Below are 144,179 nucleotides of genomic sequence, written 5' to 3'. Positions count from 1 at the left end.
GCAACATATAGGATGTTACCAATAGCTGAATCATACTAGAAGTACCATTTGGCAAAGTACCATTTCTGTTGAGTTTCATCAAGGGTTTCTCTCCTTCCAAACTCACCTCAATACATATGAACCATACCCATATGGTCCCCACTCATCCTATTCTCCCACTTGTAGTTGGTGGAAATTCTTGACACCAGGACATCACTGCAGAAATTCTCCAAGTTAGTATCCTAGACTCAACCACCTTCATCTGTTTCATTTTTAACATCCCATTACCATAAAGTCAAAGTGGGGATGTTTTTTGGCAATTTCGCAATGTCCAAGCTATTTGACATTTATAAGACATTGCCCTAGACTGTGTCTATATTAAGCAAGACCTGGACAATATCCAGGCTTGGGCTGACAAGTGGCAATTAGTTTTTGTGCCACAAAAGTTCAAGGCAATGTACATCTCCAACAAGAAAGAATCAATTATTTTCCCTACATGTGTAATGGTATTAACGCATTGAATCTCCCAATATCAAAACCTTGGGGGTTATTATTCTGGGCTCACCATACAAAAGCTATGACTACAACAGGCTAGAGGCTAGGAATTCTGTGGCAACTAATTCATCTCTTGTCTCCTCAAACCCTGGCCATATGTACAAGAGTGTCATGGAGTACTCCTCACTTGCCTGGATGAGTGCAACTCCAATGACACTCAAGACACTTGACACTATCCATGTCAAAGCAACTTGCTTGATCAGCCCCATATCTTCACATTCACTCCATGTATTCCAAATGCATAGTAGTAACAGCATGTACTGTTTACAAGATGCACTATAGTAACTCATCAAGGCTCCTTCAACAACACCATCCTAAACCTCTAACATCTAGAAGGACAAAGGAAGCTGAAGGTATCTCTCCAACTCTCAGACCAACTTAACCTGGAACTACATCATTGCTCCTTCAGTATTTCTGGGTCAAAATCTTGGAATTATTTTCCAATAGCATTACTGGTATCCCTATACCCCAAAGTCTGCACCCTTTCAATAAGGCAGTTCACTTCCACTTTCTTTGTAGCAATTAGGATGGGAAAGAAATGCTGGTCCGGCCAGTGGTGCCCTCATCCCATGACCAAATGAAACAAATGTTTGCAAATACCCATTCATAATTTTCTTGAAAAAAAAATGATTGCCCGAAAAATCCCATAAAAGTATTAATCAATCAGATTGTTAAATCATCAATAGTGGAAATCAAAGACACTAGATACTTCTCTTTTGTGTAAGCAAACATTTAGTGAATGTAGTACACAGATTGAAAAAGGTATAGTTTCCGGTCAAGCAATGTTTTTCATCTATGCACCTGTTTCAACAATGTGAATCCTTTATGGGAGTCTTGGTTCGGCCTTCCTTCCTTCTGTCTTTCCCTCCCTTCCTTTTTTTCTTCTCTCTTTCTTTAGTGTCCTAGGGGTTAATAACATTCTTCTACTTAGCCATATTCAATGCTTGCACCTGGTCCAAATACTGAACCAGTTTAGTTTATAGTTTGTTGTAACGTGCTTGCATAGCCAGCTATGCTACTTACAGTACAGCTTCAATGAAATAAATTCATTCCTGACAACTGTGCAGGTAACAGGAACAAGACAAAGCTTTAAGAATATCTGAAGCTAAATATGAAGCAATCACTGTTTCAAATCAACCTGTCTAACTACAGCAGCTCAGCGAAAAGCAGAACATCTTTGAACAATTAGCCTGTAAAAGTTTGAGGAAAACTTAAATAGAAATGATCAAAAAATCATTCTGATTTCAGCTGTCTTTCAGAATTCAAAACCATCTGACATAGCTACACCTTACTGCATTCAGAAATTAATACAATTCATTATTATTTAAAGGCTATTTTAAGAGATGTTAAGAGTAAATGGCGCCCAGGTGACAATACCACAAGACTGATAGCAATAATCAAATCTGATTATTCATAATAGACAGATCAGGAATCTTTCTGACAGCCATTTGTCAGAATGGTTGATTTGTTAATTAAGTCATCTAGACTGTAAATTTGTTATGTACTTTAAACATTATATGCTTTCTTTTCAGTTTAGTCTTGTCTCTATTCATTCTCACTGAGATTAATGGCTTTGTTGGAGGGGCAATTCAATTAATGACTTACAAATGACCATGGTTTCCTCCACCTCTTTCATTCCCTTTCTCCTTGTCCTACTGAGATACAACACCTCATGTCTGAGTGATTCTTCATTCATCATCCCAACTGTAATTGAAATAAAACATGTTCTAAGCACTGAATCATACCGAGAAGTTTATCCTTCTAGTTATAGATATTTTCTAGTGAGTTTTGAGAAAATTTGTAGCTCAGTTCTGGATGTAGGTTTGCTCGCTGAGCTGCAAGGTTCATTTCCAGACATCTTGTCATCCTATTAGGTAACATCTTCAGTGGGCCTCCAAGCAAAGCACTGCTGTTGATTCCTGCTTTCCATTTATATGTTTGGGTTTCTTTGGGTTGGTGAGATCATTTCCTATTCTTTTTCTCAGGGGGTCGTAGATGGAGTCTAACATGATGTGTTTGTTGATAGAGTTCCGTAGTTCCTCTGTGCTGTAGTGTGTGTTGGCTCATTGAAATAATGTTCTGATGCAGCTTCTTTTTCTACATTAAAACTACACAGAGCAGAGGAAAATCACCTATACCGTGTATTCAAAAACAATGGGTACCCAATGAAAACAGTCCACCGATTTCTCAGCAACAACCCCAGACAAGCAGACAAAACACATCTAGAAACCCTAGGCCCTCTCCCCTATATCAAAGACATCACTGAAATGACTGCCAGACTACTCAGACCTCTTGGCATCATGGTGGCCCACAAACCCACCAACACACTAAAACAGCAGCTAATGAACTTGAAAGACCCGATACAGACAACAAGCAAAACTAATGTCATTTACAAAATACTGTGCAAAGACTGTAACAACCACCACATTGGACAAACAGGCAGAAAATTAGCCACTAGGATACATGAAAATCAGCTAGCCACAAAACGACATGACCCTCTCTCACCAGTATCCTTACATACAGATAAGGAAGGACACCACTTCGATTGGGACAACACATCCATCCTAGGACAAGCCAAACAGAGACACGCATGAGAATTCCTAGTTGCATGGCATTTCAACCGGAACTCTATCAACAAACACATCGCATTAGACCCTATATACCACCACCTGAGAAAAAGAACCGGAAATGACATCACCACAGGAAATGACATCGCCAACCCTAAGAAACCCAAACATATACATAGAAAGCAGGAATCAGCAGCAGTGCTTTGCCTGGAGGCCCACTGAAGATGTTACCCAGTAGGGTGATGAAACGTCTGGAAATGAACCTTCCAGCTCAGCAAGCAAACCTACATCCAGATATTTTCTAGTCAACCCATTCAGACATTTTAGGACATACCTCTGGAGCAGGTGGAACTGGAACCCAGACTTCCTGGCCCAGAGGGAGGGATGTTACCACTGTGTCATAAAACCTCTTAAACAGATATCCCTGATTGTTAAAAGTGAATTCTGTGAAGTTGATCCTATCATTTATTTTCTTGGAAAGCCTTATGGCATGCAATTCTGGTCTCCTTCCTTTCTGAAAGATGTTGTGAAACTTGGAAGGGTTCAGAAAAGATTTACAAGGATGTTGCCAGGTTTGGAGGATTTAAGCTATAGGGAGAGGCTCAACACGCTGGGGCTGTTTTCCCTGGAGCGTCACAAGCTGAGGGGTGACCTTATCGATGTTTACAAAATTATGAGGGGCATGTATAGGATAAAAAGTCTTTTCCCTGGGGTGGGGGAGTCCAGAACTAGAGGGCATTGGTTTAGGGTGAGAGGGGAAAGATATAAAAGAGACATAAGGGGCAGCTTTTTCACACAGAGGGTGGTATGTGTAATGAATGAGCTGCCAGAGGAAGTGGTGGAGTTAAGTACAATTGCAATATTTAAAAGGCATTTGGATGGGTACATGAATAGGAAGGATTTGGAAGGACATGGGCCGTGTGCTGGCAGGTGGGACAAGAATAAATTGGGATATCTGGTTGGCAATGGATGAGTTGGTAAAAACAATGACTGTAGATGCTGGAAACCAGATTCTGGATTAGTGGTGCTGGAAGAGCACAGCAGTTCAGGCAGCATCCGAGGAGCAGTAAAATCGACATTTCGGGCAAATTTCAGGAAGGGTCTGTTTCCGTGCTGTAAATCTCTAAAACTCTATGACTCTATGGCTATGCTGCAGTTAGTAAATGTGTAATGTTGTTGAGGCAAGGTTATTTTTTTCATAAATTATTTTGAAACAGCTTATTCAAACATGTTGTGACAGACTACTGGAGCAGGTGGAACTTGAACCAGGACCCCAACTAGTGGATTACTTTCAATATATTGTTTAGTTTTGATATCATTTCCTTCATAACCATTAACCTGAATAACGGGCACATATTAAGTCAATTTTCAATGTAACAACGCAATTGAGGCCTTTAGACAGCACCATCAACTTTATGAGCAAAACTTCAAATTATATATATATATATATTATATTTGCTATCTAAATTCACTGGTTGGATCAATAATATGTGCAGGATTGCAAACATTTATGTAAAATTAGTTCTTTTTTATTGATCGGGCAGAATTTCCAAGCTATCTTGTACTGCAGGACAACTTATTTTGTGAATGTTACTTCCAGTCAAAAAGCTTCCAAGCCATTTTACAATAATGCCTTTATGTTCATGATCTTTAGCTTCCTTTCCACACAACCAGTAGAAAAATCTGTAACTTCCTCCTTGAAAGAAATTGATGATGCTGAGGTCAATTGAAAACTTCATGACAGGGATTAATAAACTTGTGCTTGACAAATATATTAATGAATATAGAATCAAAGCAGGTAGATAGAATTAAGGTATAGACTAGCCACGATCTAACTGAATGGTGAAACAGACTTGAGGAACTGAATCTCACTGAGACCCACTCCTGCTCCTAAGTTTCTAGATGGCTTGTTGAAAAATGAAAGATGTTTATTTAGAGAGAGAGATAGATAGATAGATAAACAGATATAGACTTCAATATTTATTTATGAGCTCAAAACTCCAAAACTAAGAATATTGCTGTAAACCTGATCATCCCTTTTTGTTCTCTGATCTGTACTTGTACAATTTAAGGTTTGATTCTATTTGATTCTTCATACTTAACTTTTTTTATATGAAGATCCGTGGAACCTAATATGTCCTAGTACATTTTTAGTAACAGATTGCTCTTAGTAAGTCACAAATTCTCAATGCATTCATTGCAAATGTCATTTTTTTCCCTCAGTGACCGAATTGTAAGTGGACTACGATGATTGCATGTCTGCCTAAAACTGAATGAAAGTATTCTGTTATCTTCGCTGTACAGATGATCAGAAATAATAAGATCGACAGCTGAAATTTCACCCTACTCATTGTTCAGTTTTCTGTTATAAAATTCTTGAGCCTAGTTCCTGAGACCATGAGGTTAACCGAACCCTTTTGATAAGATCGAATTAACATAAGTTCAAATGAGATCCTTATCTTTTGTTAAGGTTTCATTATCTCTCTTAAAATTCTCTATTTGAACCCAATAAACTGTTTGATGAGCTAATTTGATAAGCAACTTTATCAAGCAAGAAAATCAAAATATGAAAATAACTAAAGTGCAGATTAGTGAAATGTGTTCATAATTTTAATCTAGTTACACACATTTACTTGCTGTTCCCTATCTGTGCGGTTTGCAACCCTGACAGACATGCCTGCAAGATTTCCTTTTAACTGAGATGCCTCTGTTCTGGTGTGCTGGATTGTCACAGTGACCTGACTCTCTTAAACTAGGTTTGGGCACAATCTTGTATTTGGTCTGTGGACTAAATCACTGCACTAGGAATCTGTCATCTTCTACCAGAATGAGCTTGTCTAAAGGGATAATATTTCAATAACATACTGGCCTGATCATAAAGTAACTCAATGGAAATATGTAAGTGCCTGAGGCGGCACAGCAGGATAGTCAGCAGTCAGATGATTTCAATGATTTCAGCTTTTTTGTCCATGGCTGCTTTTCACTCAGACTTCCCCTCAAGTCTTGCTTGCATTTTTTTAAAACTCAAATAAACCTCAGTACATAAACACAAATAAAAAACTAATCATGGTGTATCAGTGTAACATTGGAAGTGGGTGCCAACAATAACATATCACCAAGGCACAAGGCAGCCACAATCAATTGACCTTTGCGAGCTCATCTCCTGCATCCACACTGGCTGCTGAGCATCCTGGTTGCTAGGAAACCAGAGATCATGTTTTCTTGGCCCAGGACGAGCAGCGAAGTCAAAAGAGATTTGATCTTGGGAAAGAAAGCAGATGCTTCCCAGTAAATACCACTTGAAGAGATGCCATTCCTTCAGTGTAGCGGTGGTGGGGGTGGGGGAGTAACCTTGCTGCAAATGCACTGATTGCAGCCGCTGATGAATGCAGCAGATCAGCAATAAAGAAAGTTGCTCAGACAGATTTGTGTTTAATGAGGTTTATGCTACCAAGTAGGCTTCTCCAGACTGGGTCATAAACCTCTTGCTGCAAAATAGAACGGCAAGTGAAAAAAAAACAATCTCATTGGGTCCACGGTCGGGAAAGCTCCTGTCGATGTCGACTTGAAATTCAAGTCATGCTGCGGTGCATGAAAATCTATCAAACCCTGCAGGCAAGACAGGGCTCCAGGCAACACACAGTCACTAAAGGTCAAATGCAAAGCTGCATCTATTGCCCTTCAAACGTTGTACAGTAGGTGGGGGTAAAAGATGCTACCGACTTTTGCCATTTGGTTTCCCCATACAGAAACCCGATGAAATCCGAAGGAGCTGCTCCCAGTTTTATTAACATGTTAATGAATAGGGAGCTGGAGATCGATTGTTTAAACCTTGCCTCTTCCTGCTGCCTGCATCATAGTTCAGAGGACTAACCGCCTTGCAAGGGGGAACTCCACTCACTTGCCCTTCCTCTCCGACGAGGCAAGCTTTTGGAAACGTATATTTTTTTCAGCGGTCCGTGGCGAATTGGTCACGGTTTGCTTTGCAACAGTTTAGCCATATGTTTTCGGTGCAATTTTAACCCATTCAAACCTCATTCAGTTCCACGGGTTTAAAATGGGGCTCGATTCTTTTCCACGGTCAAAGAAAGCACAAAGTGTGTTTGTTTTCACAAAAAAAGGGAAAGACGTTGAGAAATTAAAACTAACTTGGAAGGACTTTATTGGCGAACCTTTTAAGATAGGCGACGCCGTGTTCATATAAAATGTGAAACATGGGTGAAACGATCCCAAACACAGCTTTAAAATATTTTGCTTATGTTTGCTCACGCTTACATTAGAACAAGGATTGTGTGAGAATGTCCTGTTAACTTACTAATAAACTCCACTGTTTTCCGTTCTTTGTGATTTTCATTGATAAATTACGGCCTTTTAAGAAATTTCTTCCTCAGTTCTTAGCTATTTAAAGCTTATCAGAGGTGTCCATTCAAACTAAAATCCTGTCATTTTCAGGAACTTCACAAGATTGGGTCCGTGAACTTTCCACCTCTAATCAAAACCGAATATAATCTGAAGTATTTCAAAAAGACAATTTAAGGAGGGTGCGTAAAAGGCACGCTGAAACATGGGGGCGGGGCGGGGGTACTTGCTGTTGTTTGACTTTGCTCTGATTTTCTACCAGCAATTTTTAAAAATTCAATTAGGTTATTCCTTTTAAACCTAATAACTGAAAAAAGGGGAAAAATACAGAAAATAAAACTAAAAAAAGAATAAGAATATTATTATTGGTGACATTGCTTTATTACCCGGTGCCTCGAGAAGTAGTTTGCTTTAAATGAGTGAGAAGTGTGACTGGTGTTAGAATTTGCCGCCTTGAAAGCCATTTCAAGTACGTCACTGGAATAGACCACTTCAGCAAGAACATGACGCTGCTCAGCCTTCAGCTCTGCATCTTAGTCCGTTCATTAGCTGCAATTATTTCTGTAAATAGTGAACTTTTAACCTTGCAGATCTTTGTTTCATAGTGCCAGTATTATATGTCTCCCGGGTATAGGATCTGTTTTGCTTAGAGACAAGAGACAAATTAATTTTACCTATCATTAGGAAGGACACATTAGACAATGCCTTATGAAAAGCAGATCAGGTCATTGCCCATTGGAATCTCGACCAATGGTAGTGTCTCTACTTTTGGGTCAGGCGAACCTGGATTCAAGTCCTACCTAATCCAGAGGAGCATCACAACATCACTGGCCAAGTTGGTTAAAATAGAGTCAGAACCATACAGCTTGGAACAAAGCCTTCTGTCCAAGCAGTCTATGCTGAACATAATCCTAAACTAAACCAGTCCCACCTCCCTGCGCTTGGCCCATATCCCTCCAAACCTTTCCTTTTCATGAACATATCTAAATGTCTTTTAAATGTTGTAACTGTACCTGCATCCACCACACTCTCTAGCAGTTAATTCCACACATGAACACTCTGTGTAAAAAAGGTTGTCCTTCACATTCTTTTTAAATCTCTCCTCTCTCCTTTAAAATATGCCCCTAGTATTGAACTCCCCCACCCTACAGAAAAGATCCTTGTCATTCATCTCATCAATAATTTTATAAACTACAATAAGGTCACCCCTCAACCTCTTACACTCCACTAAATTAGATTGTTGTCCCGACCTTTCCAGTCTATTTTTGTGTCTCAAATCTCCATTCCTGGCAACATCCTGGTAAATCTTTTCTGAACCTTCTCCAGTTTAATGATATCCTGACCATAGCAGGGTGACCTGAACTGCACACACTACTCCAGAAATGGCTTCACCAACAGTCTGAGCAGTGAAGGCAAATATGCTAAATGCCTTCTTAACCATCGTATCTACCCTTCTCTTTGTTCTACAATACAACAATCCAGGGCCCTACCATTAATGTTATAAATCCCATCTTAGATTTTATTACCAAAATGCAATACCTCACATTTATATTAAAGCGCTCATAGACTAAGGTAATTAATTGAAACACATATGATCCTGAAAGGACTTGAGACTGTAGATGCTGAGAGGATGATTCTCCTCTTGTTGGATCTTAGACAGGGACAGTTTGAAAAATTGAGGTCTCCCATTTAAAACACAGATGAGGACATTTTTGTTTCTCTCAAAGAATCCTTATTTTGTGGAATTCTTTTTGTTGGAGACAATGGAGACTGAGTACTTGAACATATTAAAGACTGTGAATACACCTTCACAATCAAACTATTTCAAAATGGTAAGTGCTCCTGTGATGCATGAACATCGAGTTTGTCAAGAAATGACAACCTCCAAAGAACAGCCAGCTAAAGAAATTCAGAAAGTTATATTTCTCATTATGCAGCCAGAAGAGGCAAGAAAGGTTTGAGAGAAATACCGTGGACCACTGCTGTGAACGATGGACTTCATTTCAATTTGGTTTAACTGTGGATTTGATTGGGAAATGTAATGACCTAGAAGTTGGAAGAACTGAAATATGAAAACACTTGAGGAATACGTATTCTTATTGTTTCTCGTCTGTGTTATCTATTAACTGTGTAGATTTTTGTGAATCTACGTTTATCGCCTGTGTTTGTGTATTTTGCTGCATCCCAAATCTAACTCAAGCAATGTATGACCTGCCAAGTCAGCAGAACTAATGACCATACCCATGCACAGGTATTTTGCAGAATGTTAATTGTTTCAATCACAAATAACTGGAGTATTTCCTCATCCTTGTCTTCTTGTTGAACCCTGGCTCAAGTTGGGACACTGGTAGGCTTCACTAAAGCGGCGAGTCCTAAAGGACTACTGTAGTAGGATGGAGCTCATTGAATTCTACGGGTGGGCCCTGTCTAAACTGCTATCGCTTGTGTCGGTCGGTTGCGTAAGGAAAGATTAATTTTCAAAATCAGACCCGATGATTAAGTGTTCTTTTTTTCCTGAGGACTCTCCTTTTGAGCGTCTACCTTCATCCCAAAGCAAGAACTGGAGCTTGTAGCAAAGCTCAAATCAGGCCTAATTTATCAGGCATGGAGATGACAGTTTATCATCTAATCTCTAGAGAGCAATAGTCATCAAGAAGAAATCTTAAGTAATTACAACAATTAATTGACTTGAAACAGTTTTAGGTTGAGAGGGTTTACATAATTCATTCTCCGGGAAAAAAAAAGACGTGGCTATGTCAGAGTACCTTATTGTGTAAAAACAGACAAACCTAAAATGCTGATAATGTACTTAAACGTGTCGCCTTTGTTAATCTGCAATGTCATGTAGAAAAATTCCCTTATAACGCATGGAGATATGCCCTGTAACATTCCAGCAGTGAATATTCTAAAATAAAATCAACAAGCAATGAAAAATAGAGATTTCCTGCATTCTGTGTACTCCTTTACTAATAACCCTCTCTGAATACACCAAATAATTGTATGACTTTTTTTTGAATGCTGTGCAGCAATGTTATCACAGGCCTCAGAGCGTTCCAGTCATTTTATACAGATTTAGCTTGTTGGCATCGCTTGCTGTTAATATTAAAGAGCACGCAGATACATTTGTTCTTTCAATCATAAAACTGTAATAAAGAGATCCTGAGCAAAGTAATGGTATAATTTCTTCTGCATTGGGAGAGAGCCGATGAAGCAGAACTTGCTGTTCTTAAGTCATTTCACAGTCTAGCAGTATGTTCACTGCAGTGTTAGATAAAGACCAAGCCAGATTAATCCACAAAATGTTGATCTAATAAACAGGCACAACAGAGCCTTGACTCGTTTTGCTATTTCGCTACTCTTCATTTGATTAAATATGAGGTATATCAGTCCATGTTGGTAATAATTTTATGGGCTTATTTTAATATTCCTGAGTGAATTTGTTGACATATTTCAAAAGTAAAGCCTGACAATCTCACTGATTCTATCGCACCGCCTTTCATCTCTTATTCAGGGAAGACAGTACCTTCATCTACATTTCCCAATAATGTTTTAGTGTGTTTGCTAATGTATCATTCATTAACCATCAGCTACTATAAAAAACACAATCTGTCTCACAAAGTGGACATTATTATCGCATTAAATCATTTCACAATATACCTGTATGACTCCACATGATGGTCTGGCCTGACTGCGCGCTGAAGCCTCAGGCAAACTCTCGGCGCAGTAATGAGATATGAGGTCTGCTTGTGATGAATATGATATTACTCGTGTCAGTGGCTGTGGCCTGCACAGGAATATTTCTTCCTACAGGTTCTGAAAGGAACTCAGGCAAAGCACTATTAACCCAGTAAATGAAGCTCTAAAGATCACAGAGTGTCTCCATTAGAAGACAAGAATGTGACTAATCCAATTTTTCTTGGGTGTAGTTGATGTTTCTGCAACATCTGGGGCTGGCAGGCTCTGCATTTCAGATGAGGCCGCGTTTTTCTTGCCAAAGACAGCAATTATTGCACCATTTATTTCATTCCTGACCTCTCCAGAGGTGATTAAAATAATGTCCCTGGCAGCAGATGAGGGAAGAGAAACAAGGCACACAAATTTCTATTGTTCGAGGTCATTGTGGGGCGGGGATTTGTACTGACGTTCATATGATTTATAAACCAGTGGTTTAATTTCATGTGACTGCCTGGACTGACTGCTGGAGTTTCAGGAAGACAAATCAGTTCCACAGTGCAAGCCTTTAATAGCAGACATCCTAATTTTATATTGTTTCTTCAATAATAGGCTGCTGGTAAAATCTACGGGTTATATGAAAATACTATTTTTGACATTTATGTGGATCTTGAAGAACTTCCAGGAGCATAAGCCATTTATCCATTATTAATTCCAAGCTAATAAACGTGCCCCATTTTTTATGGGATTTCAAGAGATTTCCAGTCATAAAATGCTTGAAAAATTGAAAGCTATTTTATGCTAAGCAGGGAAAAAACGGAAAAAGCACTCAATTAGCTAAAATTAAATGAAAATCTCCATAAAATGGATACAACCGTTTCTCAGTTATGAAGCCAAGGAATACGAATGAAAACAGGTTAGCTAAATGTAAACTGTTCAGGGAAATATTGGAATGAGTTAACTATTAAAATATCGCGTGGCTTTTGCAGTGGCGTTTGACATTTTAATATATCTGCAACATGGCACGGAAGACATGCAAGAATAGGCGGGTAAATCATAATTAGTGTAGAGTTACAAAATTAAGGCATTCAGATGTAGTCACGAGTCATCAGTCTGGTCTATGGGGACATTTAAGAATCTCTGGAAGCCCACAAAATGGAGTTTTTGTTTTGTTCCCTTTTAATGTATAAGTGCGTTTCATCACTAAAAGTGTAACTACTTATTACATGGTGTGATCCGGACTGAGCTTTCTGCATTGCCGGATTCATTATTTAAATATCAGGAAATGTAAACGACTTCTTTTGCCAATGTATCTATTGATTATGGCTTGGTCAGGGTAACCTGATTAGATTACCCTGAGATATCGAGGATACAGATCAAGATACAGTGGATTGTGAAAAACAAACCGCTGATTAGACAAACCGCTCAGACACACCATGGGGATGTAACCGATTTGTATTAGTTCCTCTCAGCACTATTCAATAAAGATAGGAACAGGATATGAACTTCCTTTATATGTATCAGATAATTAAATGTTTTAGTTTTGAAATATTTGTACTATGTGTTTTTGTGTGTGCCATTTTGGTTAGTTGATTTGGTAATACTAACTTGCATTTACATAGCACCTAAGTATATTGGAAAAGGCAAGGACACGGTGCTATCGTGGTAATGCCACTAGATTGGCAATCCATGATGCTCGAGCTAATGGTCTGAGGACACAGACTTAAATCCCACAGCCACAGGGGATATTTAAAATCAATTCACAAATCTGGAATTGAAAAGATAGCCTCATTGTAAATCTGTTAGTTATCATTTTTAAAAAGCCATCTCGGTCACTATACTCTTTCAAGAAAGGAAATCTGCAATCGTGACATGTAACTTCAGACTCTCAGCAATGCACTTGACTCTTAACTGCCCTCTGCAAATGGCCTATGACCCTCAGTACACATGGAGAACAAATGCTGGTCTTGACTGTGGTCCCCTGACAGAATAATGACATTTTACAGGAAAGTTTTGAGATGAAGCCATGTAAGAAAAAGAAGCTCAATTGTTTAGGTAGTGTGATACATATTATACACATCGAAAAAACAGACCCCTTTTCACTGCTCGTATATACAGGCAGTCCTGGGTTGTAAACGGATTACGTTCTGAAGTCTGTTCGCAAGTTGATTTGTATACAAATCAGAATTTAATACACGACAATATATCCAGTAGCTGTTGATAAGTACAGGAAATGTTTGTATGCCTGATCCTTAAAATTACACCCCTTTATGGAATCACAAGTAAGTACAAGTGTTCATAAGTCAGACATTCGTAAATCATGGACCTCCAAACAGATATAGTATCATAACGTTCCCCCATTGAATTCTATCTGCCATGGTTTTCTCAGTTTTATTTTAAACGCATAAGAGACCAGGATGTACATGTTGCATGAGAGCGAATTGGTCAATAGATTTAGATTCTCACACTGGGTTCCATTGGCTACCACCACTTCTGAATTCACATTGGGGAGCTTTGATGAATTGCTCTAACCGTAACTGAAAGTAGGTCAATTCACATAATTGGATAGTTCATTCTTTTTATTGAAAAAAAAACTGACTTTGTATTGACATGAGTTGTTCTATTGTTAAAATACATCTTTAAGAAACAAACCTTAATTTAATCTGAAGCAGTTGATCTTCATTTTTTCTGCTGGTAACATAAAAGAAATTGTGTAATATCTGAAGTGCAGTTTCTTTAGGCTTAACGACTAGAAAATAAACATAATGATATCTGGAATAAACTATATTCTTGTAAATTTCAAGTGCATGTATTTGGTCATATTCCAAAATTTCCTGAATGCATTCTCCCTTGGAAAATTTCAACCTTGCACTATACTAACCTTCAAATGGTTAAAACCATGGTTGATGGAGATAATTTGTTGCATCCTCCCATTCCATCCCTCCTACCGTTCCTGTCAGTGATATGCTAATGTGTCACATTAAGCAACGTCTGGTCCCTGATGGAGATTTCCTGCTATTGAACAGACTTTGATCTAATTTGAGTGAGCACCTTAGCTTCAGCGGCAGTCACAGATTTGCTGATTAGGGCACCTTTGAACATTTAGTGACAACCTTGAAGCTGTGCAGTTTCACAAGGGCATTGATTTGACATGGAGCAGCTTGATAAACTCAAGGCCCTACCAAAAACAAAATACATGTGGCTTTATAGATTTCCGATTAATCTGTGATTTCAGGAATCAGACTGTGCAAGGTTGAGTTTGCTAAGTATTCCCAGAAAAGTGAACAGGCGGAAGTGCTCAATGTCCCAGTCAGTTAGAAATAACAAGGAAAGTAAAATATGTTGGTAGTGGAGATATGAAACAAGTGCATAAAGTGCTAGAGACACTCAGTATCTGTGGACAGAAACAGAGTTAACAGTTTGAGTTAACGGTATAACTGTTCTTCAGAATGGATAGAGGTTAGAAATTTTGTTTAATATTCTTGACAGAGACAGAGGAGGGGCGAAGGGCACAAAGGTGTGGAGGCTGAGTGTAAAAGTCAAAGGGTTTTCAATGGTGGTGAAAAAGAGTAATAAAATGAATGTAAATTACGATGTGAAATGGAAAAAAAATGGGTGCATTCCACTGTGAACAAAGTAAACAAGACACAAACAAAACAAAGCTAACTGGGGGTGGGGAGCCCGGATGTGGAGGTGCCAGTGTTGGATTGGGGTGGACAAGGTCAGAAGTCAGACGCCACCAGGTTATAGTCCAACAAGTTTATTTGAAATCACAAGTTTTTGGAGCATTGGTGTCATCTGACTTCTGAACACTTTACCTGATGAAGGGGCAATGCTTTGAAAGTTTGTTGGACTATAAACTGGTGTCATCTGACTTCTGATCTTGGGGATAAGGAGGAGAATTTAGGTAAAATGGAGAATAAGCATGTGGTCTGTTCCATCAAGTTACATGCTAGCCTATAAATCGATCATTTTGCTGTGCTCGCTGATTGAATGTAGCCAGCTGAGTTGCTCTTGCAGATAGACAGCATGGAAACTGAAGTGGCTTCTGTACCAATTTATGATTCAAAATTTTCCTTCCCAAAAAATAATTGGTAATAATTATAAATTAATTCAAATTCACTCATTTGTCTAGACAAGGATGAACGTAAGTATAGATCACTGGGAAATGAGCATTTGCAACTTAACATTTCAAACAACATTTCTCCACTTCCTGTTGGCACCAAGGCTTGGATCAATATTTCTATTTTTCTTTTCCCACCCAACTTTCTTTTCTAGCACTCATAGTTAACTTACCCTAGTCGGAAGTCAAAGGATGATACTTTACAGATGCTGCATGCTTCTTGTTGATGCTCAAGTAAAGTATCTATAGAAGAAGGTAATATAAACATTGATACATAGAATTATGGTGGACTCCTCTTTTCCAGGTGATCTATGGCTGCAATGTGATTATGTTATACTCATTCCAAATAGACATTCAACACCACCAAACCTCAGCTTGCTGACAAGGTGCTGATTTAAGCACACATGCCAGGATGATCAGCCATGATCTTATTGAATGGCTTATTGATCTGGCTTGAAGGGGCAGATGGTCTACTCCTGCTCCTAGTTCTTACATTCTTATGTTTGACCATGACCAGCATGGTCACACTCTTACTGCAAATACTGTCTTACCCACTTTCCATTAATGTTGAGGTTTGCCTTCTTGGGGTCTTTGTTAAGAAACTGACATCCATAAAAACAGCTGCTAGGAAACCGTACAGTTTAAGGTTGGCATTCAGTAGCCTGTGGCAGCCCATGCACCCACATAACAATATTGGTAACCTAGGAATAATATTAGAAAAAAACTTCTCTCATTTAACATGGTTTGAATCCTAAATCCTCAATATGTAAATGAACAGACCCAGGAATTCCCACTATGAATACCTCTTCAACCATTGACAGGTAAGACACACTTTCCCTTGGAGTAAAATCAGTGCATTTCACTTTGTGGAATTCTCAGGTCATAGTCTTGTCTATTCCACGTGAGTAATCAATTTTCCTGCAGTTCTGATGTTTGTTGATGGGGGTAATATGTGACTTTAGTTCCATACAACAGTGTCATATATAAACTAAATGAACCTTTTAAAGACACTCTTATCAGTTTATTCCTTGGCTATTTTGCTCCTGCATCTAAGGGCAAGTTATTCTATTATTATAAATAATTATTATATAAAATAGCTCTTTTTTTTACTTGAAGTTTCTTGGTCTTTAGGATTGTCACATTTTGGAACTGGTTCTTGCATTAACAATTTTCAGTGTTTCTTCATGCTTGTGTTATGACTGAAGTTCAAGAGGTGCACTGTCTTTTTAATCCCATTACTCCACTATTCTCAACAGTGTCAGCAGACTCAAATACCTTAGTGAGCAAGCCATGTAAAAAATATTCTGTTCAAATATCTGTCAGTCCTGTAACAGAAATGTCATTAGAAGCTACTTCTAAAGTCTCAAATGCAGGAAAATCTCAGAAGCTGCACCAGTCTCTAAGGTTTTCTGTAGGTTGTAGGAAACCATCTTCAACATGATTTTGATGCAGTTGATGGTTGCCAGATGTGTAGAAATTATGCTTGCTGTGCCTCCTGGTAAGATTAAATCTCCCTCTTGCATTTTGGAGAATGGTTCTCCTAAGCTGCTTAGCCAAGATCATTCATTCCTCTCCCTCTCTTCCTGTCCTAGTTTCTCATTTGCTCACTGTCCACCTGAAAGCCTATCTTACACAACAGCTCAATTCTTCCAAAATGGTGTCTAATTTTTAAAAATATTTGTTCATGGGATATGGGCAGTGCTGGTTGGACCAGCACGTTTTGTCCATCCCTAATTGCACTTGAGAAAGTGATAATGAGCTGCCTTCTTGAACCACTGCAGTCATTGTGGACAGCCACAGTGCTGTTGGGGAAGGGAGTTCCTGGTGCTACAAAAGGAAGAGACATGATGCAGTTGATGGGGCAGTTAAACCTATGGATCTGGCAGCAAATTGTCACAGTTGCAGATAATGACATTAAGTCATTGATATTGGTCAGTGTGCTTTTACCTATCTTTGCCACCTTGTGTGGAGTTGCTCAAACTCTCTTGCATCGTGGTCTGGCTGGTTCAGGTTGTACTGACTGCCTCTGTTGAACAGACTGTGTTATTCTCTATGAGACCTGCTGATGTTTGTGTCCTGGAGTTGGTCTTTTTTTCTTCTTGTTTAAGCCAGCAATAGCTCCAGAGACAACAAAGAATCCGAGTGGCCCTTGCAACTGTGGATCACCCCATGCCTACATACCACACCCCTTAAGGTGCAGTCGCAGCTACCTTAGACATCAGTGTAATTTTTGTTCCTATTGCTCAGAAATTGTTGTTCTCTTTAACGAATTACAGCCTTTAGAGGCTGTAACAGTACTATATTTCCTTCACTTGCAGTGATGACAAAACCTACCTGGAATGGTGTTTCTGTTTATACATGGGAGATGTGATGGCCTAGTGGTATTATTGTTGGACTGTTAATCGAGAGACCCAGGTCATGTTCTGGGGACCCAGGTTCAATGGTGGATTTGAATTCAGTTTTGAAAATCTGGAGTTAAGAGTCCAATGATGACTGTGAATCTATTGTTGATTGTCAGGAACAACCCATCTGATTCACTGATGTCCTTCAGGGAAGGAAACCGGTATCCTTAACTGGTTCAGCCTACATGTGACTCTAGACTCATGGCAATGTGTTTGATTCTTAACTGGGCAATAAGTGATGGGTTAGCCAGCCATGCCCTCATTCTGGGAGTGAATAAAACAAATTGGACAAGCAAAGCAGATGAGTTGCCCTAGGAGTAAACTGTAGCAGTTTTGTTGAAGGCTGCTGGCTGATATTTCTGTGGTTGTGCTAATCCATAACAGATGGAGAGTTCAGCTCATTATGTCCTCATGGGGGTGCTAAGAGGTTGTGTGGATTCGACAAAACACACACACACACACACACAAACACACACACACCGGAAGAAGGTTAAATTATAAAAGAAAATGCCTTTTTCAGAGAAAGATTTCAATTGCAAGAACATCCTGAGCTGAAATACAGCACATATTATGCTGTGACTGAATAGCAATCATGAGCAATAATGAGTCCTTCAATTTCTCTCCCATGCTTCAATCACTCATGCTGGGAATGTCTCAGATCTATTCCCAATTCTGCCTATATAATTTCACCAATAGTGCAGCAGATGTTTTGGCAAAGCAGTAGTGACAGAGCTGGAGCAGTAGCAGGGAATTTCGAGTCATGATGGAGATGATTGATGCATACAATGCCACGGAGTGAGACCATTTGGCATAGCTCAGACCATGTGGATGTTGGTAATGGCTCTCCTATTACCACTTAAACCTCTTCCTGACCCATCTGTTCTTTCTTTATTGGCCTAGTACAGTCTATATTTACCATGTACCATCATTTTGTCCTTTTGTTGTTTTCTCACTCCCACCTCCACCCTATCACAGCCCCTTCCTTTTTGCCTTCTTTTTCCTTATTGCTGCCACTGTACTTTCTTGAAAACTGCTAAATCTCTCACTTCCATGTCAGACAAGTTGTTTATTTGAAACATTGGGCAGTGTTTAATGGAACTTACTGGGAACTCTATCTCACTGGCTAGAAAGCTGGCATTGTCTCCTTTTGGAAAAGCCTATGGAATTGAGTTCCACCAAGGTATTATCTGGGCAGTCTTGGGCCTTCCCCAGGGGCATGGGGTAGCAGATGGACTGTGCCAAATGGAGGCTGTGTAGTAGGTGAGGGGGCACTTGGTGCCAGCGACAGTTCAATGAAACAAGCCCCCTCACCAAGTCCAGGTTGTAGGCCTCATCTTATCCATGTCATTAAAGTCTCCATTTTTGTTTTGAGCATTTTGCGAAGGCTGTGTGTGGCTGCTGCTGGTAATGCAGGATTGCTGGGAGTTCAAGGTCTCTGACAATTGGGATGGGGGCAGGGGTTGTTCGCAGGAAGAGGAGCTGGTGTCTCTCAGTAGGCAACCATCCCCCACGGTCGATGCTGGGGTCCATTGATCCACGCCAAGTTCCTTTGAATGAGTGAGCCACCCAAAGCCTGCAGCAAACCTGACAAGGTCTGTCAGCTACCTTGCATGCACATCCCCCTGCCTATCCCTCGCCCTCACCCAGCAGTGGATGAGATGAAGCCCTTGCCCCAATTCAGGGCCTTAGCTGGCAGCAGAGTGGGAAGACTGCCCATGAGCCTTCTCACCACAGATTTAATCAGGACAGATGTGGAAAGATTGATCCTGTTTTTTCAGGTTTCTTCTTTTCTTACGTTAAACATTCCCAAACCACAATTTCTGCAAGGAAAGCTTTCTACACCTGCTCTACTCTGTTCAAATTCCAGTGGTAGTTAAGTGATGCAAAATGATCATTAAAGGTATTGTCATTTCTCCAGCTCAGCCTTTCACTTCTCATTATTAATGAACTTCAAAATTGTACTGTTTCAATTGTGAGCACCTCACAGGTTAATCTGATTACATACAAAACATTGATAGAGGCATAGAAACTAGGAACAGGAGTAGACCATTCAGTCCTTTGAGCCTGCTCCACCATTCAATGTGATCAAGGTTGATCCTCTATCTTAATGCCATGTTTCTGCTTTCTCCCCATGCTCCTTGATGCCTTTAATATTTAAAAATGAACCTATCTCTTAATATTTGTTGCCTAAGAGCAGGTGATAGGTAATGCTTTAACAACTTGTTTGATAAAACAAGATAGATTCAGGTATAAATTCAGGCATCCTATGATTAAAACTTCAACCCTCTAAGTGTTGGAAAGGAATTCTAGCATCAAAACTGAATGATTGAACTAGACTAAACCATTGATTGATGGAATAGTAATGATCTGCCACAGTTCACTCTGGGAGCCTAAGCTGCTGAGGCAACTTGCATGTTGTACTCTGGAATATCTAGAGTTGAGAGTTTTGTTGCCATCACATGCCTGACTAGGAATCCCTCTGGCTTTTACATGTTTGGTAAGGATTTACAGGTTGCTACACGATATGGACACGATATAAATGTACATTCCTTTGGCTATCAAGTACTGGAGTGGGACTCAAACCAACATTTAAATTTCTGAGGTAGGGATAGTGCCCTCGATGTTATAAGACTCCCAGGATAGATTGAATAGGTAAAAGAACCAGTTAGTAATGTACGAAAGGGGAGATTTTTGACTGTAGTGTTGACAATAACAATAATCGCATTGAATTGGAACTATTGTTTTCTGCTGAATGGGTGACCATTCAGCTCATATATGCATTCATTACCACCCCAATTATTGCTAGTCTTTATTTTCCTCAGCCTCATATCTTTATCCAGTCTTCTCTTAAAAGATGCAAAGGATCTTCCTACGACTGTACTTTGTAGCAAAGCTTTCCATGTTTCAACAACCCTTTGCAAAATGGTATTTTCCTCAACCTTTTAAAATCCCAGAACAGTTACAGCCTAAAAGGAGGCTATTGAGCCCATCATGTCTGTGCTGCACTCTGAATGTTTAATCATAGTGCTGCTCCCCCATCTTCTCTGTCCAACGCTGCACATTCTTCCTTTACACAAAACAGCATAATACTCTCACTCCGCACTATATTTACTGGTGCTTGTAAATTATTTGATACTCGTCATTGATGTTTCAAATCTTCTCTCTCCATTATCAAAATTGATTATAATTTCAAAAATCTCTTAATTAAATCTCAACTTTCTTTGCTTAATGGAAATAATTCCATCTTTGCAGTATGTCATCCTGGTGAATCTGGATTACATTATTTTCTTGCTTTAATTTATTTTCTTTGCTCATGTGTTTTGCTCATGTTTGGAAATAGTTTTCTAACTGTGACCTAACTTCTATCTTGAGTAAATTGATCATTATTTGTTTGCTGCACTCCTACTTGTGATATCTAAATTTCTGTTGATCTTCCTTATGACTGACACCACTCCAGACAACGTCATGCTTGAACCTATCCAGTCATTGTGTTCAATCACAGCCTGTCATCATTCCACTGACAGTATAATTGTTTTTTTCTGGTAAAGTGTGTTGCCTCACATTTACCCACATTACATTATAAAACGCCACTGTTCACCCATTCTGGTAATATGTCAACGATTTCCTGAAGATATTTACAGTCCTCTTCATTGGTCAAATCACTCACTTTTGTGTCATCATCAAGTTAAATCTCCCATTTAAGACAGAAATAGGAAGGAATTTCTCCTTTACAGAAGGTTATTAATCTGTGGAAAGAAGCAGAAATTAAGTCGTTGGATCTAATCAGAGCTCAGTAAGATAGAGTTTTGATGTGCAAGGTAGGCAAGGGTTAAATGGGGATAGGTAAAATAGTTACTCACAAAATTAACAGGGAGAGCTGATGGACATAGTTTACTGAAATTTTCAGAAGGTTTTGATAAAGTCAGGATGCTAGTTAAAAAACTTAAAGCACATGGAATAGGAAATAATGCATTGGCATGGAGTAATGTTTGGTTAACAGGCAGAAAATAGGAAATAGAAATAAATGGGTCATTCTCAAGTTGGTAGGCTGTGATCAGTAGGGTTTTGCAAAAATCAATAACAAAAACAGAAGTTGCTGGAGAAGCTCAGCAGATCTGGCAGAGTCCTTGAAGAGAAATCAAAGTGAACATTTCGGGTCCAGTGACCCTTTCTCAGAAGGGTACTTGTTCTGAGGAAGGGTCACAGATGCTTGCAGCAACTTCTGTTTTTATTTCTGATTTATAGTATCTGCAGTTCTTTCAGTTTTTATTTTGCAAAGATCAATATTTAGGCCTCAACTATTCACAGGCAGATATCAGTGATTTAGAGCTGAGAGCAAAATGTACTATTTCTAAATTTGTAGATGAAACAAAGCTAAGTAGGAATGTGTAGAAAGGACGATGTAATCAGGATGATATGGACAGATTGAGTACAGAGGCTAGAACATGGCAGATTGAATAGAGTGTTGATAAATGTGAGATTATCCTCTTTAGTAGGAGAAACAGATGTGCAGAATATTTCTTAAATGGTAAAAGGTAGGAAAGTATAGATGTACAAAAGGACTTTAGTGCCCTTGTCAAATGGTGAAGTCTAATATGCAGGTCCAGCAAGCTATTAGGAAGGCTAATGGAATGTCAGCCTTTATTAAAAGAGTACTTAATTCTTGCTTCAATTGTGTGGGAGTTTGGTTAGACCTCATCGAACCATGTGCAGTTTTTTTCTCTGTATCAAGGGAAAGATGTAATTGTCAGAGAGGGAATGCAACAAAGGTTCACTAGACTTATTCCTGGGATGGTGGGACTGTCCTATGAAGAAGGACTGGATAATCTGTGCCCTTATTCTCTTGAGTTTCGAAGAATGAGAAGTGATCTCATTGAAACACATGAAATACTGAAAGGAATAGACATGCAAGATGCAGATAAGATGTTTCCCCAGTTGCAAACATCTTTAAGCATGGTGCCCAGTTTTTACTGGTCCAAGATGAAGAGAATTTGTTTTTTAACTCAGAGGGTTGTGAACCTTTGGAATTCATTAACACAGAGGGCTATAAAAGCTCATCCTCTGAGTATGTTTAAAGTATTTTTGAGATTGATAGATTTCTGATTACCATGGTGAACAGAGTTCTGGGATGGGGTGGATAAAAGACAAGGAAGTGATAGAGTCATAGAGATGTACAGCATGGAAACAGACCCTTCGATCCAACCCGTCGATGCCGATCAGATATCCCAACCCAATTTAGTCCCACCTGCCAGCACCTGGCCCATATCCCTCCAAACCCTTCCTATTCATATACCCATCCAAATGCCTTTAAATGTTGCAATTGTACCAGCCTCCACCACTTCCTCTGACAGCTCATTCCATACATGTACCACCCTCTCTGTGAAAAAGTTGCCCCTTAGATCTCTTTAATATCTTTCCCCTCTCACCCGAAACCTATGCCCTCTAGTTCTGGACTCCTCCACTCCAGGGAAAATACTTTGTCTATTTATCCTATCCATGGCCCTCATAATTTTGTAAACCTCTATAAGGTCACCCCTCAGCCTCCGACGCTCCAAGGAAAAAAGCCCCAGCCTGTTCAGCCTCTCCCTATAGCTTAAATCCTCCAACTCTGTCAACATCCTTGTAAATCTTTTCTGAACCCTTTCAAGTTTCACAACATCTTTCCGATAGGAAGGAGACCAGAATTGCATGCAATATTCTAACAGTGGCCTAACCAATGTCCTGTACAGCTGCAACATGACCTCCCAACTCCTGTACTCAGTTGTTATGCATCTTGAATATTGTGGTCTTCAGACTGCATTAGTTCATGGATGGAGATCATGTTAAGTTGGTTGCATGCCAGATGTGCTATTGCCAGTCCTGCTCCATCCACTATGTAGAACGTCTGAGTAGACCATATGAACTACTTGTTCTTCTATTACAGGTCAAGGAAACCTCAAGCCTTTGTCTTGTGACAGATGCCTTTGAGAAAGCAGAACCGCAGAGTGTTGGCACTTATACGTACATCATTTCTCACATTCAGTTGATAGTACCAGGCTTTTTGGCAAAGATGATTTAGAGTGTTTATCCCAGCTTTCACCAAACAACTATAGGACAGGATCAATTATAAACTACAAAAATTCTATAAACAAAACAATATCTCATGATGTGTGCATTTGCAGTTACTTTCTTTTGTAAATATATTTATTAGGAATTTTTTTTAACTTTACCAACATATAAAATTATTGAAAAAATACAATCAATAACAAATATCACTATAATAATAAGAAAAAAACCACAAATTACAATACAAATACTGTCTACTAACTACTACCCTACGCTATAATACAAAACAAACCTTAACACTGTGCAAAGCAACACTAATAAATAAGCAAATAACTAATAGATCAAAAAAAAAGAAAAGCTAAAAAAAACCCCCAAAACACAGAATACAGAACAGCTATGCTTGGTGCAAAGCTCCCAAACACGTGGGCGGCATTGCTGTTCAATTCCCGCCTTGGGCAACTGTCTGTGTGGGTTTCCCCATGTCTGCGTGGGTTTCCTCTGGGTGCTCCGGTTTCCTCCCACAGTCCAAAGATGTGCAGGTTAGGTGAATTGGCCATGCTAAATTGCCCATAGTGTTAGGTGAAGGGGTAAATGTAGGGGAATGGGTCTGGGAGGGTTGCTCTTCGGAGGGTCGGTGTGGACTTGTTGGGCTGAAGGGCCTGTTTCCACACTGTAAGTAATCTAATCTAATCTAATCTAAAAGAACAGGAGCATTGTGTGTATATATATATATATATATATATGTATTAACTCAGGAGATCCCCTCCAGAGCCCAAGACTTGACAAACCTAACCATCCTGGTTAAACAAATGCCCTAGTTAAGGTAACTGACTAATCTATATCCAAAGAACTCAATTAGGGGCTGCCATGTCTTATAAAAATAGTCGATTGTGTGGTGCACCATGTTTATAAAAATGTCCAAGGGAATGTGCTCCTTAATTAATTTCTGCCATCCCCAAGTCTGGCGAGTCCTCAGACACCCAATTCATCAGAATATTCTTCTGTGCAAAGTATGCAAGAATATTAAATAGTTTCTTCCCATGCCTGTCTAAAGATGGTAAATTCGGTAGACCTAAGAGGAGAGATAGCGGGTCTACTTTGACTTCAGTCCTCAATACCCTCCTGATCTTGCCTGCCACAGCGCTCCAATAAACACGGAGCCTGTGGCATGTCCAGAAGCAATGTGTCAGAGTACCTACACTTATTTTACATTTGGGGCACACTGAAGATGCCCCTTTTTTAAACTTCGCCAGATAGTCTGGTGCCAGAAGAGCCCTGTGCAGAACTTTTAACTGCATAGCGCATGTCCTATTACAGATTGAGATCTTTCGAGTATTCTCCCATATGTTCTCCCATGTTTCAGAAGAGATCTCCACTCCTAGCTCTTGCTCCCAGACCTCACTAACCAGTTAATATCCTGCCAGGCCCTGCCACCCAGCAGGCAATAGAGGGCATTAACCGAACAGGTGCTTGTGAAATGTAGCAACAATCTCTCCATATCGGGCTTATAGGGCTTAGCGAGAAGCATAGTCTTCTTTTGGATGAAATCCCTAACCTGAAAAAAACGGAAACGATCTCTGCTGGGCAACCCGTATTTGCGGCTCAGTTGCTCAAAAGACATCATAACCTCCCCCTCAAACAAGTGTCCCAAACTAGAAACTCCTCTCACTGCCAATAGTTTGAATGCTGAGTCTATCATCCCTGGTCGGAACCCTGACCTGCCAACTATAGGTGTAAGTGGTGAAGTCTTGGATAAACAACCCTCACTCTGATGCATCGCCCTCTATGCCTTGACTGTACTAATAACAATGGGGTTCTGGCAGTGATCTATAACTGTCCTCATCTTATCCATGAACACTTTGCCTGGGAGGCTTCAATACCCAGCCATATTGAGTTTGGATCGTTACCTACCCAATCGCAGACAAATGACAGCAGGGAACTCAATTGATACTTCCTGATGTCTGGGAAAGCAACTCCTCTCCCTCCTTGAGGCAACTGCAATTTAGTAAGTTTGATGAGGGGCCACGCACGATACCAGATAAAGGAACCAAACCATCTCATAAGCTTCTGCAGCATTGACCTGGGAAACATTATAGGGAGCATACGCATGGGATAAAGCAAATGAGGAAGAACATTCATCTGAATGAGAGATATTTAGCCCAGCCATGAAATTGGAAGAGCCTCCCATCTCTGGAGATCTTGCCTAATATTGTCGAGCAAGTGAGCAAAGTTAGTCCGAAATAACAAATCAAACTTGGGGGTAATAAAAATGCCTAGGTATCGGAACCCTGCCCGTGACCACTTTAACTACCTTCAACTTCTGGCACATCCTTAAGGTTCCCCATAGCCTCCGATTTTGCAAAGTTGATCTTAGATCCTGAAAAAGCCCCAAATGAATTGATACATTGTATCAAATGAGGTATGGAGGTCATCAGGTTCGATAAAAACAGAAGGACATCATCCACATACAGTGTAATCTTGTGTGCCCTTGATCCCACTTCTGGAGCGGTTATGTGGACGTTCTGATGAATGGCCTCTGCCAGCGGCTCTATCACAAACATAAACAACAACGGTGAGAGGGGGCAGCCTTGCCGACTACCCCAGCCAATCCTAAAATTCCCAGACTACACCCCGTTGGTGATGACCGCGGCCAGAGGGTGGCGATATAAAACCTCGACCCACCTAGCAAAGACCCCACCCAATCCAAACTGTTCTAAGACATAAAAAAGATACAGCCATTCCACCCGGTCAAACGCTTTTTCTGCATCTAAGGAAATCACCAACCCCTGAATCGATCGTTGCTGACAAACTTGGACCATATTCAGCAACCTTCTAATATTGTTAGAGAAGCTACGACTCCTTATAAAGCCTGTCTGGTCTTCTTTAACAATATGGGGCAACACCTTTTCCAATCTCAGCACCAGGATCTTGAAATCTGAATTTATTGAGAGATGAGGCACAATCCTCAGGAACCTTCCCCTTCTTAAGAAGTAAGGAAATATTAGCTTCTCTCAAAGATGGTGGTAGGCATTCATGCATATAGGAGTGATCGTACATCTCCAACATTGGCCCGGACAGGATCCTCATAAAAATCACCCGGGAGACCATCAGGGCCAGGCGCTTTCCCACTCTGAAGTTGCTTAGTCGCCTCCTGTATTTTCTGCACTGTCAAGGGGGCATTAAGGAGAGAGGCCTGTTCCAAGGTTACCCCTGGGAGGTCCAGGTTCTTAAAAAAGGTCTCCATTTTAACCGTCCTGTCGTCGCAACCTTCAGACTGATATAATTCAGAGTAAAAGCTCATTAATCTTTTTAGCATCATATGTAAGGACCCCAGCGCTGTCTCTGATTGCAGTAATGATTGGGGAGCACGCTTTTTCCTAGTCAGGTACGCTAAATACTTCCCTGGTCTAGCAAAAGCAAGTTCTTCCTTTGTGTTTTGTGTCAGTATTGAATTCAAGGCAGCCCAGAGGGCCGTGATCCGCTGTGGCTTAGTCACCGAAGGCCACACAAAATATGCCGCCTTGGCGGCTTTCAACCGCGTCTCAAGTAGACGCTGCTGTTCCTTCTTCTGTCGTTTCCGGCTAGCCGAATAGGAAATAGCTAATTCCCTTGCAAAGGCCTTAGCGGTCTCCCATAGCATAGACCAACTACTAGCCGTGCCTGAGTTGATAGTGAAGAATTCCTGAAACTCCTTCAAAATGTATTCCACAAATTTAGAATCCTTAAGGAGAAAAGGGTCCAAACACCGGTGCCACAAACCTAGCCCCTCACTCTTGGTCTTGAATTCCAAATATACTGCCGGATGAGCAGAGATAGCTATATTCCCAATTTTACAACCCATAATTGAATCCAGAAGGGAGCCAGAAAGAGATCAATCCTTGTGTGACATTTATGTGGGTTTGAAAAAAAGGTGAACTCCCTGCCGGTAGGGTGAAGACATCTCCAAATACCCACCAGCCCCAACTCCTCGCATAAATCAACCACCTGCTTGGCCTGTGAAGAAATATTTGGGGGCCCACAACGCATCCTGTCCACTGTCGGATCCAAAAGGCAATTAAATCCCCCCCCCCCCCATAATAATGTGCCGTGTTCCAAAAGCACTCAGCTTAGAGAAAGCACTAATCACAAATTTGAGGGGATGCACTGAAGGGCAGTAGACATTTAAAATGCCATATTCCTCCCCATGTATCAAGGCTTTAAGTATCACAAACCATCCCTGCTCATCTTTCACTTGTTTTAATAATGTGAATGGAAGATTTTTCTGGATAAGTACTGCCACTCCCCTACTTTTAGTAGTAAAGGATGAAAAGAATACCCGTTCATAACCCCTCTGTTGTAATTTCAGGTGTTCCTCATCATCAAGATGGGTTTCCCACAACAAAACGATGTCAATCCTTTCCCTCCTAAAGCTAGAAAGCACATTTTTCCTTTTAACAGGGGAATGACTTCCCCTGATGTTCCAGGTGCACCATTTAAAAAAACACTTAGCCATATCCTCTTTCACAGACCCTTGACCCCCTCGGAGGGAGAACCCTGCTTACAAAGCACTGAGCATTAGTAAATAAAGACTCATAGAGTTGAAGAATTATATATACAAAAACTACTCTATCATAACTATAAACAACTTTTACTACCAAAAAGCTATAAAGAAAACTAACTACAAAACCTTGAATGGAAGACTCTTTCCCTGCCCATCGGGGGCACTCACCCTACCCATCCCCTCCTTCACAGCTCCTCCAAACCCGGATTGTGCTCCAGCCTTAGGCCAGAAAAAAAACAAGGAGATGATCTTTAAATCAAAGGAAAAAAGGACAAATTCAGGATGAGCACGCCACCCTGGCTTTATGTCACTCCTACTTGTGACTAAAAGAGAGACAGAACAAACAAAAAAAAGGGGAGAGACAACAAAGAATATCCACAAAATTCCCCATCAGGAAATCCAGTTATTAAAAAAAAGGAACAACTTATTCCAGGGTCTTTTCGCCCCTTTTCAAAAATAAAGAAATTATTAGGGAGAAAGAAAGGAATAATAAAAAAAGGGAAAACATGGGGAAAGAAGGAAAAGAGGACAAACATTAACTGTATTCTTCAGGCCAGTCTATCTATTTTAAAGTATCTACAAAGTTTTTAGCTTTATCCGCTGAGTCAAATGTATAAATGAACACTGCAGGGTATCTCATGGAGTACAGGATGCCCAGGTTCCTCAGCCACTTTTTAACTTCATCGAAGGACTTCCTCTTTCAAATTAAAGCTGCAGAGAAATCCTGGAAAAAACGATTTTTGACTCCTTGTATAGCATTGCCTGCAGATCATTTTCCAGTAACCGAGAAGCTTCTATCGCTTTTTGGTTGTTCTTATATGAGTGGAAGTGCACTAGGACCGGGCAGGGGCACTGCACTGGAACTAACCTGTGCACTCTAACCTGACAAGGCCTGTCAATCTGCAGCCTGCTGGACTCAATATGAAGGCCCAAAAACCTCGGCAGCCAGCTTTCAAAGAAGCTGACTGGCTGCTCACCTTCAGGGAGCCCGACAATTCGGAGATTTATTCTCCAACCTCGATTTTCAAGGCCTCAATATAGTCTTGCAAGGCCCGCACCTCTCGCTCCAGCACCTGGATCCGACTATATGAGGACTCCATTGCAGTTTCCGAGGCTTTAGTTTGAACTTCCACCTCCACCAGCCTCTCTACGAGGCCCTGGACCTCCTGCTCATGCTTCTGCAGCATGGATGCGATAGGTTGAACCTGGGCATGAATCTCCCCATAGATCTCCTCAATCTCAGCTCCAACTTTCCAGGTAAGTCTCTCCATCGCCACAGCCAATTCCTGTGAGTCTGTCAGGTCCCCGGGGGGTTCAGGAGAAGCTGCTGCTGCTGCTGTCTCTGGCGGGGTAGGTGCTGCAGGGGAGTGTCCTCCCTACTGCTGTTTGTTCGCTCCTTTTCCCTTTGGCATCCTGCAGTCACGTATTTTGAAGACAAATAAAAACCACATAAACCACAAGGTGAAAACAACACCCCAGTCCAACACCGGCACCTCCATATCATGGCATCCCCTCTGAACCTTTTGTATTTAGCTTGATTCTCAATTATATTTTTCACCTGACACCTGTCAGTAGCATACTTTTTTAAACTTTGTCAAAATTAGTATGTTATTTCATCCAGATAGCTCTCGACTTGATTTCCCTACCTTTCCCTGTTGAGAGAATACATCTTGACTGTGTCTATCCCTTCTTTTCTTTGAGGGTAGCTCATTGTTCAGCCACATATTTTCCAGCCAACCTTTGGTGCCTGTCTATTGAACCCAAGTCTGTTTTACGCATGGAAGTTGGCCCTCTCCCAGTTAATTATTCTTTTTTTGCACTTTTCATTTTCCTTTTCCACTGTCAGCCTAAACCTTATGATAAAATGATTGGCGTCCTTAAATATCGATACTTGATCTACTTGACCCACCTCAACACCATGTTCTATTAGTCAGGTTATTTCTTAAGAAATTTCTTACAGCAGTGTGTGTCAAGTCCAACAAGAAAAGGAGGGACTATTTAACCTGACTAATAGAACGTGGTGTTGAGGTGGGTCAAGTAGATCAATGATTTCTGGAAGTCAATGCATTCTCTTGCCAAATGACAAACATGGAACTCTGAGCAGCTCATGTGGCTGTGCAGCTTACAGGGAATAAAACCCCCAAATTCCTCAGTACTGCTTAAATAACATTTAGCATCTCTTTCTTCCAGCCAAAGTCAGTGACTGCACATTTTCCCACATTGTATTCCATCTGCCAAGCTTTTGCCTACTCGTTTAATGTGTCCATTTCCCTTCATGGACTCCTTATATCATCAATACAACTGGCCTTCCACCTATTGGGTCATTTATTAACCTGAATATAGTACATTCACTTTATTCATCTAAGCCATTAATATATATATTGTAAATAATTATGGCCCCAGCACTGATCCCTGTGACACTCTACTAATTACAGGTTGCCCAAGCTGAAAATGCCACTGGATTGTTTTCTTTCAATGTTGAGCATCTCATTGCTGCTGATGTTACTGTCATTTCCCAACAGATTGCCAATGCCCATGTTGTTCAGGGGCTGTTCTGCTTATATAATCAAATCTGAAGGCAGGTGGAGCGGTTGAACACATCTTTAATGGATGCTTCTTTTTACTGCTGCAACATGTGCTGCTCACTGTGCACACTTACTGAAATGATTGCTACATCACATGACAATGCATCACTTGTATAACCATTTACATAATTTTATATTTAAATGAGTATACTTTCTCATTTGCAACCAGACTCTCACCCTACTAAGATGGTGTTGAAACCATGGACTGGTTTTTCAGCCCTCACTGAGAATGAAATTGGGATTGGGTGGGAGATAAAAGTAGCCATGCTGTCTAGAGGTGGGTCTACTCAAGTTGATTGACCCTCCAGCTTTGGCAATACACCCACTGTCCTTAATATTAGTTGTAGAACTAGTCTCCAGGTCATATTAGGGACAACTGTTACATAGGCCCACTGAGTAATTCAATTCTCCCAGATAAGTTTGGGATCCCAGAAATAGTCCTGATGCCTGGTTTCCACCCAAAAGAAAAGGTCAACATCATGTGGATACAATTGCATGTTTCTTTTACCCAAAATCCAATATCAATTAACCTGAGAGCTGGTGGAGCATGTTGAATTCCACCTTCTATCACCACAAAGATCCCATTCAAACTGAGCAATTTCATACTTATGATTACAATGTGTTCTGTTTCATTACTGTTCTATGTTGTAAAATTTGGCATTAGAAATGTAGAAAGAATTTAATGTAAGCTATTAAATATTACAGGTTAGGGTGTGAATGAAAAATGACATTTAGTGTATTCAGAAAGTAACTCCATTCTAATGATTCTTAGTGATAAGTTGGAGGTAGCACTCCTGTGTAGACACAGCTATTAGGCAATGCACAAATCCTATAGACTGTTACTAGATTTAGATGATTCTTGGAGTGCAATCATTTTCTGCTAATTACTAGAATTACTTCATCAGCCTGATAATTTCTGTTTTATTTTAACTGGAACTTCTGTTCCTGCCTGCCTGCATCAATAAGCATGTACAGAGAGATCTTAATTTAGATGATATCTATTTAACTTGCAGATAAGATTCAATTAACATTGCATTAAAAAAAACGTATTGCAATTAAATATCCATTGGTGATCTAGGATTATGAGCTATGATCATGACAGTGTAAGCTGGTCCTGTCTCATAGTCACAGTCATCTCCTTCCACACGTTGTGTAGATGGGATCTTGCCTGCTACTTCAGTAACGATAGCTCTCCTTTTTCTTCTTTGTGACTGTATCCCTTTCAGAGCAGCCTTAGAACAGTTATAAATTCCTCCCTTTTTCTTTTTTAGAGCCAGATCATTCAGTCCTTTGTCTGAGAATTTATTCAGCACTTTGACTGTATTTGGGGAAGAAATGCTATTCATCTGCCACATTACCAATGCAGATGTGGGCGATGCTAACCTTCAGCTAATCAATCAGAGTGCGTGAAGCTAGAACACCTCATCCATACAAAAACAAATTAAAGCAATGTTTCAAAGTTTTCGAATGAAGGGAAGCTATAGAAATGTGAGATAGCAACAGTGTAAAAGGGTACATTGTGAGTCAACAGTTCATACTTGTCTTTCCCGATATTTATTTTGGGGTAGCTCAGTGGTTAGCACTGCTGCCTCACAGCACCAGGACCCAGGCTCAATTCCAGCTCTTGGGTGACTGTCTATGTGGAGTATGCACATTCTCTCTGTGTCTGTGTGGGTTTCCTCCGGGTGCTCCGGTTTCCTCCCACATTCTAAACATGTGCAGGTCAGGTGAATTGGCCATGTTAAGTTGCCCACTGTTTTCGGTGCATTAGTCACAGGGAAATGGGTCTGGGTGGGTTACTCTTCAGAGGGTTGGTGTGGACTTGTTGGGCTGAAGAGCCTGTGTTCACACTGTAGAGAGTCTAATCTAATCTTATTTCCATTTGAGCCAAAATTAAAAGCAATAGTTTTGGCGGGAGAGGGCAGTGTCCTGCTACATAGGATAGGGAATCTGGAACGTTTGGTAATGTGGCAGAAGACTTCATCTCTTCCTCACTTACAGACACTTTTAGGCACATTGGTAATTAGGCTTTTTGAAGATGTAACAAGTAGGTTAGATCAGGGAAACCCTGTGGATGTTATCCACCTAGACTTCCAAAAGGCCTTTGATAAGGTGCCTCACGGGAGGCTGCTAATTAAGGTGAGGGCCCATGGGGTTTGAGGTGAGCTAGTGGCATGGATTGAGGATTGGCTGTTGGGATAAAAGTTTTTTTTTCAGAACGGCAGCTAGTGACAAGTGGTGTCCCGCAGGGTTCAATGTTGGGGCCGCAGCTGTTCACTTTATATATTAATGATCTGAATGAAGGGACTGGGGGCATTCTAATGAAGTTTGCCGATGATATGAATTTAGGTGGACAGGCAGGTAGTTCTGAGGAGGTGCGGACGCTGCAGAAAGATTTTGACAGTTTAGGAGAGTGGTTCAAGAAATGGCTGATGAAATTCAATGTGAGCAAATGCAAGGTCTTACACTTTGGACAAAAGAATACAGAGACAGAGTATTTTCTAAATGGTGAGAAAATTCATAAATACAAAGTACAAAGAGATCTGGGAGTGCTAGTCCAGGATTCTCTAAAGGTTCACTTGCAGCTTGAGTCAGTGGTTAAGAAAGCAAATGTAGTATTGTCATTATCTCAAGAGAGTTGGAATGTAAAAGCAGTGATGTGCTACTGAGACTTTATAAAGCTCTGGTTAGGTCCAATTTAGAATACTGTGTCCAGTTTTGAGTCCCACACCTCAGGAAGGACATACTGGCCCTGGACTGTGTCCAGCAGGGATTCACATGGATGATCCCTGGAATGGTAGGCCTAATATACGATGAGCGGCTGAGGATCCTGGCATTGTATTCATTAGAGTTTAGAAGGTTGAGGGGAGATCTAATATAAACTTACAAGATAATACATGGCTTAGAAAAGGTGGACGCTGGGAATTTGTTTCTGTCAGGCGGGGATACTAGGACCCGTGGGCACAGCCTTAGAATTAGAGCGTGTCAATTTAGAACGGAAATGAGGAGACATTTCTTCAGTCAGAGAATGGTGGGGCCTGTGGAATTCATTGCCATGGAACGGTCTGGAGGCCGGGACATTAAATGTCTTCAAGGCAGACATTGATAAATGCTTAATCTTGCAAGGAATTAAGAGTGCGGGTAAGTGGCATTGAAATGCCTGTCAGCCATGATTGAATGGCGGAAAGGCCTAGATGGGCCGAATGGCCTTACTTTCACTCCTATGTCCTGGTCTTATGTCTTATGGGCAAATATTGTGCTATTAAGTTAAATGGAGAAACATGCTCCCAGTAGCATCTCATACATCAGGTGATCCCAGGCTCTGATGGAGTGTGAGACCATTGTACCCTCAGGTAAAAGCCGTCAAACAGTCATAATGTCATGAACTTAACTCTTAAAGGCATACTGATTGTGAGACATAACATATGTTTAACAAATCTAGTGGAGTTCTTTGATGGATGAATATGCACTGTGGATAAGGTGGAGCCTGTAGGTATATTATTCTTTGATTTCCAGAAAGTATTTGACAAGGTGCGACATGAAAAGGTTTTTGCACAAAGTAGAAGTTCATGATGTGGTGTATTGACAAGGCCAGGGAGAAAACAGACAGTATATATACTGCGTCTTCTTCTGATTGGCAAGCTGTGAGGTGTGGAGTCCTACAGGAGTCTGTGCTTTGGCTTTAGCAATGATTTAGACAAAAGGAGTGAAGGCATGGTAGCTAAATTTGCAGATGACACAAAAGTAGATGGGAAAGATATGCTGTGAAAAGAACAGAGCTTTGGGGCATTTACAGGTAGGGTTTGGCAAAGATCTGCCACGTGGAGTATCATGTGGGAAAACAGGAAGTTGTTTAGTTTGATGGGAAGAAGAAAAAAGCGAAATATTATTTAAACAGAGAAGACCTACAATTCTAAGGTGCAGAGGAACCTAGAGTCACAAGATGTTAGCATGTAGGTGCAGCAAGTAATTAAGAAAGCAAATGAAATGCTTTCCTTTATTACAGGATGAATTTAACATAAAACTAAAGATGTTACGCTTCAATTAGACAGGACATTGGTGAGGACACATCTTCAATATTATGTGCAGTTTTGGTTTCCTTATTTAAAGAAAAATGTAAATATGTTGGGTGCAGTTCAAAGAGATTTACTAGATTGTTACAAGAATAAGTGGGTTGTTTTATGAATGGTCTTGATATGGTGGACATGACTCTTGAGTCATCAGTCTCTAGCCTGGCAGCATTAAGCCTGTCATCTTAAGAGGCCAGCAATCCAGAGGCATCCAATTAGGAAGTTGCCTTCCAGAAGATTATGCTTCTGGTCTCACTGTTGACACATGTGGTCTTATGCCCACAGTTTGTTTCTGACTTTCAGGTCCTAAGGCTCACGGTAAAGTCCAGTCTGACAACTCAGGATCATTAATTCAGGCCTTTAGATTAATTCATGCAGCAACGTGTTCACGATGCTATTTCACCCTCTGGACAGTGCCAACACCAAAAGATGCTTTTGTAATTGATTGCAATAAATCACTGGATTAATTGATGTAAAAAAACATGCGCTTGGTTATTTTGCTTAATACTGGAAATGTGTTGCTGGAAAAGCGCAGCAGGTCAGGCAGCATCCAGGGAACAGGAGAATCGACGTTTCGGGCATAAGCATAACATCTTTAGTTTTATGTTAAATTCATCCTGTAATAAAGGAAAGCATTTCATTTGCTTTCTTAATTACTTGCTGCACCTACATGCTAATCGACGTTTCGGGCATAAGCCCTTCTTCAATTTTGCTTAATAATTGGCACTTGCTTAATTTTTTGCATGAGATAAGACAAGATTGATAAAGGTATGCTGTCGATGTGGTGCACATGGGCTTCCAAAATTTATTTTATGAATTACTACGTTAGTTACTACAGTGCTGCACAATAGACATATGAACAAAGTTAGAGCTTATGCAGTAAAAGGACTGTAGCAACATGAAGAGGGAATTGGCGTAGTGATTGAAAACTGCCTTCAGACTGGAAAATTGTTCACAACAGACACTGTTAGGATCCTTGCTCTTCCTGATTACGTCCAAATGATCTAGATGTTGGTGAACAGAGCATCATTTCAAAGTCATGCAAAACCTGGAAATATTGTGAACTGTGAAGATGGTAGTGTAGAACTTCAAAAGAACATACATGGAGTTTTGGAATGGATGAACAGGCTACCATTGAAATTTAAGGCAGAGAAGTAATTTCTTTGGTCGGAAGATGATAATGCTACTGTGGCTTCACATTGAAGATTTTTGGTGTGCTTGAGTTGTAGGGCTATTGGAATTATTGTGTTACCTCTAACATTCAACATGTTTATGCCTTTAAGAGACATGCTTATGATATTGTTGCTGTATCCCAACATGTGATCTGAGGGTATAAGGTCTCATACTCCATTTTACCTCAGATCCCTTGAAGTATAACACTCTCCTGGATGGGAGGTGGTGCATAGTCATAATATAACTGGAATAGTAATCCAAAGTCTTATATGAGATAGGCTGGGACTTTTTTCACTGGAGTGTAGGAGGAGTGACTTTATAGAGGTTTATAAAATCATAAGGGACATAAATACAGTGAATACCAAAGTTCTTTTCCCTAAGGTGGGGGAGTTCAAAACTAGGGGGCACATTTTTGTGGTGAGAGGAGAAAAATTTAAACAAGACATGGGAGGCAACCTTTTTACACAGAGAGTGGTTCGTGTGTGGAATGAAACTGCCAGAGGAAGTGGTGGATGCAGGAATAGTTCCAACATTGAAAAGACATTTGGATAATTACAAGAATAGGAAAGGTTTGGAGGGGCATGGGCCAAACGCAGGCCAGTGGGACTAGGTTAGTTTGAGAACATCATCAACTTGGACTAGTTGGATGGAAGGGTCTGTTTCCATGCTGTGTGACTGTATGACTATTATTCTGTGGACATGCATTCAAATATTAACATAACAGATAGTTAAATTTGTATTCAATAAAAGTCTGGGAAGTAAAGCTAGTTCAGCAATGACCATGTAATCATTATAAATTGACATCTTGTTCTCCAATATCGTTCAGGGAAAGAAATTCTGCCATCCTTCCCTGGTCTGGTCGACATGTGACTGCAGACTCAGAGCAATGTGGTTTAATGTTACCTGCTGTCTGGGTTATTAGGCAATAATTTCCATCCCTTGACCGGAAAAAAAATACAATGCTTGCTCCTCTATTGTAATTTTAATGGCTCGACATTAGCCTAGACTTGTTTACTGATGACCCTTGCCTGGGTTTATAACTGTCAGGTTATACTTTCTGCTTTGGAGATTGTTTGGATTTATCAGCTGTTTGCCAAATAGTAGAATCCATTGAATCCCTACAGTGTGGAAACAGGCCCTTTGGCCCAACAAGTCCACACCGATCTCCGAAGAGTATCCCACCCAAACCCATTCCACTACCTTATTAATCTACGTTTACCCCTGACTAATGCACCTAACCTACACATCCTTGAACAATATGGGCAATTTAGCATGGCCAATTCACCCTAACCTGCATATTTTTGTATTGTGGGGGAACACCAGAGCACCTGGAGGAAACCCATGCAGACACAGGGAGAATGTGCAAACGCCACACAGACAGTCGCCCCGAGGCTGGAATCGAACCTGGGTCCCTGGCTCTGTAAGGCAACAGTGCTAACCACTGTGCAACCCAGAAAAGAACTTCCCAGTTCTGCTTTCCTATTTCTGGCAAACCTCTTGATGTGGTTTTGCTTTTGTACCAAAGCAAAATAACAAAATAACAAATATTGTTACTGAATGTTGTTACAGTATGGTACCTGGAGTCCTGACCCACCCAGAATCCTAATTGTCATCCTGACAAATGTTTAGAATGACCATTTATATTATGTTTCCTGAGCAAGCTGGGTCAGCAAAGATCAGCTTATGTTTGATTGTCATTCTGCATTGGTGGGTTAAACCAAAAGTTGTCTGAACATTCCACACTTCGTTCTTCTTTTCTGCCCTCAAGAGTTATTGGCTAAAAACCTTTTTTCTTCAGTGAAGTGTAACTCTGCATGAGAGAAATCTGAGTGTTCTTGTGTTATTTTGAGGGTTAAGTATCTATATTTTCATACTACAGTCTAAGTGTGTTAACTAGCTTTACATCAGCATTGAATAGATTTTGTTTAAATAAATAATTTAGTGCATATTATAAATGCAGTTGGTGGATATTTTACTTTACGTCTAATCTATAGAAAGCATATGATTGACCATGTTAGGAACTGGATTAAAAAAAAGACAAAATTCGTATTTTGGAACTACCGAGTAGTGAGACCAGACAATGCATTCCTCCCATCTTGGTTGTAACAATGGAAAAGCAGAGAGAACTATGTGTATATGGGAATAAATCATTGAAGATGGCAGGAAAGGTTAGGAGAAAAGTTAAGAAAGTAGACAGCTGTCAGGCTTTATAATAGGGGTATAGAATATAAAAGCAAGAAGGTTATGTGCTAAAAACTGGTTTCAGCCTCAAGTAGAGCACTGCATCCAGTTTTGGCCATCACACTTTACGAAGGATGAACAAGGTCAAAAAACACATGATGCCAGGTTATAGTCCAACGGGTTTGTCTGAAAACACAAGCTTTTGGAGCACTGCTTCTTCATCAGGTGTTGGTGAGAGAGGAAGATCTTAGACACAGAATTTATAAGGAAAAGATCAAAGGGTCATATATAAGTCATGTAAACGAATTGAACACACCTCAGATGGCTCTTATATCAGTTAGAATGGAGATGCAGGTTTTGATTGATTAATATGCAAATCCCAGAATTTCTTTCAAGTCACTGCCCTGGGACACCTTAAGGTGTTATCAATATAAAGGAGGTGACCCCTCTGGTCAGACAATGTATTTTAGGCTTAAGGTCTTGGTTGGAGTCTGTCTGTGTCTTTTGTTTCCAGAGTAGGAGTTTATAGAATGTCACATTGGCTGACAAAATAGAATGCATCTGCAAACAAAAGTTTGTAAATGCAAATTCACCTCATAGATTTATATATGCATTTGCATTTGTATGTGTGCATGCGTGTGTGAGCGGAGAGAGCGCGTGTGCAAGTGTGAGGGAGTCTATGCATCTGAGACAGTGTGTGTGTTGAGAGATACTGTGTGTGTCTGTGTGTGTGTGTGAGAGAGGGCCTATGTGAGTGTGTGTGAGAGAGAGAGCATGTGTGTGAGAGAGGGCCGATGTGAGTGTGTTTGTGTAAGAGGTGCCATCAAAAGAATTACTTCTTTCTTTGCCTATTGTTACATTGATTTGTGGGCCTTTTATCCTTAAAGTGGAGGAAGCAAGTTGACTGGTACGCACTGGTGACTGTGAAGACTTTGGGGGCACTGCCTCTGTGAAACTTGGGACCTAGAGAACCAACATCTGGCAAAAGACTCCTGCTCAGATGTAGGTTCATCCTTCTCAGCTTAATCTGCTGCAGGTAATGGGGTCAATGGTAGGAGGAAGGTGGAGCCGAATGGCAACTCTGCATTGTCCTGAGACAAAGTTCCTGGGTTGCGTTTCAAGTCATTCCTGCTCACTGATGGTGTCTGCTGGCAACCTTCAGTCTCTTTGAAGAGGGGGGTGCCTGGAATGATGTTGAGTTGGCTTGTCCCCTTCTTACCATGATGCTGAGCACCCATGGCTGGAGAGAGGGGATGCAGGTCCAAGTGAATATCCAGCGGCCACTGAGCATTCTGCTGGACCTTGGTCTCCAAGGCAGCTGCTATCTTTTCCAAGGAGGCTGCGAAGCAGTCATGTGCCAAAACTGCCACAGAGAGTGAAAATGGGCGATTCCTCCATCTTTTGCTGCAGTCTGGTGAGGGCCTTTTATCACCGTTGTGAATTGCCCTTTGCTCTATACAGGTTAAGCAAGTCATTTATGATTGTGCACAAAGGCAAGTCTTCTGTATGGGGTTGAGCACATACCCAGTCTCCGATAGTCTCTTTAGTGCCAGAGACCTCGGGTATTCTTCTATCATTGGCTGTGGGCAGATATCAGTGCTGTACTCACAAGATTTTGTCCCTGTGCCTACTCTAGCTAAGGCACTCACTGACATGACAGTCTTTGTGACGCTGCAAGGTACAGGTGAATGCCTTGCCTGTGCATAATTTGAGGTTTCACAGGCTTCATCCTCAAGAGTTTTGGTGTTAAAAAGCCACTGGGTTTCTTTCATTTTAATGTATGTTGACCACTCATACAGTGTAAGGGATTACCTTACACTGAAAGACTGGAGCGACTGGGCTTGTATACCGTTGAGTTTAGAAGACTGAGAGGGGACATATAAGATTATTAAAGGATTGGACACTTTGGAGGCAGGAAACATGTTTCTGCTGATGGGTGATTGCCGAACCAGAGGACACAGCTTAAAAATGCGGGGTAGACCATTTAGGACAGAGATGAGGAGAAACTTCTTCACCCAGGTGGCTGTGTGGAATGCTCTGCCCCAGAGGGCAGTGGAGGCCCAGTCTCTGGATTCATTTAAGAAAGAGTTGGATAGAGCTCTCAAGGATTGTGGAATCAGGGTTATGGAGATAAGGCAGGAACAGGATACTGATTAAGGATGATCAGCCATGATCATATTGAATGGTGGTGCAGGCTCGAAGGGCAGAATGGCCTACTCCTGCACCTATTGTCTATTCAGCAGAGAAGAGAGAGAATTAGTTGCTAAACAAGTACAAGCCCATTGCAGAGGGATATGTGAGAGTGGATGTACTTCTGAAAAAGCAGACAGAAATGTCCCTCTACTAGTTTGATCTGTCCATCATAGAGTCATAGAGAGGTACAGCATGGAAACAGACCCTTTGGTCCAACACGTCCATGTCGACCAGATATCCCAACCAAATCTTGTCCCACCTGCCAGCACCCTGCCCATATCCCTCCAAACCCTTCCTATTCATATACCCATCCAAATGCCTCTTAAATGTTGTAATTGTATCAGCCTCCACTTCCTCTGGCAGCTCATTCCATACATGTACCACCCTCTGTGTGAAAAAGTTGACCCTTAGGTCTCTTTTATATCTTTCCCCTCTCACTCTCAACCTATGCCCTCTAGTTCTGAACTCCCCAACCCCAGAGAAAAGACTTTGTCTATTTACCCTATCCATGCCCCTCTATAAGGTCACCCCTCAGCCTCTGATGGACTGTATCTTCTTCAAAGACAGTGAGGATGCAGAGATCAGGAATCTCTCCATCAGTCAAGGCCCTCTATTTTTTACTATGTGCTAGCTCATCCTGCAATGAGGAAAGCAGAAAGATTGAGTATGATGGGAATGAATTCATGAGCACTTGATGAGCATGCATAGTTCTGATCCCTTTCCAGTAAATGAGTAGGAAGCACAGGGTAGATTGTCAGAGTCTGAGCCCTTCAGTGCACCTTATGCATGTGATGGTGAGTTGGGCTTCCACATGTGACATGTCCATACAGTGGCAGAGTTAAACTAAATGATAACCCTTTAAGTATGAAGTTGTAGAGAGAATATGGTGACAGATCATTTGTCCGCATCTTGCACTGTGTCTGCTGTTTGTCTGTTAGAGACCTCATGCGCAACCTGGGCCCAAGATGTTTGTATCTGTCAGGGCTTTCATGTCTATTAGAAAAGAGAATTTCTTTTCTTACCCTGACAGCCTAGAATATTCAGTGCAGCATTCATGAAGTGGCAGCCAGATTCTGGTACTTTGCAGATGTCTCAGTGGCAGGAGTGACGATACATCCTTTTGTGGAATTCCTGGCTGCAGCAAGTGAAGGGTGTCTGGATGGCCTTTAAATATGAGGCAAGAACCTTCAAACCTGACCTGGAAGATGCTGGTGGGATGTAAACCTCTGCTTATAACCCACATGACTGTCAACCTGCCATAAATTTGCTTGTGCATAAGAAATGAGCTGAAGAAAGGATGATTGAGTGAGAAACTCATCACAGATCATAGTAGATGTGATGCCATTTAGGTGGTTGCCACCATACTTTAATCCCAGAATTGAAAAATCTCAGCCAGTGTTGGTACGTAGTTAATGCTTCTGTTTCTAAATAAATGCCTTTGGCACTTGAGTTTCTGTTCCTGATTTATGCATAATAATGATTGGCTCTAAGGTCAAATGTAGAATACTTACAGGGCTTTCCCGAACAGCTCCAAAGCTGCAGCCCCACTTACTACAGGTTCCCAAGTACAAGCTCTGCTGCATCATGTAGTAAGACTGTTATTCACATCTTCAGAGACTGGCACCACGCAGAAATTAAATTACTCTGTCGACAAGTATTCTACCACTGACCAAGCTCAGGAAATAAAGTGAGCTGGTCGGGAGGGATTACACTGTATTTGTATTTCACATGAACCATCAGGAAGAAAACAATGGTTTTCATTCATTTCTAGCTTCATTGAAGTTTTACAGAGCTGAAATGCTACAGAATTGGGATGGTGCACTGTTTTAATCCTTAGCAATACAAGTAATCACTTTAATGATAATTAGCCTTCATGAAGTGGTATCAGTCTAACATGCTTTCAGATCATTTAGTAGTATTTCCAATTATTTCAGGAAAAATCACAGGAGTTGCTGGAGATTTCTTTTTAGCCTCAAGCCTATGGCTATGTCACTGGTAGTAACCCTTCAGGCTTTAACACTGAAGGGTTAAATGAAAGATCCCTGAGGCTGCATGAATTAACTTTGCTTTGATTTCTCCTACACCGTAATTTGCATTATAGGAATCCGTGTCAGATTGAAATATAACTGCATCAATGATACTTATTTACATCAGAAGCAATACATAATACTTTCTGATGCCATATTGTCCCTTAAATCCACCCTTCCAGGCTTCTGTATTTCTATTCAAATTAATAGGCAACTGCCACTGGTGCGTTAAATTACTTCTTGTTTTGTGGCAAAGATACAGCTGGTAAAGTTATTACTGTATTTATGTTCTGAAACACATTTGGAAAAAAATTGCTATTTTAATTTTTCATATGTAAAATCCATTCAGAAGTAAATCTAACATATTTGTGTTCGTAAAATAGTGCATGTATTATTTGCAGCATTTAATTAATGTATGGTTTCATATCAAACAGAAATACAAACTAGGCCCTGAGGACTTCCAACAACTGTGTTGAAAAGAAAGTATTTAACATGCGGAATTTGTCCACAGCTGATAATTTATTGGAACTCATCTGTAACAAGTCCTGGCACTGATTTATAAGTTGATTTGAAAAATAAATAAAAGTGATAGAAACCTACATTTGATTTTAATGATAGACTGTTGCAGCGTGAAAAGTAAGGATATGAAACATTGCAAGGAAATTAGATATTATGCCCTGAAGACAACTACAGCAACTAGCCCATTAATTATTAGATATTTATTATTAAAAATTTCTCTTCATGAGTGACTGCAGAATGCTCATGCAAGTCAAGCTGTTGAGTTTTGACATGAATGAAGTGGATGGAGCTCATTTGTTTCATCGTGTGCTGACAGAGCGAATCTCCAGGAAAGGTTTATCACATACTCTGGTACAACACTTTGTGTCAGTAAGATTACACAAAAAAAGGTAATAATAGCATTAACCAGTTAATTTATTTGTAAAAGGGGGACGAGAATGTTTTATTCCATTATTTGGAAAATTAAAAACCTGGCAACATCCTTGCAGGTCTCAAATACAACATTGTTTAGTGTACTCTTCAACTTTCAATTGCAACGAACTTAAGCAATAAAAACATTGGGTTTGATCAATATTAACATGGGGATGTATTCAGGTAGGGTGGAGGGAGAGAGAGGAGTGGAGATGGGAAGGAGAAACAACAAGGCCATCTACATTCTATTGCTAAACTCGGGTCCATCGTGATTAATTCTCTGAATGTAAGGGTTCCAGGGCCGTCCTTTTTAACAAATGAACTTTGTAGGCTTCATTCCAAAATCCAAGGACGAAAAGAAACCTTTTGCCTGAAAATAACCAGGTAATGGATGGACCGCCAGCCCTCCCTGCTATGGTAATTTTCAGAACGGTGACACATTATATACCACCCAATTTGTAGATGTGATGAGCTCCAGATATCTGCCATTACTTATGTTTTCTTTTCGATGACTTCCCTGATAAGTCGCTGATCCAACTGATGCAGTTAACTTTAATAATTGAAAGGGTAGTCCATGCAAGCCCAGTTGTGGACACATTTAAAATGTAGCTTCTGCACAGCAAAAACTTTGTTCTTAATGGAGGTGAAAATGATTTTTCTAAACAACTGCACTGAGAAAAGAATGATCACTTTTTTGCAAAAGTGCTGTTCTCAAAATTAAGAACCTGAATGCAATAGGCACTGATGGATACAACCTATTCTGCCTTTGCATACTTGGAATTGCAAACTTTGTAAATGAGAACACCAGTGGCATCTAGTGGTATTCCTGCACACTACACAATCCCTTTTTCTTAACTGGTCAGACAAGAAAAAAACCCAACCTCTTTAAAGACACATTAATCTCTTCTCAATCATATAGAACATCTTTGACAGTCTTTATTTTTGTAAGAATTCCATGTGCAAAATCCAGGAGGGGCTGATGGCAAAACAGCTAATAAATGGAAAAACCTTTTACTTCATGCAGCATTTGGTTAGAATCTGGAATGTACTGCCTGAAAGTATGGTCAAGACAGATTCAATCCTGACTTTTAAACAGGAATTGACTAAGCAACTGAATAGAGAAAAAATGTGGAGCTTGGTGTAAAAGGTTGCCAAGTGGGACTCACTGATTTGCTCTTACACAGCCAAAATAGACATATGGAGCAGAAAATAGTCTCCTTCTGTGTTATATGAGTTTATGTAAGACCAATGCAATCAGAACAGTAACATTCTTCAACTGGTTTACTGGTGGGACAGGAACTAGTTGCTATGAATGAGTGGTTCGCACTGCTGCCTCACAGCTCCAAGGACCTGGGTTTGATTCCAGCCTTGGGGGACTGTGTGGAGTTTGCAAATTCTCCACCTGACTGCATGGTGGGTGTGGTGCTCCACTTTCCTCGCGCAGTCAAAAATATGCAGGTTAGATGGATTGGTTTTGGTAAATTGCCCATAGTGCAGACTAGGTGGGTCAGCTATGCTAAATGCAGAGTTACAGGGATAGGGTGGGTAAGGTTCTGGGAGGGATGCTGTTCGGAGGGTCGGTGTGGACTTGATGGATCAAATGGCTGTAGGAATTCTATGTTTGTATTCGATGATTTTACAGAGAGTAAATGTATTCATTTGATTTTCTAGTAGGCACCAAAGTTCAGGATCGATCAGCAAGTTCAAGAACTGAGGAGACTTGTTTAATTTAATCAGAAATCTCCTAACTGGGTGACTCATGCAATTATTTGAAAAACACAATTGTATTGAACTGACCTTGCAGCTTTCAAAACTGGATTCAAATCTTGAATATACAACATGCAGAGTTTTGCAATGTGTTATTGAAGCCTCAATTCGTTAGCTAGTGGGCATATTCACTATTTCATGCAACCTTCAGGATGGCTGTTTGACTCGGAAATGAGAAGAATGGGCTGGATTTTATGGTTGGATGTGAAGGTGGAGGACATCCATAGGCATGGATGCCATACCTGTCACTTCTCACTTGGCCCTGCTGCATAACTATCCAGCAGCATTATACATCAACCAGAAGTACCCAACCCTGTAAACTTTCACCATGCAGGCTGCTGATAGGTAAGGGGCACACCCTCATTAGCAGGAGCCCATATTCCTTGCCATAATTTCCTAACTTGGTCCCATTCCCACCTTATGTAACTCTTTCTTTAACCAGCAGTTGGGGGATGGATGCAGTCCCAGTCATAGCCACTGCTCCCACTGGCACAGTCATTCGAGTGGCGAGCAGCTCTCACAGGCAAGACTTCCTTATGGGGTAAACCGATTAACATGCCTCCAAATGTTATATTCTGATGGGTGAGCAGACAAGCTATAGGTGTTTGCTGGTTTGGAGAGAGGGTAACAATGCTACCCCCACCCCGTTGCCTGAAACATCCAGCCTATAGTCAGCAACCAATCGAAGCTTGAGTCCAATGGAAGGAATTTTGCTGGGTATCAGACTGCCGACCACATGACAATAGCAGACATGGAAATGGACAGCATTCCTTTCCAATGTATAAATAACATACTGCTTCATGAGCACAAAACAAGGTCTTGCTATTTGCTTCTTCACCATCCATAAATTTATTTATACATGCAAAGTATTCTGTACATTTCTGGTCCAATGTCTGCTTACTCCTAGCTTTGAGGGATGAGAAAATAGAAGAAAACTTGCAGCTGATGGCAAAAAAAATTGAAGTGTTGATGATAAGAGTGACAATGAAAGAGGCGCAGAAGAGCTCTCTTAAGAGTTTGAACCAGTACAGGACAATGTGGCATTGTTTGGACATGAGAATTGTTTTACAAAAGTATTTTGGTTTTCATAATGTGAAGTTGGTGAAGGAGATTGTACCAGCTGGCCATGCAGCTGCAGAAACATGTTGTGGAGGGAGGATACCAGTCAGAACAATCTCTAATACAGGCAAAACTGGCTTGTTCCAAAAGAAAATGGCAAATAGGACTTAGATGCTCAAAGAAGGGACCACATGTGGTTTTAAAGCAGCAAAGGACAAGCTAAGGCTCTTACCATATGCCTGTATTGCTGGTTTTGAAGTGTAAAAATTAGCCTATAGGTCAAAAATCTTCAAGGCTAATAGAAAAACTCTAACCCCGATCAGATTTATGGAAGGCTGATAATGCTGCCTTCGTACAATAGGAGTATTTGTTGACTGGTTTGAGAATTGCTTTCTGATGAGTTCAGGACTTAATTAAAGAAAAATAGTTTTTCAAGATCCTACTTATAATATTATTACACCTTGACATCCATCCAGTGGTTATTTGGTTATTCACTAATGGGATATGGGCATTACTGGCTAGACCAGCATTTGTTGCCCATCCCTAATTGTCCTTGAGAAGTTAATAATGCCTTCTTGAACTGCTGCAGTACATTTGGTGTAGCCAAACTCAACATGCTGTAGGGAGGGAACTCCAGCTTTTTGACCCAGTGACACAGAAGAAGCAGCGGTTAAGTCAGAATTGAGTGGTATGGAGGGAACTTGCGGGTTGTGATGTTAAATGTTAGAATGTGGCTGACTCAAATCCTTTTCAGGCAGTGAAAGGCAAATTTCCACCACCTTCTTTAACTTTTGATTCTCTTGCATTACAAGGATTAATTTGCCTTAAGAGTACTCTGCCTCCACCAAGATTTGAGACAGATATTCCAAAATTACACAACCCCCAGTATCAAATTAAATGCTCACCATCTCTTTGCTGACTCTAAATTTTAAAACAGCGTGTCCTAGTTCTGGACTCACTGAGAAGAGAAAATCTTGCCAAGACTATTCAGAATCTCATATACTTCAATTAAGTAATTCCTCACTCTTCAAAATTCCAGTACGACTCAGCTCAGTCTGCAAAATATTTATCATTCCAGTTTCCATTATCATATCATTAACTCACTATTTCCACTCGAAAAGACCAGCACCTACTTTATCTACTCCTTCGTTTTTAGATACTGTAGAAACTCTGCAGGAGCAAAACATGTTTTGCTTATTTTCCCACCCCTTTTCACTTCTGGATATAGAGCTTTTGAATGAACTATCACATCAACATCAACCACCTTAAACATTCCTCATTCCTCCACCTTCAAGTAAGTCTTCACCAACTTATAAGGCATACCAGCAGAAATGAAGAGTTAATGTGACAAATAACATTTTTCTTAGTTTGTCATGATACTTCTTCAGTAAAATAGCTTCATGTTTATTAAAAAACATAGAAGCAATGTTTCATTATTTGTGTATCGCATATATTAAATTTTTGGATGGTTGGAACCTATCCTACTGACTCCAATGTTTATCATTTGTGAAAATTCCCAGAATTAAAACCCCAATGAATGGTGGGACTTCATTGTAGCATGCTTAATTGTTGCATCTTTACAGAAGAAGCTTACTTCTTCATAGAACGTATTGATAATGAAACTTGAATACAGAACAGTGGCACAGCTAGTGAACATGTGAAACTGGCAAAAGACTATATCAATTTTAATTGGCTTACTGTTCATCACTACTGAATCTTAGTCATGCATACCTGAAATGAAAAACTGTAAGACTTTATTTATTAAAACTGGCACTGAAATACATTACTAAAGAATAAGGCATCCATTCTGAATTCTTAACTGACTTAGTTATTTCACATGTACTTGTCTCTGCTTTTAATAATTTAAAATTGACACTTACATGAGAAGATGCAACCTCCAGTTAAACAATTCAGTGATTCACTGCAAATAGTAAAATATGTGACAATTTTCAACAGGACAAACAATAGGACATAGTTTATTTATTTTTCTTTACTAAATGAGTGAATATTGAAGAAAATATTATTTGTAGGAAAACATACATAGAAAGTCAAGTGGTTGAAAAATAGGTTTTGAAATTGAACCCTATTCCAGGACTTTTCAAAGTCAAACTTTATTATTACTGGGTAGTAAGCCATGAGCTTTAAACACCTTTAAGCATACAAAGGCATATCGATGAAATATTTTGGTATTTATTGGTAGGCATTTGCAATCAACCTAATCAGATGTGTTATGACACCTCTCAGTACAGGTGGGACTTGAACCAGGCCTTTGGGCTCAGAGGTAGGGTCACTACCATTGTTATAAGAACTCCTTGATGTTTATTTGCATACTTGAACTATAAATTAGATATAAACTGGACAACAGATACTAAATCATGTCCTCCTCTTGGTGTTAGTACAAATAAACTACGGTAGGTGGTGTAAATCTGAAATAAAAACAGCAAAATGCTTGAAAACTCAAGTTTCTTTTTCTGGACAAGAGACATAATGGACTCAATGTTAATTCTGTTTCTCTTATCACAGATGTTGCCAGATTTGTTGGGCTTCTTTAGCAGTTTGTTTTTATTCACCTTCAGCACTAAGTGTGCGACTTAAAAATTGTAAAAGTCAAAAATTAAGTTTGAATTTAATTTACTTTGAATATAAATGTTAAAAAATTAAGAAATCTAGTTTATAAAATGTGAGTTTTGGTCAAATTAACAGCCTGTCAGAATGGAGGATTCCAAGAAAACACAAAGTTGTTGGGCTGACAGGTTTTTTTTTTAAAATTGATCAATTAATTTCTTATCAAACAAGTCCATTTTTGTACAAATTAAAACCATCCCAGCAGTTTCCATTGGCTTTGATTTGATTTTAAATTAGAATATAAACAATTAAATGCATTTACTCCGCCCCCCCCAACCTTCAATTAAATTTCCCATTGTGAGCTTGAACTAACAACTTGTATCATGTTCTTTTATCAAATCCCTATTTCAGAAACAATTCTGTTCAGTGTTGGTGGTTTTAAATAGTGTAATATAATAGTACCTAGTAGTAGATAATTAAAAAAAAACACACAGACAATTGCAATATTATTCCCAAACACACTGTCTCAGCAAAACTGATTCTCAAAGTCTATCTAAAAGAGACAACAACAAAATCTAGTGTGTTACTGTTAAGAAGCCCAATGGATTAACATTATCCATATTATATAGAATGTAGAGATCCAGAATTACACCCTGTCCAAAATCACAGATCTAACCACACAGATGCATGGTAAGAATAGCCAACAGAAAGAATCAACTTTGTTGTTCTGAGAAGGGGCAGGCGATCACCAGGCGATGTCATGTTGTACTTCTTTTTCGGTTTTTCTCACTTATACCTCTGACTTACAATTTTTCTCCTGAAAACTAGAACAATGCATGCATGCTGAAATTGGGTGTCTGACAAATTTCATTTATTTGTATGTTGAGAATAAATCAAACATTTTTTTCCAAAAGAAGGAAGATTTTTTTTAAAAGTGATCTTTATAACTGTGAGAGAAGTACCATTCACAGAAAAATTATTTTTTTAAAAAACTCTTTTGATCATTGGGAACATTGCTTTCTTGCTTGTAATCGGTTTTATCCTGAAGCTCTTTCACCAAGTCTGGCAGCTTTTTTTCCTTAATCAAACGTAAAGCACATAGAAAGCACCTTAAGCTAACTTATTCCAGACTCTTAACTCCATTGTTCCTTTCACAACCTCTTTCAATAGCCTGTCAAAGACATGCACTCACATATTTTTATGATTTCCAATATAGCATCCACTGCTGCTAATACTAAATTTTCCATTAAACAAATCAGTTGAATTTAAAAATACTCCATTGACAAAGTGACTTCTTACTTTAACAATTACTTAATATGCATTCATGTACAAGATTGCTGCCTCCCAGCTTCTCAAAATATAATGCCAATTAAATTTCTGTAGTATCCCACATCTCCTCCTTGATTTTGGAGAGGTGTGAGGAGATGTTATTGAGTTTGTTAAGCACCAGTTCAGATATGATTTGTTAATTATATAAAGTGAGTACACAACTGTGACAACTAGGGACGGTTCACTGATACCAGAAGAGGTACTGGCTGTCAGCACAGAATTAATTGGACTTGTTAAGTTTTGGGGGCAGATTCCTGCTCTCCAGTTGAGCTGTTAGGGAACTTTTCTGCATCTCTTCTTCTGGTCCACCTTTCATCATGATGAAGGCTACTGCCTACAAGGACTGCCCCTGAGCACTTGAGAATAGGGAATAAGTTATGCTGTGTCAATCCATTGCCTGAACGTTTTAGCTATGTTGGATGACTGCTGTCCTCTTTTCCACCTCCATTTGACAGTTAGTTTCCATTCCTTATTAAGAAGGAAATTAAAATTTTTTGAAAACATTGCATGTAAAATAGTGTAGTGTTGCACTCAAGAAACCTTTTGTTTATGCTTGTGAAAGGCTAATTACTACTGTTACACAGTTACATGAGGCCTCATGCTATGCAGGAAATGCAGAATTTGAAATGCTAAAAGCTTAGTTTTAAAGAGAACCTCAATTTCCAACATTATTCTATTTAATCATTGACAGCCTTACTCGAGCCTGTGACTTACATAGTAAAAATATTCATCTCTCTAACTAAAGAAGCATGCTTACATAATTTCCTGTTAATGCACACAGAGTAGTATTTCAATAATGGCCACAAATATACAAAATTGTATCTATCGCTAAAGATTCAGCCACAGTGCAATGTTTACTGTATTTTCAACCCAATTGTTGATACTTTGCAATAGAGTGTGCGCTCCATTTAAATAATGACGATTATGAAAGTGGAGAGCAATGCCATTTTGTAAACTTACATGAATCCAAGGTTTAAAAAAATTGTAACTGCACAATATTCAAAAGTTTAGCAATATGCTTTACTCAGCTTCATTTTTCTTTCCATATTAAAAGACATGTAACTCGAACATGTTAAAATACATTTTATCATTCTCTCAAAAACTATAAAAAGGATGAAAAAGGTATTGTGCAAAAAGAGAATAATGGAAAGGTCACAACACAAAATTAATTTTGTGATAAGCTCACTGGAACTTCTCTGGTCCATGACTCTAAAGGTTCTTCATAAAAAGATGAACAGTACATTCCACTGGAGGTGCTGTGCATGAGATAATATTTTGACAAAACACAGTAAACATGTTTTAACATGGCACTTTTTTTGCACTCAAATAAATTAACAATAAAGAAATATTTGCCTATTTAGGGTCACTCTCCAATGAAAACTTCATAACCACAACGTTTAATACACATTTTCCAACTGTTGTGCATTAATTTTAGAACTCAGTACATCAAGATGCATTAACATGTACTTGAGAGGTATATTTAATTGTACAATCATGATAAATAACCACTTTAAATACTATTGTACCACACAATTATTTGTCAAACTGTACAAGTATGCACATGTTTTAAAAAAACATTTGGCCCCATTAGTAATTACCACTGAATGAAAAGAAAAATGCAGAATATGTCCGATTCATTTACAAAGCAATAAAAACCCAGGCAAAAGTTTCAGTGGCAAAGCAGTGACAAGTTCATAAATCAGGAATTTTATATACATTATTAGTAAACAATCTTTGTGATATTTACAGACAACATTGACCATGAATTGCATTGTTACCTTTTACAACATCATCCTGTTCAGAGTTTTTCCAATCTTCACTGGTCAAATTTGCTTTTTAGCAAAAATAATCAATCAATCACATGTGCATCATGTGTCCATTGCTCAGGTCCACTGCTGCAGAATGTCCTGATGCAGTCAATAAATAACTGCTTGGTGTGATCAAATCCAAATAATGGATGTTACTATGGACTCTACACAGTCTGAGACATTGATCTAATTTGTTTTTTCTTGATTACATTCCAAAGATCAAGCGGTGATGGCAGCTTAATTTTGTCCCTGTTTTTGCTGTATATATTTAGAAAGATACCAAGGAGGACCACAATACCTGACCATAAATAGCTTAAAAGACAAAAAAAGTGCAATTAGTTTTACTACAATTTGTAGAATCTACAGACTCCTACCATAAAAGTTAAAGCTTAAACACTGAAATTATATTTCAATATCAGTGAACACCAGAAGTTTCTGGTGCTAATCCACCTGATATATTCCTGGATTGTCATGCACAAAAGTTGCATTCATCTCCAAAATGAATGGAGACAACCAGAATTGGATAGGAGCAAACACAGACAATGTACAATGAAATGAACTGACAAAATTGATCCAGACTAAATTTCTGACCATGATAAAATACCAAAGGACAAATATAAAATGAGGCAGCTTGGAGAAAGTGTTGGGACTTATTCATTCTAAGGACAGGAAATGATGGGTTGGTGACACCTTGAATTTGGACAGCAGCATTTGCACAATTAGTGGAGTTAGTATTACAAGGAGGCAGGAGTACTCAGCAGTGTACAACTTGAAAAGACAGAAGAGCTGTCAGGGGGCATGCGACTGTCTTTCAGAAGAGAGGCGGCAGTACAGTGGAGGTAACCTCACTAACACACAAATATGAATTGAAAGTTGTCTTCTAGTGTGGTAGGGCCTGTTAACCTCTTTTGAGGACCAGTTTATCAGGCAATTAATTGGAAGCAAGCTGACTCCCTATCCATACTTCAAAAATTTCATTGCATTCTCGAGGCCTCCTATTTTTATCTCCACAAACAGCTGAAAATCCCAGTTGTTGTGTCTCTTGAGAAATTGGTCAGAGTTATGGATAGGGCTTCAAACTAAATATTGGGGAGGAGGGATTGTGTTCAGTTGCATGGAAAATAATGGAAAAAGTTAAAGGGTGGGGGAAGGGCTCAGAGGAGGTTATTAAATTTTCCAGAACAAGTAACAGAGAGAATGGAAAGCATCAGGAAACTAGCTTCAGTCACAACAGATGCTGGGACAACAATGAGAAGGGGGTAGTCAGCACAGGACAGAGGATGTACTTAAATGGATGCAGTACATGAAATACAATAAATGAGCTTCAAGTACAGATTAAAAGGCAGGTGCAATGTTGTGGCTATCACAGAGATGTGGCTGCAAGGGCATCAGGGCGAGAAACTAAATATCCAAGGACATGTGTTGTATTGAAAGGAGATGGACAGAGGGGCAGGTTTGCCTCATTAGTAAGAAATGAAATTACATCAACAACAAGAAATTATATAGGGTTGGAAGATGTATAGTTAGTGTGGGTAGAGTTGAGGAACTGCAAAAGAGAGAAGACCCAGATGGGATTTGTTTACAGGCCTTGTAGCAGTAGTCAGGACGTGGGGAAGAAAATAAATCAAAGAGATAGGAATGACATGTAACAAAGGCATTATTACAATAATTGTGGGGCTCTTCAATATGCAGATGTACGAGGAAAACTAGGTTGGTAGCTGATCTCAAGAAAAGGAATTTGTGAAATGCCTACAAGATGGCATTTTTGGTGCAGCTGGTGGTACAACGTATTGGGGAACAGGCAGTTCTGGATTTGGTGATGTTTAATGAGGCGGTCTAGAAATATGGTGCCTAAGCTGAAGAAACCCCTAATGTGCAGTGACAATAATGTGATAGAATCTTTCCTGAATTTTGGGGGGGGGGGGGGGGGGGGGGGGAAGGGGGTGAAGAAGCTGGAATCGGATGTAATGGCATTACTACTGAGTAAAGGTAACCATTAAGACATGAGGAAGGTACTGGCCAGAGTTGGTTGGAAGGGGAGCCTAGCAGAGAAGGAGGAGCAGTAATAGCAGGAGTTTGAGGGTAATATGGGAGGCATGGCAGAATTTCATCCTAAGGAAGAAGAAGCATATTAAAGACAGGAGGAAAAGGTAAGTCAGGGACTGGACAAAAGCAAAGGAAAAGGAGGTTAGTGGGAAGCCAGAGGAGTGGGAAGCCTTTAAAAACTAGAAGACAACTAAAATGAGCAGGAAGGAAAGAGATGATGAAATAAGAGTAAGCTAGCAAGTAGTGTAAAAGAAGTTTGCATGAGTTTTTAAGATATCTAAAAAGATAAGAGAAAGGCAAGAACGGACACTGGACCACTGGAAAATGAGACTGGAATAATAGTAATGGGGAACAAAGAAATAGCAGGGAACTGAAGTGGTATTTTGCATCAGCTTTTATAGTGAAAAAACACCAGCAGCATACCAGAACTTCAAGACAGTCACTGGCAGAATTGAAGGTAGTGGCCATGACTAAGGAGAAGCCAAAAGATCTGAAGGTGGATAAATCACCCTAACTAAGTGGGCTACACCCCAGAATTCCGAAGGAGCTAGCTGAGGAGATTGTAGAGACATTGGTTGTGAAATTTCAGGACAGACTGGATCGGGGAGACAGTAGAAAATAACTAATTTAACACCCCTCCCAGGGAGGGAGGGGGATAAAAGAGGAAACTATAGGCTGGTAGCCTGACCTCAGTTGTTGGTAAAATTTGAGTCCATTATTAAAGATGAGACTATGGAGTACTTGGAAGTGCATTGTAAGATAGGGCTAAGGGAGCACAGCTTCATCAACAGGAGAGCATGTCTGACAAATGTTTTAGAATTATTTGAGGAATTAATAAGCAAGTCAGACATGACAGCCACTGGATGTGATCTATTTTGATTTCCAGAAGGGCTTTAACAATGTGCTGCACAGGAGGCTGCTAAATAAGATAAGAGACTATGGTCATAAGGGTTAGGTGCTGGCATGGATAGGGGATTAGCTAATTGGCAAAAGCAGAGATTTTCAGAATGGCAGCTGGTGACAGGTGGAGCTCTGCAGGAATCAGTGTTGGATCAACTATTCATGTCATACATTAACAATCTGAGGAAGAAGTGGTGAAGCTGCAGAAGGACTTGAACAGACTAGGAGAGTGGGCAAAGACATGGCCGATGGAATACAACGTGGGAAAGTGTGACGTTAAGCACTTTTGAAGGAAAAATAGAAGCGCAGATTATTTTCAGAAATCTGAAACACAAGGGACTTGGGAGTCCTAGTTCAAACTCCTAGTTAACATACTAGTTCAGTTAGGAAGGCAAATGCAATGCTGACATTCATTTCAAGAGGGCAAGATGATAAGAGCAGAGACGTACTGCTGAGGCTGGACAAGGCTCTCAGTCAGCATTTGGAATATTGAGAGCAATTTTGGTCTATATATTTAAGGATGGTTGTGCTGGTCTTGGAGGGGATCCAGAGGTTTACAAGAATGACCCCACGTATGAAGGGCTTGTCATATGAGGAGCGGTTGAGGACTCTAAATCTGCACTCAATGGGGTTTAGAATAATGAGGAGGTGATCAGACTGAAGCTTACAGAATACTGAGAGGCCTGGATAGAGCAGACGTCGACAAGCTGTTTCCACTTTTGGATGCAACTAAAATTAAAAGGACACAGCCTAAGAGTGGAGGGATGACTTTTCAGAACTGAGGAAAGGATGAATTTCTTCAGCCAGAGGATGGTTAATTTGTGGAACTTACCTCCTCAGAGGGCTGTGGAGGTCAAATCATTGAGTTTATTTAAGACAGAGATTAATAGACTTTTGATTTGTAAGGAGATCAAGGGCTTTGGGAAGAAGCCAGGAGAATGGGATTGAGAAATATATTAGCACTGATCGCATGGCAGAGCAGACATGATGGGCTGAATGGCCTAATTCTGCATCTATATCTTATGGCCTTATGGGACAGAAGGTTAATGCAGAAATTACAGGTAGGTGAGATTGATCTATGAAAACGTTTGACTATAGGGCATTGTTAAACAACTGTTCAGCGGAACGACTGGACACGTTTAGGCATTGACTCGCAGTTATCATAAATGCATTACTACATTTCATCCACTATATAGAAGTATATGCAATTTCAAACAATTAGCAAGCTACTTTGTGGCCATATTTGCATAAGTTTTAGATTTACTTACTGAAAAGTAAAAGGCTTTGCAAAGAAGAAAAATGATAGACCAATTGTCATTGCTTTTCTTCCAGTAGTTACTGCAAAGAAACAAACATATGTTCACCTCTGCTCAGAAATATTTTATCTACTGCAAACACAGTGGGAAGAAAAAGAATCAGGGGAGTAACTTTCTGAAAATTTCTATGTAATGTCGAATAAATGGCAAGTTTCAAATTAGTTAACAGACAATGGTCAATGTAGGACTATGTTTGTCAAATGAATGAATAACACTAAACAAAAATATTGGCAGCCTAGGATACATCTAAAAAAAGCCACTGCATTTCCGACTTACAATAGCAGGTTCAACTACATAACTGATTTCAACTCCAATTAAGTAGGCCAGCATTAGTTGGGTTGCATGATAAAAGAACATCAGATTTTCCAACTCAGAAGGCTGCAATCCAATTTAGTCTGCTTTTTAAAAACAATTACTGGGGTAATCTCTTGTGGCTTTAATGTATCTATTGATACTGTTATGACATGGAGTTGAACCCCTCTGTTAATTAAACTAAACACCCAGAAAAGCTCACCTTGCCTCAATCTGTTAAAATATGAGTGACAGAACTCTCAAGTTCCACCATTTAAAGAAAATAACATTAATTTATTTTTTAACTCTAAAAGTGAACATTAAACAAAGGCTAGTCACAAAATTCTAAGCCTTCCCTTCTCTTAACTGCTTACTATCTGCTTCCAACTCTAACAATATGCTGTTCCAATAAGACACTTATTAAAATGACGTCAATGTAATTTCAAAACCACATAGTTGCTATCTTCTTCTGTGTCTTCGCTCTTCTAGCTGCAATCTTCCTGGCTTGCCTTCTTTCTACTGTATATTTCACATGAAAAGATACTTTTGATAGAGAGTGTTTTCTAATTTCTTTGACAGCAAGATGTTAAGATGGGCAATTAGCTCTGCAGGAGTTTCTCTCTATGATAGTTGTTCTCTAACCAATCATCAAAAAATCTGCATTCTTATATCTCCAACATCAGATCATCTCATTGGTTAGATGTTGGCAAAACAATCATTCAAACGCGATTGGGTTTTAGCATTTTGGGGCATAATTTAAACTGATTGGTTAAATTTGAATTGTCGTCAAAACTGCAACCAAAACTCAGGTATCCATTTCACAGCCAAATATTACATATTTTCATTTTTCCAGTACAATCTGAGACTGCCATCTCATCATATTCATAGGTACTTGCAACCTCTCCGTTCAGAACAGTACTCTCTCTCAAAAGATACAGCACATACCTTCAACTTCATAACAATACTAAAGACATACAAAACCTTACTCAGGAACCCCTAACTTTGGCCTACCTAAATTATATAAATAGAATACCAGAGGACAGAAGTAATACACATTCTTACTTACAAAATCCAAAATGCTGTTGACTGCTATTTCTTCATCTAGCTGTACCAATTATCTCGAGTTTTGAATTCAACCTCCCAGATGACTCTTCATTCACACCCTTCTTATTTGGATTGGTTCTGCTGCCCAAAATGTATCATACTTATCTATTTAAATTGCATATGCTAACCATTTGGCTATTTCACTAACCAATGTCCGCATAAGTCTTTGAAAATCCTCCTCAACATTTATGGTTACTTTTGCATTGTCAGCAGATTTCAAGATTCTACCCACCAAGGTACAATTTGTGTTTTGGGTGTAATCTGGACATAAATTACTATCATATTGGCCCAGTTTTCAAATCATTCATTTATGGGATAAGGGCATCATAGGCTCAGTAAGCCTTTATTAACCATACCCAAAGTTAAGTGTCATGGGTCTAGAATAACATGCAGGCCAAAACAGAGAAGGACAGCACATTTTCTTCCCTAAAAAGGAAAAGTAGAGAATCAGCTGGGTTTTTATGACAATTGATAGCAGTTTGATGATCATCATTAACTCAACTATCTATTCCAGTTTTACTGAATTCAAATTTCACCATTTGCCATGGTGGGATTCAAACCCACGTCCTTGGAACATTAACCAGGGTTCTGAATTACTAATCCAGTAACATTACTAGGCCACTGCCTCCATCTGTAAAAACTGATGCATTACAGGTAGATTTAAAAAGAGAAAACCAAATTATACTTTATTAGAATAGCATAGCGGGCAAAACGTCTGATCACATTTTTTGCTGTTGAAACAACTACTTAAAAAGGAACAATAACCATATATGAGGGATATACTACCTGTTACAGCAACAAGTGCTCCAAAGAGTTTTATCAAAGCTAGTACAAAGGAAATTCCAAAATATCCAGTCAAGGAAAACATAAAGGCATAACCATATGTCTGCGTAGGATGCTGCAAAACAAACAAGGGAAATGAAAATCATGCATTACCAATGTCTCCAGAAGCACAGATGATCTTGCACAGTTATAAACAGACATTTTTGAGTTTTTTAAATGCACACTTAGACAAGCAACATTCTCTAAAGAATGAACTATTCAGGTTGTATACATTGCATGAAACAGCCATCCTTCCTTTTCACTGCTAGGTTTTTTTTCTGAGGCCCAAGAAACCGACCCAGGGTTTTATTACATGTGGCATGCAGCTCAATTTTATATTTAAATGGACTAGTTGCATTCTGAGAGAGGGATAGTTACCCAGTCCCCAGGTCTGCTTTCAAATGAGAAAATGAGCAAGTTAGAAACTTTTCACCTTGTCTCTATCCACCCTGTCTATACCCTTCATGATTTTGTAAACCTCAATCAGGTCCCCCCTCAATTTCCTTTTTTCTAGTGAAAATAAATCTAACCTACTCCACCTCTCTTCATGGCTTGCACCTTCCATACCAGGCAACGTCCTTGAAACCTTCTCTGCACCCTCTCCAAAGAGGTCATGCTTTCAAGGTGAGAGGTGGAAAGTTTATGTATCTCCTCTGATTCTTTTGAATACTGTCTCTTAAAATTCTGATACAAGGAAGAGGCGGGGGTTTACAAGAACAGATACCTAGAGTTGATTGGTGAATATTATTGCACATGGGGCATAACAAAAATGTAAACTAGGCACCAAAGAATGGATTGAGGCAACAAGTAAAGAGAAATTGGAGACCATACAATGGTTATATAAAATGCACAATACTGTGGATGCTTGAAATTTGAAATGAATTCTGAAAAAAACTCAGTGGGTCTGACAGCACATGTGGATAGAGAAACAGTGAGCTGACAGTGAGTCCAATATGATTCTTCTTCGGAACTGAAGGATACTTGTAAATAATAGTTAAATATTGTTGACAAAGTGAGATGAACAGCAAGTTGAACAGATGGTGGGGGCTTGAGAGAGTTAGCTCTCCCTGGGGTCAGTGATGCAGACAGTAATTAGTACATGTTAATTTGACAGGAATCTAGATCTGAATGTATCTTTGGCATATGATAAATGTTTAAAACAGGCATTGTATAGATCATATTAAAAGCTTTGGAGTCATGGACTTTAATAAGGCATTTGATAAGGTTCCCCATTGTAGACCAATGGAGAAAGTGAAGTCACATGGTGTGCAGGGTGTTCTAGCTAGGTGGATAAAGAACTGGTTAAGCAACAGGAGACAGAGTAGTAGTTGAAGGGAGTTTCTGCAAATGGAGAAAGGTGACTAGTGGTGTTCCACAGGGGTCAGTATTGGGGCCACTGTTGTTTGTAATATACATAAATGATCTAGAAAAAGGCACTGTTGGTATGATCAGCAAGTTTGCAGATGACACAAAAATTGGTGGAGTGGCAGAAAGCATAAGGGACTGTCAGAGAATACAGGAGGATATATATAGACTGGAGAGTTGGGCGGAAAAGTGGCAGATAGCTTTCAATCCAGACAAATGGGAGGTGATGCATTTAGGCAAGTCTAATTCTAGAGCGAATTATACAATGAATGGAAGAGCCTTGGGAAAAGTTGATGGACAGAGAGATCTGGGACTGCAGGTCCATTGTACCCTGAAGGTTGCTGCACAGGTGAATAGAGTGGTCAAGAAGGCATATAGTATGCTTGCCCTCATCGGACGGGGTATTGAGTATAAGAGCTAGCAAGTCATGTTAAAATTGTACAAAACATTGTTTCGGCCGCATTTAGAATACGGTGTACAGTTCTGGATGCCACATTACCAAAAGGATGTGGATGCTTTGGAGAGGGTGCAGAGAAGGTTTCGAGGACGTTGCCTGGTATGGAAGGTGCAAGCCATGAAGAGAGGTGGAGTAGGTTAGATTTATTTTCACTAGAAAAAAGGAAATTGAGGGGGGACCTGATTGAGGTTTACAAAATCATGAAGGGTATAGACAGGGTGGATAGAGACAAGCTTTTTCCCAGGCTGAAGGATTCAATAACGAGAGGTCATGCTTTCAAGGTGAGAGGTGGAAAGTTTAAGGGGGTTACATGCGGTAAGTACTTCACAGAGGGTGGTGGGCATTTGGAATGCGTTGCCAGCAGGTGGTGGTAGAGGCAGCATGTTAGATTCATTAAGATGCATCTGGACAGATGAATGAGTAGGTGGGGCGCAGAGGTATACAGATGCTTAGGAATTGACTGACAGGTTTAGACAGTACATTTGGATCAGCTCAGGCTTGGAGGGCCGAACGGCCTGTTCCTGGGCTGTAAATTTTCTTTGTTCTTTCTTATTGAATACTATGACATTAAAAGTGGTTCAACAGTAGAATAAGGACAATTCGAGGGATGTGCTCAAAAACCAATTATAGCAAATGAAATGCTGAAAATTGCATTAACAATCCTATTGAGCAGGGATGTTCAATATTGAACAGGTTATCAACAATAGATTTATAAATCATGAAGAGATATTAATTTCAATACAATCCATACAAAACAAGCTACTTTTGCCTTGTCCAGTAGGATGCATGACTGCACAAATTTAAGGAACATGAAATGACTGAAAGCTAAATATGCAGAAGTCACAATGTACAAGCAGCACGGTAGTTCAGTGGTTAGCCCTGCTGCATCATAATGCCAGACACCCGGATTTGATTCCATCCTCAAGCAAATATCGGTGTTTGCACGTTCTTCCCGTGTCTATGTGGGTTTCCGCCCACAGTCCAAAGATGTGTAAATTAGGTGGATTGGCCATACTAAATTGCACGTAGCATTCAGGGATAGGGGAAACGCAGAGTTACAGAGACAGGGTAGTGGGGTGGGTCTGGGTGAGCTGATCTTTGGAGGGTTAGTGTGATCTGTTGGGTCGAATTACCTGTTTCCACACTGTTGGGATCTATGCCAGAATTAATAGGAGATCTTTATCTAAAACGTTTACTAAAATATTCATAAATCATATTTACTGTGGGCTTAGAGTCATAGAGATGTACAGCATGGAAACAGACCCTTCCGTCCAACCCGTCCACGCCAACCAGATATCCCAACCCAATCTAGTCCCACCTGCCATCACTCTGCCCATATCCCTCCAAACCCTTCCTATTCATGTACCCATCCAAATGCCTCTTAAAATGTTGCAATTGTACCAGCCTCCACCACTTTCTCTGGCAGCTCATTCCATACATGTACCACCCTCTGTGAAAAAGTTGCCCCTTAGGTCCCTTTTATATCTTTCCCTTCTCACTCTACACCTATGTCCTTTAGTTCCGGACTCCCCCACCCCAGGGAAAAGACTTTGCCTATTTACCTTATCCATGCCCCTCGTAATTTTGTAAACCTCTATAAGGTCACTCCTCAGCCTCTGACGTTTCAGGGAAAACAGCCCCAGCCTTTTTAGATTAGATTAGATTACTTACAGTGCGGAAACAGGCCCTTCGGCCCAACAAGTCCACACTGACCCGCCGAAGCACAACCCACCCATACCCCTACATTTACCCCTTTAACCTAACACTACGGGCAATTTAGCGTGGCCAATTCACCTGACCCGCACATCTTTGTGACTGTGGGAGGAAACCGGAGCACCCGGAGGAAACCCACGCAGACACGGGGAGAATGTGCAAACTCCACACAGTCAGTCGCCTGAGTCAGGAATTGAACCCTGGTCTCTGGCGCTGTGAGGCAGCAGTGCTAACCACTGTGCCACCGTGCCGCCCACAGCCTGTTCAGCCTCTCCTTATAGCTCAAATCCTCCAATCCTGGCAACATAATCTTTTCTGAACCCTTTCAAGTTTCACATCTTTCCAATAGGAAGGAGACCAGAATTGCATGCAATATTCCAACAGTGGCCTAACCAATGTCCTGTACAGCCGCAACATGACCTCCCAACTCCTGTACTCAATACAAGAAAAGAAAGCATACCAAACGCTTTCTTCACTATCCTATCTATCTGCGACTCTACTTTCAAGGAGCTATGAACCTGCACTCCAAGGTCTCTTTGTTCAGCAACACTCCTTGGGACCTTATCATTAAGATGTATAAGTCCTGCTAAGATTTGCTTTCCCAAAATGCAGCACCTCGCATTTATCTGAATTAAACTCCATCTGCCACTTCTCAGACCATTGGCCCATCTGGTCAAGATCCTGTTGTAATCTAAGGTAACATTCTTCGCTTCCACTACACCTCCAATTTTGGTGTCATCAGCAAACTTACTACCTGTACCTCTTATGCTCGCATCCAAGTCATTTATGCAAATGATAAAAAGTAGAGGACCCAGCACCGATCCTTGTGGCATTCCACTGGTCACAGGCCTCCAGTCTGAAAAACAACCCTCCAACACCACCCTCTGTCTTCTACCTTTGAGCCAGTTCTGTATCCAAATGGCTAGTTCTCCCTGTATTCCATGAGATCTAACCTTGCTAACCAGTCTCCCATAGGGAACCTTGTTGAACGCCTTACTGAAGTCCATATAGATCACATCTACCCCTCTGCCCTTATCAATCCTCTTTGTTACTTCTTCAAAAAAACTCAGTCAAGTTTGAGAGACATGATTTCCCACACACAAAGCCATGTTGACTATCCCTAATCAGTCCTTGCCTTTCCAAATACATGCACATCCTGTCCCTCAGGATTCCCTCCAACAACTTGCCCACCACCGAGGTCAGGCTCACTGGTCTAGTGTTCCCTGGCTTGTCCTTACCACCGTTCTTAAACAGTGGCACCACGTTAGCCAACCTCCAGTCTACCAGCATCTCACCTGTGACTATTGATGATACAAATATCTCAGCAAGAGGCCCAGCAATCACTTCTCTCACTTCCCACAGAGTTCTAGGGTACACCTGATGAGGTCCTGAGTATTTATCCACCTTTACCCATTCCAAGACATCCAGCACTTCATACTCTGTAATATGGACATTTTTCAAGATTTCACCATCTATTTCCCTCTATTTTATATCTTCCATCTCCTGCTCCACAGCAAACACTGATGCAAAATACTTGTTTAATATCTTGACCATCCCCTGTGGCTCCACACAAAGTCCGCCTTGCTGATCTTTGAGAGGCCCTATTCTCTCCCTTGTTACCCTTTTGTCCTTAATGTATTTGTAAAAACCCTTTGGATTGAACATTAATGCTGTACAAATAGAAATTTTCACAAGTACTTCGGACCATTGATCTTTTGATACATTTGAAGGTCTGAACTAAACATTGTTAATGTAATTTGCTTTCTACTTGCTTTATAAAATGATTTCCTAAGGGAGTGTAATAGTATTAAATAAACTATTTCTTAAATCCAAAATTGTGAATTTATTCTTATTGCAGAATTATCTCAGCCAATATCTTTTAAACAGTTGTCTCAGTGGCCTTACAATTGTTTAAATGAATTTAGCTTACTTAACATATTATATCTAATATAGAATTTTTAATGTATGATACTTGTAATTGCAAACACCTTACAATAAATATTTTACTTCTGTTCAATGAAAATTAAGTCTTTAAAATATAAGTATTACTTAAAATGCGAGAAATGCACTAAACTGTACAACCTTTGGAGATTCGCTCAAAACACCTTTCCTGCAGATAAACCGTCACAGAGGAACTTAATGGAGTTCTTCTTGGTGTTCAAATTTAGACCACATTAAAATCTTTGAACACTTAATCATTTGTGAACAATTACTGGAATCTTGAATTTATTTTCACATTAACAAAATCTCACTTAAAGGTTTTGCTTGTGTGGGAGTTACCTTGATGGAGTGAAACCATATTTACCATTAAGAGCAGGAAAATCTTGCTTATTTCCCAGTCTATATACAACTAGTTGTTCTGATTTGAGATTTCAGTTCTTGATCTGACTTACTATCCAAAATCTCTTTTTGCCAAGTGTACTAAGACAGAAAACAAAGAACTGCAGATACTGTAAACTTGAAACAAAAACAAAAACAAAAACAGAAATGTTTGGAGAAACTCAGCAGGCTTGGCAGCATCTATGGAAAGTATTCTGAAGAATGGTCACTGGATCCAAAACATTGATTCTGCTTACTATCCATAGATGCTGTCAGACCCACTGAATTTCTACAGCATTTTCTGTTCTATGGCAAAAGTCAGCTTCGGGGCTAGGATGCCTTTTTCAAAAACTGAGGATTCTTCTATACAAATAAAATCTAGCTTCATATATTTAATATGGCCATTTGGATAAATGTACCTGAGGGCTGTCAGTATTAATGCAGTCTTGTAATAAAACAAGTGTACTCTGTAGTGAGATCGATAAGGTTAGGAAGATTACAAAATGAAAATAATGCACTATTAAACTAAATCACTAATATTATTATGCAATCCACTCAAGCCAAATAAAGTGGTCCCCATGACTAGTGACACTCCATTTCAATTGAAATGTTGTAGTTGGGCATAATAGAATGAATGGTTAGGATTAAAAAAAAGTACTAAAGATAGATTCTGGATTTAGGAGTTCAACTCGTTTTTAAAACATTCATTCATATAGGCATTGCTGGCTAGGCCAGCATTTATTGCCCATCCATAACTGCCCAAAGAGCAGTTAAGAGTCAACCATATTGCTGTGGATCTGGAGTCATGTGTGGACTAGACAAGATAAGGATGGCAGATTTTCTGAAAAAACATTAGTGAACAGGATGGATTTTTCTAACAATCAGCAGTGTTTATATGGTTGACATTGGGTTAATTTTTTTGTTGAATTTAAATTGCACTGTGGTGAATATCCACAGAACATTAGGCTAGGGTTATGGATTACTAGCACAGAGACTTTACCATTACATCGCTGCCTTCCCATGAGTTTGTTATTTAGTCATAATTTGTCCAATTGTCCAATTAAATATTGCAAAATGAAATGTTATTTTTGTTGGAACTTATTGTGAACAGATTTAAAAGCAGTAACGAGTACAATGTTGAACATACTTACCCTTGAACAAAAGACAAAAGCAGGGCCCAGTCCTTGAGTGCAAAACAAACCCGTTAATATATATAGAAAGCCTAAAGAGTAGGAATATAAAACCTAGGAGCAAAAGGAGACAAATATGTACGTCATCGACTCAGGATGTGCAAAAAGGAGGAGAGGTTTTACAAGCATACTGTCATAATTAACCAGAGGATGTAAAAGTAATAAACAATATGCAGCGAAGATCACAAATGGCAAACAGTTAACAATTTAGTGCTCAAATAATTCTAAGAGCACAAAAACAGTGATTCTTCTTACAAGTCTGCCAATTAAAATATTCTATAACCATCACAGAATATTTGTGTTTAATAATGATCATTTATTTAACCACATGCACCTTAATGGGCTTCCGATATAAATCTTAATCCTACATAATCATAACATAAAATATACTATGTATAAAAAGTGCCTTACAAACATTTGCATGAGGGGCAGAAGCAAGCCATTCAGCTCAGTGACAGTAGTGGCGACCAAGATAGCACTGCAAGCCTCTAAGCACCACCTACACTTTTACTTTTGAATATGGTGCCTTAGATATTGCCCACCATTAATACTGCTCTAAACTGCAGACTTACTGCAGGGTCTCTGTAGCCAGTTCACATTTTTCCTTTAATGCTGAAGATCCAGAATCATCTTGAGAGTACTCACAGAGGTGAAAAGACAAACAAACAATATATGGAAGAAGAGGCAGGAAGGTACATTGTAGATTACTGTTTGTGGGTGACCAGTGGACTAAATATTATGACTCTCCTTACATTCGCACATCTTTTGCGGAATTAGTCTCATTCTGATAGATTAGACAAAAGGAATGGTTTACAAAATAGATTGAAAGTAAATCAGTATAGGGAAAGAACAGATGAATATTTAGAAACAAATCTAAAGGACAAGTTTCTTCAATCACTGGTACAGACCAGGTTAACTTCTATTTGTCAGTAGCATTTTCAGCTAACAGCAGAATCACTGTTTTGCTTTTAACGGTACATTGCAGCTTTTTAGAATGACTTCTAAGTCTCAAATATTGATGCAAGGAACTCCTAAAAATATTGAATGCATGATTGTTTGACAATGTTGCAAGGCAATCAATTAGACGGCCTTCAACTGGAATTCCAACAAATACGAGACTGATTACTTCTTTTTAAAAAAAAGTGAAACAATCATTTAGAATAAACTCAACAAAAACTCATCCTTTCAGGGTTCAATTTAATTAAGGTTCATGCCTTTTGATTTGCAGAATTGTTTAGTCATGTTAAAGTTTAGGTGCTTTTTATCTTTGCTACACATATCCAATAACAGAATTTCTCAATCTGTGCCAACAGACCAGAGAAGCTTAAATATTTAGAAGAATGATGTTCTGCAAGAATTCAGTGCTGATTAACATTCTTGCATCTATCAACCATTAAACCAAGGGCATCAACATTGTCAGTGAGTTCAAGGCACAGTTCGGGAGCAACAGCATGCACAATGCCTGGGTTACCACAAATAAATACTACCCCAAGTTTGGGACTGCAGCTGTGGCAATGATGGTTTTCGAAAGGCAAGATATTGTCATAGAATAGAAATTGTGGGGTAAGGGAGGAAAAGAAACAATTGCTCAAATAGCAAGTAATATTTTACAAAATTAGAAAAAAAAACAATCTTTATTTTGAGCTACTGAACAATTAAGAAAATGTGCGATGATGGTAAAAATGGACTATCAAATTGATTTCCACCACAAGATTTTAACACCCAGTTTCTTTGAGAAGCAAAAATCTGAATTGTTACAGCGACGATGGCCATTTGGCTCAAAACATCTGTGCTGGATCTCTGTACGAGCATCATGATTTAGTGCCACCCTCCCTGTTGTTTCGGTTTAAAAAAAATCATCTAATGCATCTTGATGGACTGCAATGGTTTTGTAACAAAATATTAATTTAAAGATGGCTGCAGTGAGTGCCCAATTACAGGTTGAGCCAGCTCATGAATGTGTAAACACAAATCAGTCTGAATCAAAATTAACATGGTTATAAAAGAGCATTGAACTCAGACCTGTACCTCTGATTTACACCTTTCTGGGCAAGTTTCACATACAGAAGATCAATGTCACCTACAGATTATCTTGCTCAGAAACACATCAAGCCAAGAAATGAACTGTATGGTAGGCAACTGCTTTTAGGCAGAGCAGAGAGGCAAAAAAGGATTTGTAATAATAAAACTTGAAGATGCTTTCTCCCTCCTTTGTCTGTCTTCCTTTCAGAAAGCAACATCTGATGAAAAACAAATCAGAGAAACACTCATCCATTGAGAATTCAGAGATAATTACAAGTTTTGCTACTGCCGACGATACAAATTATTGAATAAACCACAACAGTCTCAGGCTAAAACTTAAATATTTCAAGAACTCTTTGCACTTTTGAACTGCATTTTCTTTTATCTTCTTGTCTGTTCTAGGCACTTCTCTTCTTAAACATTATATCTGTGTTTTCTTTCTGATGTTGCATTATATTGTTTTTCGGATGTGGGAGAAAGCTATAAATTTTTTTCTTTCAGTCAAGCAAAGCTTATAATTAGCTTCTTAATCATACACTGGAAAACAACATTTTACTTGAACTGTGATGTAGCTGCATTCTGAAAGGAATTAAAAGTTGTTGTTGTAGCCAACTAAAGAGGAGATGCTAAACAAGGAGGAAATGGATTCATCCCTCAGCTGGTCAAAAACAAAAATTATTGGGAGCAAATGGGGAATACTCTCCACAACATACATCGGGGAGAATCTTCCTGAATTGCAATAAAGTTGATAGTATGCTTAGAATTATCAATCCAGTATTTTTCAAGTTTATCATAATTCGGAATTGAACAGGAGTTATTCATTTAATTCTTCAGAACTATTTATGCATGATTGTCGAATGTAAATTCACTCATATTTAGTCTACTTCATTGTACATTATCAGTCATTGTTCACTAGATGGAAATGAGATTATTACATTATAAAACGACCAAGGATTTTAACCAGAGTTAACCTGTCTTATATTGACTTTTTTAAAAAAAAGTCATTAGTAGGAAACCGGGTCATTGGCTTTATTGCCTGCTGCTAGGTGCCCTTGAAGAGGTTGGGGGTGAGCTGCATTCATGAACTTCTGCTGTGTTATTAAGGAAGAAATACCAGGATTTTGATTCAATGTCTCTGAATCAAGATGGTGAATGGCTTTGAAGGGAACTTGCGGATGTTGTAATACCTGGTGCCCTTGTAATTCTAGAAGAAGCTGGTTTTGGAAGGTGCTGCCTGACGAGTCTTAGTGAATTTCCGCTGTGTATCTACTAGATGACACAACACTAGTGCTACAGAGCATCAATTTCAAACAAATTTAAGCATAACTCAGAAACTCAGGGTTCATTTCTACCCATTTGGTTTTATTAGCTTGAATATATTTTATGTAGTTGGCAAGATTGTAAAACGACTCTATTAAACGTGCTAGCCCCATGACCTCAATTATACAATGGAACTGTTCAGGATACAAAATATAATATGCTGCCAAAAGGGCACGGTTTCAGTGTCCTTTTGATAAGATCAGTAAACTTAAATGAAATGAGCAAGCATGTTAATATTCTACTGAAATTTGTCATGAACATGGATTTTGTCTAACTTTAGCTAGTTTTTAAATCAATATTTCCTTTGGCATATCACCAAGGTTCCAGTCTCCCCTTTTAGTGTGCAGTTTTAAATAATAGTTTTTAAGAAATTCAGTATTTCAATTCTACTACTTTTTATTTTCAAACAAAGCAGTCACATTTCTAAAGTTATGTTCAAGGGCAATTGCTCTCTTGCATTTATGGAATACAGGTTCACAATACGAAAGGTTACTCACGAGCAGAAAGAGGTTTTAGTAGGGAATGAAATCTATATTTTATATTCGGGCGTCTATTTATCAGCAAATACAATTAATTTACAATCTTATTCAGAACACTGGAATTTTCCTCTCAGCATTTCAATCCGACCATGGTTTCATAAATAACAAATGAGCCACATGACCACTTTGGAGTAAGCTTTCGATTAAAGGTAGAAACTTGAACAGAAATAGAGCCACACTCGAAAATCCACCAAAAAAGCAATGCAATGCAATGATGAGAAGTTGCTGGGAAAGCAATATGTGTCTCCTTTACAATCACCAATTTACATGAAAAGAAAATACGGTTAGGTGAGACCATTAATGAGGTCACTACAATGCTCTGCAGAACTTCAATGAAACTTGCCAATACATTAATTGGGGATGCAAATCGAAGAGAACTAGTTCATCACCATGCTCTGTAGAAGGTGAGCAAGTACTGAGATTCAAACAAAAGAAATAAAATCAAATTAGGTCACCTAATTTTTAAAATAAAAAAGGAACACAAGTCTATAAATTGGTGAGGCAAAAAGAGAAACGTCTGTAAATGAACCTTCCGGCTCAGTGAGCAAACCTACATCCAGAAACTCAACTTGAAGGAAGAATTGTTTGGTCTGAAATATCCAAGGGAAATAGAAGCTGAAATTAGTATACTTGCAAATGAATTCAGCAAGAGGAATTCTTACTTTGTGCTTTCTCATGCAGCTTGCTTCAAAAGATATGTAATTGGAGACGCTGGTGTTTGTCATGGATTATCTGATGAACAGTAAGTACGCACACAGAGTACATTGGGTTCTAACACTTGACCTTTACAATAACTAAAAACTTCTTTAGGCCATGTTCTTTCTACTGAATAAACTTGGCAATCAGCCTGCCGAGTAGAACTGCATCACACTGGAAAAACACATCACTTCTATACTTGGTGGGCATTGTTAAAGTCAAATAATTTAAAGTTTTTATTTGTCCAAATTTATAATTGGCGCAAGAAAACCCCAGAAAATTGGACATCATAAACCTTGCTAAATTTAGAAGACGACAATGAAACCACCTTGTTTCAGCATTATACAAGTCTTTAAAAATGGTGCAAGGCTAAAATCACACTGTACAGAATGCTATTTGGTCTATGAGCCAATGCAGGTTCTTTGAAACAGCAACATAATTAGTCCCAGCCCTCTATTTTTTCCCCTCACTTTTTTTTCCCCCTTTCATGTCTATTCAATTCCTTTTTGAAATTATGATTGAATTTATTTCCAGCACTCTTTGGGCATTGCATTCTAGACTAATACAACTTGCAAGAGAAAACTATCGATATACCAGAGGGGAGGAGTAATGTTAAAAGATTAAATTGTACTACTTCTCTGAACATTAATGTAATGTTAAAGGGTTAAATGTATTGTCTTCCTCCAGAAACTGAACATTCTGGAACTGGGTGGGGGCGACATTCATGCAGGAATGCGGATGACTCCCACTTCATTTAGGCAGCCATTTACTACTACGCTCCTGCAATTATCAAATTAAACTCTCATTCAGTCCCTTCCATTTAGAAGTGCTTTTGTAACCATGCCCCAAAGCTAGGACATATCACACCTGTATACTAGTGAGAGTGGGTCATGTCGTTTTGTGGCTAGCTGATTTTCATGTGTCCTGGCGGCTAATTCTCTGCCTGTTTGTCTAACGTAGTGTTTGTTACAGGTCTTGCATGGTATTTTGTAAATTACATTAGTTTTGCTTGTTGTCTGTATAGGGTCTTTCAAGTTCATTAACTGCTAATTTAGTGGGTTTGTGGGCTACCATAATGCCAAGGGGTCTGAGTAGTCTGGCAGTCATTTCAGAGATAGCTTTGATGTAGGGGAGAGTGGCTAGGGTTTCTGGATGTGTTTTGTCTGCTTGTTTGGGCTTGTTGCTGAGAAAATCGACAGACTATGTTCATTGGGTACCCATTCTTTTTGAATACATGGTATAGGTAACCCACCAACACACTAAAACAGCAGCTAATGAATTTGAAAGACCCTATACAGACAACAAGCAAAAATAATGTCATTTACAAAATACCGTGCAAGAACTGTAACAAACACTACATTGGACAAACAGGCAGAAAACTAGCCATCAGGATATATGAACATCAACTAGACACGAAACAACATGACCCTCTCTCATTAACATTCTGACACACAGATAAGGAAGGATACCACTTTGACTGGGACAACACATCCACCCTAGGACAAGCCAAACAGAGACACACACAAGAATTCCTAGAAGCATGGCATTCCAACTGGAACTCTATCCACAAACACATTGAGTTAGACCCCATCTACCACCCTCTGAGAAAAAGAACAGGACATGACATCACAGGAAATGACATCGACCCAAAGAAACCCAAACATATAAATAGAAAGCAGGAATTATCAGCAGTGCTTCGCCTGGAGGCCCACTGAAGATGTTACCTAGTATGGTGATGAAACGTCTGTAAATTAACCTTCCGGCTCAATGAACAAACCTACATCCAGAACCTCAATTTGAGCTACAAATCTTCTCAAAACTTGCTAAGTATATAAATTCTGCCCTGATTTGCCTTTCCAAAATGCAGCATCTCACATTTATCTAAAACAAATACTATTTGCCACTCCTTCGCCCATCTGATCAAAGTCCTGTTGTACTCAGAAAAAACCTTTTTTGCTATCCACTACACCAACAATTTTAGTGTCATATGCAAACTTACTAAACATATCTCCTATGTCTACATCCAAATGATTCAAATAAATGACAAAAACAGTGGATCCAGCATAGATCCATGCGACACACCACTGGTGGCAGGCCTCTAGTCTGAAAAGCAACTCTCCAACACCCTCTGCCACCAATTTTCGAGCCAGTTCTGTATTCAAATAGCTAGATCTCCCTTTATTCTGTGTGATCTAACCTTGTTAACTAGTCTACCAAATGGAAACTTGTCAAAAGCCTTATTGAAGTCCATATAGATCACGTCCACCGCTCTGCCTTCACCAATCCTCTTCGTTACTTCTTCAAAAAACTCAATCAAGTTAGTAGGAAATGATCTTCTAATGCACAAAGCTTTGTTGACCGTTCTTTAACTTTCCAAATACATGTAAATCCTGTCACTCAGGATCCCCTCCAACAACCTACCCATCACTGTAGTCTATAGTTCTCTAGCATTTCCTTACCACCTTAAATAGTGGCACCATGTTAGCCAACTCCCAATCTTGTGGCACCTCATCTGTGGCTATCGATGATACAAACATCTCAGCAAGGGGCCCAGCAATTATTTCCCTAGCTTTCCACAAAGTTCTACGGTACACCTGAATAGGTTCTGGGGGTTTATCCATCTTTATGCATTTTAAGAAGTTTTGCACCTCCTCCTCTATAATATGGACATTTCAAGATGCCGGTATTTATTTCCAAGTTCTTTAGCTTCCATATCCTTCTCCACAGTAAACACTATTCAAAATACTCATTTAGTATATCCCCATCTCCTGCAGTTCCACACATAGGCAGCCTTACGATCTTTAAGGGGCCCTATTCTCTTCCTAGTTACTTTTTTGGTTACCTTAATGTATTTGTAGAATCCCTCTGGATTCTCCTAAAGCCATCGCATGTCCCCTTTTCAACTTCCCGATTTCCCTCTTATGTATATTTCTACTACCTTTGTACTCTTCTAGGGATTCAGTCGATCCCTGCTGTCTACACTGGGCATATGCTTTCTTCTTTTTCTTGACCAAAACCACAATTTGTGCAAATGAAAAGAAAGAGGGTATTTCTTTCAGTTGTTGGAAACAATTAAAAAAAAAGTCACTGTTGAAGGAAAGCGAGGCAAATGAGTTTCAGCTAACTACCAAAGAATCTCCAAACAACACAACTGTCAAAAGATAGTACTAGCACTACAGAAATCACCCACTTAACAGCCGCAACATTTCACAATCTATTCATCATGGATAAGTCAAATGCAGATTAGTACTTACTGTTTATTTTTACTTTTTGGACTGCACCTCAAATTTCTAATGTGTTGTGTTGTAATGTTTTCTCATGGTTTAATAGCTAATAAATCCAATTATGCTTAACTCAAAATCTGGTTAAATTTATGTCTTTCAAACTTAAATACATTTGGGCTGGGAAAAGTTCTCGTTGAGAAGTGATCCTCCTAAATTGAGTTTATTATATACAGTCAAAGGAGGGGTTAAGTAATATTCAGGAGAAAGTGAGGTCTGCAGATGCTGGAGATCAGAGCTGAAAATGTGTTGCTGGAAGAGCGCAGCAGGTCAGGCAGCATCCAGGGAACAGGAGAATCGACGTTTCGGGCATAAGCCCTTCCTGAAGAAGAACTTATGCCCGAAACATCGATTCTCCTGTTCCCTGGATGCTGCCTGACCTGCTGTGCTCTTCCAGCAACACATTTTCAGCTTAAGTAATATTCATCCAGTTCATCCCTCTTCACCCAACAGTTTAAACATTTTGGGCAAATGCAGTCAAGATGGGCAAATGCAGACAGACTGGGGACCTTTACCTGATGAGCAGTTCTGTTAAACAGTCTGCAACAAGGGCCCACAAAAGAGTTGAAAAAAAACAGTTTTAGAAACTTTTCAACGAAGGAATACTCACCTAACTGGGACTAGAAAAACTGAGATAATGAATGTGGAGTCTGTAAAAGAAACCAACAGGAGTGCAGGATCTGTTACAAAAGTGGGGGGGTTGGCAGAAGGAGAGATGAAAAGCACAGGAGAGAGTAAGACTGAAAAACACAATCTCCTGAAAGTGTAAAAGAGGGAAGTCCTGGAGATTGGAAGTAGAAAGCCAGAAATGTCCTAGTCAAAGTTCCTCTTTTCCATGAGTTACTGAATGCTAGCACATAAGTACAATAAGCTATTAAGAAGACCAATACAATGTTAGGCTTTATCACAGTTAGTTTGAATACAGGAGTAGTGGAGTCATGCTTCACATGTATAGAAGCTTGGTTAGACCACACCAAGGGTACTCTGTGCCATTTTGCTTCATTCATCAGAAAGAGAGGGAATGCATCGGATGCTCACCAGACTTGCTCCCAGAATAGTGAGCATGTCCTATGAAGACAGCTCAGGCAAACTGGATTTGTCCTCAAGTTTAAATAATACCAAATCTCATTGGGTAATTTGTAGGTTTCAAAAAGGAATAGATAGGGTGGAGTCAAGATTAGAGTGGTGCTGGAAAAGCATAGCAGGTCAGGCAGCATCTGAGGAGCAGGAAAATTGATGTTTCGGGCAAAAGCCCTTCATCAGGAATTCCTGATGAAGGGCTTTTGCCCAAAACGTCGATTTTCCTGCTCCGCTTTTCCAGCACCACTCTAATCTTGACTCTAAACTCCAGCATCTGCAGTACCTACTTTCGCAATAGAAATGGTGGATGCAGATAAGAAATTTCCCTTGCTGTGGCAGCCTTGAACTTGGGCAGACAATTTTAAAAGAAGGGTGAAGTCACTTTGAACAGAGATGAGAATAATTTATCTTTTGCTCAAAGGGTAATGAATCTTTGGAATTTGAGGCCACAGAATGCAGTGGAAATTCAGTTTTTGAGTATGCTTAAAGTGGGGATGATAGATGATAGATTTCTGATTACCAGTGGCATAAAAGGTTATGGAAATAGTATGATTAAAAGGCAGCTGAGTGTTCAATTGGTCATAATGCTAATAAATGACAGAAGAGACTTGAGGCTGAATGGCCTACTGTTCCTATGTAATGGATGTGAGTGTAATGAATACCATCAATTGTATATTTTATGATCAAACAGTCATATTTCATCAAATTTAGCATTTATGTGTCATCACATTTCAAAGCTTCTCATATATTATGAATTACTTGAGGTAGAGTGACTATGTTAGAGACAAATATCAAACAGTTTAGTGCAGAAAGTGTGATTAGGCCAATGTCTTGGTGTACAGAAATGTGTCAGCAATAGTTTTAATTTAAAAACACTTGCTCTTAACTAATGCCTGTTGTTTTGTGCCAACTGAAATACAATTGTGAGTAGGAAAAGAAGGCTTTCATTCAGAGTTATAGATTTAAGTTTAATGCAGCAATGATTATTGGCGATATTGACAAAATCATCTTCTGCTTCTGAAAGAATTAAAATCCCCTATTTATCAAAACAAATACAGTAGGTGTTGTCTCCATGTGGCTGCAGCGTCACCTAACAAAGGACGTAGAGACTGAAAAAGGAGCACCTGGAAACCAAAAGGTACTCTGAGAAATCTCAAGAGATAGACTTAAAAATAAAATTTGAGCCCTGCTTAAGGCACAGCTTCACTTTGAATTAGCTGTGAACATCACGTCATAGAATTATCAAGTAACTTTCCTTTCCATACAGATTTATAGCTACTGAATGCAAATACAGTTCCATATTTAAATCTATTATGCAAACTGGAAGATTATTCCTCCTGATCAATATTTAATGGTGCCCAAATCATGGTTTTCATATCCAACAAAAAACCGATTATGGCTGCTATCTTTGCACATCCATGAATTCAGTTAGGAAGAGAAAACACCTTTTAAATACAATACTTTGCTTGTGAAAAACAATAGCTTGTAGAATAGCAAATAATGTGAAAGAGCAATGAGGCATGGACACAATGATTAGCTTTAGTACAAAAAAAAACTTAGCAAGTATATTCACATCACATTGTAAAGCACAACCTGAATTAAAATTGTAAAAGCATGTGTCTTTCAAACAAGCCACTTTGCAATAATTTATTTTTCTAAATGTAACAATATTGGGCATTGCAGTTTTAAAGTATATTCTTGCTCCATAATCAAACTGTAGAACAAGCATAGCACAATGATTACTTCAATAAGCCAACATTAATTTGAATCTGGTCCACAATGTAATGCCTTCAACAGCTACTGATATAAATTGGCCAAGCAGGTAGCAAATGAAATCACTTACCATTTCTGAATTTGAACCATTATGTAATTTCATTGCTTTCTCTTGTACATTTCCAATAACTGCATCAGCACAAAGTGCCATTGAAATAAACGCTATGCCTAAAAAACAAAGTTTTCAAACTAATTGCAAACATAAGAAAAATTACAATCATTCACTTTAGTCAAACATAATATGCTGTCATGATTTCAATTATTAAAACAACAATTCAGATGCTTACTTTAGTAATTCTCCCTTCTTGGCAAGACTGAAAAAGCTTGTGGTTAAACTGTATGTGCTAGCACTAACAATGCTGCAAACATACATTAACATCTCAATTTTTACCAAAAGCTGGGCTTGATGGTGGGTCTGAAAAGAAAACAGGAAGGTAGAGATGTCAGGGAGGGCCCTTTAGTTGGAAGGGTTTAGGCCGAAAGCTCAGTATGTTGACTAAAGTCACATAAAGCAATGGTGGTGCAAGAGCCCAAAATAGAAAGAGTGAAAATGGAGCTTGCAACAACAGAAGGATCAAGGATGGATCTCTTGGGAGAAGTGGTTGTTGCTGACAGTTTTAAAGAGGAAGTGGACACTATTTGATGAGGAACAACCATTTACAAAAGTAAAATACTGTGGATGCTGGAAAACAAAATCAGGAAGTGCTGAAAAATACTCAACTGCATTTACATTGACAGGAACACACTTGTCAGATCATTCTGAAGAAAGGTTAAAGGCTTGAAATGAGAAATCCATCTCTGCTCCATATATTCTGCCTGACCTGCTGATCATTTCTAGCATTTTCTATTTATAAAGGACACTGTTGGATCAAGGGGACAGAAGATGGTCTCATGAAACATTCTGAGAGAGCAGATGAGAAAGAAACAGGGTGAAAGCCCAAGGGATGAGGGAGAACAGCAGAAGCAACTAAACAGGTGGTTGCAATGTGACTGACAACAGAAACCATGAGCTGCTCATGTTTGCTGGAAATTAGAACTCAGGGGAGGGATTTAAAGAAATAGCTGATGGTTAAGCAAACGTGCTAGGAATTACTTCTGATCTATAGGATGATATTGGAATAGTGGGTAAGTTTAGCAGAGAAAGATAGAGATACTATAGTTGTAGGTATGATCTGATAATGGATAACCAAGGCTGTTCTGTACTTAATAAGCTCAAATTTACAGAAGTGAAGAAATTGAGCAGCTCAAAGAAATAGGAATTTATACTGGGTACGTTTTCAAAAGGTGGAGGTGATGGAGTAACTGCTAAGAGATAGTTAGTGTGATTCTAAGTAAGTTTCTTTTTAAAACCTAGTAAGGATTCAAACAGTGAGGCTGTAGTAAGCAGAATTATGTGGGTGATGGGAGGTGCTCAAGAGATTGTAGTAAATGAGTGGTTGTGTGAGATTGTGGCATTGGTCATGAATATTGACAGGAGAATTCATATAAAATGAGCAGTCTGAGGAGAACAAAACAAATTTGAAGAACGTGCAAACAAAGTTGAGGTGGAGGTTTAAATCACCATGGCTGAGGAGTTACTCAATACAGAGATAAAATAGAAGAGAAAGGAGCATATCTTGGCAAGAATTTTGATCTGTCACAGGGATGGGATTGGAGTTAAGATAAGGTGCTTATAAAATTAAGAAGCATCAGAAGATTTGGGAGAATGCAACGGATTTAGTAATAAAGGTTACCATTCCCTGGGCAAGACAGCTGGAAAGTATAGCAGAGACAGAAACAAGGAGCAGGGTATGGCACCCATGAGCCAAATACCTGCACAGGACAAAGCAATGATCTGAATGGTATTGCTGAAATTAAAGTAAAGGCAAAAACTATGCATAAGTCAATGGACATTCTGGAAGGAAACGGTAAGAAAGGTAGCTTTTGCAAAAACATTGGCAGAATTCAAATAGACAGCAGTAAATAGCATGAGCAAGATGTCATAAAGTTGACAAGGTTAAAAACCAATGGATCCTCTGGGCGAATTCCCAGAGAAATGTTGGAATAGGAGAGGGTGGCTGTTCATTAAAAGGCAACAACAGATACTTCACAGGAGGCATGGAGACCAATGCTTAGAAAGGCCCCTGAACACAACTTGACTGTAGCTCCTCACCCCATCAGTTCATTCTAGCTTTGACTGCTTTAACTGACTGTCTAAAAAGGCTAGTTTTACTTCATAATGTTGTAGACCACTATACTCAGATGGCAGAATTTTGCTTCTCAAGGCAAAACTGTCCAGAGCAAATCAGATTTCCTCACAATTATACAGCTGCCAAGGCATTTTACTCCTCCAAAGAAACTGCTGGTCAGTGAAAATGCACACACTCCTGCTTTATTTTGTAGCAAATATACGTTAGAAAAGTAAATTTGGTCTCTGAAGTAACTGTCAGCCACTTTATCAACCCTCAGGCAGTTGACCTCATGTGTATTCACCACTCGAAACTTAATACTGAGTATATCAAAACAGTTTATACAAATAATGCTCAAATTTTAAGAAACTTTACAGCTAATATTGAATAGGTTTGCTTTCCTGTTTTTAAAAAAAGTGCACCTGCGCACTTTTAAAAGTCAAACCTTTTAGAAGTTAACTACTCAAACATGTAGCTGAAAATGTGTTGCTGGAAAAGCGCAGCAGGTCAGGCAGCATCCAGGGAACAGGAGAATCGACGTTTCGGACATAAGCCCTTCTTCAGGAAACGTCGATTCCCTGTTCCCTGGATGCTGCCTGACCTGCTGTGCTTTTCCAGCAACACATTTTCAGCTCTGATCTCCAGCATCTGCAGACCTCACTTTCTCCTCAAAGATTTCTACTCAAACATGTAGTTGTACTCTGACTTTGTTCATGTTATACATTTTTGAGCATTTCCTTCCTTTAAGTGATCCACTAAAAGTAGAAATGTGATTGTAACTCTGTAATCCTGATTCTATATTTTAAAACTGGATGCTCAAAAACGTCACTAATCAATGGACATAAGAATTTGACAGTAACAAAACAATTCAAGGTATTCTGCATTTATTACTAAATTAAGCAGATGAGAGTTTACTTGCAAACGCCACAAATTAGGTTCGAGTACCAAAATACACAGCTTCTGACCTGTTAGATAATCAAACCCTATTATACATTTACCTGAAAGAAAGAAAACAAATATAAACAGCATAAAAATGACCAATGTGCAAATACTTGGCAAAGGTTTTGAATCAACTGAAATCACATGCCTCACCTGTCAGATTGAAATTAGGTGCCACTTTGCTATCAGCCAAAGTGAACCAAATCAGACCCAGACTCATACAAAGTGCAGCTGACACATCTATAATATTATAACGTTTCCCTGTTAGGAGGAAACAGATTAACAAATGATGAGTGTGAATGTATCTTGACAATTTTACTTTTGAAAGGCTTTCTAACCAGCAAGATCTGGGAATGCAAGCTAAAACAGGCCAAATATTTTTAAGAGACATTGAGGCTTTGTTCCACAAATTATTCTACAAACATTTAATTAAATGACAATGAAAATGCAACAATTTTCACTTACGGGTCACTGTATCTACTTTTCCTACCCAACCTTTAAGGGCTAGGAATAAAATTGACGTCAAGCTAAAACAGAATATGCATCAGTACAAAATGATCCCTGGAAGAATTAATAAATCCTTTCTGGCCAAAATTTAAATTGAAAAACCAACAGCATCAATTAAGTTAATGCATCTCATTGTTGTTTGCAGGACCTTTTTGTACATACTACACAGTGACTATACTTCCTCATACTTCATTGATTGTAAATTGTATTAAATAAATTGATAAAAAAAAAAGTTAACGCATTGTTTTTATCCTAAATTGAACAAGCAACTTTGGATCTGTGTGAACACTAGCAGAATGTCGACACGATAAACGTCCAATTACTAAGGTTATCTACTTAAGTTCTTCTGGTCAGCCTTTCTAATCTCCCACCTTTCATAAACTTAATTCATCTACAACTCTAAAGCCTGTATTCTATTCTGCAGCAAGTTCTACTTAACAATAAATCCTTAGAGTCATTGAGTCATAGAGATGTACAGCATGAAAACAGACCTTTCGGTACAACTCATTCATGCCGACCAGATGTCCCAACCCAATCTAGTCCCACCTGCCAGCACCAGGCCCATATCCCTCCAAACCTTTCCTATTCATATACCCATCTAAATGCCTCTTAAATGTCGCAATTGTACCAGCCTCCACCACTTTCTCTGGCAGCTCATTCCACACATGTACCACCTTGTGTGAGAAAATGTTGCCTTGTAGGTCTCTTTTATATCTTTCCCCTCTCACTCTAAACCTATGCCCTCTAGTTCTGGACTCCCCGACCCCAGGGAAAAGACTTTGCCTATTTACCTAATCCATGCCCCATAATTTTGTAAACCTCTATATGGTCACCCTTAGGCTCCGATGTTCCAGGGAAAACAGCCCCAGCCTGTTCAGCCTCTCCTTATAGCTCAAGTCCTCCAATCCTGGCAACTTTTCTGAACCCTTTCAAGTTTCAAAACATCTTTCCGATAGGAAGGAGACCAGAATTGCATGCAAAGTTCCAACAGTGGCCTAACCAATGTCCTGTACAGCTGCAACATGACCTCCCAATTCCTGTACTCAATACTCTTGAATGATAAAGGAAAGCATACTAAATGGCTTTTTCATTATCCTATCTGCCTGCGACTCCACTTTCAAGGAGCTATAAACCTGCACTCCAAGGTCTCTTTGTTCAGCAACACTCCCTAGGACCTTACCATTAAGGTGTATACATCCTGCTAAGATTTGCTTTCCCAAAATGCAGCACTTCGCATTTATCTGAATTAAACTCCATCTGCCACTTCCCTGCCCATTGGCCCATCTGGTCAAGATGTTGTTGTAATCGGAGGTAATCCTCTTCACTATCCACTACACCTCCAATTTTGGGTGTCATCTGCAAACTTACTAACTGTACCTCTTATGCTCGCATCCAAGTCATTTATGCAAATGATAAAAAGTAGAGGACCCAGCACCGATCCTTGTGGCACTCCACTGGTCACAGGCCTCCAGTCTGGAAAGCAACTCTTCACCCTCTGTCTTCTATCTTTGAGCCAGTTCTGTATCCAAATGGCTAGTTCTCCCGATATTCCGTGAGATCTAACCTTGCTAATCAGGTCTTCCATGGGGAACCCTGTCGAATGCCTTACTGAAGTCCATATAGATCACATCTACTGCTCTGCCCTCATCCTCTGTTACTTCCTCAAAAAACTCAATCAAATTTGAGAGACACGATTTCCCACACACAAAGCCATGTTGATTATCCCTAATCAGTCCATGCCTTTCCAAATACATATACATCCTGTCCCTCAGGATTCCCTCCAACAAGTTGCCCACCACCGAGGTCAGGCTCACTGGTCTATAGTTCCCTGGCTTGTCCTTACCACCCTTCTTAAACAGTGGCACCACGTTAGCCAACCTCCAGTCTTCTGGCACCTCACCTGTGACTATCGATGATACAAATATCTCAGCAACAGGCCCAGCAATCACTTCTCTAGCTTCCCACAGAGTTCTAGGGTTCACCTAATCAGATCCTGGGGATTTGTTAATTTTTACGCGTTTCAAGATGTCCTGCACTTCCTCCTCTGTAATGTGGACATTTTGCAAGATGTCACCATCTATTTCCCTACAGTCTATATCTTCCATAACCTTTTCCACAGTAAATCCTGGCGCAAAATACCATTTAGTATCTCCCCCATTTTCTGTGGCTCCACACAAAGGCCACCTTGCTGATCTCGGTTGGGCCCTATTCTCTCCCTAGTTACCCTTTTGTCCTTAATGCATTTGTAAAAACTCTTTGGATTCTCCTTAATTCATGTGCCAAAGCTACCTCATGTCCCCTTTTTGCCCTTCTGATTTCCTCTTAAGTATACTCCTACCTCCTTTATACTCTAAGGATTCACTCGATCTATCCTGTCTATAATTTACATATGCTTCCTTCTTTTTCTTAACCAAACTCTCAATTTCTTTAGTCATCCAGCATTCCCTATACCTACCAGCCTTTCTTTTCACCCTAACTGGAATATACTTTCTCTGGATTCTCGTTATCTCATTTCTGAAGGCTCCCCATTTTCCAGCCGTCCCTTTACCTGCAAACATCTGCCCCCAATCAGCTTTCAAAAGTTCCTGCCTAATACTGTCAAAATTTGTCTTTCTCCAATTTAGAACTTCAACTTTTAGATCTGGTCTATCCTTTTCCATCGTTATTTTAAATCTAATAGAATTGTGGTCGCTGGCCCCAAAGTGCTCCCCCACTGACACATCAGTCACCTGTCCAGCCTTACTTCAAGAGTAAGTCAAGTTTTGCACATTCTCTAGTAGATAGATCACATACTGAATCAGAAATTTGTCTTGTGCACACTTAAGTATACCAGCTCCACATTTGGCCAACAACTTACTGTAAAAAAGTAATTAACCTTTTTTTTTCCCCAAAAAAAAGAGTTCTTTTGTTATGCAATCCTTAACTCAGCAACCTACTTCTGCCCCATAACCATGCCCAATTCTGAACTTTAACCCTCTGCTTCCTTACTTTTCTCCATCTTCAAATCTTGCATTAAAAATCTTTAGCCTAAAGCTTGGTTTAAACAAATGTAAAAGCTCTGATCTGTGAACAGGCTCAGTATCCATTTTTGTTGTGTTTCTGGTGAACATTTTAACACATGAATACGTACTTTATAAATGTGATATTTCTTTAATTATGAAAGTTTGTGGGATATCAAGCAGTCAAAAACACTTGATTAAATACAGGATAATAAAACAAGCTAACACCACTTATGAAGAGAGGCTGTTTTCCATACCAGCAGAAGAGATTGAAAGGGGACATGATTAAGATGTATAAAGTTATGAGGAAATAGATGGGGAAGGCAGGAAGAAAATCTTCCCCTGATGGAGGGATCAATAACTTGGGGTAATGATTTAAAGGTAAGACTCAGAAGGTTAATGGAGGAAATTTGACTATAAGATTTTTCACCAAGAGAGTGGTGGGAATCTAGAACTGCCAGAAAGAGTGGAGGCAGAAACTCTCATAACTTAAGTATTTAGATGATTACTTGCAATACCAAGTTATATAAAGCTATGGGCCAAAGTGCTGGAAAATGAGAGTTGATTAGTTAGGTTGGCTCTTTTTGACTGTCATGGATGCAATGGGCCTTTTTCTTTGATGTGGATCACTATGACTCTACTAATTCGTAAAGTCTCAGAATGCAACAAAGCATTCCTTCACTGAAGGGAAGGCAGTTTTTGGATGCACTTATTGCAGAAACTTGTAGGGTCAAACAGCTTCGTAAAAATTAAACAAGTTTTGTGAAAATCAATGGTTACATTTTGCAATTGGTTGGAGAGTACAAAAACAGAATAGATACACCAATGGTCTTGGGTGACTTGAGATTTTCTATTTCTAATGAACTTATACACAATCCCTGACATTACCTGGGGAAAAAAGTAACAGTATCTACAAAGCTGGACCAATTGGACTTGCAAGTTAGTGTTTGTTTCCTCACACGGCAAGATGGCTTAAAAATAAAGTCTATAATCAATATCATTCAACTTATGTAATCTCTTTAGCTGACAGACTTGGAGAATAAAAATAACTGGAATTTCAATTTTTAAAAAAATGTTTGTCAACTTGAAATGAGAAACTGGAAACAGGAGGGAATATGGTTATGCACTTGTTTTCTATGAACACGTTAGTTAGCATAAAATAACAATTATTTGGATTAAGCAGACATGCACCTACACTGATGATCAGAGTATTTGAAGGTCAGTGTGTAATTGCTCAGTTTTTAATGTTCCTCCACATAGAAAATCAACCTGCTTTATTGAAGTGCAATTTTAAGTACTCATGTTTACAAGAACAATTTGAGCTTTTTTAATGCATCTTATGTGATGTAGATGGTTATTTACATTTAAATGATGATATATTAATCCCCATTAAACGTTTAATGCAATAACGAAACATTCAAGAGGCAGCCTCTTAACTGCCACCACATTTATTGCTGAATAATGGAAATTTGTGGATAAATCATGTTTTTTTTAAAATCTAGATTTAGATTATGTATCGCAATGCTACTCTCAGACATATAAGACAAGACATGTATAATTGTTCTTAAAAATAATCATTCACCAATGGCATGGAATACAAATCTCATGTAGCTTTATTTGGTAAAACTTCTGTCAGGTAACATTACAATGTTGCAGTTTCTAAAATGCAGGGTTTTAAAACTCTAATATGTACCTTGAATGAAGACTCCTCCTATCATAACAGGAATCAGCTTGCAGCATTTGAAGATTACTTGAGTTGGATAATTCAGATAACCAAGTGAGGTGTTTGACAAGCCCATAGTGGCCACTGTAAGAAACGCTATAAGCATATAAGTTTTCCAGGGGATTCTGCAAAACAAGACAAAAAGTTAAATGAAACAAAGAACTGTGGATGTTTAAGATTTGAAACAAAAATGGACCTCATTAAACCCTTTACTGGCTGTACCAATAAAATTGTATGAGGGTACTACTCAAAATATAATCAAATAATGAATTTTTTTTTAAAAATTGACATTATGTTCTAAAGACTACATGATTTTGCTGGGTCTTGCAAGGATTTGCATTCATAAAATAAAAATGAGTGAGCACAATTTACACCACTGAAGAAACATTTGACCCATCAGTTTGAATGCCACTCTTGTAAGATTGTAGATTGTAGATTTAATGCCCAGAGCACAGCACAAGCTCAGAAAGAACAGGAGCAGTTGGCCACATAGTCACTCAAGCCTTCTTCAGTATTTGGTAAGACCACAACTGATATTCAACCTCAATACTTTACTGCCTGATCTCCTTGATTTTAGAATCCAAAGACTTGATGATTGCAACCTGAACAAACATCCAGAGGTCTCAGTGATACAGAATTCCAAAGATTCACAACTCAAGCTAATAAACATCCTTTCACCTTTCTCAGAAATGGCCACCAATCCCTTATCCTTGGACAATTCAGTCAGTTCAAGATTCTCCAGCTGGAGGAAACAAACCTCTTGAAAGTTAAGTTTTCAATCCTTCATAGAACCATACTAGTCTCAATGAGATCACCTCTCATTTTTCTAAACACAAGAAAGCAGTGGTGCATTCTACTCTTTCTCCTCAGAGGACATCTCACCCATCCCAAGTTTGATAGTGAACTTTTGATAATAGTTCCCTTCAAGAAAGTGTGTGATATTAAGAGTTAATTTGCTTTGCTGAACTGCAACAAATTGAATGCCCTGAGGGTAGGGTGATGTGTCTTTGTCTTATAGATGAAATGTGAGGGGTTTACATTCCGTCCCCTTGCCATTCAGGAATGATTTACATTGTCATCACCTATTCAAAAATCAATAAAAACATTATAGTTGGAATTCTGACTACTCCCTGTAGTTTAAAAATATACAATTCACATCAGATCTGGCCATTAAGGGAATAAGCATTACATTGTTTCTGGAGGTGTCGTGGTCACTGCATTGTATCTTGAGTGGTATGTGACTGTGAGGGAGTGACTGGCGGGGTGTTTTGAGCGACATTACTAATTGTGATGTAAAGATTTTGTATAAAGGAAGGCCTGGTTCCTTTGTTCGGGGAGCTTCCCTGGACATGCCTCGCAAGCATGGCGAGGAGTGTTCAGGGTTTCTCCAAAGCTTAATAAAATTTGGTTGCTGTTCACAGAAGTTGGTGTGTTGCAGTTGCATCAAGTGTGTAAGGACCTTAGGAAAAAAAAACTTAACAGTATATCTTTTTTTCTAGATGGAGGTATAAACTGTACCTAGACTCCTACCATACCACGCAACTAAGCTCTGAAAAATTGTAGTCAGGCTAGTGCTATTGGGGTGAGGCAAAGATCAATGCTGAACATTCAATTATTAATTGGGTTTGGATGAAGATTTTTGCACAAAATAAAGATTTATAGGGTGCTGTGGTTTGGCTTTGGATCATAAGCCACTTACTCAGTACTAGCAGTCTATATGCCAGGAAAGACAGAATTGGATTTTGTTGTTGCGCTTCTTATGGTCAAACAGCTTGTTGATACTGATAATCAATGTTCACACACATGCATCATAATTTGACCAAAGAACCTTAAATAAATAAGTGTGTAACAGCTTCCCAGCAATATCTTCAGAAGGGGAAGAAGACTGGCTTATAATATACAAAAAAAAATCCCTGATCACTTTTACATCGAGGGCTAGTCTCAGAGTGTCAATATTTACAAAACTTCAACAAGATTAATTTGTTATTGGGTTTACTTTCAGTTTTTGAAGATAAAGACCAGGAAGTTAAGCTACTAAAAATGGATGCTACAAATTTAAATTTGTGATTGCTTTCACCCAGGCAAGGGCTAGAGTATGGGTGCCCATAAACCAATGCCTTATCTATGCTAATATATTATCTCCAACCCTATAAACCTTTACTTTGTGCAACACCTTGTGGTTGTGGTCCCTTCATTCAAGTCATTTATATAGATTATAGGTAATAATGGAGATTCCAGCGCTGATTTTCATTGTTATGCCAAAAACATGTAGCCACAGGAAATTAACAACTACAAAGCAATAAACGGTGCTGGCTTTTATTAAATCAACTAAAAATCACTTTAACAATGCTTTGGATGCACAAACAATGTACTAGAAACAGCTTCAGAGAACGTTTAGATTGATTATAAACAAAATCAACAATTATAGGATTCTGAACAGCAGTTAATATAGAATCTTACAGTACAAAAGAAGTTGTTTGATCTATAGGGTTTTTCAGTTCCCAAAAGATCTACCTAGCCTGTCACATTCTGCAGCCCTATATCTGTAGCCCTCTAGTGTTCATCACTTTCAAATATATATCCAGCTCTCTTTTGAAACCTCATATGGAATCTATGTCCACCACTCTCTCGGTCAGTTATTTCTGACTCCTAACAACTCTGAGTAAAGACGTTTCTCCTCATTTCACTCTTAGCTGTCTTGCTGACAATCTTGAAATTGTGACCCCTAGTTACTAACATACTTTATTTACTGTCAAAATTGTTCATAATTTGTACCACCTCAGGTCAGCTGTTTATCTTCTCTGCTTCAAAGAGAATAAGCCCAATTTCTCTGATCTCTCCTTGTATCTAAAATCCTTCATTCTTAGTATTATTCTAGAAAATCACCCTTTCAATATTCTTCCATGAATAACGTGCCTGAAACTGAACACAATACAGAGGAACCTTGATTATCCAGCCTATGATTACCCAAATTTCGGATTATCTGAACAAAATCGCAAGGTCCTGTTGCTCCACTAAACCGTTATCTGGCATTCGATTATCCAAATAAAATACTCCCCCCGCCCTGCCCAGTGTCGTTCGGATAATCTAGGTTCCTCTGTACTCCAAAAGTGGTTTGACCAATGATTTGTAGAGGTGCAACATCACTTCATTCCTTTTATACTCTATGCCCCTCTTTATAACCCTAGGATTCAATTTTAGCAACTGTTTCATCTTGTTTGGCCATCTTCAGAGAATTATGCATGTGAACTCAGAAGTTCCTCTCCTCCTATACTCCCCTCAAAAGGTGAACCACTGAGCTTGTATTGCCTTCCTGTTTCTTCTACCAAATTGTATCATAATGAACTTGAAACTTTAATTTTGATCCTGTCTCAACAGATGCTACCAGACTGGTACGGTTTTTCCAGCACTTTTTATTTCAGATCTCCAGTGTCTTCATTAATTTGCTTTTAGTAAAAAGAACTAAATGATGAAACCAAATAAATTGCCTTTACAGCAATCTTAGCATTCATAACAATTCAAAAATAAATCAACCAACAAGTCCTCAAATTGTGCTAGTTTTAGGTGTTTATTTTGCTTGATTTTATGTTAAGTTCATTTGCATATTGGTAAGTATGCAATCTTCCAAAAAACAGAGTTATTGGACCGCCTCAATGACAATATCTCAACTGGATACACAACAGGAGAAAGTGAGGTCTGCAGATGCTGGAGATCAAAGTTGAAACTTTATTGCTGGAACAGCACAGCAGGTCAGGCAGCATCCAGGGAACAGGAGATTCGACGTTTCGGGCACAGGCCCTTCACACAACACAACTACCTCAGTTTCCTGTATACCCTAATTTTTTTTGTTGAATTCTTATTAATTCCATGAAATTCATTGAAGATTACACACATACAAACCAAATCTGCTACAATTAATACTTTTCTGGAGAAGGTATAATTCCTTTCTCATTTGAACTGGACTACCCAACATAGCAACAAGGCTTTTTCATGCCCAATTACAATAATTTCTAGAGCATAACAGGTTAAAAGAAAAGCTACAAAAATTTAGCATATCGTGACTGCAACATCACATTAGCTGCCTTGTAACATTTTCTAAGTCATAGGAAATTTGGAATGGTCACAAATCGGATCCATTAAGGATACTGTCAGATATAATTGTGCAGCGCTCCTTGCTCTGATATTTAAGGATTGCATCAGATCAGTGGTGAGAGATGATATAGGTTCTATGGAGAATAAAGTTGAATCCATTTGGGTGAAAATTAAAAATTCTAATACGAAAACATTATTGACAGGCATAGTCTACAGGCCATCAAATAATAATATCACGTTGGAGTGGGCAAAAAGCAAAGAAATAACCAGTACCTGTAAAAATGGTACAGATATCATCATGGGGGTTTTTAGTCTACATGTCGATTGGTTGAACCAGGTCACATAGCCTTGAGTAGTTCATTGAATGTATCCACGATAGCTTTCTTGAACAGTACATAATGTAACTGACGAGGGAGCAAGCTATTCTAGATCTGGTCCTATGTAGATTAGATTATTTACTGTGTGGAAACAGGCCCTTCGGCCCAACAAGTCCACACCGACCCGCCGAAGGGCAACCCACCCAGATCTATTCCCCTACATTTACCCCTGCCCCTAACACTACAGGCAATTTAGCATAGCCAATTCACCTAACCTGCACATTTTTGGACTGCGGGAGGAAACCCATGCAGATACGGGGAGAATGTGCAAACTCCACACAGTCAGTCGTCTGAGGCGGGAATTGCACACAGGTCTCTGGTGCTGTGAGGCAGCAGTGCTAACCACTGTGCCACTGTGCCACCCACTGTATAATGAGACAGGAATAATTAATGATCTCATAGTTAGGAATCCTCTTGGAAGGAGCAATCATAGTATGATTGAATTCAGAGCATAAATGCAAAGTGTGAAGATAAACTCCAATACCAGGATTGGATCCAATAGGATGAGGGAGTTGGTTAAAGTATACTGGATGCAAAGACTTTATGGCAGGACAATTGGTGAACAGTGGAGGACTATCAAAGCAACTTTTCAAAGTGCTCAGCAAAAGTATATACACCAGTGGAAAGGAAGGACTGAAGAAAAAGGGGTAATTTGCCACGGGTATCAATGGAAATAAGAACCAAAAGAACTAGGAGCAGGTGTAGGCCATCTAGCCATTTGAACCTGCACCGCCATTCAATAAGATCATGGCTGATCTTTTTGTGGCCTCAGCTCCACTTACCAGCCTTCTTACCATAACCCTTAATTCCTTTACTGTTCAAAAAAATCTTAACTTTAAAAACATTTACTGAGGAAGCCTCAACTACTTCACTGGGCAGTGAATTCCATCAATTCATAACCCTCTGGGTGAAGAAGTTCCTTCTCATTTCGGTCCTAAATCTGCTCCCACTAACAGGAAGCTATGTCCTCTTGTAATAGTTTGACTTGCTGGGGGAAAACATCCTGTCTACTTCTATCCTATCTATTCCCTTCATAATTTCATGTTTCTGTAAGACTACCCAATCATTTTTCTAAATTCTAGTGAATATAATCCCAGTCTACTCAGTCACTCCTCATGAGCCAGTCCCCCCAACTCCAGAATCAACCTCGTGAAACCCCTCTAGTGCCAGTATATCCTTTTTCAAGTAAAGTGATCAAAACTGCATGCAGTACTCCAGGTGTGGCCTCAGCAGCACTCTATACAGCTGCAATATAACCTCCCTGCTTTTAAACTCAATCCTTTAGCAATGAAGGACAAAATTCCACTTGCCTTCTTAATTACCCGTTGCATCTGCAATGTTGCAAAGGTCCTTCTGCACATCAACATGCTGCATTTCTTACCATTCAAATAATAGGTTTTTTTTTTAGTTATTCCTACCAAAATGGATGACTTCACATTTATTAACACTGTATTCTATCTGCCAGACCTTTGCCCACTCAAGTAGACTATGTTCCTTTGCAAAGTTTCACAGTCCTCTGCATACTTTGTTCTACCACTCATCTTAGTGTTATCCACAAACTTTGACACATGACACGTGGTCCCCAACTTCAAATCATCTATGAACAATTGTGGTCCCAACACTGATCCTTGAGGCCAGTGACCACCAGTCACTGATCGCCAGTGATGCAGCATATTCTATACTGACCATTCACGGTGCAAATAAGATTTTCTCCCGTGTTCCCTTTGTTCTTGTGCTATTGATTTTAAACGGATTTGGCCTTGGTTCAACACTTGTCAATTGGCAATTCCTATCGACCTACTTTATCCAGACTTCAGATGACTTTGAACATTTGCAATCAAAGCTTCTCGCAGCCTTTGTCATTAAGGATAACTGCTCCAGCTTCTCCAACCTTTCCACATGAGCCACCAAGTTTTTACCATTACCTTTTTTACATTATCTCCTAAGCTTTTACATCCATCTTTTAGCATTGACACCAATATAGAATACAATGCTCCAGCTGAGGCTCAATGAATGTTTAAAAGGTTCACTATAACATTCTTGCTTTTGTATCCTATTTTGATGTTTACAACACTACGAATTACAAACTTTAATAACTGTTTCTTAACCTGTCCTGTTACCTTCGATGATTTGTGCAAGGATGGCTAGGCGCCTCTGCTCCTACATGTCACTTAGAACTGTGTAATTAATGTTGTCTGTACTTATTCTACCTACCAAAATGTTTCAGCTCACAACCACTTACTGCCATAATTTGAAAAATAATACTCAACTGGTAATGGAAGCAGATTCAATAGAAACCTTACAAAGAAAGGACTGTAAGCAGTAGGTAGGAAGCAGGAAAAAGAGACTGATTAGGCAGTGTAACATATAGTCAGCACATACATCTGGACAAAATACCCTACTTCTGTGCCACATAGAGTCAAGAAATCTACAACATGTAAATAGGCCCTTTGGCCCAACTTCCCCATGCCACCCAGTTTGCACAATTAAACTAGTCCCACTTGTCTGCATTTGGTCCATAGGACCAGTTCCAATACCGTACAACCCAGATGGTCTCCTTCTTCAAAGACCGCAATTTCCCCCCTAGACGTGATCAACGATGCTCTCCACCACATCTCCTCCACTTCCCGCTCCTCCGCCCTTGAGCCCCGCCCCTCCAATCGCCACCAGGACAGAACCCCCTGGTCCTCACCTACCACCCCACCAACCTCCATATACATCGTTTCATCCGTCGTCATTTCCGCCACCTCCAAACGGACCCCACCACCAGGGATATATTTCCCTCCTCTATCAGCGTTCCAAAAAGACCACTCGTGACTCCCTCTTCAGGTCCACACCCGCCACCAACCCAACCTCCACTCCCGGCACCTTCCCCTGCAACCGCAAGAAATGCAAAACTTGCGCCCACACCTCCCCCCTTACTTCTCTCCGAGGCCCCAAGGGATCCTTCCATATCCGCCACAAATTCACCTGCACCGCCACACATCATTTACTGCATCCACTGCACCCGATGTGGCCTCCTCTACATTGGAGAGACAGGCCACCTACTTGCGGAACGTTTCAGAGAACACCTCTGGAACACCCGGACCAACCAACCCAACTACCCCGTGGCTCAACACTTCAACTCCCCCTCCCACTCCACCAAGGACATGCAGGTTCTTGGACCCCTCAATTGCCAGACCATAGCAACACGACGGCTGGAGGAAGAGCGCCTCATCTTCCGCCTAGGAACCCTCCAACCACAAGGGATGAACTCAGATTTCTCCAGTTTCCTCATTTCCCCTCCACCCACCTTGTCTCAGTCCCAACCCTCAAACTCAGCACCACCTTCCTAACCTGCAATCTTCTTCCTGACCTCTCCGCCCCCACCCCCACTCCGGCCTATCACCCTCACCTTAACCTCCTTCCACCTATCGCATTTCCAACGCCCCTCCCTCAAGTCCTTCCTCCCTACCTTTTATCTTAGCCTGCTGGACACATTTTCCTCATTCCTGAAGAAGGACTCATGTCCGAAACGTCGATTCTCCAGCTCCTTGGATGCTGCCTGACCTTTTCCAGCAACACATTTTCAGCTGCATTTGGTCCATTTTCCTCCACACCCATCCCATCCACGTACCTGTCTAAATGTTTCTTAAATGACGAAATTGTACTCACTTCCACCACTACCTCAGGATGCTTGTTCCAGACACTCACCAGACTGAAAATATTGCCCCTCTGGACCCTTTTGTATCTCTCTCTTCTCACCTTAACAATGCCCTCTAGTTTTAGACTCCCCTATCATGGGGATAAACTGTCTGCTACTTACCTTATCTATACCTCTCATGATTTTATATAATCTCTACAAAAGTCACCCCTCATGCTCCTACACTGCAGGGGAAAAAAAAAGTCATCCCAGACTATCTAACCGCTACTTATAACTAAACTTTCCAGTCCAGGTGGCATCCTAGTAAATATTTTCTGCACTCTTTCCAGTTTAATAATATCCCTTCTATTGCAGGGCAACCAGAACTATATGCAGTACTCCAAATGTGGTCTCACCAATGTCTTATACAGTTGCACAAGATATCCCATCTCCTAAACTCCATGCTCTGACCAATGAGTGCTAGCATGCTGAAAGCTTTCTTCACTGTCCTCTCTACCTGTGACTCCATTTTCACAGAGCTATGAACCTGTACCCCTAGGTCTCTTTGTTCTATAATAGTCCTGTGGGCACTACCATCGACTGTGTAAATCCTGCCCTGGTTTGCTTTAACAAAATGCAACACTTTGCATTTATCTAAATTAAACTTTCTTTTTTAATTCTTTCATGGGATGTGGGTGTCATTAGTTAGACCATAATTTATTGCCTATTCTTACTTGCCTAGAGAGTAGTTAAGAGTCAACCACATTGCTGTGGGTCAGGAGTCACATGTAGACCAGGCCAGGTAAGGATGACAGTTTCCTTCCCTAAAGTACATTAGTGAACCAGATGGGCTTTTCCAACAATTGACAATGGATTCATGGTCATCATTATACTCTTAATTCCAGACTTTAAAAATTGAATTCAAATTCCACATCTGCCATGGTGGGCTTCAAACCCAGGTCCCTGGAACATTACCTGGGTCTCTGGATTAACAGTCCAGTGATAATACCACTACACCATCCCCTCCCCATCTGCCAATCCTCAGCTCACTGGCCCAGTTGATCAAGATCTCGCTGCATTCCCAGATAACCTCTTTCATCCTTCACCATACCACCAATCTTAATTTCATTGCCAAACTTACTACCATAACTCCTAAATTCTCAGACAAATTGTTTATATAAATGATGAAAAACAATGGACCCAGCAATGATCCCTCTGGCACACTGCTGATCACAATCCTCTAGTCTGAAAAAACAGCCTTCTGTCATCTACCATCACACCAATTTTGTATCCAATTGGCCATCTCTCCCTGGATCCTGTGAGATTTAACCTTACTCAATAACCCACCATGCAGTCCCTTGTCAAAGGGCTTGCTAAAGTTCATGTAACCAATGTTTTCTGTACTACTTTCATCTAATTTCCTGGTCCTCCCTTCAAAAATATTAATCAAATTTGTTAGACTGCCTCCGAATCATAAGATACAATTATACGATATAGTTCAATGACATTATCAAACTAATCAGTGTTTCAGCAGGTAATCCAAAGTAATTCTGCCAGTTCTAAAAGGTAATTGCTGTGCCTCAATCACCACTCCACACTGACCTGTTCAATTCACCTTTCATCTCCATGAAGTAATTCTCCAGACCAAGATCTACCAGCAGACAGACATTCTTGGTTTAAGCAATGGGAAGCATGGAAAATTACCTATGTTCCTTGGAACAAACCCTGTTTTATTGAATGGCAGGCTTTGCACCTTTTAAGAAAGGTGGGAGAGAGAAAACAGGAAATTATAGACCAGTTAGTCTGACCTCAGTGGTGGGAAAGATGCTGGAGTCTTATAAAGGATGAAATTACGACACACCTGGATAGTAGTAACAAGATAGGTCAGAGTCAGCATGGATTTATGGAGGGGAAATCATGCTTGACTAATCTTCTGGAAGTTTTTGAGGATGTAACTCTGAAGATGGACGAGGGAGATCCAGTAGATGTAGTGTACCTGGACTTTCAGAAAGCTTTTGATAAAGTCCCACATAGGAGGTTAGTGAGCAGAATTAGGGCACATGGTATTGGGGGCAAAGTACTAACTTGGATTGAAAGTTGGTTGGCTGATAGGAAACAAGGAGTAGTGATAAACGGCTCCATTTCGGAATGGCAGGCAATGACCAGTGGGGTACTGCAGGGATCAGTACTGGGACTGCAGCTTTTTACAATATATGTTAATGATATAGAAGATGGTATTAGCAATAACATTAGCAAATTTGCTGATGATACTAAGCTGGGTGGCAGGGTGAAATGTGAGGAGGATGTTAGGAGATTACAGGGTGTCCTGGACAAGTTAGGTGAGTGGTCAGATGCAGTTTAATGTGGATAAATGTATGGTTATCCACTTTGATGGCAAGAACAGGAAGGCAGATTACTACCTAAATGGAATCAATTTAGATAAAGGGGCAGTACACAGAGATCTGGGTGTTCTTGTACACCAGTCAATGTAGGTAAGCATGCAGGTACAGCAGGTAGTGAAGAAGGCTAATAGCATGCTGGCCTTCATAACAAGAGGGATTGAGTACAGAAGCAAAAAGGTTCTTCTGCAGCTGTACAGGGCCCTGGTGAGACCACACCTGGTGTACTGTGTGCAGTTCTGGTCTCCAAATTTGAGGAAAGACATTTTGGCTATTGAGGGAGTGCAGCGTAGGTTCACGAGGTCAATTCCTGGAATGGCGGGATTACCTTACGCTGAAAGACTGGAGCGACTGGGTTTGTATACCCTGGAGTGAAGACTGAGGGAATCCGATTGAGACATAAAAGATTATTAAAGGATTGGTCACTCTGGAGGCAGGAAACATGTTTCCGCTGATGGGTGAGTGCTGAACCAGAGGACACAACTTAAAACTACGGGGTAGACCATTTAGGACAGAGCTGAGGAGAAACTTCTTCACCCAGAGAGTGGTGGCTGTGTGGAATGCTCTGCCCCAGAGGGCAGTGGAGGCCCAGTCTCTGGATTCATTGAAGAAAGAGTTGGATAGAGCTCTCAAGGATTGTGGAATCAAGGGTTATGGAGATATGGCAGGAACAGGATACTGATTAAGGATGATCAGCCATGATCATATTGAATGGTGGTGCAGGCTCCAAGGGCAGAATGGCCTACTCCTGCACCTATTGTCTACCAAAGTAAGTATGTTAAACAAGTTCAGAACAAGCTAGGACCCTCATTCGGCCAGCCTCCACCTCTTGGCCTCAGTACAAACCTCTTACCCTTTTGCAGAAACACAGACAAACAATACTGCATATTACCAAGGAGTGTGACCTCTACAGATTAAATTATGGAGTAGTCGCCTTAAATTCTTGCTTGGTACCATGGATTTGCATTCTCTAGGTAAAATAAAAAAAATGTACAGTAAATCAATATTGAATGCGCAGTTCTGATCTGTCCCAAGACATTCAAAGCATAACTGTGGCTGCTGTTTACTAATTAACACAGCAAATGGGCATTTCATCTGATCGCACCGGACCACCTCCAGATTTTTAGATTAGATTTGAAGAGATGGTTAGCTGTGAACACTTGGAGACAGCACGTAAACGATTACACAGGGTTAGAATAACAAGTTTTTCCCCTTCAAAATCTCATCAAGTCTCACTCATAAATTGCTTGGTAGGGACTGTTGAATAAAATTGCAAAAGGGATTACCACATGCGTCGAAGACAAACAAACAATCACCGACCATAAATTACCTCCTCCTCTTGTCCTGCGTGAGCTGCTGTTCGATCAGGCCGAAGGTGGAGTAGAAAGCAAACTGTACCAGAGTGAGGTACCAACCGAACGGTTTGAAGCCTTCCACAGAGAAGATGAGCTCCTGTAAAACCCAAGATTAATTTCAGGGAGTGCAACAAATTCCGAAAGCATTTTTGTGTCGTTCTGCGTTTACAGTTATGGGAGTGATCAATAACAATTTCAAAAGATGGCACGTTTATTGTAGGTGGACATATTTTAAAAATAAAACAAAACATGCAAATGAAACACTGGCCTGCAGGTATCCGTAGATGAGATAGAAGATGAAGACTCCGGACACACAGATGAGGAACTGCACGGTCCTGGAGAAGTCGCTCAGGTTTAAGCCAATCACCCGCAGCTCCTCCGCCGACTTGATATGCGGGGACATGGAGTCGGGTTTATCGGGCACGCTGATGGAGATGTATTTCCTGGATCCACTCATTGCTTCCCCCTCCTGCAGCAGAAGCCGCTGCCACCAGTCGCCGCAGCGGGAGCGCTGGCCGGCCGGCAAACTGTTTAAAATAAATCTGATAAACAGAGAGAGAAAAAAAAACACAAACCGGCACCGGAGAAGGAAATCGTGAAATGACCCCCCACAGGATCACTGCTTCATTATTCTTATCATCATTGTAATTGTCGTTCTCCCCCACTCTGATATCATCGATCTTTATTCATCATTACAAACCGGTACCATAGATGCACGATCCAGGTCCGGGTTATAGGCCTCACTTCCCCTCCCCCACCACCTGCCAACTGTCATCGCCACGGCCGCTCGTGCGCACGCGCGCAGTCCTCCCACCCACTGACCAATTCGTGTTGACGGCAGCGGGAGGGGCGGGGCAAACCTCACCGTCCGTGCGCACAACCCCGCCCCATTTGGTCACCCCGCAGCCCACAGTGAGTGGGCGGGATTTGAAACGGCCGTTGCGCCTGCGCAGTAGCTCGGACACTGCGTGGCTCTTCGGCTTTCGCCCCGAAAGTTCCATGCGAACTTGTCGTTGTCGCACGGGGAGGGGGTATCAGCAATTGTTGGACCCCCTCATTGTCATCGAAATTCGTTCTCCCATCTCACCCTGAACTCCACAGGTTGAGTCTTTGAAGGCGCTTGTTGTTAGTTCGTATCACGATAGTTAGCTTTAGGAAACGATGCGCTCAGCTTCTCCCGATGGTTCGGGACTGAACCCACTGCAGGGACTGGATTCAGTGATCTCCCTACCCAAGGATGTTGGACACCGGGAGCACCTCTTCAGTGCTGCCAGATGCCCAAGAATCAGGGCAAGAAGCTCGAAGTGCGATTTTTTTTAACAAAAGGGGTAATACCAGTCAATAAAGCCATTTGGAAACATTTTTCAGGACAGAATCACCGAATTGAGATTCCAATATAAAGGTAGCAATATTCTGTAACTTATTTACTCTAAATCGCCCATTCCGGTGATGCAATGCAATATGACATGGCAGAGTCTCGAAGTAGCATTCTCGAAATTTGTCTCAAACAGACGATCCGAGGTGGCAATATAAACATACATGGATTTTGCACTGTGCATCGTTGTTAGGCATTCAAATTATTAACGAATAGCACTATCATGTTTTTTTACCTGGGAGTCTCAGTGTTAGCCATTGCCTTTATGTCGAAGAAAGTGAGAACTGCAGATGCTGGAGAAGGCAGCATCCGAGGAGCAGGAGAATCGACGTTTCGGGCATGAGCCCTTCATAAGGAATGAGTTTTACAGTCTGAGCAGTGGCTATTTATTCAGGGCGTTTATTTCGTCAACTTCCTGAAAGATAAGAGCAGGTGATTCTGGCTTGTTAATTCATTTTGTGTCAATTGTTATGTTGCAAGTTCAATGTGCGTTTGCTGTCATATTGCCACTTGCTGTACACTTGTGTTCGGTCACGATGTGGAACTCCTTGGAGGACTACAGAAACACTTTTGAGTCACTCTTAAAGTATCCTAGAGAGGTCAGAGATGGGCCAAATAGAAATACTTTATTCAGGAAGGCTTATTCACGGGACCTCAGTTGGGAATTGTCGAGAGTATTGGAGGAAGTGCATAATCTTCCAAGAAAACCTAACTCACCCCTTTAAGGACCACCTGCCTTGAATGGGGCTGTTTGTGCCCTGTACTAACCAACCATGGAACCATAGTCAAACAATCTTTAATCCTGAAGACATAGGAACAGGGGTAGGCCATTCAGCCCTTCAAGCTTGTCCACCATTCCGCCAGATGCTGACTGATTTGTGGCCCGTCTTTGGCCTATATCCCTTAATATCTTTGTTTATCTGTCTCAGATTTCCAATGAAAAGCAGATCCAGCATCCACTGTAGATTGTGGGGCAGAGGTCCGAACATCTCCCACCCTTTTTCTTTAGAAGTGATTCCTAACATCTCTCCTGAATGAGCTGGCTTGAACTCTCAGACTATGCTGTCTAGTTCAAAAATCCCCAACTAGTGGAAATAGTTTCTCTACACTATCTTTTCCTATTTCTATCTTGAAGACTTCAATTTGATCACCCCTTAACATGTTAAATTCTAGAGTAAACAGGCCTAATTTGCATAATTTCTCCTCAAAGCTGAATCCCTGAAGTTCAGGCATCATTCTTGTAAACCTGCATTATACCCTCTCCAAGACCAATATATCTTTTCTAGGATGTGGTGCACAGGTCCAACCACAGTACTCCACGTGGGATCTGACAAGGTTTTGTATAAGTGCAGCATAATGTCTGCATTCTTGTACTGTAGTACTCTAGATATCAAGGTCAGCAACCATTTGCTTTCTTGAATAGATTCTGTGCCTTTTCCTGAAATTTTAAAGATTTGTGCACTTGAGCCCCCTCAAGGTCATTTTGACATCCACTAGATTTAACTTAACACCATCTAGAAAGTATCCTGATGTATATTTTCTTGGTTCAAAATGATAACATCACACTTGCTTACATTGTTTTTACATTGAACTTTATCAGCCACAGTTTTGCCCATTCACTTAATCTATCAGTTCCCCTTTGTAATTTTATGTTATCATTAATACTGCCTGTAATACTGCCTGTTTGTGTCATCAGCATATATGGATATATGACTTTCTATGCCATTATCTAAGTCATTAATAAGTAATGTGAATAATTATGGGCCTAACTCATGAAATGGGAGATGGCACGGGGCAGTGTGACATAAGGTACATGGACACACAAGATGGCCACTGAGCCATAAGTTGGCCATTTGACACACAAAATGGCTGCTGGACCACAATATGGATAGAGACAGCAGAGCAAACACAGATACTGCCTGGGGCCACCAGAATGCCAGCACAATGCATTCACAACCCAGTTGATTAGTTTAGGGTGGGTGGGGGAGAGAATACACATGAGTAGCGTATACGGCCGTCCGAAATGTCTGGGTCCAGCCAACACCTTTGATAGAAATGCTAACTTTGATATGGACTCAATACAAAGTGCTAATAGCCAGGGCTTCAGTAATTGTCCTTCTCAGGGTCCTAAGAGCGATTAATACCCATTACTACAATAATGGACTTCTGCACAGATGCTGAAATTGACCAGGTCTGCGCTGAAACTGACAACGACTGTGCTGAAATTAACAAAGGCTGGGCTGGAACTGACAATGACTGCATTGAAACTGTCAACGATTATGCAATGTTTACAATGAACAAACTATGTTACAAAGACAATAACCTCATCGCTGACCTATGATATTACAAAATGTAGAAAAGTATCTTGACATGTGTTCCGGATTGAGAGAAGAATCTTTCTCTCCCCAGAGCTCCGGTATTTCCTTGTTCAATATACGCTGTCGTTGAACCTCGACTCTGACTCTGAGGCTGGTGATTTTCCTCACAATACATAGTTCCCAGTGAGACACCCCAGGCAATCTTGCCAATTTGAGTAACTATGTTCCGTCACCTGCTACTCAATTTCCCAGCCATGTCAGTTCTGAATTCTGTGTGCTTCTATCTTAGTTAACAGTCTCTTATAGATTAGATTACATTAGATTACATTACAGTGTGGAAACAGGCCCTTTGGCCCAACAAATCCACACCGACCCGCCGAAGCGCAACCCACCCATACCCCTACACTTACCCCTTACCTAACACTACGGGCAATTTAGCATGGCCAATTTACCTGACCTGCACATCTTTGGACTGTGGGAGGAAACCGGAACACCCGGAGGAAACCCACGCAGACACGGGGAGAATGTGCAAACTCCACACAGTCAGTCGCCTGAGGCGGGAATTGAACCCAGGTCTCAGGCGCTGTGAGGCAGCAGTGCTAACCACTGTGCCACCGTGCCACACACAAATATATGGGATGTTATTAGATATCTTCTGGAAATCCAAATAAACAACATCCATAGACATTCCCCTGTCCACTACTTCAGTCACCCATTCAAAATAATTCAATGAGGCATGATCTACTGTCATGAATCCACACTGGCACTCCTTCATTAACTGAAGATTTTCAAGGTATTCAGTTACCCAATTCCATTATTCTGAAAAAAAAAAGCCATTGGCAACTGAAGAGATAAGGGACAGCATAAAACTAAAAGAAAGGGCTTACAAAATGCTTACAAAAAAAAAGCAAAGATCCTGCTGAATAAGAAAGATACAAAGACCAGCAGACGGCCACAAATCAGCTTATGAGTGCTACTAAAAGAGATTATGAAAAGAAACTTGCCATGACTTTCCCACCACAGATATGAGACTAACTGGTCTGTAATTCCTGGTTTTCCTCTTTTGCCATTCTTAAAAATCAGAGTGATATGTAATTTTCCAATCCAGAAGGACAACTCCTGTATTCAGAGAACTCTGAGAGATTATAGTTAGGATGTTCACAATGTGCTTCCCTACTTTCTTTAATATTCTGACAGATGGAGTACAATGTTAATAAATATGAAGTCATCCATTTTGGTTTGAATAACAGTAAAAAGGGCTATTATCTGAATAGTAAAAAATTGCAGCATGCTGCTATGCAGAGGGACCTGGCTGTCCTTGTGCATGACTCACAGAAGGTTGGTCTGCAGGTACAACAGGTAATTAAGAATGCAAATGGAATTTTCTCCTTCATTGCTAAAGGGATTGCGTTTAAAAGCAGGGAGGTTATGTTGCAGCTGTCTAGGGTCGTGGGCCACAACTGCAGTCCTGCATGCAGTTTTGGTCGCCTTCCTTGAGAAATTATATACTGGCACTAGAAGGGTACAGAGGAGGTTCACTAGGTTGATTCTAGAGTTGAGGGGGTTGATTTATGAGGAGAGACTGAGTAGACTGGGATTATATTCATTGGAATTTAGAAAAATGGGAAGGGAATCTTATAGAAACATATAAAGTTATGAAGAGAATAGATAAGATAGAAGTAGAGGGGATGGTTCCACTGGTGGGTGAAAGTAGGACAAGAGGGCATAGTTTCAAAATTAGGAGGAGCAGATTTAGAACCAAACTGAGAAGGAACTTTTTCACTCAGAGGATTGTGAATCTGTGAAATTCCATGCCCAGTGAAGTTGATGCTTCTTCATTGGATTTTTTAAAGCTAAGATAATGTTTTTAACTGTAAAGGAATTAAGGGGTATGGTGAGAGTGTGGATAAGTGGAGCTGAGTCCATGAAAAGATCAGCCATGATCTTACTGAATGGCAGAGCAGGCTCGAGGGGCTGCTCCATGTTATTATGTATGGATATTGTCTGATCCTGGGGATTTATCCTCTTGAATTCCATTAATTTCCTCATAACTAATGTTTTATAGACATTAATTTTATTCAGTCCTCTCAATCCAGTATTAATTTCCCCAGAACTTCCTATGAGCTCTCCTTTTCTGTTGTAAATACTGAACAATTAATTATTCAACATGTGTGTCATTTCCCTATTATCATTGACAATCTCCATACGTACAGTCTTTAGTGGGCCAACATTACTCTTGCCACCCACTTTCTCTGCATGTAACGAGAGCATTTCTTATTGATTTTGATGTTCATGGCAAGTTTCCTTTCATAATCTCTTTTAGTAGCACTCATAAGTTGATTTGTGGCCCTTTGCTGGTCTTTGTATCTTTCTTATTCAGCAGGATCTTTGCTATTTTTTGTAAGCATTTTGTAAGCCCTTTTAGTTTTATGCTGTCCCTTATCTCTTCAGTTGTCAATGGCTTTTTTTTTCCTGAATTTGAATTTTTCCCTCTCAGGGGTATAAACTGGTTTTGTATTGTGTTAAATGTTTCTTTAAACATTCTCCACTGTTTTCCAGTTGGACCCAGTAGCAGATTTTCCCAGTTTACTGTGAAAAATCTTTGTTTCATCTCATTAAACAACCATACCTACATCTAAAACGCTAATCGCTGATTCATGTTTTTCATTTTTCAACATTGAAATCAACATGATCAGGTTATGATCACTATTTGATAAATGTTCATACATAATTAGGTTACTAATCACTCACTTTTCATTAATATGTCTAATATTGCTTGTCGCCTTGTTGCATCCAGGACATATTGCTGTAAGAAACTATCCCTGACTCATTCCAGAAATTCACTATGTTTCCAACAGATAGTCATGATATGGAAGTGCCAGTGTTGGACTGGGGTGGGCAAAGTTAACAATCACACAACATCAGGTTATAGTCCAGCAGGTGTATTTGGAAGCACTAGCTATCGGAGTGCTGCTCCTTCATCGGGTGGTTGTCCACCTGATGAAAGAGCAATGCTCAAAAAGCTAGTGCTTCCAAGTAAACCTGTTGAACTATTACCTGGTGTTGTGTGATTTTTAACTTTCCGACAGGTGCTTGTCTGCCTGTCCCAATCTATGTCAAAGTCAAAGTCCTTCATCAATACTACTCCGACTTTGCTATACATTTGCTAATTTCTGCATTTATGGATGTAAGTTTGCTCGCTGAACTGGAAGGTTTGTTTTCAGACATTTCATCACCATACTAAGTAACATAATCAGTGAGCTCCGGTGAAGCGCTAGTGGTGTGGCCCACTTTTTATTTATGTGTTTAGGTTTCCTTGGGTTGGTGATGTCATTTATACAATCTAGCACTTCAGAACTGCTCCTGGGGGTCTGTACATAACACCTATTGCAGTTTTAGATCCTTTACTATTCCTCAGTTCCATCTATATAGTCTCCATTAACTGGCTTCCCTTTTGCTTAAGGAGAATCTTTTTGCCTGAGACTGTTATCACGTATACTTCCTGAAGAAGGGCATATGCCCGATACGTCGATTCTCCTGCTCCTCGGATCCTACCTGGCCTGCTGTGTTTTTCCAGCACCCCATTTTTCAACTCTGGTACTCCAGCATCTGCAGTCCTCACTTTCTCCTAGTTGATCACGTATACTTCCTCTACTGTGCACCTGAGCTGCTGCTTGGGGCCTGATAATTATTACAGCGCAAGCCAAATCAAATGCTTTATTGAGAAACTATGTATTAAAGGTGTTATATTTCCTTTACACAGGAATGGAATTATTTGTTCACTTTAATGAGGCTCAGGACTGTAAACTGATTTAGATGACAGTCATTTATCCAATCCACTGCACCCACGCCAGAAATTGTATCTTGGACATTGACCATACCCAACTCAATAAACCATGATGAAAACAGATAATCGTAACCCCAAGAACAAGAAGAAAAAATGAGGAAGGATATTACTACCATTACAGACATTTCCTGTCCCTACTAACTACTGAAAATCAAATTCCAAATATCATTTTAAATTAGGCCTGCAGAAATAAGAAAAGGAGTAGGCATTTGGCCCCATGAACCTGTTCTGCCACTCAGTAAGATCATGGCTGCTCTGACATTCCTTACATCCACTTTCCTGCCTTTCCCCCATAACCTTTGATTCCCCTATTGGTCAACAATCTATCTATTTCAGCTTTGAACATACAAAAGGATGCTACCTCACAACTCTCTGTGTCCAAGAGTTCCAGAGACTTAGAATCCTTTGTAAGAAGAAATTCCTCTTTATCTTAGTTTTAGCCTTAGTCGCCACTTATTCTGAGACTATACCCTCTGACCTGTGCCTTAGACACTCCAATGAGAGGTAACATCCTATCAGCATTTACCATGTCAAGCCCCTTAAGAATCCTATATGTTTCAATGAGATCACCTCCTATTCTTCTAACCTCCAATAAATAGAATCCCAAACTGTTTAGCCTTCGCATTCCCTCCATACCAGGGATCATCATAGCAAATGTTCTCTGTACTGTTTCCAATGAAATGGAATCTTTTCTTAAATAAGTGGAGCAAAGCTGCTCTCAATACTCCAAGTGTGGTCTCAATAGCACCCTATCAACTTCTATCATGGCACCTCTCAACCTCCTACACTCCTGTGAAAAAAGGCACAGCCTATCTCGCCTTTGTTTATAACTCATAGAGGCATAGAGATGTACAGCATGGAAACAGACCCTTCTGTCCAACCCGTCCATGCCGACCAGATATCCCAACCCAATCTAGTCCCACCTGCCAGCACCCGGCCCATATCCCTCCAAACCCTTCCTATTCATATAGCCATCCAAATGCCTCTTAAATGTTGCAATTGTACCAGCCTCCACCACTTCCTCTGGCAGCTCATTCCATACATGTACTACCCTCTGCGTGAAAAAGTTGCCCCTTAGGTCTCTTATATCTTTGCCCTCTCACCCTAAACCTATGTCCTCTAGTTCTGGACTCCCCGACCCCAGGGAAAAGACTTTGTCTATTTATCCTATCCATGCCCCTCATAATTTTGTAAACCTCTATAAGGTCACCCCTCAGCCTCTGACGCTCCAGGGAAAACAGCCCCAGCCTGTTCAGCCTCTCCCTGTAGCTCAGATCCTTCAACAAAAGAATTGCATGTTACTTACAAGTAGGATAATGGCCCAACTGGTTTATGTCAATCTTTTTGATAAAATCTCACCCTGCAAACCTATGCTAGTCTTGACTTCTGAATTATTCAGAGTTGTGTGCGTAAATCTCAATTTAATCACTCTACCAGATATCCCAATGTTGCCCGTCTCTGAGAGACAACAATAACTATGTAGACCAAGATTCTGGATTAGTGGTGCTGGAAGAGCACAGCAGTTCAGGCAGCATCCAAGGAGCAGTGAAATTGACGTTTCGGGCAAAAGCCTTCATCAGGAATAAAGCCAGTGGAAACACTTAGAGCTCAATCACTGTCTTTCACTACTGTGGGTTTGATTAGATTCGATTCGATTCCCTACAGTGCAGAAACAGGCCCTTCAGTCCAACCAGTCCACCCCGACCCACCGAAGAGTAACCCCATCCAGACCCATTTCCCTCTGACTAATGCACATAACACTATGAGCAATTTAGCATGGCCAATTCACCTGACCTGCACATCTTTGGACTGTGGGAGGAAACCGGAGCACCCGGAGGAAATCCACACAGACACTGGGAGAATGTGCAAACTCCACACACACAATCACCCAAGGCTGGAATCGAAACTGGGACCCTGGAGCTGTGAGGCAGCAGTGCTATCCACTGAGCCACCGTGCCACCCATAATAATGGGGTTCTGTAACTAACCCCAAATGTTACTATGCAGGAGAGTTGGCAGCTGGCCAGGCTGGAATTTTTCTTGGCATCTTCACCATGCCTCCTCATTTCAGGACTCCTGCAAAACTATTCTTCAAAGTCCTGCTGAAAATCTAAAATTTTACGGACTGCTTTAAACATAGGTCTCTGTGCCACATTTTTGCCTTATTTGGAATTATTCTTGCATGTAACTAATCTTGAATGTTTGACCTTGTTTGGTAGAGTCAGCAGTCACTGATTTTCTACAATCTTGGTTCTTAGCAGACTTGAATAACTCAGTATAATTCTACTCTCACAACAGCCCATTGTAAAGCCTCTTATCAGTTCATGTTATCTTCAGTTTTATCCATCATCTGAATATAATAGAAATTGCTGGAGAAACTCAGCAGGTCTGACAGCAGCTGTGGAGAAGAAACAGAGTTAACATTCAGAGCCCAATGACGCTTCTTGAGAATCCTTCTGAGTTTCTCCAGAAATTTCTGTTTTTGTTTCAGCTTTCCACCATTCCCAGTTCTTTGTTTTATTATCCCTGAATACATCTTGGGCAGATGAGAAGTTCAAAGCAGAAGTAAGCAATTCAGCTCATTGAATATTCTCTGTCATTCAATGAGATCACGGCTGATCTGACAATTCTCAAATTTACTTCCCTACCTTTTCCCTATAACTCTTGATAGCGTTACTGACTAAAATTCAGTTTATCTCAGCCTTGAGTGTACTTAATGACCCTTCGTTTTAACGAGTTTCACTACTCTGAGAGAAGAAATTCCTCCTCATCTGTCCTATATGGCCAGCTCCTTATTCTGAGATTGTGCCCTCTGATCCTATACTTTCACACAAGTGGAAACATTTTCATTGCATCTAAGCAGGTATGTCCCCTCAGAATATTCTATGTTTCAATAACAATGACTCTCAATCCTCTAAACTGAAATGAATACAAGCCCAATCTATTCAACCTCTTATTAAGAGAATCCCTTCATGTCTGGGCACTACTGCAATAATCATGGGAAACTTCAAATCACAAGCTGACTGGGAAAATCAGTCCCAAGAAAAGGAATTCATGGAATGTCCTCAAGGTGGTATTTTGGTGCAGCTTGTGGTAGACCCCAACTAGGAACTGGCAATTCTGGTTTTGATGATGTGTAATGAGGCAGACCTGATTAGGTAGCTTAAGGTGAAAGAATTCATGGGAGCAGAAACCACAGTTATGATAGAATTCACCCTGCAGCTTGAGAGGGAGAAGTTGCAATCGGAGTATTACAATTCAGTAAAGGTAACTACAAAAACATGAGGAAAGAACTGGCCAGAGTTGTTTGGAGGGGAAGAAAATGGTAGCAAAGAAAATGGTAGAACAGCATGGCAGGTGTAATGTTTGGAGGCACAGCAGAAATTCATCCCAAGGAAGAAGAAACTAAAGGGAGGATGAGGCAACCATTGTTGACAAAGGACGTTTTGGGCAGTATAAAAGCACAAGAAAAAATATACAATGTGGTGAAGATTAGTAGTAAGCTTGATGATTGGAAAACCTTTAAAAACCAACGGAAGATAACTAAAAAAAACATAATAAGTGGAGAGAAAATGAAATATGAGGGTAAGCTCGCTAGTAAACAAAAGGAGATTACAAGAGTTTTTTTATATAAAAGATAAGAGAAAAGCAAGGCAGGACATTGTACAGTTGGAAAATGAGGCTGAAGAACTAGTAGTGGGGAACAAATAAATGGTCGATGAACACAATAGCACTTTGTATCAACTTTCATGGTGAAGGACACTAGCAGCCTTGCAGAACTTTATCAGAGTTGCGGGCAGAGTTAAGTGTAGTGGCTATCACTAAGGAGAAGGTGCTGGTGAAGCTGAAAGGTCTGAAGGTGGATAAGTCACCTGGATTGGAAGGACTTGAAGGAGCAAAAGGGATTTGAAGGAGCTAGCTAAGGAGATTGTGGATGCATTGGTAGTGATTTTACAGGAATCTCTGGAATCAGGGATGGTCCCAAGGGACTGAAAATGGCTAATGTCACATCCTTGTTTAAGAAGGGAGGGAGGTAGAAGACAAGAAATTATAGACTGGTAAGCCTGACCTTGGTCATTGGTGGGATTTTAGAGTACATTAATAAGGATGAGATTGTGGAGTACTTGGAAGTGCATGGTAAAATAGGGCTGAATCAGTATGGCTTCATCAAGGAAGGTCATGTCTGACAAATCCATTGAATTCTTTGAGGAAGTAGTTAATAATTCAGTGGACATGATCGATTTGGATTGCCAGAAGGCCTTTCACAAGGTGCTGCACAGGAGGGTGTTAAACAAGACAAGAGCTCTTGGTGTTAGGGGCATGGATTACTGGCATGGATAGAGGATTGGCTGACTGGGAGATGGCAGAGGGTGGGGATAAAGAGATCTTTTTCAGGTGGTAGCCGCTGACTAGTAGAGTTCTGCAGGGGCCAGTGTTGGGACCACAATGATTCAGGTCATACATTAACAATCTGGATGAAGGAATTAGGGCTTTGTTGCTAAGTTCATATATGGCACAAAGGAGGGACACCTTTAAAAAGCAACAGTGTTGAGGAAGTGGAAAGGCTGCAGAGGACTTGGACAGACTAGAACAGTGGGTCAGAAAGCGGCAGATGAAATACAATATGAGAAAGTGTGAGGTTATGCACTTTGGGAGGGAAAATAGAAGCATAGACAATTTTCTAAATGAGGAAAGGCTTCGGAAATCTGAAGCACAAAAGGAATAATAAAAGGATTTTCTTAAGATTAACATGCAGATTGAGTTGGCAGTTAGGAAGGCAAATGCAATGTTGGCATTCATTTCAAGAGAGCTAGAATACAAGAGGAGAGATGTACTGCTCAGGCTGTATTAGGCTCCGGTCAGTTCACAGTTGAAATATTATGAGCAGTTTTAGATTCTGTATCAAAGGAAGGATGTGCTAGCCTTGGAGGGAGTCTATATCGGTGGAGTTTAGAAGGATGAGAGGGAATCTAATTGAAACTTGCAGAATACTAAAAGCGGATATACAGAAGATCTTTCCAGTAGTAGGAGAGACTAGAACCTGAGTGCACAGTCTCACAGTGAATGGAAGACTCTTCAGAACTAAGATGAGAAAAATTTCTTTAGCCAGAGGATGGTAAATCTGTGCAACTGATTCCCTCAAAGGGCTGTGGAGGCCAAGTCATTGAGTGTCTTTAAGACAGTGATAGAGATGTTCTTGATTAGTAATGGAATCAAAAGTTAATGGGGAGAAGACAGAAGAATGGGGGTGAGAAACATATCAGCTACGATTGAATGTTCATATATTGTACGGTGTTAAGGCCTTATGGAATCAACATAGTGAACCTTTTCTGGAGTACCTTCAATGCCAATATATCTTTCCATAGATAATGGGACCAAAACTACTCAGAATATTACATGTGTGGCCTAACAAGTGCCTTGTATAATTTTAGCAAGACTTCCCTCATTTTATATTCCATCCCCTTTGAAGTTAAAAAATTACACAACACCAGGTTATAGTCCAACAGGTTTATTTGGAAGTACTAGCTATCGGAGGGCAACTTCTTCATCGGGTTGATGTGGAGCAGGATCATAAGACATGCACATGCATGCGCACACACATATAAGTCTATGGAGTGAATTTGGATTTGCAGAATTGTAATTGCAGATACATTCTATTTAGTCCAAGAAGCACACAATCTGCAGGCAGTCAATGCATGTAACATTTTATAACTTCCTACATTAGAAATAGTACCAGTCTGACTGAAGATTGGGATACAGACAGACTCTAACCTCACACCCTTACTGCATTGTCTGAGCTAAGAGGTCACCTTTTTGTCATAAAACTTTGTTATATTGAGAATGTAAATTGAAAGAAGTTCTGAGATTTACATATTAATGAACCGAAACCTGCACCCCACTCTAAAAGATGAAAGACTTAACAACAATTTGTTTATTCAATACATCTTATCAGTTGCATGCATAACACTGTAATCTTTTGCGATAAATTCTATGTATTATGATCCTGCTCCACCGCGACCTGATGAAGGAACAGCATTCCGAAAGCTACTACTTCCAAATAAACCTATTGGACTACAACCTGTGTTGTGTGATTTTTAACTTTGTCCACCCCAGTCCAACACCAGCACCTCCAAATCAACCCCTTTGAAATATAGGCCAACATTCTATTTGTACTTCCTATTACCCGCTGAACTTGTATGCTAGCTTTTTGTGATTTATCTACTCCCAAGTCTTCTGATCTCTTTTTTTCTGCACTTAAATAATGTTCACTTTCTCAATGCTTTCTGCAATGTACATTTACCTCACATTTTTCCACATAATATTACATCTAACAAGTTTTTAAGCCCATTTGCTTAACCTATATATTTCCCTCTGCATACTCTTTCATCTACACCACGTAACTATTTTTATGTTATCCACTTTCCTGATCAAGTCATTCACATATATTTATATAATTGTGGTCAAAGCACTGATCCATGTGACACTCCATTAGTTGGAAGTTGCCTTATCTTGTCCCTGCCTTCTACTAGTTAGCCAATCCTCTATTCATGTTCAGTGTACAATACTTTATCAGCAGTGTCTGGAAATCATTTACCTGTGTCTCTTTGGAAAGAGGCTTGTCTTTTGCTTTTAAAGAATTTTGACCTCTACTTTAGCTTGCTCCTGCTATATGTCACATAATCAATGGTATGGTAATTACACAACACAGTTCTATGACAATCACAAATTCAATTGATAAATGGCCCACATAATCACATCAGATTCACTGTGTCTCTCTTTAAACGAAACTTCAGCTTTACTGAAGTTACTGTGACAGATCAGTCCATTACTGCTGAGTTATGAGGCTTGATGTAAATACGTATGTATTCCTTCAGCTGAACAAAGAAATGCTTTAAAATAAGTGACCTTTTACATTATTAGGCCATCACTAGGCTTCGTATGTTTCATTCAATTTAACTTAATTTCATTTTGGCTAACCCAGCAAAATTTTATGTTAATATGTACACTATCCAAACTTGGAAATATATTGCAGTGTTAAAACCTGGAACTTGCTTCCTAACAGAATTGTGAATGTACCTACACCAATGGATGCCACGGTGGCACAGTGGTTAGCACTACTGCCTCATAGTGCCAGAGACCCGGGTTCAATTCCTGCCTCAGGTGACTCTCTGTGTGGAGTTTGCACATTCTCCCTGTGTCTGCGTGGGTTTCCTCCGGGTACTCCGGTTTCCTCCCACAATCCAAAAATGTGCAGGTTAGGCGAATTGGCCATGCTAAATTGCCCGTACTGTTAGGTAAATGTAGGGGAATAGATCTGGGTGGGTTACGCTTTGGTGGGTCGGTGTGGATTTGTTGGGCAGAAGGGCCTGTTTCCACACTGTTAGTAATCTAATCTAAATGGACTGTAGCAGTTCAAGAAGGCAGCTCGCTACCACATTTTCCTGGGCAATAACTGGTGGCCCTGTCAGTGACATCCTCATAAATAAATAAAAATAAGAAAGCTCCTTTTGTATTCTCTCTACCAAGATGGACAAGTTCATCATAATTCATTTACTTACACTAGATGCCCGTTCATATACGGAAATCCAGATAACATGACCTTTACAGATTCCACTTCCTCTTCCTCATTTGTTACAAATAAATCTAAAAATATGACTTATTTTCCATATAATCATATTGAATCTCCTTGATCATATTATTATCTTTTAAAATGTCCTGCTATTATTTCCTCATTAATTGGTTCTAGTACATTCCCCATGTCAGTGATAGACGAGTGGGCCTATAGCATCATGTTTACTTTCTTTCTCCTTTATGGAATTGAGGTGTTACATGAGAGATTTTCTAATATACTGGAACATTTCCAGAATCTCAGACATTTTGTAAAATTATAACCAATGTATCAATTATCTCTGTACCCACTTATTTTAGGATCTGAGGTGAAAGCCATCAGGTCCAGGAGGTTTGTTAACCTTGAATTCTATTAGTTTACCAATATATTTTACCTCTTGGTTTTCAGTCATTTTTGGGATATAATTTGTACCTTCTGCTATGAAGACAATGCATGGAATGGAATCTTACCCACTCCCGAACAACACAGGTAATGTCAGGTCATTTAGGAACATGTGCCAAAATCAGAAGAAACGAGAAATTCTCTAGCGACAACATGAATGTCAGAGTGGGTAGCTGCTGGCTCCAACTTCCTCCTCAAAGCCACAAACATGGACAGCAGTCGCACTCCATGGGAAGTGATCACTTGCACCTTGGTCCATGGAAGTTGACATCAGTCCGACTGACAGTGCCATGATGATGCAGTGAGGTTGTTACTTTACTGATGCCAACTTTAAAGCTGCACTTTAGAGTGTACTGTTACCTTTCATTATAATGCTGTTTCCAGGACAGTTTGTGTGCAGGGACAAACATCCATCACATGGATTGGACCAGAGTGCCCCTCAGAAGAATAACATAAAGAGGAGGCACTAGAGAGTTTAACAACCTTGAAGGTGGGTAAATCCACAGGTCTGAATGAGGTGCATTCTAAGCTGTTAAGGGATGCAAGGGAAGAGATATCAAATGCCCAGGCAATAATTTTCTCTGACCACAGCTGAGGTTCAAAGGACTGGAAGTCTGCTAATGTTATCCCATGATTATGAAAGGGTGGAAGAGATAGACAAGGAAGTTAGAGGGCAGTCAATCTAATTTGGTGGAGGGGACGTTTTTAGAAATAATTCTGAGAGACAGACAACATCTGTTCTTGGAAAGACACAAATAAATCAAAGATGGTCAGCATTAATTTCGTAAAGGTTGTGATTGACAAATTTAATGGAATTTTTGAGGTAGTCAGGAGTGCTGTTAAGGGTAAAGACTGCATTTAATATGGTTCATGTAGAAGCCTTTTCAAAAGGGCCTTCATGGCAGACTAGTCAAGAAGGTAGGGGTCCATGGCATTCAATCCAAAATTGGCTGAAAGGCAGAAAGTGATTGTAGAGGGGTGTCTCTGTGACTACAAGTTTAAAAAAAAATTAATTTATGAGATGGGATAGCATTTCTTGCCGATCCCTAATTGCCTAGAGGACATTTAAGGGTCAACCACATTGCTGTGGGTCTGGAATTGTGGATGGGCCAGACTTAATGGTAAGGTCCTAGGGAGTGTTGTTGAACAAAGAGACCTTGGAGTACAGGTTTTTAACTCCTTGAAAGTGGAGTCACAGGTAGATAGGAGAGTGAAGAAGACGTTTGGTATGCTTTCCTTTATTGGTCAGAGTATTGAGTACAGGAGTTGGGAGGTCATGTTGCGGCTGTACAGGACATTGGTTAGGCGTCTGTTGGAATATTGCGTGCAATTCTGGTCTCTTTCCTATCAGAAAGATGAAGTGAAACTTGAAAGGGTTCAGAAAAGATTTACAAGGATGTTGCTGTCGTTGGAGGATTTGAGCTACAGGGAGAGGCTGAACAGGTTGGGGCTGGAGTGTCAGAGGCTGAGGGGTGACCTTATAGAGGTTTACAAAATTATGAGGGGCATGGATAGGATAAATAGACAAAGTCTTTTCCCTGGGGTCGGGGAGTCCAGAATTAGAGGGCATAGATTTAGGGTGAGAGGGCAAAGATATAAAAGAGACCTAAGGGGCAACTTTTTCATCAGAGGGTGGTACGTGTATGGAATGAGCTGCCAGAGGATGTGGTGGAGGCTGGTACAATTGCAAAATTTAAGAGGCATTTGGATAGGTATATGAATAGGAAGGGTTTGGAGGGATATGGGCCGGGTGCTGGCAGGTGGGACTAGATTGGGTTGGGATATCTAGTTGACATGGACGGGTTGGACCGAAAGGTCTGTTTCCGTGCTGTACATCTCTATGACTCTATGATTCTATGACCAGGAAAGAAGGCAGTTTATTTCCTGAAAGGACACTATTGAACTTGATGGATTTATCCCCAAAACTGATTTCATGGTCATCTTAACTGTAGATGTTTTTCTTAAATTCAAATTCCACTTGCCATGGCATCATATCCCCAGAATATTATTTAGGTCTCTAGACTATTTGTCTAGTGATAATACTGCTCAAACAATTGTCTCCCCTCTAGTTGTCTTGGTGCTGGGTCCTTGCTGTTTGTCATATACGTTAATGATTTGGACTTAAATAATCAGGTTTTGCAGGTGACACAGACATTGGTAGGGTGGCAAATCATGAGGAGGCTAGCCATAAACTGCAGAAGGATATCAATAGACTGGTAAGGTGGATAATAGACTGGTAAGCAGTGGCAAATAGAATTCAACCTGGAAAATATGAGATAATGCATTTAGGTAGGGCTAGCAAGACAAGGGATTACACCATGAATTGTAAGACTTTGGAATGTACTGAAGATAAAACGGACATTGATGTGAATATCCACATTCCTGAGGGTGTTAGAGCAGATAGCTGAGTTTTGTTTTAAGAAGGCATATGGGGTATTAGCCTTTATTAGCTGAGGCAGAGAATACAACAGCAGGGAAATTGTGATGGAACTATATAAAATGCTGGTTAGGCCACAACTGGAGTACTGTGTGCAGTTCTTCTTACCACATTATAGGCAAGATATGATTGCACTAGAGAGGGTGCAGGAGACACTGACCAGGATTCAGCCTGCGTTGGCGGGTCTAAGCTATGTAGAAAGATTGTATAGGCTTGAATTGTTTTCTTTAGAGCAGTGAAGTTTGAAAGGGACCTGATTGAAGTGTGTAAGACTAAGGGGCTTGGACAAAAAAACACTTCCTTTTCATTAGTATAGGGGTCAATAACCAAAGGATATAATGGTACTTTGCTTCCAATACTTTTTTGAGGAAGAGAAGCTTTGAATATTTTTAAAGCAGATGGAGATAGGTTCCTCGTATGCAATGGACGTGAAAGATTAGGGGGTAGGCAGAAATGTGGAGTAATCAAATTAAGTATTATATCATTGAATGGTGGAGCAAATTTGAGGAGCCAAATTACTTATAACTGTCCCTTATTTGAATAATTATTGTGATCCTTGCTTGGTATCTCAGAGCTAACTCACTTTGCATCTACTTCTATGCTCATAACATTTCTACCTTGCCTTGCCCTGCTTTTTAATACTTCACTGCCTCATTCAGAACTTGAAGGGTCAAAGTCTTCTGTCTTGCCTTCCTGTTTAGTTTTAATACAAGGCCAGGCAGCTTCTAATGGTTGACAGTAGTGATCAGTCATAGTAGTGGACATTTTACTGTATTGGCACCATGCTATGTCAATGTTACACCTATTAAAATGTGCCAGCAGTATACCCACTGCATGTCAAATAAATGGCCATGTCTCAAAGCCTCCTAGTTGCAGATATTTTTTGAAGTCAAATTCAATTTGTCATGGTGGGATTTGAACCTGTCTTCCCAGAATATTATTTGGGTCTCTAGACTAAAACTCTAACAGCAATCCTGCTAATATAATTGTCTCCCCTCTAGTAGCGCCCCAATTGACTTGATGCTGGGTCCTTGTTGCTTTTGGCTTTCATTAATAATTTAGAATTAAATGGTCAAGAAGTTTGCAGATGACACAGAAATTAGTAGGATGGTGAGTTGTGAGGAGGCATCAGTCAGGGTGAGAGGTTCCAGTCAGGAAATGCTGGCATGGTAAGTCAAGAGCAGCATTCACTATTAGTCAAGGATTTGGTCACGTTGCTAGGGGGATTGTGACATTGGGAAGTACTTCTGCTGGCTGGTGGGCGCACAGTAGCACAAGCAGGGTATCATGGAGACAGGTTGCATAGCTAATGAGGGTAGATGTGGAGACTAGCATTAGCAGCTCACTTGAGCTTACAGAGACAGATCCTCATTTCACTCCTTACAACTGACTTAATTGGTTTTTCGTAAAATTCAACTTAAATGACCTGATTAGTGATTCCACTTTTCCTGTGTTTCCGATTAATAATTCTCTATTCTCACCCTCTAAGGAACTAACACTCACTTTAGTTACTCATTTTCCTTTCTAAACACTGAAGAAACTCTAACTATCTTTTATATTTCTAGGTACCTTTCTGTCACACTCTAATTTCTCCATCCTTATTTAGTTTAGTCATTCCTTGCTGGTTTCTAAAATCTGTCCATTAATCTGACCTATCAGTAATTTTCACAGTATTCTATGCCTTTTCATTCAATTTTGCACTCCTCATCCTCAAAATGGATGTGAAATTCTAACATGTCGTGACCACATTTGCCACCTGTCGCCTTTTCTACGTAATTCATCCCGTGCACAAAAGTGTGAAATAGTTGGCTCCTTAGTTGGCAGCAGAATATACTGCTCCAAAAAATTGTTTCTAATACTCTTTGTGAACTCATCTTCCAGACAATCTTTGCCAAATTGATTTGTCCAATTTATACAAATATTGAAAAAAAGTCACTTATGATTATTGCAGTACTTTTCTGTATATTATTTTGTTAAGAGCTTCCATATGACTTATGAGGTTTCAGGCCAATTCACAAACAGCAATGTTCTCTGCAAAAATCTGTTCACATTTTGACAGCTGTGACAAAGTCACCGAAGCAGATGAGACAATCTGCATCAGCCTAAAATCAACAACAATATTCTAAAACAATCTTCAAGAAGTCACCCTATCTTGCAATGTTAACAGAACCTTCAAAAAGTTCCAGGATTAGGGTCTTAATTAATGTTCCAAGTTTGTGAGAAGATTTGTAGCTCGGGTGCTCGTTGTTGTGGTTCTGTTCGCCGAGCTGGGAATTTGTGTTGCAGACGTTTCGTCCCCTGTCTAGGTGGCATCCTCAGTGCTTGGGAGCCTCATGTGAAGTGCTTCTGTGGCACTCATCCACAGATTCAATCAATAAGCACATCGACCTGGACCCAATATACCGACCACTGCAACGGACAGCTTGAACTGACAACTGGAAGCGATAGATTCAAACCACTATAAATGCCGGAGGAAACATCAAAGAAGCGCTTCATATGAGGTTCCCAAGCACTGAGGATGTCACCTAGACAGGGGACGAAACGTCTGCAACACAAATTCCCAGCTCGGCGAACAGAATCTTAATTAATGTCTTCTCCAAAATCTAATCTATTCTTCCTTGAACAATATCCTATCTGCACACCAGATTGCATTGAAATCCATCCATTAGTTTGTGAGATATGATGCTTTCAGACAAACAGACTAACAAATAGAGGTTAGAAACACTCCCTCCAATCACTTTCAGTGGTAGGGAATTAATCCATTACCTTCCTAACCATGCTGGAGCTGTTTCCTTGATGTGGGAGGGGGAACGGGAGGCGAGGAATGTTATTGGCTATTATGATCCCTTAAAAAGAGAAGTTTCCTAGTATTTACTGCAGAGCACAAGACTTCATTCAACAACTATCACAGCAGTAATTAGCTTTTCAAAGTTCTAGCATGGGACAATGAAGGGAAGAATTATAAAAAAAACAGAGGTCATAATGCCCATTGAACTACTCTCAGCAACGTATCTGGCACAAAACACACCCTAACATCAATTTAGAAACAAATTACTACAGATGCTGGAATCTGTACTGAAAACAACAAATGCCAGAGATCACAACGGGTCAGACAGTATCCATGGAGAAAGAACAAACTAATGTTTCAATTCTAGATGATTCTTCATCAGAGCTGCCAGGCAGTGAATCACTCTTTCCTTAGTTACTCTCTTACTCATAATATATGTATAAAATACCTTGGGATTTTCCTTAATCCTACTTACCAAAATATCATGGCCTATTTTAGCCCTCCTAATTCCTGTTTGAGATCTTTCCTATTTCTTTTATATTCCTCAAGGATTGCGTCTGATTCAGTTTCCAAAATCTAACATATGCTTTCTTTTTCTTTTTGATTAAGCTTTTGTTATCTCTTGTTATCCAGGCTTCCTGAATCTTGCCATCCTTATCTTTCATCCTCACAGGAACATGCTGGTCCTGAACATTGATCAACTATTTTTAAAAAGACTCCCACATGTCAGATGTGGATTTATCCTCAAACAGCCACCTCAATCTAATTTTTCCAGTTCCTGTCCAGTACTGTTGTAATTAGCACATGACACAAAGGTGGGTAGAGGGACAGGTAGTGTTGAAGAAGTGGGGAGGCTGCAGAGGTAGACAGGTACTCATTTGATGTGCTTGGTTTAGACACAACATTTTATAACGTACATGAGGATGGTAATAAGTAACTTGGTGAAACCATTCCAAGGCAGAGGCTAACATTTCCAAATTACTGAGCAATAGTAAGCCTTTGCTTTAATAGAGTACCTATGGCATTGCAATCCACAAATTAATGGGTGACTTGCTGTTTCTTTTTGTACCTTTTTGAAGATATTTTGAAGTCAGATGTGGTTTCTCTTTAAAATAACAGAACACCAGCTCAGATTATGCTGTCAGTGCTGAAGGAATGGTGTTTGCTGTTCACCTTGTGACTGCTACTCAAAGGTTTCATGAGCTTATGAGCAGAGCATAATATTATTGGACATCCGATTAAGCAGGGCAACTGGGAACAAATTAAGAAACAGCCAGATGCTTCAAGTGTTCAGATTGAAAATTCCTCACTGAGCTGCACAGAGTCTAAACCAGGGAACATAAAGAAGGAAATTGAAATTAGATTTAAACAATGTGTAGGAAACAAAATAATGGTTGGGAAAGGCAGATTGGATTGAGAGAGAAATAAAATAAACTTCCTCAAAAATTACAGTATGGGTTTTTTTGTTCAGAAGTTAATTAATGTTGAAGATTTAAGTAAAATATTTTAAATGTCTTCAGCACTAATTAACCCCTGAAGGCATAATGCAACACATTCGTAAAATTAAATATTTGGGCCAAGAGATTGTTTGGCCATGACTCTCATTTACCCCAATTAAAAAATCATCACATACTCGTGAATTCACTAACCTGAGCTATTTCTGACATCTTAAGGGCAATACTAGTATGCAAGACATCATCTTCAAATTAATGCATACCTTTCAATAGCCAACCGATCAGCAAGGACTGTCCAATTAAGAATTGTACATAGGCTCCCTATAGAACTATAATTGCAGCACAGAAAGAGTACATTAAGCGCATTGTGTCTGCACTGGTTGAATAAACAAGGTATCCAATCTAATCCCATTTTCCAATATCTGGTTCATAGTATATCAGGTTAGAGCGTTTCAGATGCAGTTCTAGATTCCTTATAAATGAGTTGAGGGCTTCTGCCTCAACCATCAGACTGGGTAGTGATATCCAGGCACCTCGCATCTTCTGGGTGAAAATGATTTTCCTCAGGTTCCCTTTTTTATTTTTACCAATCATCTTAAACCTTTGTCCCCAGTACTTAACATCTCTATTAAGGTATACAGGTCTTCCTTGTCCACTCCATCCAAGTCCTTCATTATTTTGAACACATCAATTAAGTCACCCTCCTCTGTACTAAGGGAAGAATCCTTGCTTATCATTTTTTGTCAATGACTACAATTTTCATGCCCCAATTTTCTTGTAAATCTCCACTGTCCTTAAGTATTTTATTTCTTATGGTGACCAGAACTCTACACAAAATTCCAGCTGTGCCCTAATCAGTGTCTTACACAGTTCTGACATCATGTCCCTGCTTTTACATTCAGTATCTCACCCAATGAAGGAAAGCACTCCATTTGCCTTCTTTGACCTAATTGCCTTGCTCTCTTCAGGGACCTGTGGACCTCCACTCCAAGGTATCTCACCTTCCTTACCTCCCCATTTTCCTTGTATTCCCTTGCATGTTTTGGCCTCTCTCTTGAACCTGGAGGGGCAATGGAAGTTCCTTTAACTCAGGAGTATCAATAGACTGCCTTTGTAGGCAAATGAGGAAGAGTGTGCTTAGAGATGGCAACACCCTCTCTCCAACCTTTTAATATTTAAAATAATCAAGACTTTCATCACCATTTCCTGGTGGTGGTGAGAAATATGTAGTCATATAGCCACACATTCATGGAAGGCCCCTGACCCAACCTGGAGCATTTGCTCTGATTTGCTGCCTGACTGCATGCAATTGGTCCCCATCATTTCTATGGACCTGGAGGCATACTGGGAAATTCTGACAGCACACCTAATTAGCACTTAGCTCCTTGAATTGGATGCTTCCTACTTGCCCTGCTGTGCCTTGAAACAGCCCCATCCCTGCCATACCAACTCTGGGAAAATGATCCAGGAGCATGACGGAGCCAGGAATGGGAAACAAATTTCCATGCCTCCTGCTTCTATGCCCTGACCTCTTCATGGGGTAAGCAATCTCCCATTGCCTGAAGAAAGCCTAATATTGGTGATGTTTGGTTATGTGATTGCACTCAGCAAACATAGAACTAACTGCCTGCGACCGAGAAGAAATGTTAGTCTTTCTAACAACTTCCTAATGCCATGATAACTGCTTGCCACAGCAAACAGAACCTCATTCACTTAAAATATATATGTAATTTAAATTTTACACACCCCATGACCCCAAAGTAGTTTTTTTGTGATCTTAATACCTGTCGTGATTATCATTACCTTGAGACCTTTTCAACTGGTAAGCTTAACAAGTCTTTGTGACATGCACCAATAGTAGTGTTGAGAGGAGGCATACACATGCATAAATTATTAGTACAGCACTTCAGGGAGTGCCCAGTAAAAATGAACCAACTTGTAGTATCTATGTCTTCAGACAGTTACAGAAGTGTGGCTGTCAGTAAACATATAGCTGCAATAAAATATAAGCATCTTTTCATACCAAAATGATCAGATTGAAGTAATTGCAATAATTCAAATAAGGGCAATGCAATTTTAGTTATTTATTTGATTTTCAAACAAGGAGCAGAAATGAGTCTGTTGTAATCTTAAAGATACTATTTTGACATTTAATATAAATCATTTTGCCAGCAATCCTGTTATGTTATGTAGAGAATACCTTATGGCATTTTCTCTGGCTGAGGTGTGATTACTTCCTTTCCAAACATGCTATGAGTCTGAGGAGATGCTTCATATTTATTTCCCTTAATATCAGGTGAATTCACTCTCCTGATGCATTCCCAAAGTAGTTTTGACAGTTCCACAGATAGCTTCATCCTTCTTTTGTCTGATATGTGACTGTAGGACTATGGCCTTACATTTCTCACAATGCCTGCAAGCAGCATGTCTGCACTTTATGACACTTTAATGGTTTGGCTAGAGCTTTCCATTTATATTGACAATATTGTTAATAACTCATTTTATATGAAATCTTTTGTATCCCCAGTCCTTTATACTTTCATGTCATAGTTTTGATTGATAATGTGATAGATAAGGTAAGAGTGCTTCAGCAAACAAAGAATTAATTTATTATTTTCTCTCACTGCATTCTGTGTGAAAATCCCTAAGAGAAAATGATGTTGTATTCATATTCATTCTGTAATATGGTCTACATACTGACGCTCTCTATTGCTGTGTGTGGACCTTTAACAGATTATTCATCTTCCAGTTTTGATGGATTCTTGTAATTTATCCTCCTCTATTCTTGGGTTTTGAAATCCCAGAGGAAATCAAGACAATCATTTATAGGTCATTTTTGAATTATAGTTGAATCAGAATTCAAGCTTTTTCTAGGCAACAGATATGATCAAGGTCCTCTGTTTTATGCTTATTGCTCACTGATATTCTTATTGATAACTTTTAATTCCATATCTAAGAGAAAATGTACACAGGAGTCTGTATTCATCTGTTTCAAAGTTTTCCCTTCAGAATATACTATTTCCAAATGAAATTCCTTTTTATTGCATATTTTAAAATAATAATGTCATGGTAGCACATTCTTGGGTTCTTCTCTAGGGGGTGCTACTTGCTTTCCCGTGGATATTTTGGGACGTCCAGTGGTATATATTTCATTTGCCAATTCTACTAGTATATTTGTCCCTCACAATGCTCAGCAGAGGCAGGTGATGTAAGCTTGTTTGTCATTTCTGCAGGCGCTATCTAGTCTTGCCCATTTCAAGTGAGACACTCATTCATTTTGGTTAAAAAAATTATAACCTGTTTATTTGTAGCCACTCTTTGAAAATAAACACCACTACTAAGCTCAGTGGGTTTTCAATTTGTCTCAACCTTTTCCTTCATATAAAACCATGCCATTGGAAAGGCCCATGTTTGACAGCTCTAAACAAAACCATTTTTTTTAATGAAAACTAGTTTTACATATTCTGAATAGCTATACTTCAGTGCTCCTTTAATTTAATGAAAGAAGATCGCAAAACAATTTTGATATCTACATTTTGACACCATTCTGTACTATCATCCTGAAGGTGAATGATGAATATGTAATTTGGCATGTCCACCATTTAACTGAAGATGTTAGATAAAATCGTAAAGCAAGTAAGACCAGTACAGTAGCGCCTCGTCATACGAACGACCCCGTTCACAAACAAATCGGTTTACGAACAGGATTGTACGTAAAATTTTGCTTCAACGTATGTACGAAATTCAAGGTACGAACGAAGGTATGAAGCCCGTGTGCGACCACGTGGTTTCATTGTTCTGCTTTGCTACGAACGCAAAAGCTCTCAGGCCCCGCGTGATCTCATTCAGTTCGTCTTTGGCGCGCGCGCTGTGAACATCGTTCGTTGCTACGTCCAAGCATTCTAATGCTTTTTTTTGTTTTTTTGCATTAAATTAGCCTTCATTATGGCTCCTAAGAAAGTGAAAAGTGGTAGTGATAGTGGTGTTAAGAAGCCTAAACCTATTACTGTGGAAACGAAGAAGGAAAGAATAGCTAAACATAGAATGGTGCTCGCGTATCTGATCTCGCTAAGCAGTACGACATGGCGAAACGGATCAATTGGAATTACATTAATTCAAATGGGAAAAATTGATTCAGTTCGCGAACCGGGTCCCGGAACGGATTAAGTTCGTAAGTCGAGGCGCTACTGTATTAGTTGTTTATGGAATGCTATGTGAATCCAATGATTTCATTAGAACCTTTGTTGTTTTCTGACAAACAAGTGTTACACATTTTAATGTATAGGAAACTTTATTATTAATTTAAGTATATTTAGCATCAAAGGCCTGATTTCCTAATTGGGTGCGCCTGGTATGAAGTTGAATTCACAGACCTTGAACTTTTGCTAGTTTAAATTTGATAGATGCAAAATATAATGCTGTGGGTTCATGATTTTCTGATTCATGCAAACCACACCTGGGCATTGTGTACCATGGAGGGGAAGTTGTTGATGGTGATGTTCCCATGTTTTTGCTGTTCTGTCCTTTAAAATAGCCGAGGTCACAGGTTTGGAAGGTGCTTTCTGAAAAACAGTAGTAAGTTGTTGCAGTGCGTCTTATAGATGGTTTACGCTGCTGCTACTGTGCATCAATGCTGGATGAAGTGAATGTTTAAAGTGGTGAATAATGTGTCAGTTAAGTGGGCTGCTTTGTCCTGGATGGTGTTGAGACTCATGAGTGGTGTTGGAGTAGTACTCGCCCAGGCAAATGGGGACTATTCTATCACACACTTGCTTTGTACTTTGCAGCTAGTGGACAAGCTTTGAGAAATCAGGAAATGAATTAATTAGCATAGAATTCTCAGCCTCTGATTCACTTTTGTAGCCACAGGATCTATTTGACAGCTATGGAACAGTTTCTATTCAATAGTAACTCTTAAGATGTTAATAGTGGAATATTCAGTGATGGTAATGCCTTTGAAAGTCAAGGATGTTGGTTGCATTTTCTCTTGTTGGAGATAGTCAGTAACAAATACTTAAGTGGTATGAAAGTTACTTGTCACTGACCAGACCAGGCTTGAATGTTGTCCAGATCTTGCTGCATATGGTCATAGAGCACTTCAGTACGTGATTAGATGCAAATGATGCTGAATGTTGTGCAATCATTACCAAATATCTCCACCACTTATCTTGTGCAGGGAAGGTCACTGATGACGTGACTAAAGATGGTTGGGCCAAGAACACTACCCTGAGGAATCACTGCTTTTTGAGTCCAACCAGTGGAGAGTGTTCCCTGAATCTCATTGACCCCAGTTATTTTAGGTTTCTTTGATGCCAAACTTGGTCAACTCTGCCTTGATGTCAAGGGCAGTCATCCTCACTTTCTGTCTGGAATTCTTTCATTCATTTTTGGATTGAGGCAGTAATGAGGTCAGGAACTGAATTGGCCTTGTTCTATCCCAAAACTGAGTATCAATGAGCTGTTGATTATTGAATAAATGCTGCTTGATAGGCAACACCTGTCAGTTTTCTGATGTTTGAGGGACAACTGATGCAGTATTAATTGGCCACATTGAATTGGTCCTGCTCTAGGCAATGTTTTACCACTGGTTAGATGTCAGTACTTTATTTGTACTGGAATAGCTTGTATTGGAGCACAGCTGGTTTTAGAGCACAAGTCTTCGGTATTACTGCTGTAATGTTTTTAATATCCAGTGCTTTCAGACATATCTTGATATTGTATGGAGTGAATCAAATTGGCTGAACATCAGTGAAACTGGGGATCACAGGAAGAGGCCAAGGTGAATTTTCAACTTGACTTTTCTGAATGAAGATCGTTGTGAATGCATTAGCCTTATCGTCTGCACTGATGTATTGGGCTCCCCCATCGTTAAGGAAGGGAATATTTGTGGAGCCTGTTCCTTCAGGGAGTCAGATTAACAGATTCTTTACAGTGTGGAAACAGGCCCTTCAGCCCAACAAGTCCACACTGACCCTCCAAGGAGTAAACCACCCAGACCCATTTCCCTCTGACTAATGCACCTAGAACTATGGGCAATTTAGCACAGCCAATTCACCTGACCTGCACATCTTTAGAATGTGAGAGGAAACCAGAACGAAACCCACGCAGAGAATTTACAAACTCCACACAGGCAGTCACCAGGGGCTGGAATCGAACCTGGGACCCTAGTGCTGTGAGGAAGCAGTGCTAACCATTGAGCCACCGTGCCGCTCTAATTGGTCAGTTATAGAGTCATAGAGTCAAAGAGATGTACAGCATTGAAACAGACCCTTCACTCCAACCCATCCATGCCGACCAGATATCCCAACCCAATCTAGTCCCACCTGCCAGCACCTGGCCCATATCTCTCCAAACCCTTCCTATTCATGTACCCAAGAAAATGCTTCTTAAATTTTGCAATTGTATCAGCCTCCACCACTTCCTCTGGCAGCTCATTCCATACACGTACCACCCTCTGTGTGAAAATGTTGCCCCTTAGGTCTCTTTTATATCTTTGCCCTCTCACCCTAAACCTATGCCCTCTGGTTCTGGCCTCTCCGACCCCAGGGAAAAGACTTTGTCTATTTATCCTATCCATGCCCCTCATGATTTTGCAAACTTCTATAAAGTCAGCCCTCAGGCTCCGACATTCCAAGGAAAACAGCCCCAGCCTGTTCAGCCTCTCCCCATAGCTCAAATCCTTCAACCCTGGCAACATCCTTGTAAATCTTTTCTGAACCCTTTCAAGTTTTGCAACATCTTTCCGATAGGAAAGAGACCAGAATTGCATGCAGTATTCCAACAGTGGCCTAACCAATGTCCTGTACAGCCGCAATATGACCTCCCAACTCATGTACTCAATACTCTGACCAATAAAGGAAAGCATACCAAACGCCTTCTTCACTATCCTATCTACCTGCGACTCCACTTTCATGGAGCTATGAACCTGCACTCCAAGGTCTCTTTGTTCAGCAACACTCCCTAGGACCTTACCATTCAGTGTATAAGTCCTGCTAAGATTTGCTTTCCCAAAATGCAGCACCTCACATTTATCTGAATTAAACTCCATCTGCCACGTCTTGGCCTATTGGCCAATTTGGTCCAGATGCTGTTGTAATCTGAGGTAACTCTCTTCACTGTCCACTACTCCTTCAATTTTGGTGTCATCTGCAAACTTACTAACTGTACCTCTTATGCTCACATCCAAATCATTTATGTAAATGATTAGAGGTAGAGGACCCAGCACCGATCCTTGTGGCACTCCACTGGTCACAGGCATCCAGTCTGAAAAACAAACCTCCACCACTACCCTTGGCTTTTACCTTTGAGCCAGTTCTGTATCCAAATGGCTAGTTCTTCCTGTATTCCATGAGATCTAACCTTGCTAATCAGTCTCCCATGGGGAACCTTGTCTAACGCCTTACTGAAGTCCATATAGATCACACCTACCGCTCTGCCCTCATCAATTCTCTTTGTTACTTCCTCAGAAGACTCAATCAAATTTGTGAGACATGATTTCCCACACACAAAACCATGTTGACTATCCCTAATCTGTCCGTGCCTTTCCAAATACATGCACATCCTATCCCTTAGGATTCCCTCCAACAACTTGCCCACCACTGACGTCAGGCTCACTGGTCTATAATTCCCTGGCTTGTCCTTACCACCCTTCTTAAACAGTGGCACCACGTTATTCAACCTCCAGTCTTCCAGCACCTTACCTGTGACTATCAGTGATACAAATATCCCAGCAAGAGGCTCACCAATCACTTCTCTAGCTTCCCACAGAATTCTAGGGTACACCTGATGAGGTCCTGGGTATTTATCCACCTTTACCTGTTTCAAGACATCCAGCACTTCCTGGACATTTCGCAAGATGTCACCATCTTTTTCCCTACAGTCTATGTCTTCCATATCCTTTTCCACAGTAAATATTGATGCAAAATACTCATTTAGTATTTCCCCCATTTTCTGCGTCTCCACACGTAGGCTCCCATGCAGATCTTTGAGGGGCCCTATTCCCTAGTTACCCTTTTATTCTTAACGTATTTGTAAAAACCCTTTGGATTCTCCTTAATTCTATTTGCCAAAGCTATGTCATGTCTCCTTTTTTTGCCCTCCTGATTTCCCTCTTAAGTATACTCTTACTGACTTTATACTTCTCTCAGGATTCACTTGATCTATCCTGTCTATACCTTACATATGCTTCCTTCTTTTTCTTTACCAAGTCCTCAATTTCTTTAGTCATCCAGCATCCCCTATTCCAACCAGCCTTTCCTTTCACCCTAATAGAAATATACTTTCTCTGGATTCTCGTTATCTCATTTCTGAAGGCTTCCCATTTTCCAGCCGTCCCTTTACCTGTGAACATCTGTCCCCAATCAACTTTCGAAAGTTTTTGCCTAATACTGTCAAAATTGGCCTTTCTCCAAATTAGAACTTCAACTATTAGATCTGGTCTATCCTTTTCCATCACTATTTTAAATCTAATAGAATGATGGTCGCTGGCCCCAAAGTGCTCCCCCACTGACACCTCAGTCACCTGCCCTACCTTATTTCCCAAGAGTAGGTCAAGCTTTGTACCTTCTCTAGTAGGTACATCCACATACCGAATCAGAAAATTTTCTTGTACACACTTAACAAATTCCTCTCCATCTAAACCCTTAACACTATGGCAGTCCCAGTCTATGTTTGGAAAGTTAAAATCCCCTGCCATAACCACACTATTATTCTTACAGATAGCTGAGATCTCCTTACAAGTTTGTTTCTCAATTTCTCTCTGACTATTACGGGGTCCATAATACAATCCCAATAAGGTGATCATCCCTTTCTTATTTCTCAGTTCCACCCAAATAACTTCCCTGGATATATTTCTGGGAATATCCTCCCTCAGCACAGTTGTAATGCTATCCCTTATCAAAAATGCCACCCCCCTTCCTCTCTTGCCTCCCTTTCTATCTTTCCTGTAGCATTTGTATCCTGGAACATTAAGCTGTCAGTCCTGCCCATCCCTGAGCCATGTTTCTGTAAGTGCTATGATATCCCAGTCACATGTTCCTAACCATGCCCTGAGTTCATCTGCCTTCCCTGTTAGGACCCTTGCATTGAAATAAATGCAGCTTAATTGATTAGTCTTACCTTGTCCCTGCCTGCCCTGACTGTTTGACTCGCCTCTGTTCTCAACTGTACCAGTCTCAGATTGATCTCTTTCCTCACTATCTCCCTGGGTCCCACCCCCACTGCCTTACTACTTTAAATCCTCCCGATCAGCTCTAGCAGTTGGTGGAAAATGTTCAAAATCTATCTTATTTGGTTACAAGGAAATGCCACACAAGATGGAGGATATACTTAATGTTAAGGCACACGTAATTTCAACAAGCTTTCTGTTATAGTCGCTTCTACCAACCCCTTCGTGGACAAATGCCTCTGCTACAGATCGATTGGTGAGAATCTGGTAAAGTACAGTTTTCTCTCTTACTGGTTCCCTCATCATCAGACACAGACTCAGTCTAGTAGTTTTAAACTTTAGGACTTGTCCAACTCAGTCAGTGGTGGTGTTATCAAGCCATTCCTGGTGTTGCGCATTGAAGTCCTCACCCAGTGTGCATTCTGTGTCCTTGCCACCCTCAGTGCTACCTCGAAGTGGTGGTCAACATAGAGAAGTACTGATTCATCAGTTGAGGGGTGGTAAAGGGCAGAAAGTATCCTTGTCCATCTTTGACTGAAAACATAAGATCTCATGGAGTCTGGAGCCAATATTGAGGACTCTTAACTGGGCAATTCCATCTCGATTGTGTACCATCTCAGGTACGTCTACCCTGCTGGTGGAGCAGGGCGCACCTATATCTTGATGGTTGCGTCGGTAACATCAATTGTAAAGTATGATTTTTGTAAGAATTACTTTGTTAGGCTGTTGCTTGATTAGTCTGTGAAACAGCTCACATTTGGGGGAAGCCCCCAAATGTTAATAAGGGCTTTGTGTTGTTGACCTGGCTGTGTTTGCTGTTATTGATTCTGGCACCTTAATTCAATGTCGGGTAGTTCATCCAGTTTGGTTGTTTTGATCAACCATTGCAGTGATCAGATATGTGATGAAACCCATTTTCTAATTGTTCAAATGTACTAAAGAAGGTGCATTCTCTGTGAAATTTAATTTACAGCACACTCAATTTCAGAGTGGCAATGTGGCAACATTCAATTCTGCTATTAGGTTGGGGGCTTATTACAAGCTTTTTGTTAGGTCACTCAGAACAGTTCAGGTGTCACTGAAAAGCAGTTCCAAAGTCACAGTTTGTTGGAGAAATACACAGAAACAAGGTTAGACTCCAGTTAGCTGTGCTACTGAGATGGCTGCGATGAGCTGGAGTCTTAACATAGAATAAGTCCTGGGGAACTCAGAAATTAGGAAAGTCATTGGTTCTGTGTTGGAGAAGTTGCGAAGGGTTCAGAACAAGCCTGCAAACATAAATACTTAGTGCAGCTGCAAGAGTGATGGTTAAAAAACTTATGAGGAGTATGTGTTTGATGTAACTGAGCAAGATTAGAGCTGGGGAAAAAGCCGGAGAGTAAGATTTGCTCATTGAGGTTAGTTGGGGAAGAGCTGGAAATATATCTATAAATGAGTACTGGAGTGCAGTTTCTGATTCCAGGGGTGAGTAGACCCAGGACAGGAGGCTAATTGAGCAGAAGTGGAGCAGTCATTGAGGCTGTATATGACAGAACTGTTCTGTTTCAAGGCCAGAGTTTCAAATGTGAAGAATTATAATTCCTTCTGACGTTTGATAGAATTTTATGACCCATCACGTCATTAATGTCTGGGGAGAGCTACTCAGAAATCTATGGGATTTGTTGATGGCATTTGTGATTTATTGTGTGTTAAATCACAAAATATTACCTATGTTTAGTTATGATAATTCTGGGCATTAGAAATAAACCGTTCATTTTTTAAATTCATTCACAGGATGAGGGTGTCACTTGCTAGGCCAACATTTATTGCCAATCCTAATGTATTGTAGAATGTAACACTGTTCCAACTTTTGTAGCAATGTTTTGTTATTTGTTCAAAACCTTGGAATCTTGTTGTTTTATTCTCTTTGCACATACCCTGCAACTCAGCTTTTGTGTACTTTAGAAATAATAGTACTGGTCCTTAACCAAATCATGACATAATTTGGTACTTCATTCGCTGTAAAGTGATTTTGGATGACCTATTGTGAAAAGCACAATACCAGTCTTCCTGTCAGAATTTATTTCTATTAAGAGTCACACCACACCCTGCTTTGCCTTTGTAACAACTGAGGAGATAGCTTGTGCATAGGTTTCAAACATCCATACTAGCTCACATGGTGAAACTATTATTGCACATGCAAACCATGCTATTATCCAAATAGTTATATGCAGTGTGGACTCATTTTCTATAGGTAAGATACTCAGAATGTTTATGAGCATGACTAATGTTACTGAATCTGAGAAAGAGTGTGCATTGTACTTAATTTCATGGCTCTCTGCAATTCCACTGACACCAGTTGGTCTCTTGTATCCTCATCCATTTATCACGTGTGTTGTGACAGTGAGCAACAGAGGTTCTTGTAACAGGTGGAACATATGTTTGAGTTTCCTCTTTTTTTCACTCATAATCCACCTCATGTAAGGCTCCCAAATAAGGATGAGATGCATGAAACATGTTTGATCTTAGTCCTCTCCAACACGGGAGCTCTGACACAAAATGGTTACACCTCGAAAAATCCCTAGCTTGAACTTAACTATTTCAACAAAACACAACAATTGACTGTGGTATTCCCCTGCTCTGTTGAGCTTTGTTACTCAGCAGATACACTGGCTAATCACTGGGGAGCACTTAAATTGCTAAGTCAATGAAATCACATGAAAGTTGAAAAATAATCCCAGAGCAACTGCAGCATAGAGAGGTGCACACTTTACATTCAACACGAGAAAGGGTTTCCATGTCCATTTAAATTTGTTATAGTGAACTTTTCTTTGCAGAATTTCCAAGGACTGGTGTTATAGACCAGACCAACTATACCAGACCCCTTCAAATATATCAAGGATTTAGCCTAGACCCCAAGTTTTATCATAGTTTATGGTAAATGTAAGGTGCTGTGTTCCAGATGTAACTTGATTGGTCACATTATTCAGCTTTAAGCAAAATGCACTTCATTCTTTTTACATGTTATTCCTACACCCAGTTAAAATACAAACAAAAGAAAGAGAATTGATATAACTTTAGCTGTATTGGAAAATGTAACAGCATAATAGATTATTTAACTGTTAAACAGTAACTGTTTCCACATAGTAACGTGCCATAAATACACACGTGGCAAAGAAGAATTGAGGAAAATAGATTGTTTAACATGCGATGTTTCTGTAGTCCAGGAGGAAATAATGCCAAGAAAGTATTCTGGTAGGGAGAGAGCTCCACCTTTATGCTGAAACTGAGAGAGATGTATAACAAGCTTTCAGAGCCAACTTCAAAACTCCAACAATAACTGAAAGCTAAACTAAAATCCTGGGTCTGTGGAAATCTGACTCCATCCATTCATGTTGCTTCTATTTTTCTAACTTTTAAAAATCCCAGGGTCTCGCAAGCTGTTTACTTTATTGGCTTCAAAGAGATAAGTCTTTACCTCTGTCTCAAAACCTCTTTTGAAAAGAAAATGAAAAAATACACCTCTTAAAGCCATAGTATCATCACACTGGGTATATATTTTTACCTATACAGCACTGGAACCTGCTGGCAGCTGCTGGAATTCATGATTGCCAAGACCACATTTTATTGGCACAGGTCTTTGGGAAACAGAATAACTTCTTCCTTAACAGCATTGCTGATGTGCCTACACTGCATGGATTAAATCAGTTCAAGATTGCAGCTCAGCATTATCGTCCCAAAGGCAGTTAGAGCTGTGCAACAAATACTGGTCCAAACAGCGACACCCATGTCCTGTGAAAGAATTTTTAAAATCATGCACAAAAAAGTTGCACTCTTGTCATACTAAGCCCTTTATTTTTTAAGTGTTTGACAACTTTCTGTTCTTTGATGAAAGGAAAGTCAAATGTTGACATAGATATCAATGGATAGGTTAGAGTTGAGTGTGGTGCTGGAAAAGCATAGCAGGTCAGGCAGCATCAAGGAGCAGGAAAATCGACGTTTCAGAAAAAAGCCCTTCATCATGAGATGGCAGATGTTAGATATGCCAATGAGAGGAGGTATATCGACCTCCTTGACAGTACGGCAGAGGCTAATCTGCAGATCACTGTGTGCCTTAGTCTGTAAGATGTCACTTTGGCATTTGGTCTGATTTGATCCCTTCACGGTAAGCCCAGAAAATTCACCATGCTCCTTGGTTGTTACTGTGAGTAGCTATCCTACTTTGCCTCTATTCTGCCTGGAGAAAGTGAAGACTGCAGATGCTGGAGATCAGAATCGAAAAGTGTGGCGTTGGAATGGCATAGCAGGTCAGGCAGCATCTGATGAAGGGCTTATGCCCAAAATATTGACTCTCCTGTTCCTCGGATGCTGCCATTTCAGTGCCACACTTTTCAACTCTATTCTGCTGGGTTCAAGACCATATATTGTGACATTGGTATCAGCCAGTCATGTTGAAGGAAGGCAACCTCCCCACAATCCAAAGAGTCTAACTTTGGATGTACTAATTGGGCATATTTGGGCACTTATTCTGAAATAACAGTTTCACAGATTTTCAAACCCCAAGTGTTTTAAGAAGAAACATAACTGAGCGATCATGGCATGTTAAGACCGATATTGTGCAAATGATTACAGGTTGATTATGGTATGACTAAGGTAGGAGGAGAGTTCTGTTTTTCTCAAGTTCCACTACTCTACTGGTGACAGCTTATATTTAAATGCCAAGTAAATGTTTTGTTCAGTTATCAATATGGTCAGTTATAAATACCGATCTCTCCACTTCAGAATACAGATCAAACAGTCAGATTTCTTCAATAAACAATAAAATAAATAATTTATTAAAAGCTAAGAAGTTGTTTAGTAAAGGTGCAAAGCTTACTAACATTCAGTTTTGAATGTGACAGTATAAAAAGAAAATCTTTTAAAACTCAAGCGTGTAGACACACACCAGTTAAAGAATTTTTTTTGTAACAGAGACGAGCTTTTCTTTTAAAAGCTTTGACAAAGTAATTGTTTGTTCTTGAAGAGAAATGATGAGATATGAATTATTCCAGATGGCTTTCAGTCTGGCATCCTGGTACAATGCAGATGGGTGTCACTATACACAGATGGTTATTACTAGACACACGAGGATGTCCCTGGGATTTCTTCAAATACAGTTCATTCAGCAGATGCCAAGAGATGCCTTCTTGAAGCTTCTATGGAGAATGGCTGAAGCAGTTTTTTTTTCAGTACTCACACTCCATTCTTCAAAAGGGTCACTCAAAAAGATGAGAAGAAATGGGTTGATTGGCTTCTCTCTTGATAGACTATGAAACAACTGTACTTCAAACAATCTCAAGTGGCCAACTACTGACAGCAGTGAACTCAAACATGCGACTTCCAATAAATCCAAGCAGTTTCATTGGCTATCCACCTAGGCTGTTCATTTAGCTTGAGACAAGCAGCTTAAGCCAACTCCACTAAATGGTTTTAAGAATATAAGATCATATGAAATAGGAGCAGGAGTAGGCCATCTGGCCCATTGAGCCTGCTCTGCCATTCAATAAGATCTTGGCTTATCTTTTCATGGACTCAGCACACCATAACCCTTAATTCCTTTACTGTTCAAATATCGATCTATTTTTGCCTTACAAACATTCAGTGAGTACTTCAAATGAACCAATTTTCACAATCTTTTAGACATGTATCCTCAAGAATATTAATAATGGAAGTGCCTTCATAGCAATCATTTATTGAAGACGTGTCTACTATGGAAAATAACAGATAAAGTAAACTTATTATGGTTCTGTTCGCCGAGCTGGGAATTTGTATTGCAGACATTTCGTCCCCTGTCTAGGCGACATCCTCAGTGCTTGGGAGCCTCCTGTGAAGCGCTTCTGTGATCTTTCCTCCGGCATTTGTAGTGATTTGAATCTGCCACTTCCGGTTGTCAGTTCCAGCTGTCCGTTGCAGTGGTTGGTATATTGGGTCCAGGTCGATGTGCTTATTGATTGAATCTGTGGATGAATGCCATGCCTCTAGGAATTCCCTAGCTGTTCTCTGTTTGGCTTGTCCTATAATAGTAGTGTTGTCCCAGTCGAACTCATGTTGTTTGTCATCTGCGTGTGTGGCTACTAAGGATAACTGGTCGTGTCGTTTCGTGGCTCATGCTGGGTATCGGGTCCTTCGTTCTGGTGACTTGATGTCTGAGAGTGGCTATTGGTTTGTGTGCTGTTATGAGTCCTAGTGGTCGCAGTAGTCTAGCTGTCAGTTCGGAAATGCTCTTGATGTATGGTAGTGTGGCTAGTCCTTTGGGTTGTGGCATGTCCTCGTTCCATTGTCTTTCCCTTAGGCATCTGTTGATGAAATTGCGCGGGTGTCTGTTTTTGGCGATTACATTGTATAGGTGTTCTCCTTCCTCTTTTTGCAGTTCTGGTGTACTGCAGTGTGTTGTGGCCCTTTTGAACAGTGTCTTGAACTCACCAGAATGAAGGACCCGATACCCAGCATGAGCAAAACCAATGTAGTGTACAAAATCCCATGCAAGGACTGCACAAAACACCACATAGGACAAACAGGAAGACAGCTAACGATCCGCATCCATGAACACCAACTAGCCACGAAACGACACAACCAGCTATCCTTAGTAGGCACACAAGCAGATGACAAACAACATGAGTTTGACTGGGACAACACTACTATTATAGGACAAGCCAAACAGAGAACAGCCAGGGAATTCCTAGAGGCATGGCACTCATTCACAGATTCAATCAATAAGCACATCGACCTGGACCCAATATACCAACCACTGCCACGGACAGCTGGAACTGACAACCGGAAGCAGCAGATTCAAATCACTACAAATGCTGGAGGAAAGATCACAGAAGCGTTTCACAGGAGGCTCCCAAACACTGAGGATGTCACCTTGACAGGGGATGAAACGTCTGCAACACAAATTCCCAGCTCGGCGAACAGAACCACAACAACCAGCACTCGAGCTACAAATCTTCTCCCAAACTTTGAAAGTAAACTTAAATATTTCATATCTCATTTTAAAAATATTCTGTGGAAATGTCAGCATTAGTATTTGTTTTAGCATTACAAAAATTTTGTTTGGATAGAATATTAGATTTCTAATGGGCTGGCTTTTCTGCTTCATTTTCAATCTTATTGGACATTTTCCAAAGTCAAGAAATATGACAATTAGTCATGCCTGATCCTAGTTATTTTATATCATCCACAAGACTTATAGGTTTTCTGCACAAGTGAAGTTTATATGAATTGGAACTGCTGGCCAAGAAGAATAGGAAAATATGTTCTCAAATTTGAACACCGCCTTTCTAAAATATTAAATTGTTTAATTATTTCCTATTATAAATAGTAAACTAATAGTATACCAAAACATTAAGACTGAAATTGTCCACACTGTAGACCCATAGAGGTTGCCAGAAAAGGGGCCATTCATTCCATTATGTCAGTGTTTTACTGGCTGACAGAGCAATCCAAACCTAACTTGACTGTCCTTTGTCTCCTTGTATGTTTGCAGCTTCCTCTCATAAAATGATCCAACTCCCTAACCAGACAAAATAGTTCTGCTGTAGTTCCAAACACTTGCTAAAGTTAGTAATTACTATTAATTTGTAATTGCTCTTAGTAATTAATTACTATTACTATTGCTCTACATTTAAAGTTGTATAATGCAAATACAATTCTGCATGAATATGCCATGGCTAAATACACTTCTGGAATTGGTTGTGATTAATTTTCAACTATGTACAAGACAACTCTGGAATTTCTTTTGTTTTTGTGCACCTTTGAAAAAAATATTCGGCCAAATTTACTAGTCTTTTGATCTTCATACCAACCCGACCATCCTCCTGGCCACCTGACTATGCATCTCCTGATCTTCTACACAGGAACTGAGTACTGCCCATACTATATGCAGCCAGCTTTCTTGCTTGAGGAAGTAAAAGTATTGTGCAGTCGCACCTGAAAGGGATCATTTCACAAAGTCACCTGTATGTTTATTGAAGAATGAGTTTTGTATCTATTTCAGTCATCTGATAAGTTCTGATAGGCAGCTTCACCTATTTTAGATTGTATTATCATGGGATGTGGATGACATTGCCAAGGCTGGCATTTCTTGTCTATAGCCCCTGAACTGAGCAGCTTGCTAAGGCCATTTCAGGGGGCAGTTGAGGATCATTTTTGTGGATGTGGAGCCATATTGTAGACCAGCCTGGGTACAGATGACAGATTTCCTTCCCAAAAGGACAATAGTAAACCAGATGAGTTTTCATGGCAATCAACAATAGTTTTGGAGTATTACTGTTTCCAGGGATGGAATCCTCCTCTCTTGAGGAGCAGCATAGAAATTGGCAGGAGAGAAATATAGTTGGGTGACTCAGAGTTGGGAAATATGCACTGGCTCCCTGCCACTACAGGAGTTCAGTTCTGGACTGGAGTGCTTGCGGTTTATGTTACTCATCCGTCACAAATTGACCTCCTTCAGTGGTCAATTAACAACCTTCACTCCTTTTCTGCAATTAACTCTCCTAGGCAGACGAGACTTGTAGCACCTTTCCCAGTCAGTAAAATGGAGCAGCCTGTCTGCCCAGTTAGGATTTGGACTGGGGACATCTCAGTCTTCCCAGTCCAACAGCTGAAAGGTCTCAAAGCCCTCCAACTCGCAGTCTCTCCAACTCCCAACCCTGCAATCATCTCTGAAAAGTCACCCAACATGCTTGGATTCTGGTGGTGTTGTTACACTGACAGCTCTGGCCTCTGAAACAGCCTCTGATTTGCCGGCAGCTTCAGACAGGATGGGACATCACTGTCCCAGCAAGTGATATGCCAAGAAACCACATTTATTGCTGCCTAATGTGCACAAATCTTATGAGCTTTGGTGATGGGTGTCCTGCGTGCTATGGCATCCATTACAATACATCAAAGAAAGCTTAGTTTTCAATTCAAGATTTTTTTTATTGCATTCAATATTGATCAGTTTTAGACCACAGAGCATTAGTCTTGCCCAGTGATATTAGCACCACAGGATACCACCATCTCATATTCAATGTCATGCTACTCTGTGATGGCCACCTTCATGTTTCCATCAAAGAACTGGAGTCACAGGACAAAAATCTTAAAATTCAGTCCAATAATCATAAGCAAAAATGCAGACTTTTTTTTGCAAGGTAAATTTATCTATTGTCCTATAGAGATCCCAAAACAAAGGATCATCATTGACAATTCAGAACAGATAACACACAAATAAAAACCAGACATTTTGAAGTAAAATAAATTTGGGTTGCCAATCAATAGCAAACTGGCAGCCTTTAATAAACTTGTAACTCAGCATGAGAACAACACTAAATGCCTTGTGACGTACAGAATACATTGACATCACCCAGTATAAAAGTACACTGTGTCTAATAGGTTGCTGCTGCTTTTCTCGCAACTCTCCAATGTAAAAAAGTACAATCGATGCTTCCAGCACTAAACACATTGCTAAGGTGAACATGAAAACTGTTGTGTATTACTGTGACATTACTGTCTTGAAGTTCTTGAAGAGAAGCGTTGAGATATGAACTATCCCAGGTGGCTTTCAGTCTGGCAGCCTGATACATGTAGATGGGTGTCACTATACACACACGGTTATTACTAGACACACGAGGATATCCCTGGGATTTCTGCAAATACAGTTCATGCAGAAGATGCCAAGAGATGCCTTCAGACGGGATGGGACATCGCTATCCCAGCAAGTGATGTGCCAAAAAACCCACCTATAGCTGCTTAATATGCACAAATCTTGAGGGCTTTGGTGATGAGTGTCATGTGTGCTATGGCATCCATTACAATACGTCAAAGAAATCAAAGTATGGGGGCATTTCACATTACAAGCACCTCACATGAAGAGACATGCACAACAATCACTTTTCAGAGCTTTGGAACCAAACAATATTTAAATAGAAGAATGTATGCAAAACACTTGAATTTAAAATAAAAGTCTATATTATCTAATCAACCTGTTCAGCGATATTATTACACATTCTTGGAGTGGGTAGGACTTAAACCCAGGCCTCTAGGCTCAAAGGGAAGGACACTACACTGTACCACAAGAGCCACAGATCTGTTTTGAACAATGATAGAACAAACTGCTAATTTTCTTTATTTCTGGATTTTTAACTTTGCTTTGGAACTAGCCTAACTTGAGAATCAATATCATTTACATATTACCAATTTTACCCAATATGTTAAATTTACCACCTGGCAACTGGTGCTTTAAAAAAGGGGGCAAGCCCCCTGATTCTACTAGCTTTGACAGACATCCGTGGGACATACTGTGCTGGGCATTTCTCTGAAAACAATCTTGAAAGACCTCGGATGGAATAAGAACATAGGAATAGGAGTAGGTTGTTTGGCCTCTCGAACCTGCTCAACTATCCAATGGGATAATGGCTGATTTGCCAATCCTCACATCTACGTTCTTATGCTTTCCTGGACTGATTAAGAATTTATCTCAGTCTTAAATATACACAAGGACTCTGGCCCCACAGTTCTCTGTGGAAAGATGTTCCAAAGACTCATAATCCTCTGAGAGAAGAGATTCTTCCTCATCTCAGTCTTAAATTGGTGCTCCTTTATTCTGAGATTGTGACCTCTGGTTCTAAACTCTCCCATGAGGGAAAACATCCCTTCACCATTTATCCTGTCAAGCCCCTTAAGAATCTATATGTTTCAATTAGATCATCTCTTATTTTTCCAAACTACAGTGAGTAAAGTTCCAATCTGTTTAGCTTTTGCTCATAAGACAATCCTTTCAAACTAGGTTCGCTAAGTTGATTTTGGGTATGGAGGATTTTCTTGTTGAAAGGGTGAGTAGGTTGGACTTGTACTCATTGGAGTTTAGAAGAATGAGAGGAGGCGTTATTGAAACATATTTGTTCATAAGGAGGCTTGAGAAGGTCAATGGGGAGAAGTTGTTTGGAGGAGAGTCTAGGATCAGAGGGTTCAATAGCCCAAATGGTCTACTTCTGTTCTTACATCTGACAGTCTGATGGTCTTTATTCAGGAAACCAATGAGGAATATGCAGCTGAAAATTAGGTTTAAAATAATAGCATTGGAAATTCTAGCAGGGCTAAAATACAGATAAAACAGTTTAAGCAAGGAAGAAACAAAGGATTTTATGGTTTTATCAGTTTCATTTCATTCAAATTTGGCTTTTCTGAAGGCTGTATGTTAAATTTTGACATTAAAGTAACTGGTTTGTCAGTAATCATTTGCTGTCTGTCATACAAGCTTGAAACTTGAAGTTGGTATAAAATTACATATAGTTTAATAATATCTTTACAATACTTTTAAACAAGCTGCTCAAGTCAAAGGGGTTATCCATCTTGTAAATCCATTATTCCATTGTACATCTTGATGGCATAGGATTGCTCCCAGCCATGTTTAACCATTAAATAGTGTATTATTATTTCACATAAATCAAATTGAGATGTGTGAATTCATAAATTTTACATTTACACAGACTGTATTTAACTTCTAGTTCACTGCTTAGGAAATACATTTCAGCAATGGAGTGAACTAAGTAATTCCAATTTCCAAAGAACTTAAGTCAGTAAGCTGTGGGGAAAAGTGAAATTCTGAAAATCATTCTGGGAAAAAATATAAATGTTAGCTCCGCTAATGCAGAGAGTTCCGCAGGGCCAGTGTCCATGATGTGTAGATTTTTATAATTTGTGAAAATGAAAGAGTTCCCATGGGAGTTCAAGTCTTTAACTAGAAATAAAACTTGATTACTTGTAGATCCACTAGGTGTCAGTTCATCTGATATCTAAAGATAAAGGCAAGTTAAATGAAGGGAAAAAAAAATTCTGTGCATTGTTGCAGGTTATGTCAAAGGACTTTTTGAAAAGTAAAAGTGCAATTAATTGACTCAAATAGGGCTGACCTTCTATGGGGCCCACAGAATAATGCTATGTTTCATTGATCTTATTAACATTATCATTAGAATAAGGTTTACAAGAACCATGGTTTGGACTCCTTATAAGGGAAAGTGATGACATTGTGATATCATCAATCATCTAGTATTCTAGAGACCCAGGTACTGCTCTGGGATCTGGGAACGAACTCTATTATGACCGATGATGAAAGTTGAATTGAATGAAAAAGTCTGGATTTAAAATTTTAATGACAATTGTTGATTATTGTAAAAACACCATCTAATTCACTAATGTCCTTTTGGAAGGAAATCTGGCTTACATGTGATTCTACAGCCAAAGCAATGTGGTTACTTCTAAAATGACCTAGCTGGCTACTCAATTGTATTAACCTCTTGAAAGTTTCAAAAAAGAAATGGAACTAGATGAACAACCTGGCCACCAGCAGTGACAACAGAAAATGTAGCCTGGTCAACCCTGGTAAGTCTTCCTTATTAACATCTGGGGCCTGGTATCAAAACTGGGAGAATGGTCTCTCAAGCATGATCCCATGATGGTGAGACATAGATGTACTCACAGAATCGTACCTTAAAGACAATAAACCAGACATCACCACAATGGGTATAGCCTGCCCCACTGGCAGGACAGACTCAGAGAGGTGGTGGCTCAGTGGTATACATGGGGCGGGAACTTAACCTGGGAGTCCTCAATGTTGGCACTGAACTCTATAAAATGTCATGGCATTGGGTGAAACATGGGCTGGTTACCATGTACTACTTGCCCTCAGCTGATGAATCAGTGCCCCTCCATGTTGAATGCTACCTGGAGGAAGTACTGATCATGGCAAGGATACAGGAAGTTTTCTGGATAGGGGAATCTTCAATGTCAAACATTAGGAGTATCTGAGCAGCATGACTACTAATCAAGCTAATCAAGTCCCAAAGGACATCACTGTTGACTAGGTTGTGAGGGAACCATAAGGGGGGACAAAATACTTGTTCTCCTCCTCGCCAATCTGCATACCACAGAGACATTTGGGAAGAGTGATCATCACACAGTCCTTGTGGAGATAAGGTTCACCTTCACATTAAGGATACCTTACATTGTGTTGTATGGCACTATTATATGCTATTACTGGGATTTCTCACAAAATTGAAAAGTGGAGGTGAAAAAAGGCCTGAAACAGTGGGAGGATACATTTGGAGCTGAAAATGTGTTGCTGGAAAAGCGCAGTAGGTCAGGCAGCATCCAGGGGACAGGAGAATCGATGTTTCGGGCATAAGCCCTTCTTCAGGAATGAGGAAAGTTTGTCCAGCAGGCTAAGATAAAAGGTAGGGAGGAGGGACTTGGGGGAGGGGTGTCGGAAATGTGATAGGTGGAAAGAGGTCAAGGTGAGGGTGATAGGTCAGACTGGGGTGGGTGCGGAGAGGTCAGGAAGAAGATTGCAGGTTAGGAAGGCGGTGCTGAATTCGATGGATTTGACTGAGACAAGGTGGGGGGAGGGGAAATGAGGAAACTGGTGAAATCCGAGTTCATCCCTTGTGGTTGGAGGGTTCCTAGGCGGAAGATGAGGCGCTCTTCCTCCAGCCGTTGTTTTGTTGTGGTCTGGCGATGGAGGAGTCCAAAGACCTGCATATCCTTGGTGGAGTGGGAGGGGGAGTTGAAATGTTGCCACAGGGTGGTTGGGTTGGTTGGTCCGGGTGTCCCAGAGGTGTTCTCTGAAACGCTCCGCAACTAGCCGGCCTGTCTCCCCAATATAGAGGAGGCCACATCGGGTGCAGAGAATGCAATAGATGATGTGTGTGGAGGTGCAGGTGAATCTGTGGCGGATATGGAAGTTTCCTTTGGGGCCTTGGAGGGAGGTGAGGGGGGTGGTGTGGGCGCAAGTCTTGCACCTTCTGCGGTTGCAGGGGAAGGTGCCGGGAGTGGAGGTTGGGTTGTTGGGGGGTGTGGATCTGACGAGGGAGTCACGGAGGGAGTGTTCTTTACGGAATGCTGATAGGGGAGGGGAGGGAAATATATCCTTGGTGGTGGGGTCCGTTTGGAGGTGGCGGAAATGACGGTGGATAATGCGCTGTACATGGAGATTGGTGGGGTGGTAGGTGAGGACCAGTGGGGTTATGTCCTGGTGGCGATTGGAGGGGCGGGGTTCAAGGGCGGAGGAGTGGGAAGTGGAAGAGATGCGGTGGAGGGCATCGTCGACCACGTCGGGGGGGAAATTGCGGTCCTTGAAGAAGGAGGCCATCTGGGTTGTGCGTTTTTGGAACTGGTCCTCCTGGGAGCAGATGCGGCGGAGTCGAAGGAATTGGGAGAATGGAATGGCGTTTTTACAGGGGGCAGGGTGGGAGGAGGTGTAGTCTAGGTAAATGTGGGAGTCGGTCGGTTTGTAGTAGATGTCCGTGTTGATTCGGTCGCCTGAGATAGAAATAGAAAGGTCGAGGAAGGGGAGGGAGGAATCTGAGACTGTCCAGGTGAATTTGAGGTCGGGGTGGAAGGTGTTGGTGAAGTGGATGAACTGTTCAACCTCCTCGTGGGAGCACGAGGCGGCGCCGATACAGTCATCAATGTAGCGGAGGAAAAGGTGGGGGGTGGGGCCAGTGTAGTTGCGGAAGATGGACTGTTCCACATATCCTACGAAGAGGCAGGCATAGCTGGGGCCCATGCGGGTGCCCATGGCTACTCCTTTCGTTTGGAGGAAGTGGGAGGATTGGAAAGAGAAGTTGTTCAGGGTGAGGACCAGTTCAGTCAGTCGAAGGAGGGTGTCAGTGGAAGGGTACTGGTCGGTACGGTGGGAAAGGAAGAAGCGGAGGGCTTTGAGTCCTTCGTGATGGGGGATGGAGGTATACAGGGACTGGATGTCCATGGTGAAAATAAGGCGTTGGGGACCGGGGAAGCGAAAATCATGGAGCAGGTGGAGGGCATGGGTGGTGTCCCGAACGTAGGTGGGGAGTTCTTGGACTAAGGGGGACAGGACGGTGTCAAGGTATGCGGAGATGAGTTCGGTGGGGCAGGAGCAGGCGGAGACAATGGGTCGGCCGGGGCAGTCAGGTTTGTGGATTTTGGGCAGGAGGTAGAAGCGGGCGGTGCGGGGTTGTGGGACTATGAGGTTGGAGGCGGTGGATGGGAGATCCCCCGAGGTGATGAGGTTATGGACGGTCTGGGAGATGATGGTTTGGTGGTGGGGGGTGGGGTCATGGTCAAGGGGGCAGTAGGAGGAGGTATCTGCGAGCTGGCGTTTGGCCTCAGCGGTGTAGAGGTCGATGCGCCAAACTACTACCGCGCCTCCCTTGTCTGCTGGTTTGATAGTGAGGTTGGGGTTGCAACGGAGGGAGTGGAGGGCTGCGCGTTCCAAGGGTGAGAGGTTGGAGTGGATGAGAGGGGTGGGGAGTTCAGGTGGCGGTTAATATCGCGGCGGCAGTTGGCTATGAAGAGGTCGAGGGCAGGTAGGATGGGGTGTGTTGGAGGCGGGAGAAGGGGTCGTCAGAGGGTGGGCGAGAGTCTTGGTTAAAGAAGTAGGCACGGAGGCGAAGCCGGCGGAAGAATTGTTCGATGTCACGCCGCGTGTTGAACTCATTAATCCGAGAGCATAGGGGAATGAAGGTGAGGCCTCTGCTGAGGACTGATACATTTGGAGCATAGTGAAAGCAATGCTAAATGCAGTGGTCGGTAGAGGCTTGGGAACATGGTAGGAGACTCAGTTGGGGAAATAGTTCAGAAACGTAGGGGTGCGGTAAGAAGTAGGATGAATGGGGAGAGGCAACATCAAACAGCTGTTACTGGTTGTCAAATGATCCACTTTTCACCCTCTAACCCTGCAGGCTTGAGCTTGCTCCACATGAAAAGGTTTCTGTGCTTTGTGGACTCACCAGGGCTCATGCAGCAGACCTAACTTGTTGGAGTCTAAACTGCCTGTCAAACCTTTTATTCTGAATAAGATGTTTGTCACTTTCAGAAGAAAACAAAATATAAAATTATGAAAAAATAACTAACCCATTTATTAGAATATTAAGTTTTATGTTTTGCTAGCCAAAATTGTAGAATACTTGACAAGATGTCTTTCACACTGAATCAAATTATACATTGTGGATACATTGGATCACTCCACAGCAAACTGAATCAATTTATAAATTCCATCCTGCTGAGTATGTCTTGCCCACAAAAGAAAACCTCCGCAATCTGGACCAATCCACCTGAGTTGAAAATACTTGCAGGTTAAACTTTGTCTTTTTGAGTAATTAGGATAAATACTTTGACCCCGGTCACTATATGAAGAGCAAGGAATTATTTTCAAGTCATCTTGCTCCAGATAAGTTCATTACTTCTTTTGCCTAAATACTGATTGTCACTATATAAATAATTGCCTATATACACCAAAATAGTCGGTTCTGAGAGATGTAATAAAAGTTTTTATCATCTCTTTCCAACTGGGTTACTTCCTAATTGAGCAGCAAAGAAATTGTATCTTTTCACTAAAGATCTGGATTTGAGTTAGGTGCCATATTTTGGAAATCTGAAATATTTCTTATGTTGACAATGTTT

The 144,179-nt window shown here is 40.2% G+C and overlaps 1 protein-coding gene across 2 annotated transcripts; it reads right to left on the bottom strand.

The window, feature by feature from the left end:
• Positions 1-51,123: 51,123 nt before the first annotated feature.
• slc35b3 (solute carrier family 35 member B3) lies at positions 51,124-98,062 on the bottom strand. Of its 2 annotated transcripts, XM_043688590.2 has the most exons (10): positions 97,955-98,062; positions 96,613-96,871; positions 96,320-96,441; positions 84,470-84,624; positions 79,424-79,531; positions 76,234-76,331; positions 65,414-65,506; positions 58,373-58,484; positions 56,144-56,213; positions 51,124-52,241 (listed from the first exon to the last, which is right to left on the bottom strand). In XM_043688590.2, the coding sequence occupies exons 1-10, from the start codon at positions 98,026-98,028 to the stop codon at positions 52,094-52,096; spliced, it is 1,239 nt and encodes a 412-aa protein (XP_043544525.1). In that variant the 5' UTR covers positions 98,029-98,062; the 3' UTR covers positions 51,124-52,093. The 2 variants fall into 2 exon arrangements, with proteins under 2 accessions (XP_043544525.1, XP_043544526.1); XM_043688591.2 differs by lacking the exon at positions 79,424-79,531.
• Between the last annotated feature and the right edge of the window lie 46,117 nt (positions 98,063-144,179).

The sequence above is a fragment of the Chiloscyllium plagiosum genome, unplaced genomic scaffold (assembly GCF_037043375.1).
Source record: "Chiloscyllium plagiosum isolate Xiang-an unplaced genomic scaffold, Cpla_swu_hap1 HiC_scaffold_4, whole genome shotgun sequence".
In the NCBI taxonomy this organism is placed as follows: Eukaryota; Metazoa; Chordata; class Chondrichthyes; order Orectolobiformes; family Hemiscylliidae; genus Chiloscyllium; species Chiloscyllium plagiosum.
The sequence above is the reverse complement of the archived record's forward strand: the minus strand, read 5'-3'. Positions and strand labels throughout refer to the sequence as shown.

What these genes read in the sequence shown, in the direction of transcription:
- slc35b3 (XM_043688590.2), bottom strand. Translation starts at nt 98,028, where the DNA reads ATGCTGCCTTCTCCAGCATCTGCAGTTCTCACTTTCTTCGACATAAAG. An exon ending in ACCTAATTTCAATCTGACAG is followed by an intron (nt 76,332 to 79,423) that starts GTGAGGCATGTG and finishes TTTGTTTTTTAG; the next exon opens with GCATAGCGTTTATTTCAATG. An exon ending in ATGGTTCAAATTCAGAAATG is followed by an intron (nt 65,507 to 76,233) that starts GTAAGTGATTTC and finishes TTTTGCTCCTAG; the next exon opens with GTTTTATATTCCTACTCTTT.